This window comes from Camelus bactrianus, chromosome 32 (assembly GCF_048773025.1).
Source record: "Camelus bactrianus isolate YW-2024 breed Bactrian camel chromosome 32, ASM4877302v1, whole genome shotgun sequence".
NCBI classification, from domain to species: Eukaryota; Metazoa; Chordata; class Mammalia; order Artiodactyla; family Camelidae; genus Camelus; species Camelus bactrianus.
This window is the reverse complement of record NC_133570.1, coordinates 24,233,943-24,378,121: the sequence shown is the minus strand read 5'-3', so window position 1 is coordinate 24,378,121 and position 144,179 is coordinate 24,233,943. Positions and strand designations below refer to the sequence as shown.

Here is a 144,179-nt window from a genome sequence, read left to right as displayed (position 1 = left end):
ACAGAAAGAGATGGAGAATCAATTTGCACAGCCCCTTGCCCATCCTATCTGCAAACGCCCTGGGTGTTGGATACACTCTATTGTAGGGATTGTCTGTCCTAATACTGATTCTCCTTGGAAGGCAAAATGTGAAGCCATTTAGCTAAGGCTTTGTTTAATGGGGTTGGTCATTAGAAATGGTTTACTGGTCACTGGGATTTTCCACTCAGGGACTCGTCTATTCCCCTCACCGCAAATCCCTTAAACACATTGGAGTTGACACTTAAAAGTCCGACTTTCCTCCATAAGCACTGACAGGGTAGCTTCTGTTCCTAATGGTAAACAGACTCACAGGTATAAACAACAAGACACTTGAGAAACACAACTACTAACTCTGTTAGAAGGAGAAGTATTAGAACATATGTATCACAATTTAAAATTAGTGAAATGACAAGCTAAAAGATAAAAGGGACAATATTATTAAGATGAAACAAGAATAACAAAATATACAAAATAAACAGAAAAAGTATGTATAATATTAAAATAAATATAGATAGAATTTAGGACCATAAGGATACAGATGAGGAATATATTAGCAAGAAGATCAGATCAAGAAAATTTCTTGGAGAAAGAAATAACAAAAAAACACAAAAGACTAAAAGATAAACTAGAGATAGGGATGCTGGAAGAAAAAGTGCCGATATCTGGAAAATAAGATTGATTTATTTCAAAAACAGAAGAAATAAAGATGAAAAGTAATAATGATTTGAGGTAAAAAATGGGTATCAATTTCACAGATTTTTTTTTTACAAAAGATACATCAGATTAAAAGGGCTTAAGAAGGATGATTAACAAAACATCCACTCATACTTTACAGGCAAATTATAGAATATCAGGGAGGGAGAGAAAAGGGCTTAAACAGAAAGACTGACGGATAACGGAACTTCAGAGTGGGAATGAAATCAGAACTACAAGTAAGGTGTCAGGAATCAGGGTTGATAATTGTGTAAAGAAAAATTGTGGAAAACTTATACTAATAAGGCCAAGAGAGTCTAGGAACATAATTCATCAAGTTCACTCAGTATTATTTCATCATCTAGGGGAATGTACTTTTGTTTGTCTTTAGACTCTGGAAACTATGCACTCACTTGTTATTGTCTGGTAAAGATGTCTATTAGAGAAGATAAACTCCAGTGTTTGCTTTTTACCGCTGTGTTGACCATTCACCAGCTTTAATCTTTTAAATGCCTGTACTTGCCTGGTTCCTCAAAATACTCTTTGAAACAGCTTTACCCTTTAACTATTTCAATCATTAATGAGCTAATAAATCTTTGAAAAGCATGTACTTGATATTTGGATGTAGCAAATATTTTAACTTGAGAAAATTATGATTTGATATCTATTTGCATTATGTGACTATGTAAATAGTACTCATAGCTAAGCCATGTAGAATATGGCATGTAGTATATTAACATTATATTTCATATTCTGCCCAATTCATTGTTGCCCTGGAGTTACTTTTTTCATTTGGTCACCTTTCAATGTGACCATCACGACGAGTTCCTCCTCAAACAATCTTTAAACGTCTCCTCAAAGGACATAAACCTGTTCCTATTCAGCTTTATTTTTTCTTGGAGGTCTTCCTCCTGAAGTCCTTTGTCCTCCAGCTCCAATCTGAATCATTTGCTCTCTAGACTTCCTGCTGGGTGGTCATCTTGGGACTTCCTTCTCTTGCCGATCAGCTTTCACTCCTCTTCTGGGGGAAAGCTCTTTCCAGTGTATCCGTTCTTCTACTTTCTTGTTTTTCTCATTCAACTGTGCAGAGCACAAACCCCAGTCAGCTTCTTGAGGATGAGTATGTGCATCAAGACTTTGAATATCTGAGAATCCTTTAGACAACCTTCATGCATGACTGGTGGGCTGGCTGGATTTACACCACCTTGTCTCAGAATTTTGAAAACATCATTCTACGTTCTTCTAGCTTCCAGTGAGAATGCTGAGGATGTTCTGTATCATGATTCTTTCGAGGGGCTTGTTTTCTTTTTTCTCCCTCTGTAAGAATTTAGCCTCTTCAGTTTATATCCACTGTTGTGAAACTTTAGGGTGACTGGTTTTCGTATAGGTGTTATTTTTTGGTCATTGCTATGGGGACTTTTTTGATTCTTCTGGAAACTATTATTCAGTTATGGGATGTTTGCATAATAATTAAATATAAATGTTCACTTCCATATTTTCTGTTATATTTTTTGGAACTCTTATTATTAGCTATTGATACTTCTGGATTGGATCCCTAACTTTGATATATTTTTCTTATATATTCCCATGTCTTTTGTCTTTAAAACTGGACATTTTTATCAACTATATCTTTATATATATAGTTATACATACACACTTTATACACACAGAGTGAACTCTGTTCTTTAAATATTTTTTATTATAGGATTCTATTTTTTTCATATATATAATCATTTTAAATTTTCTGAGATTTTTGTTTACAAAATGATCTCTATTTCCTTCAAATTCCCTTTTTTCCCCTTTCTTTGTTAAGACTTTTTCATGTTAGAGATTTTCTTCAAATGTCTGATAATTCTTTTTCATCTGTTTGTATGTGATTGTGAAATGTTAAAATTCTGAGTATGTAAGTTGAGATTTTCAACTACTCTTACTTGAAAATTCTGAAATTAAATGAAAAGAACATATTTTGACCACCTGATGAACATCTTGCCTTCTGAAAGTTTTTGTGGAAAGTAGGTAACTCAGTGTTTTTCTTTTTCTGGCATGAAGAGAGTAGTATCTTTATGGAGAAAACAGAAGCATGCATAATTAACAACTACATGAGGTCAGATGAAATAAATAAAATTCTTATTTTGTTTGGTTTTTTTCCTTATAAATTGAAAGCTACTTAGGTGTTAATCTGTAGTGCAGGATTTCCTCTGGCTCCTGAATATTTTTTAAAAAAGCATCTCAGAAGCCTGTATTTTTATGTTAACAGTTACATATACATATGATGATTTTTTTAACTTTTTTATTGATTTATAATAATTTTACAATGTTGTGTCAAATTCCAGTGTAGAGCACAATTTTTCAGTTATACATGAACATATATATATTCATTGTCAAATTTTTTCTCTGTGAGCTACCATAAGATCTTGTATATATTTCCCTGTGCTATACAGTATAACCTTCTTTATCTATTCTACATTTTGAAATCCCAGTCTATCCCTTCCCACCCCCCACCCCCTTGGCAACCACAAGTTTGTATTCTATGTCTATGAGTCTGTTTCTGTTTTGTATTTATGCTTTGTTTGTTTGTTTTTAGATTCCACATATGAGCGATCTCACATGGTATTTTTCTTTCTATTTCTAGCTTACTTCACTTAGAATGACATTCTCCAGGAGCATCCATCTTGCTGCAAATGGCTTTATGTTGTCAGTTTTTATGGCTGAGTAGTATTCCATTGTATAAATATACCACCCCTTCTTTATCCAGTCACCTGTTGATGGACATTTAGGCTGTTTCCATGTCTTGGCTATTGTAAATAGTGCTGCTATGAACATTGGGGTGCAGGTGTCATTTTGAAGTAGGGTTCCTTCTGGATATATGCCCAGGAGTGGGATTCCTGGGTCATATGGTAAGTCTATTCCTCGTCTTTTGAGGAATCTCCATACTGTTTTCCACAGTGGCTGTACCAAACTGCATTCAAATCTACCAGCAGTGTAGGAGGGTTCCCTTTTCTCCACAGCCTCTCCAGCATTTGTCATTTGTGGACTTTTGAGTGATGGCCATTCTGACTGGTGTGAGGTGATACCTCGTTGTAGTTTTGATTTGCATTTCTCTGATAATTAGTGATACTGAGCATTTTTTCATGTGTCTGTTGATCATTTGTATTTCTTCCTTGGAGAATTGCCTGTTTAGATCTTCTGCCCATTTTTGGATTGGGTTTTTTTTTTTCTGATTAAGTCATATGAGCTGCTTATATATTCTGGAGAGCAAGTCTTTGTCGGTATCACTTGCAAAAATTTTCTCCCATTCCGTAGGTTGTCTTTTAGTTTTACTTATAGTTTCCTTTGCTGTGCAGAAGCTTGTAAGTTTCATTAGGTCCATTTCTGGGCAAGCTGGTGGAGGGAAGGATCAATGATGCCGCCTTGCAGATGAAGCACCAAGTGCAGGGTGGACTCTTTCTGAATATTGTAGTCTGATGGAGTGCGACCATCCTCCAGCTGTTTGCTCGCAAAAATCAGATGCTGCTGGTCAGGTGGGATGCCCTCCTTGTCTTGGATTTTAGCTTTGACATTCTCAGTGGTGTCACTGGGCTCAACCTCAAGGGTGATGGTCTTGCCCATCAGGGTCTTCACAAAGACCTGCATCTCTGCGTTTGCTGCTCAGCCGCCTCATTGAAGAGAAAGAGGTGATGACTCTTTATATGCAAATAATGGAAGAGCGTATGATTAAGGTGATTTTTGTGGTTGACTTTCCAACATCCTTGCCACTCTAAATGACTTACCTTGGTCAATATGGCAATCCTATGCCAAAAGTGATTTACATACAAGCCTACCCTGGCAAATGAGTTGTGAGCAATAGTTTTACAATGAGTTTCAGTTCTCCTTAGAGAACATGGAAAGAGATAGTCCTTTTCTTCACCTGGATATTTTCATATCTTAACATTTCATCTGAATCAACTACAGTCTTGCAGCCATGAACATAAAATCAAACTGAACATGGTGGAAAAGAAAGATGAAAAGAACCTCCTGTCTTTGAGAGAAGCTTTGGACCAATGTGTCTAACAGTCCTGGACTAACTCTATATCGTTGTTGCATTAGATAATAAATATTCTTGTTCAGTCAGGTTGAGTCATGTATTCAGTTACAGGCATCTCAAGTGAAACAATAAATTGCTTTATATTTAATACATAGATTATAGTTCTTGTAGGATGATGTACTGTATGAGCATACTTACTTTCAAAGTAAATGTAAAAAAATCTGTGAACACTTTGTTGTACAATAAAATTGGTTTAGCTAATTGAAAGGAAGAGAGGTTTCAGGCTGTGGTAGTATTTCAGATTATACATAAATTTGCAAATGGACAATTGAATGAGCTTTCTTTCAGGAGGATTTGTAAGTGCAATCCTGTATGTAAAATCTGGGAGGGAGGATTTCTTACTGGCAGGATTATTGTAATTGTACTACATTATACTAATGTTTTAAAAATAGAGCCATTTTCTGTGGCATTTGCTATGTCACAAATACCCTTTAGAATACCACTGAGACATGGATCATTTTTGTCAAATGTTTAGGTGATTGCATTGTTGCAATTTGAAGTTAATACAAAAATAATAGTTATTAAAATGTATTGTTTATTTTGAAAATAGTGCTTATGGATATTACATATTTAATCTGAGCAACAGCTCTGCAATGAAGCTAAGGAAATAATATTGTGAATGATATTATATAGATTTAAAAAACTAATGCAGAAGGAAATTAAGATACTTGTACTAAAAGGTGGGCCTCCCATGTCTCAAGCCAGCTTATCTGGTAATGATCTATTCTAAAGCTTGACAAACTTCAATGATACACTCAGCATTTTTTAATGATTCACACTATAACATTCTTTATACACAATAAGGTATGCCCTTTGTTTGCTTTGCCATCCGCTTTTCAGCTTTAGATTAATTTTGAGAGGGAAGCTGAAGGTGGATTAGATAGTAATCCAGTGAAAACCATTTAGAAGGGCACTAGCTTTGATAGCAGTAAATTAACTGTCTTTAAAAATCTACTTTATTGTTAGCAAACAAATCACATATATATAGAAGACCAGAAAAGATGATTCAAGTCATTTTGAGGGATTAAACCATGATGAACCTTGATGCCAACCAATTTGGGGTTTTACTTAATACGTTCTTATTCTGGAGGGCAGAACAATTTTGTGAGGAAATGGCCTGGAGCATGACTTTGTGTATCTCAATATACAGTCTGTCAGGACAGTAGTACTTCTGTTTGTTTGAACTGCACAAAATTGTCAGTATCTGACCATTGGGGACCTACAAAATGGCAATTTCATCTGGTTCAACCTAGCACATTTGGACCTTTATTTTTGCTACGCAACATCTGAGAAGAAGAAAGAGAATAAATTACATTACCAGCTCAATTTGTACTCACAACACTTTAAAAAGTAATAATTCTTGTATACATAAAGCTATATTTAATTTGGCGTATTTAGTTTATACACTTTTTGTTACCAAGAGACTCATAACATAGAATCATAACTTTAATTGACAAACGCTTGCTCAAGCATTTTCATCTGTGTAGATGACAAGGTCCCTATGAGAATGTCATGTCAATAATTTTTTTGAAATTTAGGGTATAATATTAGCATCAAAATTTAAGAATACAGATATTTACTTTATGCTATAATGTCAGAAAATCCATAAATAGCATCTTTTCTAATTCAGTGGCTCATTGTGAAAAGAACCCAAGAAAATAACAAAAATCAATTCAGGAAAAAAATATTCCAATTAAAATCCAGGTATTAAAATTTTCTTTGATTTTGAAGGCAGAGACCTTGGTTAATCATCAGCACATTCCTAGCCTTCTCCTAGCACGTGTACTTTGTGTTTTATATGCACTTCATGGAGCTCTTTTATTATGCTTTGTATAAAAATGTGATTATGCTCTTAGTGATTCATGATAAATGGAACTTAGGGAGGGAAAAAGCCTAGATGACAGACAAATATTTTAACAGGATATTTGACATTTTATAAATCATAAACTTATACCCGTTTACTTACTATAGCAATGAGATCCATTTTGATAATGCTTACGTTTTCCTAGGACTTTGATTTACATTATTTCCTTTAGTTTTATTTTAAGGTTTTACTCACACTTAATTCAGAAGTATGCCAAAATCAGTTTTAAGAAAGCATTCCAAAATTCTGCATAGAAAGAGTAACTACTAAAAAATTTTCCTTTACTGTTCTTAAATTTAAGCAGTAAAATTGAAAATTATATATACTAGGTATAATATATACTTCTTATTTATACATGCAACATTAAAGATGCTTCAAATTTTGAGTAGTTTAAATAGTAACTTTATTAAGATTAGTTCACTTGCCTTAAAATTCATCCTTTTAATGTTTACAAATCAGTGGTGTTTAGTATATTCACAGAATTGTGTGGCCATTACTACTATCTAATTTCAGAACATTTTCATCATCCCCAAAGAAATCCTGCACCCATTAGCAGTCTAAGATTAGAATTATTTTTTCAAAGAATAAAACAAACTACACATACTTTTTCCTGAACACAGTACTAACACAAAAACTAAGACAATTTTCATCTCCTAATAGAAAGCAATTATTAGTGAAAGTGGCAGCTTCCCCTTAGGTGTGCTTCTACACAAACTGCTCTCAGCAGCTTTGACTTCATGCTTGGGAGAAGACTTCCAAGGGATAATATTATAATAATATTTTCTGAAAATTTTTAGACAATGTGGACTTGTAGTTTCTGTTTCCTTAAATGTCTTCCTCCTGTGTGCACAAAGAATATGATAACTGGATGCATCAATGACCTTCACCCTTCCCCTACCCAGGGACCTTGCCGTGTAACTTTGCAGTACCCTCCCACCCAGCTCTTGAATGCCATATGGTTTGCTTTGGCCAACATGACTTTTAGCTGATACAATACAGACAGAGGCATGAAGTGAACTTGAACTTTTGGGATATTTTCTCTTGCCATCTGCCATTGCTGTAATTTTTTTTTAAGTAAGATAAGGCTAACCTGTTGTTCCTAGGAGAAGATGAGACATGTGGATCAGAGGGAGCCAGCTCAGCTGAGAGAGCCGGCCGTCCAGCCACAGTCAGCCTAGATTGGTCAACAGCCAACTGATGCCACCTGTGAAAAAGCTCAGCCAAAATCAGCAGCCTCCTAACCCGACCAGTTCAGAGATGTGAGCAATGGATGTTTATTGCTGTATATGCCTCTGAGCTTCAGTAGTTGTTTGTTACCAAGTATTATGGTGATAGTAAGCAACTGATGAGAAATGCAAAGAATACGACATCAGGTTAGTAAGTTAGTCATTTCTCAAGCGATGGACAGGAGTATATGGATAGAATTTTCTTTAATCACCATAACCAAATCCTTTCTTGACATATCTGCAACAGTAGTAAACTCTGCCTCTGGCCCAGATGGAGTGAGTTGGTTAGAGGAGGAATTCCATTAGTCGTTGGTTTAAGAGGACACAATATTCCCCCTCAATCACAAAATAGGATCAAGGGAGAGTATTGTCTTTTGGAGCTGAAAACACTTTATACAGGAAGTAATCAACACAGAATCAGGGAAGAATTGAAGTAAATGAATACTGACATCATTATTATTTTAAAAAATATCCAACCAAACATGCAGAGTGCTTCGAATAGTTTGACTGCACTGACTGACTACACTTTTGGGGGCTCCAACTCCAGCCACGTGGGATGAAAGCGTGTTCCTGGTGCCAGCCCACATTGTCAGGGTTTGGCTTCAGAGGAATCAGAGCATGGGCATACCTCAGGCAACAGAAAAACTAAAGGGCCATTTAACACTAAGTTCCTAAGAGCATAGAGCCTCAAGCTGAGGACACAAGATCAGTCAAGGAGGCAAAAAAAACTTGCAAGAATGAAAGTAGGGGCCCAAAACCAGAGTCATGGGCTGAGGAGACCTGGAATCAAAGAACAGCAGTGTCAGGAGTAACAAGATATCATGAGCTATTCGCACAAAAAGGACTGAAAATTGCATGGCTTTCATTCACACAACTCTGCGTACTTAGTATCTGCTGGTTTAAAGCTGCAGTCACTGCTGTTTCGTCAAGCGACATTTCAGTCTCAGTAATTTTCACCTGTGCATGTAAATATGGCCATTTGGAAGGCCATAACTCCCACTTCTAGATTGGTCTGATACATATTTTAGAACCACCCTGGCCTGAAGAAATGAAAAATAAAGGTAAGAAATATTACTCAATATGGGCATATTTCTGGAAACTATTTGCCACAGGAATCTGAAGAATATTAGACTGACCTACCAATTTACGTTAAAAGACCATGGAATTTCTAGCACTTGTGGTCAGAACATCTTAAAAATAGGCTGGAGCAGAAAGAGTGCTGGTTGAGAGAGGAGGCAGAATACAGGAGACCAGGAACGGCTGAAGTAAGATGACAGCAGGTAGCAAGAGACGGACCATCTGAAAAGAGGGATGGACGGAAACTTGAGAACAACATAAAAACTACTCTTTGAAACAAAAAAATAAAGATTAAAAGAAACCAGATGTAGAATATGTGTATAAAGGACAAAGAAAATAAATCCAGACTGGAAATAAGCTAGACGTGACCTGGTCAGTTAGGACAAAAGCTATACTCAGATTTACACTAGATGAAAACCTTCTTCTCCCAAAGAAAAGAACGTATGGTTTTCTAGGTCAAAATGGCTGACATTAGATCAGTCACATGAATTCTAATTTTGGTTAAATATGATAGACTAAGCACATATTTCTGCTTATAAAGAGCCACTGAAATAATAGATAACTCGAGAAAGAGAAACAGCAAAAGAGAGGACAAACCTGCCAAAGGGCTGGAAGCTGGGAAAGTGCAACCATCAGACATTCCAAGGACCTGGAACACGAGGCAGAATGGATGGAATAGTTGGGAAATGAGCTGGAGAAATCAAAACATGAGTTCTAAGAGCCATCCCAGGGAAGCCTCAGAAAAGCAAAACATCTAAATCAGCAGCACCTCAGAGATTCTTTATTTTCTCAGGTTTCCAATGGATCTTATATTGCCCTGATTATTTACTATAAAATGAAAATTCTTTAACATGAATTAAAACAAAATGTCCTACACTTCCTACCTTGAAAATCCTTCTCTGGGAGTTCTAGCTTGGAATCCAGGTCTGTGTACATTCAAATCCCTTGGGCAATTTTGAAGGACATTCCCGGTTTCAAGCTGCTGCTTTCCTGAGTGGCTGCAGGTGCTGACTGCTGGGCTCCTTGAATTAAACCAATTAGTGATTTGCTGAGTAATGTGTGAGTTTAGGTCACGGGCTAAATATTTTTATTTAACAAGTTGCTTTATGTTTATAGTTTTAGAACTATAGTTCTAAAAAGAATTTAATTATGTAGTGTAAAATAGTTTGTATTTAAAGATTTTTATAAGAAGACACATTACAGTTTTGTAGGGTTAGCTACAAGCTTTCCAATTTTCATTCTAACTTCATTACATATATGTAAAATAGTGTAAATATGTAATATTACATAATATATAACTATACACTCTAATTAGATAATATAGCTACAATATGTAGTTAGTTATATAATGTGCACTATATAAATGTATATTTAAATATAAATATAAAGATAGAGAGAAATACTACAGTTAGAGATCACTACGCCAGATGCTCTGGAGAACAGTTTGGGGATATGCAGCTTTACAGGTTTTACTGTGCTTTTTTTTTTTAATTGTGCTTCGCAGATGTTGCACTTTTGCCAAATTCAAGGTTTGTGGCAAATCTGCATTTAACAAATCAATTGGCACTATTTTTCCAACATCATTTTCTCATTTCATGTCTCTGTATCACATTTTGGTAATTCTCAGAATATTTCAAAGTTTCTTTTATTATTGTATTTGTTACGGTTATCCAAACCAGTGACTATGACTAGCTAAAGGCTCAGGTGCGGGTTAGCATTTTTTAGAAAGAAAGTATTTTTTAATTAAGGCAGATACATTTTTTAGACATAATGCTATTGCACACTTAATAGACTACAATTTAGTATAAACATAACATTTATATGCACCGGGGAACCAAAAATTTTTTTTAACTTGCTCTATTGCCTTACCTGCGTTATTGCAAGGATCTGGAACAGAACCTTCAGTATCTATAAGGTGTGTCTATATCTATCTATATCTACAACTATTTCTTGTGAGAATCAAATATTTTCTCAATAATCAACTTACCAATAAACAAAATATTAAATCTGTAAAGATAGTGACTTAATATGAAAAATACACAAATAAACTTACTTTGACACTTATCAAATAAAAGTTAAAACAAGAAACAGTTGAAAAATCTTTATTTTAAAAAGTTCTAAAAATAAGCTTACATATAAATGAATTATTATTAAATATATGGTATAACACAAATATTGAGGGAATCGGGTATTCATGGGATAATAAATTGATAACAGCTTTAGTCTGCCTCATACAGGGCAAAGAGAGGGATGATTTTAAACTCCTTCTTCTCTGCCCCCAAAACACACACACACACACACAATATATCAAGAAAAAGTAAAGACAGATCCAAGGTGAGTAATGCATTTTAAATCATAAAGGAGAAATTGGAGGTTATGGCTGGGGCATAAAAGTTCTATGCATTGTTGTTTTCGACTCACTCTCAGTAGGAGTGAGAGCCCCCAAACTGAACAGAGCTTCAGGCCGCATTTAGACACGAGGAGCTCCTGACCGTCTAACTGCGGTTCACCGGGTTCAAGCAAGGAAAGTTCTTTACAGCGGTGTTGCTGATATGTATTTCATAGTTGGGTGGGAAATTCTAAAATAGCCAGTGCTTCATTTTGCTTTAGAACTGGAAGCTAATGGTCATGTGTACATCTACATATGAACAATTCGAAGAACCAATTATCAGAACTTACTGAGAGCAAATCATATCATTCCTGGTTTTTCCAGTTCCCCAAAGTGTCCCCCTGCAACTGGCTTTTTAGGCTTGAGTTACAAAGTTTAAGATTTGGGTTTAATTCACTAAGCCAAAAAAAAAAAAAAAAAAGCTGTTTAAGTCTTGGTTTTGGAAGTCTTATAGGATGTAAGTTTTATTGATAAATTCCTCAACATGTAAGATTTGAGAAGTATGAGGATGCCCCCTTTAACAGTGCATTGCTCTCAGCAATGGTGGTTTACTAGGATCTTGTTTCTCTATCACAAGCATCGGTCTGAATGAGTTGGAGGGCTGGTTAAAGCCCAGATTGCTCACCCAGATCCTGTGACTTTGTAATTCAGTAGATCTGGGGTGGGGCTTGTAAAATTTGCATGTGTAACAAGTTTCAGGTGCTATTATGCAATTAGCTCAAGGACAAAACTCTAAGAACCACTGGCTTACAACATGTGTCCATTAATTTCTCAGCTGAAATCACATATATCTGACACATGAAAAGTAACTTGTGCTGATTTTACCTATGTTTAGGTATCCAAAGAGACATATGGTCCCATATACCTTTACACAATAGATAAAGACATTTTACTTCTAGTAGCAAGTTTTAAGTTGTTAATGCCTCTTGTGTAAAATGAAGGGAACCTGTGATTATTATGAATGCTGCTGTACTCAAACTAGGGCAATATTTTAGATTAGTAAATTGCTAGTTTTTAGCTTTTTATGCATTTAAAATTTCAAACAAAAACCTTACCTAAAATAGTCTCCTGGGGCTTTCCATTTACATCTTTTGAAGTGATTCATTTGCTGAAGGAGTGCAGAGGTTAATCATTTTGATTAATTTCTAATTAGCTCCACCTGTATTGCAGAGGAAATAATCACTATTCCCATTTGAAAAGCCAGGCTGAGATCCAGCAGCTCTTCTACAACATACACAGTTAATTCCTGACAATTCAGTTTATGGGCCTCACTGGAAAAAGCTAAATCTCTCTTATTTAGTCACAACTCATTAGAAAGTTTTATTTTTTTAAAAAATAGGCAGTGTAAATCTTTCATCACTTACCTTTATCTTCTTTTAAGTTTTTGGAAGAGAATATTTAAAATCACTAGTTAGTAATTATTTTTAAAATTATTACTGAATACAATGAAAGACAATTCCTACAATGTGCTGAATTTTAAGAAAATCAAGAGTTTCACTTGCAGATTAGTTTTTTGTTTTTTTTTTTTTAATTTGGGATACTTAAAGTAGAGCTGGGATAATTTTGAAATCTGAAATCAGTTTACCTTTAAACAACTTTTGATTCTCCTGCCAATTCAGAATATATATTTTGGGATGTTGTTATATTAAGTATTATCTCAGAGACTAAGGAGAAATGCCAGAAAACAACAGGATCCCTTTTTTAGAGAAAGGATGTATTTTTCCGTTAAAAAAAATAAAATCAACTTAGGACACTTTGTTTTTTCTGCAGCTCTTCAGCATGGAGAATGAAATCCTGTGAATAAAATCCTGTCAATCATTCCAGTTAAATATTTTAGTGCTAGGGTGATTTTTTTTAATGTAACATTTAAATATATATAACATATAAAAGTATGCAGTGTTTTCCAGTTTTATATAGAACTCCAAAGAAAAAATCAGAGAATAACACTATTTCTGTAAAATTTTTAAACATGCTGCAGTAAATGCTGACAAACTCAGAATTAATTATGGCTTCCATAATTAGGTAATAAGCTAACCATGATGATAGTCTTGCTCATTTCTACAAGAACACTAAAGATACGACTGGAATAACTTCTAAAACTTCCAGATATTAGCCCCGTACTGAAAACCCTCATTTACACCTGTGGTTCCTACACATTGACAACTCTACTCTTCTATCATTTCCTTTAATCCAGCCACTGAGACTGTAATTTTCAGTTCTTGTTGATAATGCATATCAATCCTAACTCAGAAAATACGACAAAATTCTCCAAAAACTTAGAATGTGGAACAAAATTGGCCATCTTTATACAATGAGCCTTCTGCCATGTTGACTAAAACAGTTTCTCCATACACTTGACAAGTCTAGAACTGATACATCATCCTCTATGCTTTTCAGTTTCCCAGTAGAAAAGTGCAGCGGTTTAGGAGGGTTAGTTATAAATTTGTTCTGTGTAAATTTCCCCTCCCCGTGTCTCTGAGCCAGCTGATGGGCCTTGTTAAATGTTGAAGCTGAGAGGGGCATTGCTTTGCTGACCAGGTGTGTCATGGATCAGAAATGTAAGGCTCTCCATACAGCACCTCATTAGAAGCAGAGTAACTTTTTTCTCATATCCTGTACATTGCTGGGATTGGGACTTTGCTTTCTGTTTTAATGAATCTATCTGCGCCTTTCTCAAGACCACAGTTGATACCCAGTTAATTGATACCATCTTACAGGCTGGAGGGCAGGGTCTTACCCTCTACCCACTGATCATAATTGTCTTCCCTTCCATCCAAACGTATCCTCAAGGGATAATGCCTAATTCAAATTACTCTGACTATCCATACTAAATGTAGCTTCATAAAAGTTACCCTTTTTAATAATATTAATTCCCATGTGATATCTGTGATTTGGAACTTCTGTTTTAAAATAGTTTTAATGGTTCTATGATTGTTCTGCATTCTCTAAATTGTTCAAAATACTCAAAAGGAAGTTTTGTGTAACTTCTGAGTTGAATGAGTTCAATGATGTGAATATAAAAGAAAATAGATGGGTAGGGTGCACAGTAAGAAAACCAATCAGACTGCTGATCCCAATCATAAGGAATCACGAGCCAGTACATTTCCAATGCTTGCAATACACACTGTAGAAAGATTTCATGAGTTTATATTTTCCAATATCATTCATTATTGCAACCATTCCCCATTTCTTCTACGTGGGAACATGGATTCTCACACTTTTTGAGCTATTTCCCCAGTGGGTCTTATAGGTGCATGCTTAAAGCCAGTAGGAAGTTTCATAAAGCTACTGCTAAAGGTGTTATCTCATCAAAACTTCCATGGTGACTGATGCTACTTTAGTCTTCACTTGATTTTGCCATGTGGCATGATACTGAGGACATGCTGCTAGCTTAGCAACTAAGTCTGTTTCTGAGGAGCTCTTGCTTTCTTTGTTTCTTTGATGAATACTTACCTGTTATCTGGCCAAACCTCTTGGAGTTTGATGAATATATTCCTGAACATGAAACACTGCAAGAATACTTTATTTTAGAGTGAAAAACAGCTTACACACACTATGCCAGTAGATTGGACAGATTTTCATCTGGATGGGTATATGCTTGTCAATTAATGTCTTATAATTGAGAGGCTAAAAGATAAAGAGGCAACTTCTTCACTCTCATCAGAGCTTGAGCACCTACTTGGGTCCTCACCAGAGCTATGATACAAATTACAAACATCCTAAGTGAAACTCTTCTTTTTCTTTCAGATCTTTTCAGTCACTTGTCAAAAGACTGCAGAGGAGATGGTTGCTTTGGGTGAACTTAGGTAACTTAACATCTCTTCTGACTCCAATCCTTCATGTTTTCCAAAGGAGTCTCATGGGGTGAGACTGTCCACACTCGTGTGGACACCAAGCCCTCTCCACTCAAGGAGCAGACGCCTCTCTCCAGGACTGTGTGACTCCAGCAGATCTCTGCTGGACACCACTCCATTCCTTACTTTTTCAAGACAATTTAATCACACTACTATGTTATTTATACTAGAAAGAAATTGTGTTAGTTGTCTATTAATACACAACACTTTAAGTCTCTTCAGCAAATGGTGTTGGGAAAACTGGACAGCAGCATGTAAAACAATGAAGATAGAACACTCTCTTGCACCATACACAAAAATAAACTCAAAATGGATCAAAGACTTAAACGTATGACAAAATACAATAAACCTCCTACAAGAAAAAACAGGCAAAACATTACCTGACATACATCTCAAAAATTTTCTCCTAGAAGAAATAAAAGCAAGAATAAACAAATGGGCCCTAATGAAACTTACAAGCTTCTGCGCAGCAAAGGAAACCTTAAGTAAAACAAAAAGACAACCTACAGAATGGGAGAAAATTTTTGCAAATGAAACGGACAAAGGCTTGATCTCCAGAATATATAAGCAGCTCATACAACTCAATAAGAAGAAAATAAGCAACTGAATCCAAAAATGGGCAGAAGACCTAACAAGCAATTCTCCAAGGAAGACATACAAATGATCAACAGACACATGAAAAAATGCTCAGTATCACTAATTATCAGAGAAATGCAAATCAAAACTACAATGAGGTATCATCTCATACCAGTCAGAATGGCCATCATTCAAAAGTCCACAAATGACAAATGCTGGAGAGGCTGTGGAGAAAAGGGAACCCTCCTACACTGCTGGTGGGAATGCAATTTGGTGCAGCCACTGTGGAAAACAGTATGGAGATTCCTCAAAAGACTAGGAATAGACTTACCATATGACCCAGGAATCCCACTCCTGGGGTTACATCCAGAAGGAACCCTACTTCAAAATGACACCTGCACCCCAATGTTGATAGCAGCATTATTTACAATAGCCAAGACATGGAAACAGCCTAAATGTCTATCAACAAATGACTGGATAAAGAAGGTGTGATATATTTATACAATGGAATACTACTCAGCCATAAAAACTGACAACATAACGCCATTTGCAGCAACTTGGATGTTCCTGGAGAATGTCATTCTAAGTGAAGTAAGCCAGAAATAGAAAGATAAATACCATATGAGATTGCTCATATGTGGAATCTAAAAAAAAAAAAAAAAAAAAAAGCAAACAAAAAAAACCAAAGCATAAATACAGAACAGAAACAGACTCATAGACATAGAATACAGACTTGTGGTTGCCAAGGGGGTGGAGGGTGGGGAGGGATAGACTGGGATTTCAAAATTGTAGAATAGATAAACAAGATTATACTGTATAGCACAGGGAAATATATACAAGATCTTATGGTAGCTCACAGAGAAAGGAATGTGACAATGAATATATACATATATGTTCATGTATAATTGAAAAATTGTGCTGAACACTGGAATTTGACACAACATTGTAAAATGATTATAAATCAATAAAAAATGTTAAAAAAATAACAATTTATCCTGAACCCTAGCTTGAGGAAAGTCATTGTATTAGTTATCTTTTGATACATAACAATTTATCCTGAAACTTAGCTTCAACATTTAGTATCTCACACAGTTTCTGGAGGTCATGAATTTGGAAGAGGCTTAGCTACATGTCTCTGATGGTGGGTCTGTTATAAGCCACTCATTTGACTGCTGACGTTAGACCTTAGTTCCTCAGTGGCTTTTTAACACCAGTCTTGGGTCCTTGCTACATGAACCTCTCTTTAGTGTTCCTATGACATGGCAAAAGCAAGCCAAGAGAGAAGGGCAAGAGAGAAGGCACAGCCAAGATGGAGACTGTAGTGTCTTTTATAACCGAATCTCCGAAGTGATAGTTATTTCTGCTGAGTTCTAATTGCCACTAAGAACCTGTAATTTGTGGGGACAAATTACACAGGGACATGGCCATTAGGAGATAGAAATCACTCAGGAGCATCTTGGAGGCTGGTTATCACATCATTTAAACATAAGTTTGTAATATTATTATGTCAAAGTTGTTAGACATAATTCACCAGATATTCTGGGAGAAGGATAGAAATTTCAAATACATTATAAACAAAACAGGGGCAATCGATAATTTATTGAATTTGATGAGGAAAAACAAGAAATAAAAACCTAGAAGATAAAGAGATTTTGCATCTATGGATATAATTGTGATGACATGAAAACATCGAGAAAGTTGACATGGAGGGAAATTAATGAATTTTGTTCTGAGAGTGTTAAGTGTCAGGTGACAACAAGGTACTCAAGTAATATTTAGTTGATATTTGGAGATTTAAGCCTGTCCATCAAGAAAGAATTTAGAGATAAGGATAAAGGTCAGGGTATTATGGACTCTCCAGTAGAGGAAATATAATCTAGAAACAAAGGTGGGAACCAAGTAATTAAGAAATAGAAAGAAAAATTATGAGCAGAAAAGAAAAGGAAAGAAAAAAATCTTTCTTTTTTCCCCCAGTTCTTTTTAACACGTAGTAAGGAGCTATTGGGAGGCAGATATTTGCTGTAGGTGCTAATGAAACAAGGATAAAAAAGATATTGTCCCTTCCTTTAAGAGGTTTATGACGCAGTAAATAAAACAAAATATAAGCATATTATCATAGTTCAATGTGATAAGAGCTAAGACAGGTATGGACAAAGGTTTTACAAGGGTTTCCATTGTGTACCTTTAATTACATTTTATAGCACAAACATCTGCTTCTGTTTTCTTCAGGGCATGAAACAATACAGTCTCCCACTTTTCTGTTTTTGGTTGTTTTTTTTTTTTTTTTTTTTTAAAGTCCTTCTTAGTCTTCAAGGTAAGAAGATGAGAGAGCCAACGTTAAATTTTTCCTTCCTATAATGATGAGGAGATAGCATTTATTAACTTGCTTTGAACTACAGCCTGTGCCTCAGTACCTTGCATAATCCTGCGGCTAGTCACATTAATCATATTAGCCAATAAATCACCAGATATTAAAATAACAAATTTAAAGACAGAACATTTCATGTTCTGTTCAATGCTTTTATGTAAAACATAGTGATTACAGTGATAAAGTGAAATTTATACTTAACTAGGATAACAGAGGCCATATTTTTAAAAAGGAGGAAGAAGGCCTTTTGTGCTCACTGTGATGTCATTACAGTGAAAAATAAGCCAACAGGAATAAGGAACCATAGAGCAAGTTTTAGGATTTGTCTCATGAGCTTTGCATGCTCATTAGTTTTTGAATTAGGACTTTGCTGTTGTCTTTTTTTTTTTTTTAACAGAAATTTAGTTGTAGTTTATAGAAGTGAAGAGGAAGCAGAGTATAGTAGGAACTGATGAGGGAGATTGCACCGCTAAGAACCTTGGTTCATGGCGGGGATAAACATAAGTCAAACCATCTTGAAATTGACCTTTATGCAATGAACAGATGGTGAAATTCATAAAAATACTTACAAGTAAAAACTGTAACATGGGGAAATACTTACGCTATTACATTAATTGCAAAAGGGCGTGCACTTTCATGACCACTACTCATCTATGGGACAAATATTTACTAACCCTACTATGTGCACAATACTTCACTACTTTCTAGGAATGCAGTGATATTTGAGTCTGAGTCTTTCCTTTTTTAGACTCTATAATCTCATCAGAGTTGGGGCAGGGGTAGGAGGCTAAATGAATGAAGGCAATTAAACAAATATTTAAAGCAAAATGTTTTAGGTCCCAGAAGGGGGAATTAAACGGTGCCTCAGTGACCACTACATAGCAATGAATCTAGATCCAAGACCCAAGGAAGCGTCCTGGGAGGAGAACTCGCAAATGCATTTCAGTTTAATTTGTCAGGCAATCCAGTTGTGATTGTGTTGGAGAATAAAACTTTACAGAGAGGAGTTTGTTTTGTTTTCTTCTTTCTATTTTTGTGTATGTTTCAAACTATAACTATTTAGTGGACATAGCTTCTATAATGGGAAAATTAATTGATTGAAATAACAAAATAACAATAAGGGAATATAGGTTCACAGACAATACTTGAATGGTAGAATAAAGGATAGAAGGAAGAATTACATAGGAAGACTTTCCAGGGGAGCTAAGTTAGGTACTGGGTAAAGTGTGTGTGCATAATGTTGATTTCATGCAGTAGGACAGGATGCAACAAGAGATGTAGTCAGAATAAAACATTAAAATATCTCCTAAATGCCAACATCAAGAAGTCTATTGCCCCACTTCACAGCCGATCTCAATTTTTCTCTTTCTCATTTTTTTCTCCCTCAAGACATTTAGTATTTACTATTCAAACCACTCCTTTTCATTTTTCTCTGAAAAATGTTAATATGTGCCAGTTTTGTGTATTTATGTATGATGCAACTTATTTAATAATAGTTCTTTTTATCACTTAATTTGTGACATTTAGTAAAGAAAATGTGCATGATTAACTTTTTAAAATATTAAAACTTTCCTCAAATGCTGGATGCATTTAAATATTTCAAAGATCAATTTCTAATTCAAACTGCAAAATATAAACAATAACTTTCCAAATGAGAATTATATACCATCCACCCTTGATCAACAAGGGTTTGAACCACAAAGGCCCACTTTTACCTCTGTGGTATTTTGCAGTTGGCACTACAGTACTACACAGTCCGTGGTTGGTTGAATCCACTGATGCGGAACCACAGATATCAGAGGGCTGACCATGGGACTTGAGCATCCACAGATTTTAATATCTGCAGTGGGTCCTGGAGCCAACTTCCTGCAGATACTGAGGTATGCCTGTAATTACAAGATATTCTAAACCCACAGTTTCCACTGCAATTTTTGCCTATCACATAGTACATATTGAGTAACTTAATTTTAATGACTGATGGAATAAATAAAAAATGTTTACATATCAATTAATATTTCTTGCTAAATAAAAATCTACCCCTAACTGCACAATAACCATGAGTCTGATGTTATATTTTCATTCAACAAAATCATAGTGATGTGAGCACCCTTAGGCTCACTGTGGATGACTTTGTAAAAGATCCCTAGCCTAGTTGTGTATGCTTTAGCAGTGCTTAAGTAGTGAAGGGTGTCTGGGTGAAATTTTCACTATAATACAAGTTTATTTGCTTTAAAATCATGGGATCAAGCTGCAAGAAACACAGTGTTTGATCTCTCCAGAATGTTGCTTTACCTGCATATAAAGTAGGGAAATCTTCACTGAGACTGGCAAATAAGTGAGCTCCTCCTTGTGGTGCATAGAAATAACGTAAGCTGTGGTCCTGTCCTTCACATAATATGGAGATTTTGTCTTTTTTTTGACCCTCTATGGGCACCTGAAAGATGGCTTTCTATATTACATCTTCCTTATTAAGAAATGGTAGTGGGCAAATGGTCAATAGGCCCATGAAAAATGCTCAGTATCACTAATTATCAGAGAAATGCAAATCAAAACTACAATGAGGTATCACCACACACCAGTTAGAATGGCCATCATTAAAAAGTTCACAAACAATAATGCTGGGGAGGCTGCGGAGTAAAGGGAACCCTCCTACACTGTCGGTTGGAATGTAGTTTTGTGCAGCCATTGTGGAAAAGAGTACAGAGATTCCTTAAAAAACTAAAAATAGACTTACCATGTGATCCAGTAATCTCACTTCTGGGCATATATCTGGAGGGAACTCTAATACGAAAAGATAGTTGCACCCCAGTGTTTATAGGAGCACTATATACAATAGCCAAGATGTGGAAACAACCTAAATGTCCATCAACAGGTGACTGTTGTGGTACACACACACACACACACACACACACACATATACACATATTACTCAGCCATAAAAAATAATAAAATGCCATTTGTAGCAACATGGATGGACCTGAAGAATATCATACTAAGTGAAGTAAGCCAGAAAGAAAGAAAAATACCACATGATACCACTTATGAACCTATTTACAAAACAGAAACAGACTCACAGACATAGAAAACAAACTTATGGTTACAGGGGAGGTGGGGGAAGAGATGAATGGAGGGAAAACTTGAGAATTCAGGGTTTGCAGATACTAAGTACTGTATATAAAATAGATAAACAATAAGGTCCTACTGTACAGCACAGGGAATTATATTCAATACCTTGTAATAGCCTATAATGAAAAAGAAAATGAAAAGAAATATAGATATGTATGTGTGTATATGTGTGTGTGTGTGTGTGTGTGTCTATTGTGGTATACACCAGGAATCAACACAACATTATAAACTGACTATACTTCAATTAAATAAAAAAAGAAACAGTAGTGGGAAATGAATGGCAAAGTGAATCCTGAAGTTAGGACAGTATCTGAAAACTAAAATTAGGAGGAAAATACTCCAAAAACAAGTGATGGAAGAACCAAGACAAGAGAACCACAGTTACTCTACACTCTTTATTGGGTTTTTACCTGATCATCATAGAGAAATCAAATAAAACTTAAATTAAAAAAGAGCAGTCATCGAAGAGTTGGATATATAAATTACCACTGACTGTTAACAAGATAAATATCTATATTTTATTAATTTCAGATGTTATATCTAATTATATTTCTTTTTTAAGGTTGTGATTATGAATAAAACTGCTATAAAAATTCATTTGCATCTTTTTGAGTCTGTGTAAGTTTTCAAACTCATTGGGTAAATACCTAGGAATAGGATTGCTCTATCGTATGGTAAGAGTGTCTAGATCTTTGCAAGAAATTGCCATATTGTCTTCAGAATGACTGTATGATGAATGAAAGTCCTTTTGCTCCACATTCTCACTAGCATTTGGGCATTGTCATTTTTTTTTTAACTTTTGTCATTCTAATAGATGTGTAGTGGTATGTTATTATTGTTTTAATCTGCTATTCTTTGATGACACATGATATTGAGCATCAATTATACATTTATTTCCCATTAGCATATCTTCTTTGGTGAGATGTCTAGTCAGACCTGTTGTCCATTTTTAATCAGATTCCTTTCTTATTGTTGACTTTTAAGAGTTCTTTGTATATTTTAGATACGAGTCCTTCACCTGCTCCATCAGTTCCCAGATACAGAGTAATTTGTCTCAGCTTTTTTCTACTTGTTTTGATGTGGGATGTTCTCAGTCACCTGGTGTTTAGGAGTGTCTTGACTAGTTTCTGGATTTCTCTCAAGGTCAATTGATCCGTGTGTAGCTGTTTTGTCAGTTCCTCGGTGGGAGGAGGGCAAACCAAGATCCAGCTAGTCTGCCATCTTGCTGATGTCCTGTAACTTTCTTCAATTATATAATCTTACGGTGCCAGGGCTCCAAAGTCCCACTAATCACATTTTCAATCAAAAAATATCATAAGCATTCTCTCCCAAAATTTTTCAGATGGAGAACTCTTCCCCTAAATTTCAAGCTAGTGCCCATTACCAATCTTTTCTCTATTATTGAACAAAATTATTATTTTATTCTTGGTTAATATATTTGATACTTTCTTTGTTTACTTCATATTGCATATTCGGAGAACTTACTTTCTTATACCACAATCTTGTGAACAAAACTTCTTTTCTAATGCTTAAATCTGTGCATTCATGTGTTTTATCAGTTCTGAAAATTCCTAGACTTTATTCTTAAAAGTATTGCCTCTCTTCTACTTTCTCTATTCTTTGTTTAGGAAACTCTGATTGGATCTTCTCATTGTAGTATTTTTTAAATTTCTCTATTATTCTCCATAAGCTATTCTATCTGGGCTGAATTCTGAATAATTCCTTAGGATATATATTTTCCCAAGTGTTCTCTATTCAGTTATGTAGGAACAGTGTAAATCTATGCACTGAGTTAAAAAAAAAATTTTGTGTGGGAAGGTAGATGTACGTATGTATGTATGTATGTATGTATTTAATGGAGGTACTGGGGATTGAACCCAGGACCTTGCGCATTCTAAACATGCTCTCTACATTAAGCTATAGCCTCCCACATTTTCTAGCAATTATATTTTTATTTCTGGTAAGTCTATTTGTTTCTTCTTCAAATATGCCTAGTCATCCTTAATAGTCACTAGTCATTTATTCATATATTTTATTTTATCCTTTAAAAAATTATTCATAACTATTCTATGGTCTATCTCAGAGAATTCCAGTGTCTTCAGTCTGGAATGCAGGTGTTGGGGGAGGTCTAACCATGTTAATTGTTTCTGCTGACAGGTACTTGTGGTGACTTCCCTTCTTATTTGCTTGGCCATCTTGTTAATAAGCACCTTTATTGATTTTAATTTTGGGGATTTTAGGAAACTAATTGGCAACACTTTCTTCTAGACAATACTTACACCTTCTAGAAGCCATAAGTTGCCTCTGTTCTGGAACTCTTCAATCCCATTTAAGGGCCTAGATCAATATAAATGCTCCAAAGTCAGCTCAAAAAGCTTGCCTGAGGACCAGTGCTCCAACGTAGAATTGCTTTTGGCATCTGTTCCCAAGAAAGCCCACTCCTTCCCACACTTTACTACTCACTGTTTCAACTCAGACACAAGCTCACAGATGCTGATGATAAGGAGGAGGGGAAGGAGGAAGAAGAATTTGAACTTGCAGGGTCCACGGCGACCTCCCTGACACTTGCACGTCAATCACACTGAATCAAACCACTGTGCTACTTTGGACCTAGTTTTCTGATATAGGAAGTTCTACTGGAATACCTGGTCTACCAAAAGCAGGTATTCTCAGGATTTTTTAGATGCCATATTGCATTATCGCATCATAGACCAATTAGCTGATTAAGTACCGCCATTAGTTTAACAAGTGCTACCTTTAATTCTTGCATATTTTGTTGATTGACAATTGAAATGTTGATTGAAATATAATCCTTCACATTTTAATTAACACTGAATTCAATTTTTACTGTTTCAATCCAGGCAATATGTGTTTTGAATATTAAGTCTTTCACTGAATGAACTGGTGATACCTCTAAGCATTTGGTCACCTGCAAATTTGATAAGTTAATGAAAAGGGGAAAAATTAGCCTGGGCTTATGATACTCTCCCAGAGCCCAATGTTAGAAATAATGTAGAATTAGGGAAAAAGGCTCTGAAAAACTATGGTAAAGGCTACAAAAAATCTTTAGGGAAGAGTCGTAAACAGTGTCCACGGACAGAGGAGGGCTGATTACCATGAAAAAGTGAAATGGAGGATTTGATTTGTGTTTTTTATTTTTGCCATATATTGTTTTGTGGGTGATTTTCTAGAATAATAGCACTGGTAATAACAACAACAAAAAAATCCCCCCCAAAATATATTTCTTAATGTACTAAAAATGATGCAATATGATTAAGTTTAGTGTTTTTCAAGAATGTAATGAAGTTTCAACATCTCCAATATACTTCAGTATTCTGGGCACTTTGGTTAGAATGGTAAATAAACAGAATCTTGCCCTCATGGAGTTTACATTTTTATAAACAAATAATGACAGTGGCACATAAATCGGGCTTATAATGAATCAGACATGCTTTAGAATTCTTTTATTTACCTTTGCTCATATAATTTTCACAGCACCGATATGAATTAGGTGCTAGTGTTATTTCTCCTTCATCAGTGAAGATCTGAAGGCTGGAGAGATTAAAACTTGCCTGAGGCTACACTGTTTGTAGGTAGAGGGGTACAGATTCCAACTATTCAGTCTCTGTTATTGAATCAAAATTTGGATCAGATCACCCAACCAGCAGCAAAGCCAGTCTACTGACACTGAGTAGAACTGAAGGAAATGATAGTGTTCACTGCAAGGTGCCAAGCAAGGAAGCAGGAGACAGGCCTCTGATCCACTCCAACCTGGTCTCTGAGCTAAAGGGTTTTTAAAGGGGAGGAAGAAAGAGGCTAACATTAATCATTGTCTTGTGAAATTTGGATGATATTTCTTAATCATGATTTCAGGAGTCAGGATGTCGCTGGCTTAGGATTCTCTGGCCAGGTGGCCCACAGCCCAGGGGCCTGCTAGCGCACCTGGACCTGGAGAAACATCCTGAGTTTGTACATTAATGATGACATCTGTAATAGCAATTTTAGTGCATGAACGATGTTGCCCAGAACAGCAATTTCAGGCACCTGACTCTGGTTGACTAGGGTTCAGCTGGCACAGGGTTGTGTTCAGAGGAGCCATGAAAGGGAATAAAGCCTTGGGTAGAGAGGGTCATCATAAATTTGGTAAGGGATCTTGAATTTAGGGGGTTCAGTTTCATCTCCTCTGGATATGTGCTTGGAACCGGGAAGTAAATTAATGAATTATCACATTTCCATTAGAAAAAAAAATTGAAGAGGGGGATGACAGTACATGCTTCTGAAAAGTGGGGGAAAATAAGAATTCTAGAGTGACTACACTGATGCAGCCTTTCTGTAAAGCTGTATCAAAGATTTTAGAAAAACTAAATGTACACTGTGAGCTGGCGCTCGAACTCCAAGTTCACACATGGTTCTGCTAGGATGTTTATGATGGTATTGCAGGGGGGTGAAGGAAGTTGAGGACAACTCAGATGTCTATTCCTAAAGTAATGATGAGAACAATGAACTGAATGTTGCTGAAGAGCAATGAACTACAGATACATTCAGCAATAACATCCAGACCTCAGAATCATAATGTTGAGTCAAGAGAGCAGGAATCAGAATAAGGCATCATTTAGCTAACTTAAAATACATATAATTACAAAAGATATTTAAAAGAAAATTGTAAGGGTTTCAAACATCTCAGTAAAAGTAAGTGGGATGAGAATGGAGATCAAGAAAGGAAAGAAAGTCAGATGAAACAAGGGACTGGATTTCCACACACAGAAAAGCAATGAGCTGTGAACCCAAAATGTGCTTAGCCCTGCCCTGCAAATTGAAGGAGGCCAAATGAAACAATCAGTCAAGAAAATAAGACACCTTGGTGGGAGTTAATTAGAAAATAAATACACTGAATTTTTTTTCCAGAATTTTACTATGAAGTCAACACTTTCTTTTTGCTTGAATTCTTTTTGCTGCCTATTCCTCTTCCACAGTTTTAATACACCCTGAAGGCTGAGAGGGTTAACTCCATAACTAGAAATAATTTAGAGAGAAAGTGTCATTGAAATATAAAAAGGAAACACCCTGCATCCCTCTTAGCATTTTTTATGGCAATGTAAATTCTCTTCATTCACAAAGCATCTTTTAAAATTTTAATTAGGATACTGCGTTATATGAAAGGAACATCTGATTTTAGGAATGCAAATGAGGGTGTGCTATGAAGCCAAGATGCAGAATTAAAAAGGTAATAGGCAGTTCAGCAAGCAGCAATAAAGAGAAAGGATGTGGGGAAGGATCAAGGCAATAATGTGATTTTTGAAGTGAAAATTGTACTAGCATTTTTCAAATTTAGCAGTTTGACAAGGCTAATGACAGTTGTAATTCATGTTTAGTTTAAAATGCAATAATTATCTTCGGCTAATAAACAAGATATCAGTCAAACAGGATGTACCTATTAGCATTAATTAGGACTTACTGACCCTGTATAGGTTCCTGATAGCGCCTCCTGCTGGCCCAGTAGGTGCAGAGAATTCCACTCAGTTGCTGTCTGGGCTCCCTTCTTCTACCCTTGCCCTTTTTTTTTTTTGCTTATTGCTACTGTCAACTGAAATAAATGCGCAGTCTAAAAGTTAAAAGAGTTATGGTTTATTTGGTGGGAGGACTCGAGCCGGGATGATAGCCTCTCAGATGGCTCTGAGGGGCTGCTCCAAAGAGCTAGGGGAGGAGCCAGGATATATAGGAGCTTTACAACAGAGACCAGGTAGTTGGAACAATAAAAGATTGCTTGTTATCCAAAGAAAACCAGGCATCTCAAGTTAAAGAATTCAGTGCATTTCTATATATGGGAGGAAGCAAACATTTGGGCTCATTGTATTCATTCCTCTGACAAGCCTCTAGCTATCTAGGGCGGTTTATTTTGTCCTTTATTATTCTGAGTCCCCTCAGAGGGCACCGTTGTGAGTGGCTGCAGAGACTGGCCTGCAGGCCTGTCCCCTGAGGAATGGCAGCAGCCACTGATGCCTTGGTTTCAGTATTTTTCATTTACTCATATGGTTGTAGTATTTTTGTTCACACTACAAAACAAAGAAGATATTAATTGCAGATTCAGCTATAAAATATAGCTGGATTTTGGTTTTCCCATTTTAAACATGAAGGAATTGAGCCTCTGAAAGGTTAACCACTTGGCCAAGTGACAGAGCTGGGACTAAAATCCATGTCTACCGTGAAAGCTCACATTCTCAAGAACAGGACCGCACTGCGCGGTGGAACTGTAACTTAGGACTTCCTCATTCCTAAAGGAGAATTTTGGACACAGCTTTTTAAAAATTAAATTTGTGTTGTATCTTTGTAACAGGAAAGGAAATCTGCCTAGAAAAAAAAAAATCTTCAAAACAGCTATGATTTTCTCCCTCAATCAGGAGAATAACTATGAGAGCATATTCTTTAGGAGAGAAATTTTGGTTAAAAAGAAGTGGAAGAAGAAAGAGAGAGGCATCCTGGAGCCATAGAAGTGAACAGACAGCATGAACGGGGGAGCTGCACAGCCTAAGACAGAAAGCTTTTCCAGGAATGGATTTATATTACCAACAACGCTGGCCCATGGCCCACATGCCTGCAGAGCTGTGTCTGTGTTTTTCACTCATCAACAAATCCTTTATGCCCAACCCCACATCACCAGTGGATGAGGAGGCAGGAAAGAACAGAATGGAATAACAAAAGCAAGTTTTGCAAGCTGGAGAGGGATGCAGTCAGGCAAGGGATTCAGGAACTATACGAGTTTAAGGGAACTACCTGTCATCTCACATTTTAGGTTCACATTCTGAATTGCCTTCTCTCAGGACCACTGTTGAACTCCATGGTTAAGCTCTATTTTGAACTTTGGATTAGTTATTAAGAGAAAACAACTGACTGACAATGAAGCTACTTGTAAAGATGGTACCACTCTGTGTGCCTGTGTGCTTTATGGTTTGTGATGAGGCTGAATAGTGTGGCAGGTTCTATCTGCTCTGTAGGGTCATGCAGACCTTGGCAACATACCTGGCACCCTGGAAACTCACATTATTTATTTGTGAAATAAGAATAATATTATTCATCTCACAGACATTTTGTGACGGTTAATTTGGATGACTATTAAAAAGTGCTTCACAAAATACTTGGCCTAGGTGGTGAATGGCCAGTGAGAATGCTGTTAACAGTGGCAGTAGTAGTGCTAACAGCATAGTATTTAGTATACAGAATAAGGGAGAAATCATATGGTGTGTGCTGTGATTCAAGAGTCTTTCCCAGTCTAAAGGAAGAGATAAGATATGTATAAACAAAATAGGTTCCAGCCACATGGCCCTGGGTACTGAGGTCTTCAGAATGAATGAGTTCCTCAAGCAAAAAGAGCCAGAGAGAAGACTGAGTCCTGCACCCCAGGCGCTGCTCCAAGGGTGAGGGGGAGAAAATGAAACTTGGCCACAGATGCAGGGTGTCAACCTGGATAGTGCAGTGTTACGGGGGCCTGGAAGGAAGAAGTTTTAGGCAGAAAGTGTTAAACAGGGTCAGAAAAACACAGCCAAATATAAAGAAATGAAATTTTTAAAAATCTATGGTTTTAAAAGAAGCAAGTAATTTCATTTGTAAGTAGCACATCGTAAAGAATATTAAGTATGTTTAAATAAAACAAGGACTGTCTTTGCCGTGAAACCGGTAAACTAGGTAGAATATGGTCAACTTAAAGAAGATAGTTCACTCTAGTCTACATAAAACTAACTTTCCTTAGAAGTTAATTCATTACAACTCAATCTATGATATTAAAAACAGGAAAGAGCAATGATTCCTAACAGGAGAATGGAGCGATGAATGAGAGTATATTTAACACTGGACTGGAAAGCAGCCAGTAACATAACATTTTTCACAATTAACGACATGGGAAAATTTCCAATGACAATGTAACATGAAAATGCAAGATTCAAACACACACATATACACATGTATGTGTGTATATCCATATACATGCATACATATGTTGAAATGCAAGATTCGGTGCATACATATACGGTTACCTACATATACGTATGCACACACAGAATAAAAAGAATAACACACAGTGCAATGTTATCAGTGGGATGAGAACTGTTTCCTTCTACACATTGTTAAATATTCCCTGGGTTCTATATCCATTATTTTCATAATAAGAAAAAGAATATTTTTAAAAACATAATTAAACTCTACATGTGCAGCAATACCACTCACCCTAAACTTGGTGTCAATGGAAATGGCTAAAAGAAATGTTTCCAAAATATCTGCTGCAGTTTTGTGATGGATAAAGGACAACACTGGGCAAAAACAGCTCTTTAAGGACGATGTGACCCGTATCTTCCAAACCCCCTACACTAGGCTTACGCAGTCAGTAAAGCAGAGATGCAGCATAACTCCCTGAAAAGTACGTCTGGCATGTGAGTGGGATGTTTAACCTCACTGCTGGTGAATAAACATTGCTTCCTGTTACCAGGCCTCTCTGTCCACACACTGCCTGCTCACAAATGACAGTGTGTAAAGGTGCAAACAGAGAAAGATTCTGATTTATACTATTGAAACCACCAGACTGTATACTTCCCAAAATAACAATATGTAACTCACCCATATTAATTTTTACTTCAATTATTTAGCTTTATGTGTACCTACTACATTGTCCCCCAATTTTATCACAATAGGAAGAACTGAATAACATAATAAGCCCAGTCTTCTCTTGAATTATGAACAAGTTCCCCTTTCTGAGAAGAAAATTAAGTTCGTATTGCATCTGGAAACACTTGCTAAAGTATTTAATTACTGTTGTTAGGAGGTTTAGAATAATGGAGGCAGTGTTAAAATAAATACACTATCTCCATTTTCTGTCTCTAATTGCCAAGGTGGAGTCTCAGAAAAGTCAGCAGTCCGGCATTACGGTGGGCCAGTCCCTGGACCAAAGCATGGAGGAGGAGGAGGAAGCCGACGGCCACCTAGAGCATCTGGAGGAGATCCAGGCCCGCATACACTCTTACTACTATGCCAAGTATGACCGCTTTCTTCCGGGGGAGGCCCAGGAGCCCCACCCCCACCCCACCCTGCCCCGAACACCCAAAAGATTGTGCCTGAGCTCAGGAGCAGGGTGCCGGCCAATGTCGCCATCATCTTCAGTGGGCTGCACAACACACACACACACACACACACACACACACACACACACACACACACACACACCCGCCTCACTGACTTCCCAGTAGAGAAGACGCGGGAGCACTACCACGCCAGGGCGCTCCGCGCATCCTCACCCAGCTGGTGCTGAGAAGGTGCGCCAGGGACATGGGTGCGGGCAACTGCAGGTGGTCAACCCCAACTGGCTGTGGAGCTGCCTGGAGCAGTGGGACAAGGTGGAGGAGCAGCTGTTCCCGCTGAGGGACGACCACGGCAGGGCGCAGAGGGAGGACCGCCCGGCAGCCTTTCCCGACAGGCAGGGCGCGCTTCCCACCACCCTGTTCCACCCAACGCCCGTCCATCCCGGAGCCCCAGCACAGGCAAGCTCATTCGGAAGGGCCCTGTGGCCCCAGGCCCCTCGGCTCCCTGCATGTCCACGCACAGCTCTCCTCCTTCAGATGGCCAGAAAGCCGCACGAGCGGGCGCACCAGCCGTGGGAGGGTGTCGGCCAGCACCCTGCACGGCGGGGCTTCCCCTGCGCCCGAGAGGGGGGGAGCCGGCAGAGCCCTTCCCGAGGGCGCATCTCGTGTGTCTGGTGTGGGCGAAGCCAAGCCCATCGCGGGGCCCCCGGGGCTCCGAGGCGAAGTTGGGATTGGAGGCCATCGGGGCAGACCCCCGACAGGAGGGTGGACAGGCCTAAGAGACGGTGTCACTGCGTCCATTAGCTGGAAGGACAGCAGGCCGGGCGGGAAGGTAGAGCATCTCAGCAGAGATTCGCAGCTGTGATGACAAGTAGACAGGCGTCCTAGACTGACAAGTACAAGAGCTCAGGGTGACTGGAAGAGACGGAAACCAGACGCAGGAAGGAAGACACGGGAGGAAGAGACGTGGGGACGCGCACCCAGCGCGGGGGTCAGCAGGGAAGGTCCCCGGCAGCGCGACTCGCGACCACGGGCTGGACGAGGGAGAAAACCAGGATGAACACGTCGTGGTTCCCCTTCTTAAAAACCGAAGACAAGAGAAAACCTATTTTATGTACCTGTCATGTAATAGTGTGTATGTTACATGCTATCAACTAATGCCGACGTTGATGGTGTTTATGCCATAATACACCATTAAGTGCTACTACAATATATATTTGTAATGTGTACAATTAAATAATGGATTTTTAAAAAATCAAAATATATTCTAAAAATAGAAAATAAAAAAGAACTTGTTTATGTGAGTTGTATCTATATATATTTATTGTATTTGAAAATAAACTGGAAACTAAAATATTCATTTATGAATTCATTCAAAGTAGCAATAATTAATCCATTACATATTTATATTAAAAGTTTACATTTATTTAAAAATACATTTTCCAAAACAAAAATGACATTTAATAAGGAGATTGGCATTGTTTTACATTTTTAGCAATTTTCTCTAAAGTCTTAATTGAAGACAGTGGGACTATCATCTCTGCCTGTGCGTGGAAAACTTCACCGTACATTCATGAGAGAACAGGAGTGAAAAAGGCAAATAATGTTTCACTGTTACGAAGAAAACACTCGTGACTCTGGACCCCCAGAAAGGGTCTTGGAGACCATATGAGAACCCTTGGCCCAGGTTAACTAGTGTATTTGAGGGAAAAAGTGTCTGCGATTATGGACCCTTGTGTCTGGTCTACAGTTTCAACTTTTTTTGTGTGTATATATTTTTTTATTGATGTATAGTTGGTTTACAATGTGTCAATTTCTGGTGTACAGAATAATGCTTCAGTCATACATATACATACATAAATTCATTTTCACATTCTTTTTAACCATAAGTTACTATAAAATATTGAATATAGTTCCCTGTGCTATACAGTATGAACTGTTGCTTATCTGTTTTATATATATTAGTATCTGCAAATTTCAAACTCCCAATTTTCCCTTTCCACCCTCTTCCTTCCCCAGTAGCCATAAATTTGTTTTCTATGTCTGTGAGTCTGTTTCTGTTTTGTAAATAAGTTCATTTGTCTTTTTTTTCTTTTTTTTTAGATTCCACGTGTAAGTAATATCATATGATATTTTTCTTTCCCTTTCTGGCTTATTTCTCTTAGAATGACAATCTCCAGGTCCATCCATGTTGCTGCAAATGGCATTATTTCATTCTTTTTTATGGCTGAGTAGTATTCCATTGTATAAATATACCACAACTTCCTTATCCAGTCATCTGTCAATGGACATTTAGGTTGTTTCCATGTCTTGGTTGTTCTAAATAGTGCTGCTGTGGGTGCCTGTATCTTTTTGAATTGGGATTTCTGGGCCATTTGGTAAGTCTACTTTTAGTTTTTTGAAGAATCTCCATACTGTTTTCCATAATGGCTGCACCAAACTACATTCCTGCCAAGAATGTAGGAAGGTTTCCTTTTCTCCTCACCCTCTCCAGCATTTATCATTTGTGGACTTTTGAATGATGGCCATTCTGACTAGTGTGAGGTGATACCTCATTGTAGTTTTAATTTGCATTTCTGTGATAATTAGTGATATTGAGCATTTTTTTCATGTGCCTATTTGTCATTTGTATGTCTTCATTGGAGAATTGCTTATTTAGGTTCAAATTTCTAATCTTTCTAAGTATCATAAAATAATACTTGTGACTTCTTTAAACTCACGGGCCATTCTATTGAAAGAATGCCTTTTTGAAGTTATGTTAGAGCTGCCCAAACTCAGTCACAGGCATTCTGCTGACCCAGATATTAGGTACAGATGGATGGTGAGCCACGTGGTACTCTTCAGTTCTAACTGAAGATCAGAAGATATTGCTAGAAGATTAGGAGAGGGCTAGGGTTATGAGTACCAGAAGCCCCAAGCAGCCTTCATCATGGGCCCACCATCCAGAGTGAAGCAGGCTGTGCACAGTGCTTCTCTTAAAAGCTTGGACCCTCGTCCACCAGGTGGAACCTCTAGACTTGGGGGGCACCAGGGACCCCATGCTCACCTTGAGACAGGTCCAAGTGCCTCAGCCTCCCCCTCCACCCCATAGGGGCAGTTCCAGGCCCTGCTTGTCTGACCATCACAGGAGCATAAAGAGAAATCATCCTCCAAGAGCTTGAAGGTCAGGAAGCAGGAAGGCAGAGCACACACAGGAACTCAGAAGCCCTTAAACTCTAACCATTTCACTCTGCACAGTGAAGGCTCTGCACTGGACCATCTGATCAGTATTTCCCTCTCTGGTTGGAGATCAGAGAGACCCTGCGAAGTCGTGGCAGAGAGTGGGGTGTGTCTGCCACCAAGAATATACCACAACAGCCTCCCCGAGCCACACTCCGGCTCTGCAACCCGGCCTGTGCAGCACAGGCCGCCTCACCACCCTGACCTCCTCTCCAGGGCCTCAAGTGCATTTTTATGACTCTTCTAAATACTTACAAGTCCCCTTACCATAGAATGCTGTTCAGTCAACTTTTGAAACATCAGACACTAAGCAGATGAAATGTCAACAGGGTTTTTCACAGCTACAGAGCTTTCAGATGGAAGCTTTCCTTTTGCCCCTAGGAGAGCTGAAATAAAATCTAGAAGCAGAAATGTAGGTGAAAACCCTCATTCGCTGCCAGTGAGAACACCCCCTTAGAAGGAAGCGCAGAAACAGATGTTTAGCATCCTATGTCGTGTTAATAGTATGCCGCTAAAGAAATGCTCACTTCAGCCAGAATCCCATGTCTAAATGCAGAGTTTAGAACAACAGTTACATATCTAAACTCTTAATCAATATGTAGGTACTCTTCTAATGTTTTTTCCCAAAGTGATCGTGGGAGACGTAACCTTTCTGTTTGGCTGAGAGAATTAGATAGAATGTGGGTTCAACTCTTGTTTGTACAGGAGACTTCCATGTACAGAGATTGTTCTTTCTTTTTATAAAAGAAACACTTCATGTTTAAACCTCATGTGTAACTGACCACACCCTTCTCCATGATGTTGTTTACCCTTAAGACTGAACGTGGCGGGACCCTCAGGGCAGTGGAGTGCCTGGGCCTCCTGCTCTGCGCAGCATCCTTCCTGGGAGCTGTGTGCATAGAATCCGGTCTGGAAGGTGCCACCTCAGTTTCTCTTTGGGGAGCCCGGGCATGTTATGCCAGAAGAGAACTCTTTGCTTTTAGAATAACTAGTAGTGCCTACAGACAAAGCGGATTAATGATGTCTTCCTAATCTCTATCAGGATGGAAGCAAGATGAACTGTAATTTTACTCCTTTGGATATAAAATTAGACCTTTGGGAGGATTTACCAGCAAGCTTTCAGCTGAAACAAAATGGCTCCCTGGTAAGAATGGTCCCGTATGTTTGTTGTAAATGAGTATTTGTTGAGTAATTTTAATGACCATTTTTGAGTTTCATAAAAGCAGAGCACTTCGTGACCTGTTGCAGAGTCAAATCACTGGTTGCATTTTCATCAGCCCAGGCAGGGCCTATGAATTACCCTGGTGCTAAGAATAAACATGAAATCTGTTTTCTTGGCGAATGATCACACCTAGGGTTTGCTGTTTCTGTGGCTAGAAGCATCCTCACATCATTCAATTCTTCATTCACAGGATTAGCAGCTGTAATGTTTGTGTCTGACAGAATCACATTGTATCTTTGTAGATTAAATTCTAACACTGACAGGTTCTGAGAGCAGGGTTAACACCATGTTGGGTGACTGTAGATTTGAGGTTGGAAGCACCAGTGTGCAGCTGCGGGCAAAGTGCCTGCTGGGGAGGCCTTCCTTCTGATCTGTGGTCTGTTTCTCATTGTCAAGAAAGGTCAGTATGTGCAGTGGCCAACCCAGCATGCAGGACACCACTTTTTACAAGAAAATAGTGTTTATGTTTTTGCCTTTTGAGTGGAAATTAAACATTGCGCGTGGTCAGCTGCACCTGTCTTAAAGGAACAGTAGCCATGAGCCCTTTTGTTTGTTTGTTTGTTTCATCTAATCTTGATTCTCCGCTTGCCAGAAAATAGCCAATTGTGCATCATTAACTAATAAGAGTAATAGTCCCCCTCGTGAAATGTCCCGGATGTGTTATGGATGGTTTTATCCTGTGATGATTTTAGTCAAGTACACATGATTCTCAGATGTTGCACTGTCGCTCTGTCACCACCGCGAGACCTGCTGTCCCCAAGGCCAGTTTTGCCTTGGCCACTGGTGGATCTGTGCTTCCAACAGCCAGACCTCTTTTGGTCTCAACAAACACCTTATTGCTGTCAGCCACTCAGGATGTGTACTGAGTGTCCTGAAATGTGCCTTTTGAGAGTTTTGCCTTGAAAGAGACCTCCGCAGAGCTGGCCTGTAGACTTCACAGTAAAGACAGGAAAACTGTAGCAAACTGGGGAAAGCTTTAAACTGTGGAACTCAAAGCCAGGGTGGGATACAATAAAACATTAGTTTTCTGATGTTATGAGTAGTCTCACTTTCAAAGGAAGATGCTTGGTGAGCCGTATACCCTTTTCATCATCTCATTTTCTGCCAGATTTTGAGGTTTGTTCAAGAATGGAGTAGTCTAACTGCCGTGAAGCAAAGGGTATCAGGAGAAGCAGGCTGCTGTTCCACAGCCCAGTTCTTGCTTTGGAAGAGCTCACAAAGCAACAAACTAGACAAAACAGTGCCAAAAGGTATGACTTGCCTTTCTTTCTTTCTTCTGTATTTTGTTACTTGTCAGTGTTATTTCTACGAGAGGGGTCTGAGGCATTTTATATGACCAGTAATGAAATCCTGATGCGTTAAGAGAAAATTATACATAAAATAACAGCTTATTTTAGAGCAACATAATTGGATATTTTGTGAATTTGAGCAAATCTGCTAGAAAACAGCAAATTGTCTGGATCTTGTACACCATGGGTCCCAGTCTTCAGGGGAGAGAGGTGACAGTCACGGGGTGGTGTGACCTGTGATCGGCCCAGCCTGGGGACTGTTGAACAGCGAAAGACACTTCCCTGGCCCACCAACAGAGCCTGCCTCCGGCCCCTGCGCCCCTGGGGCGTGAATCTTGGGTGCTACGCGGCAGGGGAGCTGCTTCTGTTTGAGGTACCGCCACCCAGGCAGCGGAAGATAACTGTTATCATGCTTGTAGGTGGAAACAAACTAATACAGAAGGTTACCTGTCCCACACTGGCAACGGGTCGCGGGCCGGGCAGGGGGCAGCGCGGCCAGAGTCATTGTCCTGCAACTTGGCGCACCAGTGGGCGCCGGCGACGTGGAGGGCGCGATCGGGCCGCGCGCCCCCGCCGGCCGGCACTTCGGGAAGCTTTGCGGATCCTGGCCGAGGCGCGGGGGGCGCAGGGGGCGCCGCCGGGCCGCCCAACTTCGTGACGGGGCAGCGGCGCGGGGACCGGGGGCGCCCCTCCCCCGGGGGCCCGGCCGGCGCCGGAGTTTGGAGGGGGGCGAGCGAGGGAGAGGGGGCGTCCTTCTGTCTGCGGGGAAGGTGCGCCGGGCGCCTGCGGGCTCCGGCCGGGGTCGGGGTCGGGAGCTTGGGGTCCTGGGGACACATCTGCCCCGCGTTATCCGGGCGCGGGCGGCGGCTTCCGGCCAGCAGCGCGGTGGCGGCGGCTGCACCCCGAGCTTCAAAGGGCTCCCGGGCCGCGCCCGCTGCGGGGTGTGGTTGGAGATTGGTTTTCGGGGCCTCCTCCCACCCGTCCCGCCAAAGGAAGACTTTCCTTGCTTTCCTTTTCCCTAACTGGCTTCACACATCTTCCTAGTCTGCTTCGAGTTCCCCAAAGTCGTTGTGACACCCCAGAACTCCCTCAGCTCCCCTAGAAAAGCCTGTTTTAGCCCTCCACCCCTCTGTCTGCCTTAAAATCGGTTTCAGCTACCCCACAAAAAAGTACGGTTTCCTACTCCTCAAAAAAAGTCAGTTTCACACGCCCCAGAAAGAAAAGGCCTCACGGGGGAGGGGGTGCCCTGAGACAGCCGTTTCACACCCGTCTCCAGCTGGCAAACAAAGCGGCGGTTTCTCCGCTTCTGAAGTCGGGCCTCCCTGGACCTCGGAACCCCCTCTACCCCCGCAGCCTCCGTGGTTTCTGCTGCCACATCTGCCCCCACCTGGGGCCCCGGGAAGAGAAGTGCCAGGGGCTTCGCTGTCGGACTGTGGCACTGTGGCACTGTGGGACGGAGACCCTATTCTCATCCCTCTTTTGCTGTGGGATGGGGCCGGGCAGGTGGGTCTCCCACCCCGTTCTAGAATGGAGCCCCCCTGCGACCATGTTGGGGAAACCCTGGTCTTGGGATCCCTCCCCCCCAGGGCCCGGAGACAAGGGATGTAAATTTTAAAAATACATTAAAAATACGTGTGTGTATTTATACACACACATGTATAACAAAAACAGGTACCTGTTTCATTTTTCTCTGTACGTCTTCCAGTCCTCCCCCTTTTCTCATTTTCATAACCACGGTCTTAGTTGAAGTTCTGGTCTCTACACAATCATAATTCCCTTCTTAACTGAACATACAGCCCCCTCCATTTATAGATGTGTCCCCTTGTTTTTTCTCCATCAGATGTGGAAGAACCACCTGAGAATGAGGGCTGATCAAACCTAAAAGCAAAACTCATAAAATTGATGCAAACCCAAGTCAGACACACAGTGATCTTTATAAAATTATATGTAGATGATATATTACAGATGAAACTTGTGTTAACAAGCAGCAGACTAGATAATCAGATGTGTCATTTTAAAAGCTCACTCTGGCGGCAACTGGAAGATTAGACTGAAAGAGTGGGACTCAAAGTGGGGAGACAAGTCGTGCTGGCTTCCTCTGGTTGCCATTACAAATGGCCTCAAACTTAGCGGCTTAAAATGACGGGAATTTATTATCTCACTGTTCCGTAAGTCAGAAGTCTGAGTTGACTCTTCTGGTTTCTCTGCTCTGGATTTTATAAGGCTGGCTGGGTTCTTACTGATAGTCTGGGAAGAATCCATTTCCACGCTCATTCAGGTTGTTGGCAGAATTCAGTTCCTGGTGGTTGTAGGATTTGGTTTCCTTGTTGGCTGTTGGTTGGGGGCCACCCTCAACTTCAAGATTTCTTTTTAGTTCTAGGACATGGGCCTTTCCTCTCAGGATGAGCAATGGTGTGCCAGATCCTTGTCATGCTTAGAATTGCTCCCGATCTTTTGTCAACTGACTAGTAACCTGAATTACATCTGCATGGTCCCTTTACAGTGTTACCTAGATGGGTGAGCAATTGAATACCAGGAGACAGGAATCCCAGGGGGATATCTTTATTTACTTTTTTTAATTTTTATTGAAGTATAGTCAGTTACAATGTGTCAATTTCTGGTGTACAGCAAATGTCCCAGGCATGCATATATATGCATATATTCATTTCATTAAAGGTTATTACAAGACATTGAATATAGGTCCCTGTGCTACACAAAAGAAATTTTTTATCTGTTTTTATATATAGTGGCTAACATTTGTAAATCTCAAACTCCCAAATTTATCCCCTCCCACCCTCTTTCCCCTGGTAAACATAAGATTGTTTACTATGTCTGTGAGTCTGTTTCTGTTTTGTGGATGAGTTCATTAGTGTCCTTTTTGGTTTTTTTTTTTTTTTTTTCTTGTTTTTTAGCTTCCACATTAAGTGATACCATATGGCATTTTTCTTTCTCTCTCTGGCTTATTTCACTTAGACTGATGATCTCCAGGTCCATCTGTGTTGCTGTAAATGGCATTTTATTATTTTTTAAGTCACTGAGTGGTATTCTATAGCATAAATATATCACATTGTCTTAATCCAGCCATCTCTCAATGGATGTTTAGGTTGCTTCCATTTGTTGGCTATTGTACATAGTGCTGCTGTGAACGTTGGGGTGCATGTTTCTCTTTGAATTCAGGTTCCTTCTGGATATAGGCACAGGAGTGGGATTGTTGGTTCACATAGTAAGTCTATTTTTCATTTTTTGAGGAATCACCATACTGATTTCCACAATGGCTGCACCAAACTACGTTCCCACTAGCAGTGTAGGGGGAAGTTCCCTTTTCTCCACAGCCCTCTCCAGCATGTATCATTTGTGGACTTTTTAATGATGGCCATTCTGACTGGTGTGAGGTGACATCTCATTGTAGTTTTGATCTGCATTTCTGTGATAATTAGAGATATTGAGCATTTTTCATGTGTCTATTGGCCATTTGTATGTCTTCATTGGAGAATTGCTTGTTTAGGTCCTCTGCTCATTTTTGGATTGGGTTGTTTATTTTATTTTATTTTTTGTCATTAAGTTGTATGAGCTGTTTCTATATATTTGGAAATTACACCTTTGTTAGTTGCATCATTTGCAAATATTTTCTCCCATTCCAGAGGTCTAGGGAGATATCTTTAAAATTCTGCCTACCACAGATGTTAAAAGACTATTACAGTAAACCTGGAAAAAAGATGACTTACATTGAAACAGTAGAAATGGGAATAGAGGAAGGAGAAGGAAGAGAGGTGTTAAGGAGGTGGATGTAGGGACCTTGGTCACAGATGAGAGAGGAGGAGAGTGGGGGGGCTCCAGGGAAACTGACATGGATGGACTTAGAGGGTATTATGCTAAGTGAAATGAGCCAGACAAAAACAAATTCTGTATGATATCACTAATATGTGGAATCTAAAAAATACAAAAAACTAGAGAATAAAACAATAAAGAAGCAGACTCACAGATACAGAGAACAAACTTGTGATTACCAGTGGGGAGAGGGAAGGGGGAGGGGCAATAAGAGATAGGGGTAAATAAACAGATTATTATGGTATTATATGAAAACATGTGTGTGAAACTTTTGAAAAATGTAAGCACTATAGAATTTAAAGATTCTTTCATTCAGTTTAAAAAAGACGTATTTGGGGCAAATTACTCAGTGGCTCAGAGAAAAATTCAATAAAGTGATTTTGCCAATAAAAGTTCTGATTATATTCATAATAACATTTTAGTGTTAAAAAAAAAACACTAAAAAAAAAAAAACTTCTTCATTTTAGACTGATAATTGCAGAACGAGTACAGAATGGTAAAGGGGTTAAGATTCAGACACCAAGCCCTTGTGCACTTTTGGTGGGAATGTACATTCGTGCAGCCACTATGGAAACCAGTATGGAGGTTCCTCAAAATATTAAAAATAGAACTACCATATGATCCAGCAATTCCATTTTTGGGTATTTATCTGAAAGCAATGAACACACTAACTTGAAAAGATACATGCTCATTGCACATTATTACAATAGCCAAGACATAGAAGCACCTAAATATCTCCTGATGGATGAATAGATTAAAGAAGTGTGAGATATATGTGCAATATATATTATTGATAAAGAAAAGGTGAGATGTATAATAAAATATTGTTCAGACATTTAAAAAAAAAGAAAATCTTGCCATTTGCAACAACATAGGTGGACCCTGAAAGCATCTGTTAAGCAAAATAAGTCAGACAAAAAAGACAAATACCATCTGATCTCACTTTTCTGTGGAATCTAAAAAAGAAAAGAAAAGAAAGAAAGAAACCAAACTTATAGATACAGAGAACAGCCTAGTGGTTGCCAAAGGTCAGGCAGGGAGTGAAATGGGTGGAGGGGTCAAAAGGTACGAACTTCCATTTATAAAATAAATAAGTCCTGGGGATGTAATGTGCAGCACGGTGACTATAGATAATACTGTACTGCATATTTGAAAGTTTCTAAGAGATTAGATCTTAAAAGTTCTCATCACAGGAAAAAAAAGTATGGCTACATGTGGTGATGAATGTTAGCTAGACTCGCTGTAATGATCATTTCTCAGTATATACAAATCATTGTGCTGTGTACCTAAAGCCAATATAATGTTATACGGCAATTATATCTCAATTTAAAAAACAAGTGTTTGACATAGTTCAGGGATGTGCTTATGTACTCTGTGAATGGTAGCAGTTTTATTCACAGACTAACATTAATTATATATGAATTATCATTGTGTCAATGTTTATATCAATATGCTACAGTATATTAATCTAAAATATCTTTAAATAATTTAAATGTAATAATATCTAAATATCATAGTGTTTCTAAATTAATAACTAACCTCTGGTGATTACCTCTTAAGGGAAAAAAAAGAATCATCATGTTTACTAGCTGTAGGAGTTAACCACTCTAAACTTCAGTTTCCTCAAATGTAAAAGGTATAATGCCTATTTCATAGGCTTGTTAGGAGAATTGAATGGGATTAAGTGTATCAAGTGCCTGAAATATACTGAGAGCTAACAGACAGGTATCACGATCAGTGTCATCCTCACATCATCATGACCGCTGTCAGCACAGCCACCACCGTCGCCGCCCACCCTGAAGCAGGATCAATGGGTCAAAGAATACAAAGCGTTACCACCCTTCCGCAAATGACAAATTACTCTGAAAGATGCCTGCACTATTTTGTTCAACTTTTATAAGCAGAAGCCATATTTTTGGAGTCACTGTCACTGTCCTTGGCAGACAGCAGTCCCAGTCTTGGATGTTTCCAAGGATGTGAAATTGTGAGCAGATATCCCCAGCCCTTGCTCTCCTGCTTCTGAACCCAAGCTGGCATTGCTTAGGAGACTGGAAATGATCCCAGCTAGCCCCTTCCCCATTCCGATGCTGGGAGCCCCAGTGATGAGCGGGAAATGACTTCACCCGCAGGGCTACACAGCTACCACCTGCAATTCCAATGCCTATTTCATAATTCATGTCCTCCTTTCTCTGGGGGATGGAAGGAGCAGCCAGTGAGCAGGACCAGCAAATGGAGAGCCCAGTAGGAGAGGGCGGGAGGAAGAGGACATTGCACTATAATCACACTCGCCCCTACAGGCACTGCTGGCACCAGGCAGAGCTGGCTGAGAAGAAGGGGGAGAAGGAAGCGGGGCTGCAGGGCTCCACCTGACAAGGCCGCCCTTCTCCTGCAGTCAGGACAGTGCACAAGGGGGTCTGAAGTGGGGCTGAAGGGCTGCATCCGCATTAAGAGCGTCCCTAGACTGCTAATCCTCCCCAAGGGGGCAGAAGAGGGAAGGAGGGGTGGGAAGGTGGCTTTAAAGCTGAACATTCATGAACTGTGTCCTCCATTCATGGCCCACCCAGGGCATCCCCCCGAAACGGTGGGGGCAGGAAGGTGGCTTGAAGGGCTCCACCCCACAAGAGCTGCCCTCCACTGCGGTCGGGACAGTGCACGAGGGGATGCGAAGTGGGACTGGAGGCTTCTGCTACTATTAAGTGTGCCTTAGATTGTGGGATTTGCCCAGAGCTGACTGCAGTGCAGGGAGGAACAGGAGAGCTGGAGGAGGGGCTCCCCAAGGCCCAGGGCTAACAAAGGGGGCTGAAGGGCTGTGCTGCCGTCAGCTGTGCCCCTCCCCGCTGCCCCGGCCAGCGCTTACTAAATAGGGGCCGGAGCAAGGACGAGGGGTGCAAGCTCTGTGCCTCCTTCACCTGTGCCCCTGGGCTCTGCCCCAGACGCCGTCTCAGCAGAGCGGCTGTGTTCGGACCTAGGAAATCCATATTCCTTACTCAGTTTCACAAGGGAGACATTTGCATTGAGTTGGAAACTGCTGAGAATCTTCACAAAATGAGTGTTCACCCCGCATGTTCTCCACACCCCGCTGGCTTTTATCTATTTACGTGGCAGGCCTGAGCCGTGGGTACAAGGCACCTTCCTTCCCAGGGGGCACGGACGCGGTGGCCTTGAAGGGCAGCGCCTGGCCATCCAGGCCTGTTCCCGTCCTGCCGCAGGGTGCCCTTCGCATGTCACAGTTGAGAACATGGTGTTGATGTAGTGCAGAGAAATCCGACAGAGAGATTATTTTAGGGAACCTGTCTGCCTGGGGTGGCTCTGCTTACCAGCTTGTGCGTGGCCCAAATTCTGCTCTCTGTAAAGGACACATAAGGACACAGTTTGGACATCACGTTGAAACCCAGTAATTGAGATATGGGAAATTTAGGAATAAATTTTTTAATGGTAATACTGATATTAAAAAAAAATAACTGTGATTCACAGCGAATGTGACTTTCCCTAGGGATGAACTGACCCAGATTGCTCATTCTTGTGTCTCCTGGCACAGGCAGATTTCTATGGATCTGTATTATAAAGCAACAACTGCATGCGTGTGTGGACTGTGAGCCCAGGAGGCGGATCCGCTTACAGCAGCGGCCGGGTGTCTGGCGGGGGACGCAGTGCAGGGCCTCAAAGACGCGCCTGCAGGGGCGGCAGCCGCAGAAGGTCCAGGATCCGGACACCAGGTCTCCGCATTCGCTGAGGAGGCCAAGGCCGGGCGTTAGAGCGGCCGGAGCTCCGCCCCGGCCCCGCCCCAGCACCCCGCCCCTCACCCAGGCCCCGCCCCTTGCACTTCCCCCCTCACCCCGCCCCCAGCCCACTGCTGGTCCCGCCCACTGCACACACACACCCCACCCCTCCACCCCCCCCACCCCCCGCTCCAGCCAGCTCAACCCCACGCCTACCTGTGCCTCTGGTCCTGCTGGCAGTAGGGACCTGTGACGTGGGCGGGGCACACGCAAGGCTGCCCAGCACGCAGGTGACCCCGGTCCTGCAGCGGCGCGGCCGCGGGGGCGCACCTGTGGGGTCGCCTGGGCGTCAGCTCCGCGCGGCCCTCTCCGTTTGACATATCCGAGGAGGGCCGAGGGAGATCGCCTGGGGGAGGCAATAAAATTAGTTTCCTGCTAAGTGTGTTTGCTCAGGTAAACCCTGATTGTTAATTTAGGTGAGAAACTGAGACCAGAGAACTTAAGTGCTGCAGCCTCGGAATCTGGGAGGCGGCAGACAGAACTCGGACCTCAGGGTGCTGGAATGCCAAGCGGCACACAGAACACACACCTCCTGCACACACGCTCACACCTCCTGCACACGTGCACACAGGCTCCTGCACCCACACACACGTGACAGGACAGTCAGCAGGGCCAGGCCAGGTGGCAGAGTTAGCTCGGGGCCCTGCACGGGGCTGGTCCTCACTTACAGAACAACAGGCCCAGCTCTTCAGACCCCTACCCGGCTTCTTTGCAAAATGGCGGGATGAGGACCTTGGGGACTAAAACTGGGGAACACTTAGGGGGACACGGTTCTAAGGCATCCACGTTCCTCAAAGTTCAAGGGAAAAAGCCACGGAGAAACATTTCTGCCCCAGTTTGGACCTGCTTCTTCAAACTCTAACTCGACTACAGGTGACTTTCAAGAGCCGCCCAGGAGTGAGGTTCCCGCAGGACCCCAGCACTGTGTCGGCTTCCTTTCCTTGCTATGGTCTCCCTTCCCAGGGTCTGTCTTCTCTTCAAAGCGCTGCTCCCAGCTGACACCACATCACGGACCCAAGGGTAAAACTCAGTGTCATGCCACATGGAACATATTCCACTTTCAAGGGCGAGCTTGACTCTGTCACACACATTCCTGGAAAACAACACGCGAACAACACAGGTCACAGGCACTCACCTTCCCCCATAAGCACGCTCTCCGAGTCACAGCAAGTCCCTGGACGGCATGTGTTCAGACGCATCGTAACTCAGAGCATCACAGCCGGAACTGGTGACTTGGAGGAGCCCGCCTACCTAAGGCACAAAAACATGCTTCCAAGCTGCGACCTCGTCCCGCCGGGCCGAGCTGAGACACAACTGCCTTCCCGCACGCAGCGCAGCCGCACTCCTCACACACGCGGGTGCGGGGTGCACGCGGGTGGAGGCCGGAGGCCAGACAGAGCTGCTCCCCGGAAGCTGCCCTGCGCCCGAGGGGCCGCGCTGCAGACACGGAGGCGTCACCCATTTCAAAGATGAGAAGTCCAAGGGAAGTTTTTTGTTAAAGCTATAAAGACTTTTGAGAATATAAGTGAAACAGTCAACTTTCTACTTAAAATATTTAGTACGTTTATATATGTACATATATTGATTTTCAAATAACATTTATGAAATTATATATTAACTTAAATACATTGCTGGTTTTCCTCTTTCACAGCTAGTCTAACCGTGTCATTCAGACCCTTCCATTCCACGTGCAACTCTGTCCATGTCATCTTTTTCCAGAATGCATCATTTTCACCTTGATCCAAGTTTCCTGACATTTCACTTTCTAAATTCACATCTGTTACCCAAACAGGAAATTTAATCCCCAGGTACAAGAATTTGTTTTTATGACATTCCCCTCTTTGCTGCGTTTAAGTCTGCTTTTCGGTGCATGCTTACGCCCTCTGCACCTCGTGGTTATGGACGTCTTACCAGGCTTCTTTACAAAGTGTCCAACATTTGGAACTGTGAGGTTGTAGCACCAAAAATAATTAGAAGCCCGTGTGAAATGTCACTGCCTTCCTCCATGCCAGTCAGGTAACCACTTTAGGCAATAAACAACATCGCTGACCGAGTCTGTTTCAAGCTAACATATCTTGCCCATGTAATGCGTGAGGCTCAAAATGACATAAATGAGAAAAAACAACACATAAGGAAATGTCATGAGGGATGGCATTGAGTAAAAGCCTTCCCCCTTCACAGGGGCACATGGGGTCTCAGCTGGGAAGACACAGCTGGGAAGGACTAGGCTTAGTGTGTTACTGATCAGAGGATCAGAGAGGCTTTAAGATCATGAGTGGGAACTCATCCGAAAGCAATGGAAGAACTTTCGGCAAGGGTGCCAAGACAAGTCAAAGAGAAAAGAACAGTCGTTGAAACATGTGGTGCTGGGGAAACTGATCTCCACACACAGGAGAATGAACTTAGAGTCTCATTTTATACCACATACAAAAATTAATTTTGAATGGATCAAAGACATACACTCAAGAGCTAAAACTAAACACTGGAAAAAATCTTCATGGATTTGGCAACGATTTCATGAATATGACACCAAAAATCACAGGCAACAACAAAAACACAGATAAACTGGACTTCCTGAAAAATAACAATTTTTGTGCATCAAAAGACACAAACAAGAAAGTGAAAATAAAATGTATGTAACAGAATAAAGTATTTGCAAATTGTATACTGGAGAAGGGACTAGTATTCAGACTATTACATATAGAATTTCTACAACTCAGCAATTCAAAAACAATTTAAAAATATGCAAAAGACTTTAGGACGTATTTGGCTAATCAAAGTATAGAAACGGCCCATAAGCACAGGAAGAGCAGCTCAGCATCATTAGTCGTTAGGAAAATGCAAGGGGGAAGGTGGGGCTCAGGGGTAGAGCGCGTGCTCAGCATGCACGAGGTCCTGGGTTCAACCCCCAGTACCTCCGTTAAAAAAAATAAATAAGTAAAAATAAAATCTAATCTCCCCCCCCAAAAAAAAAGAAAAACAAAACAAAGATAAAACACTGGGATTTTAAAAGAAAAAAAATACAGAAAAATAGAATTAGGAATAGAAAAGAAAAATGCAAATAAAACCACAATGAGACATCACACCACACCCACTTAGGATGGCGACAGTAGTGATAATACTTATAATAATAAAAGTAAGGAGAAACAGAAAATAACAGATGTCAGCAAGGACATGGGAAAAAACTGGAATCTTCAGACACTGCTGGTGGGACTATAAAGTGGTACAACCACTGACAGTCTGGCAGCTGCTGCAAAGTTACCCCGAAGGCCGCCACATGACCCAGCCCCCGCTCGCAGGCACAGACCCAGGAGAACTGAAGGCACCTGTCTGCATCCGCACTTGACGTGGACGCTCCCAGCAGCACCGTCCACGGCGGTCAGGAAGTGGACAACCCAGTGTCCACCTCCCAACGACGAATGGATGAACCACGTGCGGGGGTCCCTTATATCGGGATGTTCCTCGCCACAAAAAGGGAGGAAGCGCTGACGCGGCTATGACACGGATGATCCTGGAAAACATTCAGCTCAGGGGAAGAAGCCCAACACAGAAGGTCACATATGTGTGATCCCATGGGTGCTAAATGTCCAGAACAGGCAAACCTGCAGGGGCAGAAAGTGGACCAGTGTCCCCAGGGCTGAGGAGAGAGGGAACACAAGTGACTGATAATGGGTGTGGGGTCCTTTAGGGGCGAAGAAAATATTCTGTAATTAGATCGTGCTGGTGGTAGCACACCTTGGTGAGTCTGTTAAAAACTACGAAAATGTGCACTTCTAAGGTATGAAATTTATACTATACTCAATTTAAAAAGCAAAGGTAATGGTGGAGGGATAAATTGGGAGTTGGGATTAAAAGATACATATTACTATACATAAAATAAATGAACAACAAGGTTCTACTGTGCAGCACACGGAACTATATTCGATATCTTGTAATAACCTATAATGGAAAAGAGTCTGAAAAAGAATATACATGTGTGTACACATATAATTGAATAGGTTTGCTGTACATTTGAACACAACATTGTAAATCAACTATACTTCAATTAAAAAGAACAAAGGTAGTAAATACTCAAAAGTTTAAAAAAGGAACGGAAGAAACCTTGTATTAAACATCACAGAATTAGCAGGCGTTTACAGAAACTGCACCAAAATGACACACAAAATAAAATGGCACAAACCCACAAGCACTAAGCGGAGAGGAGAGAGAACAACAAACAAGAGTTGTCAACACGGGACTGGGATCTGGAAAGTGGATGAATACGCAGGGAATAAGGAGCAAAGACAATGAAGCTGAAGCCTCTACCAGGCGGAGCCACCAGGAAGGGGTGGGGGAGCAATTCTAGAAAGAGCAGAGCCTGGGGCCCAAGCGGCTGCGCAGGTGCGGGGAGATGGATAAAAACAGGAGTAACAGCTCACACTGTCTGTAAGGGAGCGTTTGGGCCCCAGGACCCCGCACCCATGGCCAAATGAAGGCTCCCTCTCAGAAGAGGGAGACTCACTTAGGACCCGAACCGCCAGCATTAACACAGGAGCCCCACGTGGAGGGAAAGGGCAGGAGCCTGAGACCTCTCGCCCCTTCTCCCCAGAGGCTCTTCCCTAAGACAGGACCACCTCTCTCGGTAAGTCACATAAACTAGAAATAGTGCAGGCCGCAGTTTCTGATAACAATGCAAGGAAACCAGAAATTAACTAACCGAAGAACATTCTATTTGAAATTTACATCACTTTAGAAACACGCGAAGGGAATTAGTTTACTAAATACTTAGCCCTATGTCATTAAATTTGGTAAGAAACACCAGGAGGCCAGAAACCCGGCAGGGGGTGTGCCGTACAGACTCCGTGCAATGAGCCACCTCTCCCGACGTCACCGACAGCCCCGTGGAGCGATATGTGAGTGAGGGGTCCATCTTGGAGTGGAAAGGCTCTGCACTCTCTTTTCAAAATTCAACCCCTGTTGGGAAGCGAGGCCACAGAGGAGAGAGAATGCGGCCTGAGACTCCCTTTCCCTGCTGCCGCTCTCTGGCACTCCCCACCCCACCCCCTCAGCACGACCCTCTTCATCACAGCAGGAGCAGTGGTTGTCAGCGTCCTGTGAGCCGGCCGCCACCATGAATCAGTTTCAAAGGAGGGGCGCCCAAGGCGGGCGCATCCCCTCTCCTGGGTCCTGGTCAGAACAAAAGCAGCGCAGCGCGATGCGAGTCGCGCCCCGCAAGCGCTTAGAAGGGCGGACACGCGCACGTGCGCGCCGGCGGAGCGGCTCCCAGCGAGGCCGGGGTCCTGCAGGCCGGGCTGCGCCCAGAGGCTGGACTTGTCCGGCACCGGCACCGCAGCAGCGGAGGGTGGATCTAGAGCAGAGACAGGGCCTGCGGGTGGAGGGTGCTGCAGGACACTTTAAGAAGGGGGGCAGGTAGAGTCTGCAGAAGGCAGGGCTGTGAGGGAGTTTGGATAAATCACAATGTTTTAGCACCAGCAGTTAGTCTGGCTGGGGGCATGGAGTCTAGGCTGAGGGTGAGAAGCCAGGAGAGAGTTCAGGAGATGCTGAGATAATCCTGGGAAGGGAGGCTTCATGTGTAGTCAAGGGGGGCCTCGGCGCGCCTGCAGGGCCCACCAGGGGTTAATCAGAGGAGGGAGGCCCGGGCCAGACCAACAGCGCCCACCTCTCTGTCTGTCTCTTTCTTGGCAAAGGACTGGGACCAGGAAACCTAGCAAGCCAGGAAGCTTTCTGACAACTCTGCCCTCTCAGGCGAAGCTGGCAGGACACACACACAGGACACGTACACTCACACTCGCTAGTGCCCCTATCAGAGCAGGCTCCCACCCAGCAGTGACAAGGCTTTCCTCCCTCTGCCCGGGGTACCAGGGAGCCTAGGGAGGGATGGGACCGCCGGGACCACCACCCCACAGCTGTGACTGAGGCGCCCTTCCCCCACTTTGTGAGGCTGCTATTGCTCTGATACCAAAACCAGAGATCAGACAGTAGAGAAAAAGAAAAATGTAGACGAATTTCTCTCTGAACATCAACACAAATAGACCAAAAAAATTTTTTTTAAGATTTTCATTTTTAAAACTTTTTTTTTGTTTTTTTTGGGGGGGAGAGGTGATTAGATTTATAAATTTTTTAATTTAATGGAGGTACTGTGGATCTAATCTATGACCTTGTGCATGCTAAGCATGCACTCTACCACTGAGCTATACCATCCCCCCTATCAAAAAGTTTTTTTAATTAGCAAATGAATCCAGCAATGCAGAAAAGAATTATACACCATGGACAAGTAGGATTTATCCAGATATATAATGCTGCTTCCACAATAAGAAAATTCAATCAATTTAATGTACCATGTCAACAAGCCGAAGCATTGAAACCATACGGTTATACAATCTGATGTGTTAAAAAGCATTTGACAAAATTCAACACCTAATTCATGATTTAAAAAAATACCAGCAAGTTAAGAACAGAGGCAAATGATCACGACTTGCTAGGCAGCGTCTATAAAAAACCTCCAGCGAGCATCACATGTGACAGTGGCAGACAGGATGCTTCCCCTAAGACTGGGGTGAGCTCAGCCATCCACCACCACCACTTACTCAGCATGCCACTCAGAGTTCCAGCCACTGGACTAGGCAAGAAAAAAATCAGAAGCAGATAGACTGAAAAAGAAAAAAGAAAACTAGCATCTCTATTTGCAGATGATCTGATTTTCTACCAGGAAAATCTCGAGGAATCTATAAAACAAAACAGAACTCCTAGAACTAATACATGCATTCATAATGGTGTAGAATATAAGATACACAAAATTAACTGCATTTCTATATACTAATGGTGAGCACACATAAACCAAAATTTAAAACGAATATTATTTAAAATCACTCAAAATACAATGAAATACTCAGGTCCATACTTAACAAAACTTATGAAGGATCCATATGCTGAAAACTGCAAAATGCTAATGAAATAAATCAAAGAAACCCAAATAAATGGAGGGACATGACAGCCATTGGAAGACTCAACACAGTGAAGATGTCATTTTTCTCTAAATTCAACTTCAAGCTCAATGCAGTTCCTACCAAAGTCTCAGCGCGGTTTATAGACATAAACTTATTCCAGAATATACATGGAAAGAGAAGGATAAAGCAGGAAGACCCCCTCAGTCTGATAATAAGGCTCATTTTATAGCTACAGGATTCAAGTGTGGTGCTGGCATCGGGAGGGACCCGGAGGTCAGTGGACTAGAACAGAGAACCCAGAAGTAGACCCACCAGAGGTGGCTCGGCTCCGACAGGGTGGAAAGCAGGTCCACCCCCATGAAAGGTGCTGGGACACAGGCCCCTGGCCCTCGGTCTCATGCCTTCCACAAATACTAACTCAAAATGGGCCACAGATAAAATGAGCAAGAAACTACAAAACTTTTAGGGGGAAAAAAAAAGAAAATCTTCAGGACCTGGGGCTGGGCAAAGAGTTCTTAGACTTGACACAGAAAGCATGACCCATGAAAAAAAAAACTGATAGACTGGACTTAATCAAAATTAAAAACTTTTGCTATGCCGCACACCCTGTTAAGGGAATGAAAAGACAGGCTGCAGACTGGGGGAGAGTATTTGCAAACCACAAATCCTACAAGACTAGTACGCGCCTATATAAAGGAAACTCGACAGTAAACACTTTTTAAAAATCAATTAGAAAATGAGCAAAAGACACGAACGGTTATTTCCCCAAATTAAATGTAGGGGTAGCCAACAAGCATGTGAAAAGATGCTCAACATCGTTAGCTACAGGGTAAATGCAAGTTCAACCCACAAGGGGTATCGCTACGTATGTACTAGGACAGCTTAACAAGCAGGGCTAGCAGCAAATACTGCCAAGGATGAACAGGAGCTGGTCTCACACACATTTCTGGTAGAAATGTAAAATGGTACAGCCACTCTGGAAAAAATCGTTTCTTATAAAACTAAACATGCACTTAGTATACAGCCCAGCCAGAGCGCTGTTGGGCATTTACTCCAGAGAAATAAAGCCCTGCACTTAAACTTCCATCGCAGCTGTATTTACAACAGCCCCCAACTGGAACCACGCCCAGAGAAGCCGGGCCAAGGCTTTTTTGAGGCTCTTCTGGCCACAACGTAGGTCCACGGCTTGCTTTTGGGGGATCAAAGGAAAGTAGGGATTCCCACTCTGCAGCACATCGGGCCCGTGTGACAGCCTGGAACCCAGTGGGGTGGGACCAAGCACGAGGGACACTGTGCTCAGGGAGGGACCACAGAGGAGCCCGAGAGACAGGAGGGTTTGTCACCACACGGTGTCGCCTAAACGGACAGCACCCCTGGGGGAGCCCGCCACGTGGGGCTGAGGGCAGTTCTGTCCTGTGAGGCTGGGACAGGAGGTGGACCTCACCTCCAGAATGGGACACTGGCTGAGAAACCTGGCCCCTCGGAAGTGGGTGGGAGGAGGGGCTGCCTTGAGTTCCGGGCCTTGGGAGCAGGTGGTCACTGTGCTCCTTCTGACACCCTGGGCTTTTGAAAAAGCCTACTAGCACCCTGGGCACGGTTCGGGGACGGAAAGCTGGCTGCCATCCTCAGCAAAGGTCACCCACCACCTCCTGTCTGAAAGGCCCTCTGGCCGGGTTCACACAGACCCACCCCCGCCGGGGGGCCTCATACACCTTCTCCATCCGACCTCACTGGCTCCAAACCACGACCCCAGCCCAGCGGCTAGCGGGCGGCAGGACTGGGTGGGGTGCAGACCTTGGCTTCTGCCCGCCTCCCAGCGCTGCCAGCTCGGGTCAGAGCCTCCAGAGGGCCAGCCGAGGGCTGAATTCTCCTGGGGGCCCAGGCTGAGGTGGGGGGCTCGTCACCGTCCTCCCCACACCCCTGCACTGAGCTGCTGCCCCTCAGCTTCACGAAGGGACCTCCTGGGCCCCCATTTCCAGGGACCCGAAGCCCCATGTCCTGCTGTCGTCAGCCCGAGTCCCCTGGAAGGGAAGCCCCGGGTCACGGCGGGGGCCAGACGGGTGCGGCCCCGGCCGGCCTCTGCCCGCTCCCCACCCGCGCCCCCGCCCAGGCTCCCCCGTGTCCGTGCAGAGCCCTGCCAGCTCGCAGGCGTGTCTGACAGGTGTCCTCACTACCCGCGCAGCCTGGCTGCCGGAGGGGCCCTGTGAGGGGCGCGGGCAGGCCGGGACCGGGGGCCTCCCCGCAAGGCCGCTCCCTGCGCGGGGCCTGGTCCTCACAGCTCGCCCGCCGCCCCAGGAGAGCACGCGCCGGCCTGAAGCTCGGAGGGGATGGCGCGGCCTCTGGTGAGGTGGGGAGGCTGCAGGTGCAGGCGAGGCCGAGGTTGACAGACCACAGCTGTGGACGGATGGACGGACGGATGGACAGACATGCTCAGCCGGCCGCCCCTTCCCACCCCCCAGCTCGCAGACACTCGGCCGCACCTGGAGTGGGGTCCTGACAAGGGCACGCGGGCCTCTCCAAGGAGGCCCAGAGGATGTTGGCCAACAGGACCCCCAAACTCAGGCGAGGGGGGAAAGCACTCCCCATCTGGGAGTTCTGGAAGTCTTCAGTCTCTCCTTAGAGAAGCAGAACCCTCAAGATGGAAGGGTGTGAGTTTACCCAGCAAAATTATCGGCCACTAGGTGGCAGCAGAGCCCCACTGGCCTAACCCCAGGTTTTTAAAGAAAACAATTCTCTAAAGGATTTTCAAAAACAGACTAGGAACCCATCGGAGCAGACACGGCCCACGGCCCACGGCCCATTTCTGAGGTTCGCAGGCACACCCACCTCACGGGCAGAATTGAGCGGATGCTACAAAGACTTCACGGCCCACAAACCCAAACTGTCTCCTCCGACGTTCCAGAAGGCGCGTGCTGACCCTGGCTGGCGGCCCACGGGGCCTCCCCGGGGTCCTGCCGACAAGTCCGGCCCCGCTTCCGATGACCAGCCACGGGCATAAGGGGGGAGGTTCGGTAAGTCTGCCCGGGGCCCAGCGTGCCGGGAACACTGCACGGGCCCCTGAGCGCACAACTGGCTGGGACACTAAGCAGCTGCCAGACGCCCCCTCAGTCCCCTGGTCTCGGGGAAAGACATTGAGGGAGACAGGCCAAGTGTAGCCCCTGGAAACCTCGCCTCCCCAGCGAGGCAGCACGCGGGAGGAGCTGCAGGAGGCAGAGCCACCACGAAGGACTTCAGGGCTCAGGGCACTAGACCCCGGGAGCCCCTTCCCAGTCTCCACTGTGAAAAGCAGGAGGACCGCGGCCGACACCCTGGGCTGCCCCGTGTGGCCTCTGGTCTCAGACACTCGCCTGGGAACACCCCTCCCAGGCCTGGCACTATGGGGGCTGGAGTTCAGCTCCTATCCTGGAGGAGCGAACAGCCCTGCTCGCCCTTCAGGGACCTGCACGAGTTTCAGATGGCACACACTGCACAGCTGGCCACTTCACGGTGGCACTTTCTACATGGACATGGTGAGCAGGAAACAGCAAGACATCTAGATGCTCTCGGGGCACAGGGGCCAGAGGCTGGGGTAGGTAAAGATCTCAGGGCCGGTGCATCAGCACGAGCGTGGGACATGCCTCTGTCAGGACAGTGCAGATGTCTCAGCTCTGGGGCAAGGCCACACCCCCTGTGACAGAGACCACCGTGCTCCTGGATGCACGTGCAATGCTGCCCGGCCTGTGCAGGCCCCACCAGGTCACCTCGACCAAGGCCAGGCACACTCGCACTGGACACAGGCAGGCCAAGAACGGGTGCCCAGGCCCCGTGTCACCCCCACTGGACTGATGTCTTTGCTTCGGTCCACACCTCACATGAAAAGCTTTAGAACCTTAGGGACCTTAACTGTATGGAGTAGGGTTGCATCAGGTAGCTCTAGACACCCCTACAGCACTCAACTCATAGTTCATAGATCTTCGTAGTTCATGAAACTGGAAAAGAACTTAGTTCTAACATTACAGACAAGGAACTTGGGTACTGCATTTCCCCAGGGTCCCAGTTACAGCGTAAGAGGCAGAGAAGAACTGAAACCCAGATCTGCATACTGCTTTTCCGGAGCCCTTTGCACCCCTCATGACAGAGATGCCATCTCATCTAGATAGACTGTACATAAATTTCATTTTCCAGCTGAGTGTTCTTGTTCACTGATACGGAAAATTGAACAACTGAGTTTTATTAAGAGTAAGTTTATGGTAGCTCTGCCAGTCGTGACCACAGTGAAGTTTTGGACACCAATGGCTTTTTTATTGCTTCTAATAACTCTGTCAACCAAGAACATCTCCCACATATATTGTGAGATGAAGAAAAACTAAGAATTCATTTACTTCATTACTGTACTTAAGGTGTTATCACTTCCTGGGAAGAAAGATAAATTAGAAGTCCGAGAAACTGGTTGCCATTTCAAATTCAATCTCTGAGTTATTAGGACAACTTCTGAAATATTTGTTCAGATTTTCAAATTTCCTTTAACACTCCCAGCCCACTGGTTAACAATGGAAATAACTATCTTAGAACTATTAAATTAAAATATATTAGTGTATTCACAGTACTTGAATTAGGCAGTTTGTTTTTTTTTTTAACTTCAGAAGAGGCTTTCTCTTTCATCAGTGTTCCCACTGACACTCACTGTGGGTTGCACACCACAGCCTCCTCCCCAGTCTCCTTCTCAACTACTGACACTGACTATGTGAAGGAAACTAGACTTCCTGTTTGAGCACTGATGGGCGTAAGTTCAGTTCTTTAACCATCCCTGGGGGTCTGTAGTCTCACACCCAGATATACTGTATTCTCCCCGGTGTCCACCAGCTGTCTTCACAGGGTGTTAATAAAGACTATGCTGGCTGAAGCTCTAACCAGAGCAGAGCTCTCAGAAATGCCTTTTACTATGTCACCCACATGCCTCCAGTGCTTAGTGAGATTTGTACTCCAGAACTCAGTCCCCTTAGCGGGACATTTACATAAGCCCAAGCGTTATTAAAAGGTGCGACTGCACCAGATCGGGGAATTGTACTCGCCCCCTCCTGCTCCTACCCTGCAGGGTCTCTTAGCATCCTGTGGATTTCAGGTCCATCAGCCTCAAAGGATGTATGATACCACAGGTGTCAATTGCCTGACTTTAAAAAAAATGTAATTAATCAGCTGTACTGAAGGAAACCTTAATAACTGGGACATGGAACATATGGCTAATATCAGAGTTCCATATTCTTACAACTTGTTTCTGCTGAGGTCAGGGAAAATCATATTATTTACGTCCCCGAAACCTGGAAGAATCAGCTATTCCCTTTCTGATCGTTAAGAAACAGGTGCAGGCACAGGTGCAGATGCTCTAAAACTGGAGTAGAGATTTCTAGTATTAATGAGATGGTTCTTAATCTCTTCACATGGAAAAGCTTAATCTGCATCCACATATACACAGGTAATTCACGGCATGGAACAGTTAAATTGAAGAGACTTTTTTTGCGCAAGACCATGCTCTAAATCATTTGGGAAAACACAAATCTTTAAATGGTCCACGTGCATAATTCATATTTACTACAAAAACCTGGTAAATGAGATACCACTGTATCTTAAACCTTAAATTGATATTCAATCTGAGATATCCCATCGAAGCGCCGTTTCAAAAACTAGGATTGGCGAGTAACAAAAACCTAAGACCGTCTTCGAAGAGAAGATTAAAGCGGTTCATCTAGGAGCGCTGACATTTAACAACCCCATTTGTTCCTTATTTACTTTGTGATGGAAATCGCACCTGCAGGCTTTGAGATTCACACCCGGGTAGATGTGAGGATCACGGGATGTTTGCCCACAGAAGCACCACTGTGTTCCTATAAACATTTAACGGGATCCCTCCTCTTAAGACAAAGGATATTTTCGTCACATCCTGGAAGCACTTCCTGTGAACACCGAGTCTTAAGCACCCATTTAGGCAAAATTCATACAATTTTGACGGCATGATAGATGTTAAGGAATGCCCAGGATTCCTTATATTTGTGGTTTTGCCTCTTTTTCTTCTGAAAAATAAATACTTATATTGTATTGTTGTTATTCCTCTTATTGCTCCCTTATCCCACCCCCATTCTAATCAGTAATTATTTACTATTTTTCAAGAATTCTCTTAGGATTCACAGAAATGCAGAGTTCCAGGGACCCCCCCCAATAAAAATGACAAAACTAGCTTCCTCAATTCTACTTCATGGTTTCAATACTCCTAATTTCACGAAAATATAACTCTACTTTTGAGGGGACTGTATAACCAATATTCTTGGTGGTTTTCCCATATTTTTAATAGAAGTTAGTCATAGTATGGATTATTGGTGACTAGTTCCTTCTTGCACAAAATCAGTGACTGTAGCTTTAGTACCTGTAAGGATCCTGGCTGTGTGACTAAGGCCCTCTGTGGTCACAGATTTCATCCTAATGTGCATTTTAGTTTGTATAACTCCCCATTATAGGAGCTGGTCTATTAACTTTCTGATGGCACATGACTTAGACCTTTTGGGTAGTCACAATGCTTACGATGATTTGGAAGAAGAGAGTGCTGGAGGGAGAGGGAGAACAAATCGTAATGTATCTGAGTATTTCTGTCTTGGTTCTGTGACTAAATAGCAAATTATTCAACTATTTTTAACCTCTTAATGCATAAACAGTAATAAATTCCTCATGTTTTCTAAGAGGACTATTTTACAAAATCAGTGAGATAATATATGTGGAAATGTTTTTAAATTGTGAAAGGATACACAAATAAAAAGTCACCTCATCATTCTCTATTTCCATATGAGATAAAGTCCATATAGTTTGACTAAGCATTCACATGTTCAGGGAAAGTCAGGTCTTAGAAATACTGTGAAATTATTGAAGGTGGTCACGTGTATTAATCAGGTTGGACTTTGTTATGCTGTGCAATAAACTCAATCACAGTAGCTGAAAACAAAAGGTTTATTTTTCTTTCAAGGTACAGGTCCTTTGAGAATTGACTGGGAGTTCCAGGGCAGTCAGCTCAGCCACCTTCTGGAACATTACATGACCAGGTCCAAAGGAAGGAGGATGACAGAGAAACTTTTATGATTCACCCAACTACTAGGGCCACCAGAAACAGTCCTACAGGGAGCCTAGAAAAGTGGAGAGGGGGAAATACTTACCTCCAACCACTCTCTTAGATCCCCAGCTTACAGGAACTAATCCCGTATCTTTCTTCCAAGAACTCTCCCTTTCAAATATTCAACCCGTATATCATTTTTGTAGGAACTTCAAGATTTGTTAATAAGATTCAGTGTTATGATAATATAAACACACACAGAGAATACTTTTATTTTCTAAAAGGAATTTCTGTTTTAACAAATGGCTCTTAAACAACAATAAAACAGCCACAGCCAAATCTTCAGAAATCCGTTAATTAATCCTTACTCTCTACTTTTAGGAATCTTGCCATTTCACTTGCTTACTCCTGAAAAAGATCTTTTTAAGCAACGGAGTCACTCCTTCACCGTTCAGGTCACAGCAAATTGTTCATCTTCTTTTATGAAACAGGAAGCTGGAACAGATGTGTTCCATTCTCATCGTCATTTAAAAAGTTGAACCACTGCATGGATTTGTGATGTGGTCTGAGGGTACCGCCTCTGACCAGGAGCTCACAGGTCACCTTGTCGGGGAACCAATTAAAACACTGACTTCAAAGAGTAGAATAAGAAGGGAAACTGGAACAAATTTGTTGCTTTCATTCTCTGCTATCGTTCCAGCTGTTGTTTCACCGGATGGTTCACATGAAGTGTTTGTGTGAGTGTGTGGGTGTGTGTGTGTGGTTTAAAATAGGCTCTTTTTCTTTTGCTGTTTTATTTTAAAATATTGTTTATTTGATAGTCTTTTGCAAAAAGGCAGTCATATAACAGCGATTTGTTTCATAATAAGAACCCTCTTTCATAGTTTTTAAACTTTTGTGATTTTTCAACAGTGAACATAAAATAAACCAAGCTAAGCACAAACGGTTTTGTGGAAAATTGTTCAAGATGAAGAGTGACTGACTTTTTCTCCCAAGGGATATACAATATGACAAGCATCTTCCTACTTCCATGAAGGCAACAGCAGTCAGTTAGCACCCAGGACAGTGGTCTCACAATCCTCTAGTTGCTTACCAGGTCATAGATGAAGAGTCACATTAACAAGTTAAATAATGATATGTAATGTTTGTGGACAATTAAATAGTGAGTGTGTGGGTGAGATAACTATAGCTGAATGAACATACATGAGGGACAACAGAAAATGTTTAAAAGGAGGCCTCTCTGCTTCTAAAGAGCAAAATAAACATATGGTAAGAATTCACCTCTAGCTTCTTTTTCAAAGTATAGCTTCACCTTTGTTTAATAATTTGGCTAGGTCAATATGTATAAATTTGCATTTAACAAAATGTAAAAATATTAAGTGTTTAGCATTTTATTTATTTTTTTATTGAAGTATAGTTGATTTACAATGCAGTGTTAGATTCTGGGGCACAGCAAAGTGATTCAGTTTTTTATATATATATATATATATATGTATATGTATATATATATTTTTTAGACTCTTTTCCATTGTAGCTTATTACAAGATATTGAATATAGTTGCCTGTGCTCTACAGTAGGTCCTTGTTGTTTATCTGTTTTATATATAGTAGTGAGAGTATCTGTTAATCCCAAACTCCTAGTTTATCCATCCTTTCACCTTTGGTAGCCACAGATTTGTTTTCTATGTCTGTGAGTCTGTGTAAATAAACTCAATTTTATCATTTGTTAAGATTCCACACATAAGTGATATCATATGATATTTGTGTTTCTCTGTCTGACTTCACTCTGTGTGATAATCTCTATGTCCATCCATGTTGCTGCAAATGGATTATTTCATTCTTTTTTATGGCTGAGTAATAAACGGCATGGTACTAACACAAAAAACAGACACACAGATCAGTGGAACTGGATAGAAAGCCCAGAAATAAACTCACGACAGCTGTGATCTTCATGTCTCACGCAGCTGCAGCCCACCTGCCCCAAGCGTCAGTGGTCTGGACACTGGGCGCTCCCGGCTCCAGGATGCACTTGTTGGAAAATGTGAAAGCTGTTAGTAGAGGCGATCTGAAATGAGAAGACCCAAGAGAATTATGTCTGTGAGGCTGTTGAATAAAACATACCATCTTAAAATCTTTACTTATTTTTTTCTGTATAATATTAGCACAATTAAAAGAACACACTCAGTTTTGCGTGCAGTGAGCTATTTTAGTCCTTCAATTACTCTTTATTCCCATAGTTATTATCATTAGTTAGCATTTCCACAGTAATACATACTTTTTAACGCAAGTGCTTTATAACAAATTTCAGCAATTTCTCTTCTCTCCGGTTTATGAGGTAAAAGTTAATTCACATGAGATTCACAGGAAAACACAGTAAATTATATGGATCCTACATCTCATGTGGAAACCACCTGCTGCTGGCTTTGTCACAAGCCACCAGACTGCAGTTCTTGCCGAATCAAGGGGAAGGTTAACTCATTTATGGAAGGTCAGTCACATGGGGAGTGAGTGCAAAATCCTGTCATAAACCTCCATCCTCGTTATCCACGGTCTTGTGCCCCCCAAATAATACTGTAACGATTCAGAGCCCAATTGGCAATAAAGCCATAATGTGAGTACATACAATCAAACACAGCATCGTCACTAGCCTCACATAGGGCACGGGCCACCCTGGCACAACTGGCAGTGCTGTGTGATACCCAAAGTTGCACAGAAACCAGAGCATCAGCCCCAGGGCTGGACAACGCCCTACTAAGCACTGACCCGCTGTTACCTGAGACAGGGCACGTTGTCATAAGCCACAGACTGCTTCTCTGCTGGGATTTCTAATACAAAATGGAAACAGAAGCAATAATCAACATGTATGTGTGTTCATGTATGTGTGTGTGTGTGTGTGTGTGTGTGTGTGTGTGTATATGCCAATGGCTGTTTTAAAAGTCAAACTCATTCATTAGAAAAAGAAGTCTCAAAATTCTTAGGAATGTGACTTTTACAAATCTCAAAGGCAATTCCTTTTCACACATGTAACTATTTCGTCGCCTGTTATCAACTCCTCTCTTTTATCTTTACTTCTCAGGAGCTTCCAGGGTGCTACACGTCTCCTGAGTTAAAGGCTTTCCCAGAAGACATGTTCTGGCTTTCTGCTTTCTCTCATTTTCCATCAGTAGGAAAGATCTGCCCATGTAAAAAGGACACATCTTTTCTCTTCCCTCAGCTTTCTCACTTCAATGAGAGAGTTAAGATTAGGAGACTAGGAAGCATACACTGATACTCCAGCTGTTTTATTTCCCCTGAAAAAGATCATCTTTTGAAAATTATTTTTATTTTCATACAACATGCCCCATTTCTAGGGGAGAATGTGTGCCCTCTATTTAGGAAGCAAAGTGTGTGAGTAGGGCAAAAAATAAGGTATCCGGGCTTGGCCTGTGCTAACATCGCCATCTGTCCCAGTCACTGAAAACTGAAAATGTTGCAAGATTCCCAACTCTCCTAATTTTCTCTCTAAAGGATTATTGTAAAAAAAAAAAAAAAAAAAACTAATACCATCCATATTACAATGGAAAGGAAGGGAAGAAAATAAGTTAATATAATATATCCAATACATCAAGCCCACAATCATCTTAAAAGCTGATTTCAATAAATTACTATTGATCATGTGACGTGAATCTGTTTCCAAAAACAATTTCTATACTCCAGACCTTAAATTCTCAGCTGCCGTTACCACCTGGAATGTTGTTTCCCCCATCTTTACATCTTTTATCTAAAATACAGAGAAAGGCTTCTGGTCTGACAGAGAATTGCCAAGCCCACACAGGCACAGACAGCAGCGAGGGACAGGCACGCTCTGCGAGTTCCCGGCCTCCTGGCGCAGTGCCCAGGCTCCGCGCTTTTCTGCTCTGGAACCTGAGGCAGAGGTTCGCACACAAGCTCGTGCTGCTTCTAAACTCACCCAGGGACGACGCCGTTCTGAACTGTTTCCTCAGGTCTCTCGTACCAATTCAGACACGACACCCGGAACCACTGAGGGAAGCTCCTGTGTTCATGCGTGGCTCCCCCAAACCCGTGTCCTCCTCCTTCCTACTGCCATGGGGCTGAGCTGCACTGCTTACCGCGTCTCCGCCTCGCTCTCCATTTTCAAGCTCTCCCCAGTTTCACTTAGGACGCCTCAATCCCTTTGGGAGGCTGGGCTCTGTTCAGGTTACTGATCGCGAGTCACTCTTCCCTGCTCCTGGCCAAGTCTGGGGACTTAGCTGCTACCAAGTGCCCCACCTGGGACCCTGGTAAGTGGACAGATGTTCTGACTGGAACTACCTGCCACTGAAACTCTGCTGCCTGAGATTCTTCTTATTTAATCTTTATTAACATAAAGATTACATCTAGGCATCACCGTTACAATTGAATGGTCTCATTCATAAGCGCTCTCTCTCTCACTCCCTCATCTGCTTCTACATGGTCCAGACTGTAAAATCCCTGACAGAGAGAAAGACAGCATTCGCTTTTCTGCACTCTAGAACCTGGCGCAGTTACTGTGGAGCTGAAGGCACGGGTGAACTCATCTCCCCACACGGCAGGCTGAGGCACGGTTCTCTGGGATGTCCCTGCCCTAGTCCCTGGGACCAGGGAGTACATTACGTTACATGGAAAGAGGGACTTGGAAGATGTCATTGAGGCTACAGGCCTCAAAACAAGGGAGTAACCTGCACTATGCAGGTGGGGCCACTCTAACCGCACGATCCCTTGAAAGCAGAGAATGTTCCCTGGCCAGAGTCAGAGAGATGTGGTGGAAGAGGGAGGCAGAACAGGAACGGCAACAGGGGAAACCGGAGACCCCAAGTGTGAGAGGGTCTGATACGGTGGCCTTATGCATGAACTCGACAGAGGCCTCGAGAAGCGAAGGGCGGCCTGCTGCTGACAGCCAGTGTGGGAACTGAGCTCTCGGTCCTGCAGCCTCAAGGAGCCGACTTTGGCCGATGACATGAATGAGCTGGGAAACAGGCTCCTCCGCAGGGCCGCCAGAGAGAACTGCTGCCCTGGTGACCATCTTGACTTTAGATGGATAAGGCCCCTGTGAGACTGTGATGAACGGGAAGTGTGAGATCAGTAAGCTGTGACCTTAAGTTCGTGGTTATTTTTTATAGCATTCATAAAAAACTAGTACACTCCACTTCCAGATTTCTCTGGTGTAATTCCTCAGTGTGGGTCATGTCTTAAATCTGTTCTCCTCTGTATCTTCTGGGATATCATGCCTGGGGAGAACTGCTATTAGAAAGACCCAATCCAATGCAGGCCAGTTTAATGTAAAACATTTCTTTCCACTTAACACACTCATCACATATGGAAACTCAGATTCTCTAAATACACCAGACTCTTACAGCATTCACTCCTCGATGCTTTTATTCCAGCAGTTGCCTGAAAGTTTAAAGTGTATCAAAAAACACCTGGAGGGCCTGTTAACACATAGATTGCAGGCCCCAAACCCAGAGTTTCTAATTTAGTAGGTCTGGGACAGAGGCTTTCATTTCTGTAACAAGTTCCCAGCTAGGCTCATGCCGCTGGTCAGCTGAACATCCTCTGAGGACCACTATTTACTAAAAGCAAATGGTTTCTTTTGTTACAAAGTATTAATCCCTTTGACTCATGCTTCTTTTTTCACCTATTTCCATACATAGGAAACATTCACCTGGGCATTTGCCCTTCTGCAACAGAGTAGAAATAATAAAAAAATAGATGATATTCAAGTCAGCAAATTTTCCTGATGATAATGTAGCTTATTAAAATTATTTGGAGATTACCTGTGTCAGTATTTCTGAAGGAGGCTATTGGCATTTAAAATAGGGTAATTTTCCACTGCATCAAATTTTATTAAATGTCCAGTGTGCTACTTCTGTTCCTGCCCACCAGATGCCCGGAGCGGTCCCCAGTCGTTCTGACTACTGATGATGTTTCCACATGTTTCCAAATGTCCCTGTGGAGGATGTATGAAACTAACTGAGAACTATAAATCTATGTTATTTGAGATTACATGCTATTCTTCCCTAGTATTAGGAAGGATTTTCAAATTTTATTCTATTGTTTTATTCGTAAGTCCAGTTTATTCTAAATATTTTAATTAACAGCATAAGTTACCATGCTAACTTCCTGAGGCCGCAACCAAGAATATGTGTGCCAAGAACCGGCTCACTCAAAAACATAACTCCTCCCACTTTTCAGTATGCAGAGGCTGGAAAGTAAAGGCCACACTTACCAGCCTCCCCGAAGTTTCCCTGCATGATTTAATTTCCACCAATAGATGGATCCTCTTGACCTGGAATTGGAAGAAAGATACCTCTGAAGAGGAACTAAGCAAGATGCATCCATTTTATTCATGCATATCATAGTAACAGTGGTATGTTTTGAAGCCAGAAATTGTAGTGGTTTCCTAGTTTATGAGTCAGCTTGCTGACTCCACACGTTCCTACCGCTTCCGGATCAGAAGGCTCCTGAGCTGTCCCGATCCAACGCGCTGTTCAGCATCAGGACCCTCTCCTGCAGGCTGTTTGACTTCAGGACTTGTACCTCAATGTTCGGCCTTAAATCAGTTTCTGCAGCATTCCCCCAAATTCTGTTAACCATTTCACAGCCAGGAGCAAGCCCCCTTATGTTTAAACCAGTCAGCAAGGAGTGTGCTCTCTACAACAAAACTCCCCAATGCAGGATACAGTTAGAACTAAGTAACAGTCAAGAGAACATCCATGGGTTTGCGTTTGTTTTTAAGCCTATAATCAAGGTAATTCAAAGGTAATTATTCCCAGAAAACACTCATGGAACAGAAAGGTTATAATAGGTACATACTATCTTTTTCTGGATGGAAATCTAGTGGTAATTCATGTAGGCAAGAAAAAAAAAATATTTGACTCTCAGGGGGGTTGGAATTACAGATAAACAAATGAATTTTTGTCTTGCTAATTCCTCCGTATTCTCTCTCTACTTCCAGCTGTCAAAGTGAAGCTTGTCCTTTCGTTAAAGAATGATATATTTAGTTTTTCAGGCCTTTCAGTCAACATGCAGTTCTAATTAGAATTTAAAGACTACCCAGATAAAATTTACCACTTTTTGTTAGTGTTCCACAGTATTCAAAGAATGTGGAAGAGCTAGACTGTACATCTGGCTGAATAAGGACACTGAACATGAAATTTGGTACCAACAGAGCCATGAGAGGTTATCCAGCCCCACCTGCCTCAGCCTAACCCACACCCCCCCACACACATGCACAGCCACTCCCCCTGGCCCTGGGAAGGCAGGGACATTCTGGTGAGGTGGGTGAGCATCCTAAATATTTTAAAACTGACTTATCAGCCAATCTATCTAGTGTTTAACAGGCAGGGTTACACTGTGATAGCATCTGGTTTTCCCTTATGAATCAAAACTCAAAACTGAATGCTAGTTTTTCCATAGGGGGCTGGCACCAGAAAAGCATTCAATTATGTCCTGTTCAACTTGCTTGCTTTTTCAGTTTTTCTTTTTTTGTTCTTCCCATTTTTACTAATGTCCTAAATTCATCATTTAAAATACACACATCTGTCCACTTCTACTATACCCCCCATTGTTTTTTACTTCACACACTCGAACATGCACACACAAGTGTACCACAGTTATGCTCCCAGGAAGCCTCTGTGTGCATAACAGGCAACTGAAGATTTGGAGCTTGAAAATGTACATTACTGCAACACAAACTAAATTAAATATTAAATATCATTTCTTAAAATTTCTACAGATATTTCCAAGCCTCACGCTGTAGCCTGCCACCATCCTGTCCAGCTTCCTTGCTGACTCTCTCGCTGTTGTTCTGGTTCTCCTTCCATTGCCCTCTTGCTGGCTCAGTCTTCTATTTTTTTCCTCCTCTTTCTTCTCTGCCTCACTCAGAGCACCCCTCCCAAGCCAATTCAAACCAAACCAAAACAAACAAAACATGAATAAAGCCTTTATTTTTCTTATAAATTCATTCTCCTTGGTTTCTATCCTTACATTCAGCAGACTTTTTGTATATTTTAAGAATTTATCTAAAGAATGCCAAGACCTCCACCTTACATGCTTTGATTATTGGGGCTGGAAGGTGGAAGGGTTGGAGGACTGTGGATGGTATAAAAGCATTCAAGGAGGATGTCACATTTTCCAGTTACAGGGAGGTTTACTTTTTCAGTTACTGGTATTTGAATAATAACTTTTATTTGTATGGTGAGATAAATATTTCAAATTAGGGTTCTGGGAAAAGATACGTAACTATAGGTTTTATATTATAGGAAGTCTCAAATTAATTTTAGCTGACATTGGATGAGTGATTTCTCTAATTATGTGTCCTTCCATAAGCAGCACCAATCAAATCTTTGTATCTATGTAAATATTTTCAAGATACGTTTCACACCAAGCAAATTCAGGAAGGGTATTAACACCTTAATTTATTATTCTAATGCTCTAATGCTTTTTTACTTGTTTTAGAAAGTTTAGTTGTTTTTCTACCTTCTTGCTTCAGTGTATCTATCGCCGTCCTGTAATTTCTCATGTTGCCAAAACCACATTCTGCTTTCTGATCACACAGCATGACAGCATGTCATTCCTCTTCACTTCATACTCCCCTGCAGCTGCCTTTAGAATCCTCACAGATAATGAATGTGAATCCAGCAGACACGCTCCAGTCTGGTGATGAGAAGGGAAAAGTAAACCATCTCATCCAGGAGCTGACATTATTCACTGAATTTCTTCATGTGTCTCATTTAATGAGGTAATTCATGTTCCAGCACATCCAAAACTATACAATGTTATGTAAATGTTGGTGATTATTTGTAATAACAACAACAAAACACTTTCTCCTCCCTATTACCATACAGTTTGGAAGTTGATTCAAAGAGTAAGTGGAATGAACTGATTTTCTTCACTAAAGCCTGGTCCAAAAAGACCCTAATAAAAGCCTAGTTTTGATGGTAAAATATAGAAGCAAAGGCATCTATGATAATAGTCCTTTACAAGGATCTTTGGGATCTAGGAAGATACTTCCTAGATAAAGATGTAAACATAAATCATAAGACGGCTACCCAATGAGAATATTTAGTTCAGGCTTATAAAGAACTAGCTGCCATAATTCATTTAAATCAAGTCATTTCACAGGATTTACAGTGGCAGACACATTTGACTTTTATTAGATTTTCAGAAAAAAAAAACTATGTTACTTGTAAAATAAAGCAAGGAAAAAAATAAGTGGGTGTGGAAAGCAAGCAAATATTTATCTTAAAACCTTCAAAGTTGCCCCCAAACCTAGAGATACTTGGTAGGGCCACTGGCAAGGGGTCGGTAGGAAAGCCAGAAAGTTTGGGAGTGGACATTTACCAAGAAATTCACAAAAGTGTCAGGGAGAAGAGGTGTCAATGCATGCCCTAGTCTTCCATCTACTGGGAATCCTGGAAAGTCAAGATACCACCATGGCTAAGTAGGGGGAAACAGTCCAAAAACAAACGATCTATCAACCAAAAGTCTTCATAGAATTTTTTTTTTTTTGAAAAATAAAGCAGTTAATATCCGTAAAATAACTTGAAGTGTTTTGTAAAGACTAACTATAATTTGTTTGATCACTCCTTAATTCATTACTTCTCTGGGCAGAGCCTTCTCTTCCTTTCCGGTTTATGTATGAAAGCAGTGCCAAACCCAAAGACCACACAAAAACAGCAGCAGCAACAGCGTGGCTCAAAGGAAGCGATCTGGCTAATATTCCAGCTGTAAAGTCTTCACGACTCAGAATAGGCAACTGATTGACTGTTGGATTTTTTCCCCTGTCTGATGATTTTTCTCTCTGCTGTTTTGTCAACACACTATTTCAGTTTCAATCTGAATTTTGGGTGCAGGTCACATCCTGAAATCTTCCTTTTGACTCAGTCCTTAAATCCCCTTTGGAATGTTATGAATGCTATTTAAGATGATTATCCCTGATCTAAAAAACCGTAGCATATAAGGTTTTTATGATCCATTTAGGTACAGATATACCCAGGTCTTTAAAAAATAAATTTGCTTCAGCTGTATAAAAATTATAACATAAAGAAGATGAAGGCAATAAGAAATTATTGTAACTAGATCACAGAAGAAAATCAGAAAAGGGGAGGTTCAAAGATAAATGCATGAAGCCATCAAACTAACAAGAATGTCTTATAACGGCACAATTAATAAACTGTAATTCTGCATTAGTCCCCAGCAAAAAGAAAGATGGAGAAGGAAGGGCAATTATGAGCTAATGAGGATTATGATAACAGAGTAGCAATTTTAGAGAGCTGTAATGGAATTAAATTTTGTAAAGGAAAATTCCAGAAAGACAGCAGATAAGGCAATATGATGATATGAGCTAGTCAATTGTTCTGAGGAAATTGTACCTGTTAGCTACAGTATTAAAATTTCCATTTTACTTATAAAAAATACACAAAAAGAGAACATTATCATGACATAAATAAGTCATTTTAATTTCTTTAGGTGTTATAATTTTCAAGGCTTTTATTTTTACTTTTAAAAAAAGTACGTATTTATCCCAAAACAACTCTGATAGAGGTTTACAGATGGGGAAGCTGGAGGCTCACAGGGATTAAATAATTTTACAAAGGTACACATGTCTGTTAAGTAGAACCAGGGCCACAGATCCCTACTGGAGTTTGCCTCTCTTGATGCTAAATTGCTTTTCTACATCACTACCTAACTTCAACCCTGGGTGTTAACCTCAACAATTTCCTTCCATTTACATTTTCTTTCTAATTGCATTTAAGATGAATTTATTCCAACACTGCCAGGCTTTCTAATGTTATGTCATGATGAAAAAATCACTTTTAATTCTGATTTATTTGTTAATTAGAAAGGAAGTCTATAAAGATGACTTACTCTAGCACTGTCTTTTGGCATTTCTCCTTTTCTATTTCTAGAAGACAGTAAGTCATCACTTTTTGAAAGGTAAATTGTAGCTAGAAGGAAGTCAGTGATATGTAATTGGTTCTTTCAATAAATATAGTAGTCACTCTTCACATGTAACAGTAAAATTATTCATGCTTTTATGGATATAATTTCTTTCTTTACAGATAAGAACTGTAGTACAAAATTTGATGGCTTCTTAGGGGTCTTGCTTTGGTAAAATAAAAATATAAAATGGAAGAATAAAGTTTAGAAAAATGAGATAAAGGTAGGTAAGCAGATGAGGCCATTTCCTGTTTAAAATTATCAGTATCTTCCAAAATAAAATTGCTTTTTAAAATAAGCTAATGACACAACTTCTTTGTACAATTATTTCCTTGTTTAAGATTTCATACTAAGTAGTAAGTAAGGAAATTTAAGAATATGATGTACTTTTTGTTGAAACATAGAGGAATTACAAACTGAAGTGAGTCTTTGATAAGTGATTAACTGTCTTTCATCATATAGTTGCCTTGAGGTGAATGGTCTATATTCTACACTAGAAAGGTAATGAAGAAGAAAAGCCATGGTCTTCCTCACATAATGCATCACACATCAAAGAGAAATAAAGTTTAACAATAAAGACTTTACTCTTAGGTGCTTACAATGACAGACCTTGACTGTCAAAAAATGTCATCATCATTGAAAGGAAGACATCGGTCAAAAGAAACAATATTTGAGCAAGTTATTCCTTTGCCTCTGTGACTACCTCTGTAAGCATTTAAATTTTTTGATGAGATTTTTAAATTAGCTTTTCTCCAAAGAATTTAAGAGATATATAAAATAAATATAAGCCATTATAAAATTTAAAATATTGAAACGAAAAAGGGAAATGGAGAAGAAAGATAGTCATGGAAAGCACCCAGCATGGTAAACAGTCTTCAAGAAGCCTACTAACCTGGTAAATACCAGCAGGGAAGGCACTACTGTCTGCATTTGGAGTGAGCATGTCTCATGTGAATACTGCCTTCAGGTTTTTCTCAGGAAAAAGAGCGCCTCAGATTGGACACTGAGGTTTGATTGTTTAACGCCTTTGTAAGTCTCTTTAAAAATGACTAGGTCAATATAATCCCCCTTTGTTTATCAGGAAGAAGGCAGGCAGACCTTCCAGCAGAAGCAGCAGCAGACGGTGAAGAGTAAACGATCCCCTTTCCCTTAAGGAAGACTCAGGGGAGGTGAGGGAAATCACGAGCTCTCTTGATTTCAAACAACTTCTACACGAGGAGAAGCTGGTGTTAAAGAACATTTCTAAATGTTCTTTAACACCAAATGTTAAAGAGCATGCACTCAAATGTGACCACACAGATACTGGCTGTTCTGGGGCGGAAGTCATCCTCAGAAGCAATGTGTCAAGATTTTCCCTAAATCCCTAAGCTGAACATCAGCTGCAGCTAAGCTTTTATATTTTTTCTTGCTGGATAGGAAGAGCTCTTAGCTCATGCCCAGAATTATCACCTGGTTACTTTAATCAATTTAAAGTAAAACTTGAAAAAAAGAAATGTCATCAGAAATTGCATTACTGTGAATAAGGCTTGTCACGCTGGATACAGAGAGATAACCAGTGCCCTGTCAGGCCTATTTCCACTGGCTTCATCTCCTTAGAATTCAGGGCTTCCGAGTCCACTCAAAACCATTCTGCCCAAGAGCCACCTCAGGGAAGCAAAATACCCGCCTTAATCAGGATGATTTTTATGTTACGTATTTCTTCAGCAAAAAGCACCATGTGCAAGAGACCGCAAGGCCCATTTCTCACTGATCCCAAACAGAAAGCTGACTGCTTTCTAACTGCCCTGCATCTTCCTCTGGATTTTTCTCACAGCTTTTATTTCTGGGGTCTCTGCTCCAAGAAAATATTTATTTCAAAATAAAATCCCATCAGTACACCTTGAATTTCATGTTGAAACTTTTAGGTAGGCTTTACAGATTTTTACCAAGTTAGCAGAATTCCTGAATACTGTCTCCTGTCCTGGACGCTTTTTTCTGACACTTTCTGGGCTCACTATGTGTGCATTCCTATTAATTCTGATAGCAACCAGATGGGGTACCTATTATTCACTATATTTTTTGAGATCAGGGTTATTTAACTTACTTGAGGAGACAGAGCTAAGAAATGGGGAAGCCAAGTTTGAGATCACGTTGTCTGACTACAAGGCTAGGCTGTTTCCTACAATTAGGTTGCCATGCAGACATTTGAGTGACAGTGTCCATAAGCACTGGATTATAAAGAACCTAATAACTGGATAGAGATTAGGAAAGTGGATTTATTAGGGAAACACCATTAGATGGTGCTCATGAGTTTAAATTCAAATCAGTTGTCAAGATTGCATGTAACCAAGGAAACCATTTCACATACAAAACTGTATGCACTTGGTACCTCACAGTGCCTACTAGAAAAAAGGGCACTTAGTAGCTGCTTAAGAGATGTATTATAATAGGAATGTTCTTAATATTTTAATTGTATAACAAAGTGCCACTCATTTCTGTTCCTTTTCCCCCACCTGTAGACACGTGTCTGCCCATATTCACCACTAATAACCCAATTCAGGAATTCCTCTCTGTTCCCTCATACCTCCATTACATGTAGGTCCACCCATTGCTAACTCATCTCTAATGCTCTGAAGTTGCTGCAAAACCTAGAATTTCTATGCCAACCTAAAACTTGCTAAAAACCGATCATAAGGTGTTGGCTTGACAGCTCCAGCTCCTGGTAAAGAGCAGATACTCAATACACTTTTGTGGGGTCGTTCTGCTGACAGACGTGCCTCACCCCAGCCAGACTGCTAGGCAAGGGAAGATGAGTTAATTCAACACTTAGATGTGTTTTTCTCCCTAGCCATTCAGATAACTGTGTTAAGGAAAAAATCTGGGGGTGCACTATTCTTATTTCACCAATGTTAACAAAGAAAAGAAAGAGGATAACCATCTTACTGGAATGAAAGTCGCTGCCTCTCTGTTTGATTTGAAACAATGGACAGATTACTAAGACTTTCTGCCGTATGGTCTCTTTATTATGAAAGTTGATAATGTTGGCTTTCTTGCGGAAACCGTGAAAATTAATGGTTGAGATAGATGTCCCAAAATTGCCAAATTATTTACCATAATGAGGAGCAAAATGCTGGTCCTATACAGCAAAATTGCCTTGTTCAACTAAATGCAAGACAACTGACCTATTATCTAAAAATTTCCCCCAATTTCATAAAAAGTTGGATTTTTATTTTAAAGGGAATTTCCTGTGTATTTTATTTTCTTAAAAGATAAAGTAAATTAGAACCAAAGCACGTGAAAAGCTGTTAAATGACTAATAATCACAAACCTTCAGCTAAGCATTCGTCATCACTGAAAGACCTAATATTACATCGCTTGCAATCTAAATGCCTGCCTGCTCTAACACTGTTTAATACACTACTGCCAGTGCTTATTGACAAGTAAGTGATCACAGTGTCATCATTTTCTTTTGAATAAATAAACAAATAATGATAAAACCGCTAACAAACACTTACTTGCCTAGCAAATAGCAAACACTCTCAAAATGATGGATATTATACTTGCAAGACACTGTTCTGAGTAATACATTAAATTCTAGTAAGGATTTACATATATTCTCTTGCTGAATCTTCCAATAAGCCTACATGGGGAGTATTTATTATTATCATTTTGTAGAGGAGTAAACTAAGACATAGAAAGATTAAGTAATTCGACCAATGTATTAGCCAAGGTTGTCCAGGGAAACAGAACCAACAGGAGAGATAAACATATGGAGATCTGTTATGAGGAATTGGCTCACACAATTATGGAAGCTGGTGAGTCCCAAGAGCTGCTGTCCACAAGCTGGAGACCTAGGAAAGGTGGTGGTGTAATTCAGCGTAAATCCAAAGTCCTGGGAACCAGGGGAGCCAATGGTGTAAGTCCCAGTTCAAGGGAAAAAGAACATAAGATGAGATGTTCCATCTCATGCAATGAAGCAGAAAAACAAGGGGCAGATTCCTCCTTCCTTCAGTTTTGTTCTGTTCAGGCCCTCAACAGATGGGGTGATGCCCACCTACATTGGTGAGGACAGTTTTCTTTACTGAGTCCCCTGATTCATAGGCTAATCGCATCCAGAAACACCCTCACAGGCACACCCAGAAGTAATGTGTAACCTGAGTACCCCATGGTCCATCAAGTCAACACATCACATCAGTCATCACAACCAAAATTCCCTAAGTAACTGGCCTGACAGAGCCTGGGCTCTTAACCGTCATGTTCAACTGTCATTGCATAGACAACATACAGCTTGATGCCTTATTAATACAATCTGTTAAATTCTAAGATTTTGCAAATGATGAATATGCAAGTTTGGAAACATATTTATAATTAATGACCTATGTAATATTTTCAGAAATATCAGGCTTAGTTTGGTATTTGTTAAATATTCTCAAAATGTCATCAAATATCTTATTAAATATTCACTAACAGAATAACTCAAAAGATCTTTAAATCTGTAAGAGAATTGCAATTTACTAAGAGTTGGCATATGATATACTTGTTGATTTATATGATAAACTTGATAAAAACAAATTAGAAAATGCAGATGATGTTCAACTGAAGATGAAATCTCAAGAGTTTGGAACTGGGGTGGCTATGAGATATTCGGTTTTAAAACCTTATTTTCAGACTTCTTTTATTATACGTTCTTATCATAATAAATCTGGTTGGAGGATTAAAACTACTTTTATACTTCTGGTTTTCACTTTCTCAAGTAAGGAGCTTGGAAGCTGTCACTGTGTCCCAACAAGAAGTAAAAAGCCGAACAAACTGACAAGTCAACACCTTTTCTTAGATCTGTCAGAGAAATGAGGTCCCAGCGCAAACTGCTGCCTCCAAAATTGCAGAGACAGGCAGGCTGGATACAGAAAAGCAGAACTTACTGGAGAAGAAATACCCAAGTAAAAACCTTTGCAGGAACTAATGATGAGGTAGAAAAACCTAAACTATAATTGATGGACTGTTGGAGGCTCAGATTAGACAATAGACAAGTCTATGGGTTAAAAATGCCATGCGGACCCAGTCATAGGAGAGTCCTCTCACGTTTGTAAACCTAGTTTCAGGAGCTCTCCTTGGTTCTCACAGTGATGAGTGGAGAAAAGTTCCCTCATGTTTCTGGCAGGAGAAAGGTAAAAGAAACAATTTTGAAATACACCAGAGCATGATGTTCTTCTTAGCAAGACCGGCCCTCAGAAAACTGTTTTACTAGCGCTTAACCTACTGGAGTTTCATCAGAAACCAACTGATCTGGAGGAAGAGAAATACCCAACTCCAGCCCTCTTCAGCTTCCCAGTGGGGAAAGGGAAACACCAGCTCCAGCCACTTCTAGTCTTCCTGCCCCACCTACGGCAGCAAAAAAAAAAAAACCCACAGAAAACCAAAAACACCAACCTAAGAAGCACTTGTTCACAGAGCAGGGGCACAGGCTAACTAGAAGACTGAGGGGCACAGGCTAACTAGAAGACTGAGGGGCACAGGCTAACTAGAAGACTGCAAACTAATCACAGGACTACAGAACTCTTCCTCTACCCCATCCCTGACATCACATCACTAAAGCCTATTTACTGCCATTCTCTTTACCCAGAATATCATGTCAGGCTATCAAGAAAAAATTACAAGTCATACGATAAGGCAAAAAACTGTTTGAAGAAAGTGAGTTAGCATCAGAACCAAGGTTGCAGTGTACAAGGTTGAAAGTCAATCATTTTCCTATATACTAGCAATGAAAACGTGGAATTTGAGATTAAAAACACAGTATCATTTATATTAGCACCAAAAACTGAAATACTTAGGTATGAATCTACCAAAATATGTATAAGATCTATATGAGGAAAATTATGAAGCTCTGGTGAAATAAATCAAAAGGGACTAAGTAAATGGAGAGATGTTCCATATTCATGGCTAGCAGAATTTACAGCAAATTGTTTGTGTGATTCATTGATTAATGCCTGCTTCCTGGAGTCACCCTTAAGCCCCATCAGGCCAATAACCACCTGTTCTGGCTCGTCATTGTGTCTACAACACCCAGCAGATACTTATTCTTTAACTTAATTAAAGAAAAAACAAACAAATGAATAATGGAATAAACAAAGGATAGGCTTTTAGGAAGACACACCATAGAAAGGTTAAAGGAAAGTTTAAGTCACTCCCTTCTTAGCCAAACTTTTATATATATGTGTGTGTGTGTGCTTTACAAAGGGAATGATATACACCTTTCACAAAGTGCTAAGAAAATAAAACCAAGACTATTAATACATATATTAGTCTTGTAACTTTTTAAAAAGTGACTTACTTTTCAACTTTCAAAGTCACTCTTCACTTCAGTGACTTAACATTTTTGAGAATTATCTTAGTAATCTGGGGGATAAGTGACCTGCCCATTGCTAACACTACAACCACCACCACCAAAGAGAGAGTTACCTTTTTCTCTACCAAAGTTTTTTTATAATCATGCAAATGGAACCAACCAGAAAGCAGGGGTAGCAATACTCGTATCAGACAAAACAGACTTTAAAACAAAGCCTGTAACAAAAGACAAAGAAGGCACTGTATCATAATAAAGGGATCAATACAAGAAAAGGATGTAGCACTCATCAACATCTATGCATCTAATACAGGAGCCCCTCAATATATAAAGCAAGTATCGACAGACATAAAAGGAGAAATTGACAATAAACATACAATAATAGTAAAGAACTTTAACACCCCACTGACAATGGACAGGTTATCCAAACAAAATAATCAGTAAGGAAACAGTGGTCTTAAATGATACATTGATCCAGTTGGATTTAATATTTATAGGACATTCCATCCAAAACAGCAGAATACACATTCTTTTCAAGTGCACATGGTACATTCTATATGACAGATCACATGCTAAACCACAAAACAAGTCTCAAACAAATTTGAGAAGATACAAATTATATCAAGCATTTTTCTGACCATGACAGTATGAAAGAATAAAGCACATACAGAATGAGAAATGTGAAAAGCACAAACACGTGGAGACTAAACAACATGCTACTAAAAACCTATGGGTCAATGAAGACAGCAAAGAGGAAATCAGAAAATACCTCGAAACAAATGAAAATGGAAACACAACTTTCCCAACTCTATGGGATGCAGGAAAGCAGTTCTAAGAAGGAAGTTTATAGTGACATAGGCCTTCCTCAAGGAAAAAAAAAATTCAAATAACCTAACTACATCTAAAGGAATTAGAAAAAGAACAAACAAAACCCAAAGTCATCAGAAGGCAGAAAATAATAAAGATCAGAGAGAAAATAAAACAGACTTAAAAAGAGAGAGAGAGGGGGAAAGAGAGAGAACAATGAACCAAGAGTTAGCTTTTTGAAAAAATAAAATAAAAATGATAAACTTTTACTCAGCCCCAGAAAAAAGAGCAGAGAAAGGACCCAGATAAACAAAATAGGAAATAAAAGTGAAGAAATAATAACCAATATTACAGAGATACAAAAATATCCTAAGAGAACACTACAAACATTCATATGCCAACAAACTGGACAACCTAGAAGAAATGGACAAATTTCTAGAAACATAAACCTGCCAAGAACGAATCAAGAAGAAACAGACAATTTGAACAGACCAATCACTCGTGAAATTGAATTTGTAATTAAAAAAAACCTCCAAACAAAAGGCCAGAAAAGGATTTCACATTAAGTTCTACCAAACATATAAAGAGGTAATACTTGTCTCTTACACTATTTCAAAAAAAAAAAAGAAATGAAGAGGATGGAACACTTCTCAATTCATTCTATAAGGCCACAATTACCCTGATACCAAAACTGGAGAACAACACTACAAAAAAGAAAATTACACTCCAATATCCCCGATGAATATAGATGCAAAAATCCTCAACAAAATGTTAGCAAGTCAAATTCAATAATACACAAATAGGATCATATATCATGATCAAGTGGGATTTAGTCCAGGGATGCAAGTATGGTTCACTACCTGCGAATCAATCAATGTGATACTTTTCATTAACAAAAGGATAAAAAAAATCACATGATTATCATAACAGATACAGGAAAAGCACTTGGCAAATTCAACATCCATTCATGATAAAAACTCTCATCAAAGTGGGTATAGAGAAAACAGATCTCAACATATTAAAACCCATTTATGACAAACACACAGCCAATATAATACTCAATGGTGAAAAACGGAAAGCTTTGCCTCTAAAACCAGGAACAAGACAAGGATGCCTACTCTTGGCCCTTTTTTTAACATAGTATTGGAAGTCCTAGCCACAGGAATCAGACAAGAAAAATAAAAGGAATCCAAACTGGAAAGGAAGAAGTAAAACTGTCACTATTTGCAGATGATGTTATACTATATATAGAAGACCTTAACATCTCCACAAAAAGAAAAAAAAATAGGATAAATTAATTCAGTAAAGTTACAGGAGACAAGATTAATACACAGAAATCTATTGCTTTTCTATGCACTAATAATGAACTATCAGACAGAGAAAGCAAGAAAATAATACCATTTAAAATCACATCAAAAAGAATACAATACTTAACCAATGAAGTGAAAGACTCTGAAAATTATAAAACATTGAAGGAAGCAGAAGATGGAAAGATATGATGAAGGAAAAAGAAATAGATATCCCATGTTCAGAGATTAGAAGAATTAATATTGTTAAAATATTCATAGTTTTCAAAACAATCTACAAATTAAATGCAATGCCTATCAAAACACCCACAGCACTTTTCACAGAACTAGCATAATCCTTAAATGTATATGGAACCACAAGAGTACCTGAATAGCCAAAGCAACACTGAGGAAAAAAAGAACAAAGCTGGAGGTATCACACTCCCTTACTACAAAAGCTACTATCATCTAAACAGCATGGTACGGGGACAAAACAGACACAGATCAGTGGAACAGAATAGAGCCCAGAAATAAGCCCATGCACTTTTGGTCAATTAATCTATGACAAAGAAGGTAAGAATACAGAATGGAGAAAAGGCAGTCTCGTCAATAAGCGGTGCTGGGAAAACTGGACAGCTACAGGTAAAAGAATGAGATTGGCACATTTTCTCACACCATATGCAAAAATAAACTAAAAAATGGGTTAAAGACCTAAATGGAGACCCGAAACCATAAAACTCCTAGAAGAAAACATAGGCACAACATTCTGACAAAATCATAACAGAAGTTTTTTGAACCTGTCTCTTAAGGCAAAGGAAACAAAAGCAAAAATAAACAAATGGGAGCTAATCATACTTAAAAGCTTTTGCACAGCAAAGGAAGTCATCGACAAAATGAAAAGATAACCTTACTGAATGGGAGAAAATATCTGCAAATGATACAGCCGATAAGTGGTTAATATCCAAAACATATAAACAGCTCATATAATTCAGTATCAAAAACAAATAATCTGACTTAAAAATGGGCAGAAGAACTGAGAAGACATATAGATGGCCAATAGGCACATGAAAAGATGTTCAACATCAGTAGTTTTCAGAGAAAAGCCAGTCAAAACCATAATGAGAGATCACCTCACACCTGTCAGAATGGCTATCACCAAAAGGTCTACAAATGATAAATGCTGGAAAGGATGCGGAAAAAAGGAATGCTTGCACGCTGTTGATGGGACTCTAACTTGGTGCAACCACTGTGGAAAACAGAATGAAGGCTCCTCAAAAAACTGAAAACAGAACTACCATATGATCCGGCAATTCCATGACTGGGTACATATCCGAAAACCAAAAAACTCATTAGAAAAGATTCATGCATCCAAAAGTTCATAGCAGCATTATTTATAAAAGCCAAGATACAGAAGCGATCTTAAGTGTCCATCAATGAATGAATGAATAAAGAAGATGTGGTATATATATTTCTATATATATACATACATACATATATATATATACATACATACATACATACATATATATATATATCTTATGGAAAATTATTACCCAATCTTTAAAAAAAAAATAAAATTTTGCCATTTGCAACAACATGGATGGACCCTCTGGGTATTATGCTAAGTGAAATAAGTCAGAGAAAGAAAAACAAATACTCTGTGTTAACTTATATGTAGAATCTAAAAAGTAAAACAAACTAATGAATATAACAAAACAGAAAAAGACTCACAGGTATACAGAACAGACTGGTGGTTACCAGTGGGGAGAAGGAGGAGGGGAGAGGAAGGATGGGGTAGGGGATTGAGAGGTACAAAGTACTACACATAAAATGGGTAGGTTACAGGGATATATTGTACAGCACAGGGAAATACAGCCATTATTTTATAGTGACTTTAAATGGAATACAATCTACACAAATGTTGAGTCTCGGTGTTGTACACCTGAAACTAACATGATGTAAATCAACTCAATTAAAAAAAATTTTAGTAAGTGTTTTGTTTTCATATTCTTTGCAGTAGGTTAGAAGTCAGCACTGTCCAATAGAAACGTCATGCAAGTCACAATTTACCAGTAACCCCATTAAGAAAATAAAAAGAAACAAGTAAAATTCATTCCAGTAATAATTATATTTATCCCAAAATATGCAATATACTATCATTTCAAAATGTGATTAACATTTTTAAAACTTAGTAATAAATATTTTACATTCTGTTTGCTGTACTAAGTCTTGAAAATCCATTATGTATTTTCCACTTACAGAACATATCAATTCACACTAGCCACATGTGGCTGGTGGCTACCATACTAGACAGGGCAGATTACACCATTCATGCTTCTGATAAATTACCTGCTCTCTTCCTTATTTAAAAAACTTGCAGAAAAGGCTTTAAATATTCCCTGTATAAAACAAAGCAACCTTGATGGGTAGGGAATATCTTCATTATAAACTGAAAAATAAAGGTTAAGCGATCCATGGTAACATGTATGTTAATGTAACGATACCGTCTTAATTCACTCATGACTTTAAAAGCTTTCTTCATATGCCAAGGATTCACTGTCATTGGGCAGTGTTTTTCAGTATTACCATCTTTGGAATTGAGAGGCTTCTGATGACCCTGCTTATGACCCTACATTAAAGAAATAACAAAACAGAGAAAAAGATATTAAAGATAATTTAGTGGGGAGGGTATAGCTCAAGTGGAAGAGCATATGCTTAGTATGCACAAAGTCCTGGGTTCAATTCCCAGTACCTTCTCTAAAAATTAAATAACTAACTAAACAAATACAAATCTAATTACCACCCCCCTGCAAAAATTAATTAATTGATTTAATTAAAAGTTAAAAAGATAATTTACTTCAGGCTTACCAGGCTACAAGAGCTACAATGAATGCCTCTCCCCCCATTCATTTAGAGGAAGTCTCACAGTATCTCCCTACATAAAGACTGAAACATAATTCAGAACACTTTCTTATGGTCAGCATGATTTTAACACAAAGTAGATAATTACCTCCCTGGTGTCAAAGCTCTGTCAAAGACGAGCACAGAAAATTTAGTAAAAATGGTTCTGCAACTACCTTTCAAAGAAATGCTAAGAAATGATCTTCTCTGTTGGAAATTAACCTGCTTTTATATTCTGCAGTAGGCATACGTATTTACAAACCAGGAATTAACTGTAAGCTGGTCACTATACTAAATTATGTTTCATTGTTTTATCCTCACAACAACTCTGTAAGCTACTGTTGTTACCGCCATATAATAGATAAAGAGATTGAGGCAGAAAAACAATTTGCAGTGACCTAGTAAATGGCAGAGCTGGGTAAGACTGCAGCCAGCCTGACACGCAAGTCCATTCTTCTCACTGATGTTCACTACTGTTACCTACATTCAGCAATTACAATTGAGTTCTTATTTAAATGTGTAATTTCTAAAAGTACAAAGTATTGTTGGGTAAATCATTCTTTTGAGACCTGGGAGCCAAAAAACAAAAACCAAATAAAATCAGGGTGCCATTGTGGGGAGGGTTAATTGCATATGGACGGACAGAAGGGGACTTTTTGAGGAGACGGTTGCACAACATTAGACGTTTTCTAAAATCACTGACTTGTACAATTATAATGGGTGAATTTTATGGCCTGCAAATTATATCTTAATACAGCTGTTAAATTAAAAAACTGGGATACCAAATTAAGCCTAAAAAACACCTGCATAAATACCACACACAGAACAGACAAACATCACTATTTATTGCACCACCTCCCTCCACGTCGCTTCCTTTCCTCACCCGTTTCTGAAAGGATGATTCATTTTTAAAATATCCTTTTTTAAATTTATTCAGCAAGTAACTTGAGTGCCAACTATGTACCCAGGACTAGTCTAGGCACTTGGAATAGATCAATAAACAGAACAAAAGTCCTGTCCTCACGGAGCTTGGAGTCCAGCCGGGGTGGGGGGGTGGAGATGACAATGCACACAACAGAGCATCAGAGCAGTGGCACGTGAGGAAAGAGGAACCATGGAAAAAAGAAAAAGGGCAGGGTAAAGAGAGTCGGGAGTATGGGCGAGGGTGACGGTGTATTAAGTACCAGAGGAGGCCACACTGAGGACTGGGGTTAGGACTAGGACTAGGAAGTGAGAAGGCCCAGGCGGACGGAATAACCAGCGCCGAGGCCAGCGCGCCCCTCGCCGTGTTCCAGGGCGGGGGCTGCGGGGAGGGGGCAGTGCAGACTCTGGAGGGCCTCGGAGGGCTTTGTAAGGACTGTGGTTTTACCCGGAGTGAAATCGGGAGGCACTGCAGAAGGACGACACAGTCCAACTTAGGTTTTCCAAGGCTCACTTGACTGCTGGGTGAGAATGGTCAATATGGGTCAGAGATGAAGGGAGGGAAGCCAGTGAGAAGGGCTGTGCAGGAGGAGAGGACAGTGGCTCAGGGCAGGGAAGCAGCAGCGGAGGCAGGAGCCGTGGTGAGAAGTGGCTGGGGTCTGGATAGATATTAAAGGCAGTGGTAACAAGACCTGTTGACAGAATGCATGCGGCTTGTCAGTGAGAGAGTGGAGGGAGGAGGGGGCATCACCCACCACCTGTCCTCCCCCAGGACGTGGCGTGTGGGGAGAGGGTGGCTGGGACTCGGAGGTGGAGAGGTGATGAAAGCAGGAGTGGAACTGCTCTGATCCTAGAGCAACAGAGCTGTAAAAAGCTCGGCTTCAGTTCAACCCGCTCCCTCTCTCACATTCCCTCCCACCTAGATGACAAAGAGAGCACAGTCAGGCACCTTCTGTCCCTGACAGTGACTACTAGCAGGGAAGGGACCAGGGTAAAAGCATGTCTTACGCAAGATCAGGCTGATGGTAACACTATGTTTTACAACAACGAACAGCACTGTCAGGGTGGGACACGTGAGGTGCTCAAACAGGGAGGAGGAGGCTGAGGATCCACTTCCAGCACTTCCATGGCTTTTATCCCTCCTATTTCTGACCTTTCTTTTGCCACTTTCCCTAGCACTGCCATCACTGGCAGGTAAGGGGGCAGCAATGTGACTTGGCCATGTGGCTGATGGGGCTACATTTCCCAGCACTGGAATGAAAAGGCCCTGGAAGAGGAGCAGCATCAGCTGGAAGATGTGAACCGCGGTCCTGGCCTGTGCCCAACACTGACCAGGTGACCCTGGGTTAGACACTTAAGTCTCTCTGGGCTTCCGGCTATGTACTTATAAAAGAAGGTTTTCTCATTCCACAAATACATCCAATATGAGATGTAACGTGAAAGTCAAACATAACATCTCACCTACTTGCCTCAGGGAAATGTACAAACACTGGACATTATGTGAATGTAAATGCACAGTTAAGAAAATCATTGAGGTTAAGCACTAAACTGAACATAGAGATAAATTTTTATGGATTTTCTAGGCCTTCCTCATTTTCAATTTTAACACTGAATTAAAAGTTATTAGCTATACAATGGAATACTACTCAGCCATAAAAATCGACAACATAATGCCATTTGCAGCAACATGGATGCTCCTGGAGAATGTCATTCTAAGTGAAGTAAGCCAGAAAGAGAAAGAAAAATACCATATGAGATCGCTCATATGTGGAATCTAAAAAACAAAAACAAAAACAAACAAACAAACAAAAACAAAGCGTAAATAAAGGACAGAAATAGACTCACAGACAGAGAATACAGACTTGTGGTTACCAGAGGGGTGGAGGGTGGGAAGGGATAGACTGGGATTTCAAAATTGTAGAATAGACTACACTGTATAGCACAGGGAAATATACACAAAATGTTATGATAACTCACAGAGAAAAAAATGTGACAATGAGTGTGTATATGTCCATGAATAACTGAAAAATTGTGCTGAACACTGGAATTTGACACAACATTGTAAAATGATTATAAATCAATAAAAAAAGTTAAAAAAAAGTTATTAGCTATACTCCAGACCACCACCCCTGTGAATAAATCAAGTAGGTAAGCACTCCCTGGGTGCCCGCTGTTGCCCGATGCTAAGCAGGGGTAGGGTTAAAGAAGGCTGAACACGGGAGCCTTCTCCAGTTACCAGCTAAGTGAGGAGACACATTGGAAACCACCTGGGAATGGTACCAAATCAGCACTCAAAGCCAAGATTACGGGCTACCGATCATAAACAGTGCAGGAACAGAAAGAGGAGCTAGAAGGAGTTGGAGTAAATAGGGAAGACTCAATGAAGGGGATGGGGCTCCAACTGGTTCCTGGGGTAATTCTAAGCTGTTTTATACAAGGAATGGATGGGAAAAGGCTGGATTCTCCCGGCTTGTGATAAGGCACAGGTTCCCCTAGGAGGCTAAGGCACATAATGATTGGAACAGATAAGGTAGGGCCAAAATGATGGAGGGCCGAGACTACCTGGATGAGATCTGGTTGTGGTAAGTCTTTGACTTGACTCTAGATGTTGGAGGGTCGAAACTGTAGGTGGACTGAAAGGTGGGGAGAGAACATCCAAGAGCTCAACAGTAGGAAACATTCAAGTATCAGGGATGAAAGCTCTTCATCACAGTATCAGCAATCGGAATGGACATTTGAAACCAAGAATGTGCAGTTCCGGGAGCTGACAAAATGCGGAGGATGGTGCGAGACAGAGAAATCAAAGACCATTCCAAGGCTTTGGGTATCCAGGACTGGAAGAATGATTCTCCCACTGAGTATGTAGAGATGCTGCAAGTGGAAGTCAGCTGATGAAAAAGATTATGAATTCAGTTTAAGACATGTTGAATCTGACGTGTGCACTTAGAGTAGGTGTTCTCTAAGAAGCTGAAAATTCAAAACTGAAGAACAGATCTAGAGTCTAGGATTAAGATGCAGACAGACAAGACACAATAGATTTCCTAAAACAAAACATAGGCAAAACATTCTCAGATGTCAATCTTAGCAACATTCTCCTCGGGCAGTCTACCCAGGCAATGCAAAGAAGAACACAAATAAACAAATGGGACCCAATTAAACTCATACCCTTCCCCACAGAAAAGAAAACCATAAGCAAAACAAAACAGTAATCTACGAATGGAAGAAAATATATGCAAATGATGCGGCTGACAAAGGCTTAATTTCCAAAATATATAAACAGCTTATACAAGTGAGTAACAAAAAACAAACCCATTACTTCTTCTATAATAAAAGAAAAACTTAAATGTCTTAAATTTAAAGATACCGATACTAAAATGTTGTCCTAATGAAATACACTTATTCTAAATTATTAAACATGTGGTAAGATCCACCAAAATCGAAGACTACAACTCTACAGGTTCGTAAAAACATGATCAATGAAAAAATGTTTGTAGCAGTTACTCAAAACTCTCTCTCTGTCTCTCTGTTTGTCTCTCCCTCTCTCCATAAAAGCATCAGTAGTAAAATGGTTATTCCTCTTGAAATCGCAGGACAGGGCCGAATTAGCATAAAAATTCTATAAATATTCCAGTACATACGTAAGTAGAAACATATTCCAGGAGTAACCCACATTACCCTCCAACTGACATATTTTTAAATGTTTGGGAGAAAGGCATGTAATCTTCTTTATACCATGGATGCTCTGAACTGAATGTTCACAAGCCTATTCTATGCTGAAAGTTCTGAAGTCTCTGCTACCTTCAACTTGAATCTTCTGAAATCACAGGGGGAAAGAGTGGTAACGTCACATAGAGAGAGCAGGGACTCGGCCATAACGTAGTCCAGGGAAGCCAGCTACACTGAGCAATGCCAGAGCTGCCACAGCAGCCTGAGGGCAGCCAGAACCACTGCCTGTTGCTCAAGCACCGGAACCCAAGGCTGCTCGTTCTGGGAGGGGGCGCTGGGTTCCCTGGATCAGGGGAACAGGAGAGCTCTCACACAGAGTAACACGAGGTGCCCAGGGCCCAGGACGGGAGCCAAGGCAGAGCCTGGGAGACTAAACATGAGCCCCACACCCACAGCGGTCAGAAGCAGCCGGCTGGGACTCACAGACATCACAGAGCCCAGCGTCCAGGGCCAAGGCAGGAAGGCAGTGGTCGGAAAGGCAATCTTTTCCACATTCCTCCTCTGGCAGTTTTCTCTTGTCTCGGTCCCATTCTTATTCAAGGTGAGCAATGTTGATCTCTCCTGAGTCATTAGATGAGTAAATTGTTTTCTGGTGAAGTCACAGTTCAGGATTTCTCATAGCCATTCTCTCCTCTCTGTTTAAAGGCCCTACTCCAGATTAAAGATGACCTCAAAGTCCTTGACACGCCTCCCATCAGAGGCTCACCTGTGTCCTCTTCCATGCAACCTGGGCAGGCTCTGCCAGTCCCCTGACCAATGAGCATGGCTGAAGGGACTGCGTGTCAGTTTGCAGGTCTAGGTTTTCAGAAAATGACGGCTTCCTCTTTCTACTGCTTGGAATGCTTGCTCTTGGGAAAGCCAGCCACCATGTAAGGAGCCTCATCACTCGGAGACCAACATCCTGTGAGAAACCAAATGACACAGAGAGACCTTGCAGAATATGATTCCACAGAGGCTGGGGAGGGGAGGGGTAGGTGGGAGAGGGAGAGGGGCAGAAACAGAGACCAGGACACACAGGCACAAGACACGTGAGTTAAGAAGCCATCCTGGAAGTGGATGCTCCAGCCTCAGGTTCTCCGGCTGATACCACACCAGCCAAGTTCCTCCTGAACTCCTGACCCATCGTAACATCATAAGCAAAATAAAATGGTTGCTGTAAGTCACTAAGATGTAGGACAGTTTGTTACACAGCAAGAGATAACAGGACACCGGGAGAAGGAGGGGCATCAGTGATAGAGTTTCCAGCATTCACCTCTGCCAAACAACTCGCTGGAATGACTGACGCTGCTGTTTAGCAGAAGTGAGGATGAGGGCCTCCAAGAGGTTCTACCCCACAGGAATCAAAACTGAAGACCAGACTATCCTCTCTGCAACAGAGGTAACGAGAGTAAAGCATGCCAGCCCATCACCAACTAAGCTGCCACCATCCTTGAAACTGGTTCTTTCTTTATCCCGTCAGTATTTTAAACCCAGATTTTACTACCATATGACAACCTAATTCTTTCTTGAGCAAAACCACACTCCTAATGTCGCCCTACGTTGTAAAAACAACCTTCAAAAATCTCAAAGACACTATTCCCAAATTCTTGATAAAAATTCTTTAAAAAGTTGGCACTTGCAGGAATTCCTTTTCTCTTCATTTAAAGCTACAGAGCCTTGTCCTTCCTTCCTTCTGCCTCTCTGGCTTATGCTCTTTAAGAAGCACTCTGGGAAGCCTCACATTTATTGAAGGTTGGATTTGAAAAACTGACTGTAGATAATTCTGAGTTGAGAACACCCTACGCCATCTCTGTTTCCAGTTCTCTCTTTACTATTAGTCCTGACGTGGTCCTCCGCCAGCCTGGCTTGACCCCCATCACACCCTATCAGCAATGTCTGATCCCAGGCCTCTGTAGCTGGCTCAGAGCCCACATCCTAACCAGACCCCCAGGATTTCTGAGGAAGTACTCACACTTTTAAAGTTCTCAGAAAAATGGTGCATAGCGAGCCCAGGAGGAGGAAGCAGGAGACGGGCACGGTGACCAGGACTCCGCTCCAAGTCATTTTGCTTGAACTACACCGAGGCCTTGTTCCCTGCCCTTGGCTTCTAATCCTGCCAAAAGAACTCCTTCCTTCTTTAATACAAAAATGTACCAAACTGACTTGGTTACCCTACTAGGAAAGCAACTGTTACTCTGTGGACTCAAAAGGAACATGTCAGAGATCACGTGGCATAATGAAGCAAGCACGGGCTCCAGAACCAACAGTCTGAGGCTCACCTGCTGGCTGCGCCAGTCTCTTACCTATGGCCTTAAGGAGGTGGTTCCCGAGCCTGCTTCCTCATCTGTCAACACAGGACAGACACCACCTCTGCCTCGCACGGCCATGGTTAAGGCTTTCATGAGACAAACGGTATCCAGTACACGACAAGAGGCCTAGCGAACAGAAAGCACCCAGTGACGCTCAGTTCCCTTCCCTTAAGCATACACTAAAAAGACTAGAGCGGCTGCCGGGGGTTAACTCTGGTGACTGCGACTCTGTACAAAGCAGTTAACGTATGTCCACATATACCGTGACTACTAATTCTCAGAACTTCTCCCCTGAGTTTCCACTCATTAAAAGGACCTGCAGCTGACAATTCCTTTTCAGAGAAAAATTCCAAATATCTAAGCCAAAGTCAGCAAAAATCCCTCAGAAACTCCTCTTTTATCTGACCTAAAATTAAATTGTATTGAAAACATCGAATGAATGAGATAAGTCTGTTTTAATAAGCTTATTTCAAAATTGATAACAACTATAACTACCTTAATGTCAGAATCATTAAATTTTATAACTTTTAAGTAAAACAAATACTTCAGAAGCACATTTTGAGAGATGCGCAAGGAGGTTCAGACAACTTAATGAGATGCTACTCAGATAAAACATGTTAAGCAGAGAAGCAACTCAGCTGCCAGAACTATACCGAAATACACCTAAGGGAGAGGTATTCAGAACAGAGATCAAATCACGGTGCACCGATCTAACCAATCAAAATACACCTTGGGTATTCCAACATCCATACAATGGGGTTTCAGGCCAAGTCATTAAAAAAATTTTTTTTTCAATTTCTAACTTTTGTTTCAGCAAAGAAGTAAACAGAAATGATTTCAAATCACACCAGATTTAAGATATGGTGATCAGCTTATTTTTACAGACAGCAGGTTTAATCTTCTACTCTGAATAAGTCGTTTCTTCTCTAAGGGGCACTGTCCTTGGCTCTTAGAGGCTAATCTGAGATTGCTCTAGCCTACTTTCCTAACCTTTTCCATGTCAGGATACGCATAAAAAATGGTAACATCTGTATAGAGCATGTGCATAAATTGAAGCGTCATCTCAGGGCCAGAAGTCACCTGCTTGGAGGCTCCAGGCAACCCTAGGTTGAGGGGATCATTATCTCAACATATACATAATCCTTTCATGGCCCTTCTGATGGGAAGCTATGTTGGCCTGGTTATCCGGCAACGCAGGAGGAGGTCACCCTCTACCTCAATGCCCATTTGCTGGGACAAAAGACTGGGAGTCATCAACCACCTAAGAGGGCCAGCAGCATTATCTAAGAATCCAAGATGCGCCCCTGAGTTTATGCTACTCAATATTATGTGCTCAGACCTACCAGAGAAAATGGACGCCCAAATCCTTGTTTCTATCCTGTGTATAACTGTCTTATCCAACTGCCATTCTATAACCCCAGGGAGCAGCCAGTTAACAGCAGGACAGGAAGGAACCCAACATGAATTAAATTAAAAGAGAAAAGCACTAAAACAGCTGGGCCTGAGTACTCGGTGGTAAAACGCACTGGTCAGAATGTAAAAGGAATAGACAGTTGCTTAAAATGAACCTGGACCTAGACCAAAAACGCTTCCAAGGCCACTTCCAGCTCTCTAATCTCAAGGTTTCCCGGACAGAAATCTAAGTACAATAAATTATTTCACATCCACAGCCTTAACTACATTTGTAAGATCACAGTAGATGGGAAGATAGGAGCTGAAGCATTATTATACAATCACTTACTCATTACTGCTCCGTTAAAAAGTTAAAGCTTTTCTTCTTCCCTGATGATACCTAATAATACAAATATATGTCTGTGTAAGGCTGTTAGCTGCAGCATTTTCTGCAACTGTAAAATACTGGAAACAACCTAAATGCCCAAACATAGGAGAATGTTTAAATTCACTGACATCACAAATGGAATACTATGAAGCTGTTAAAATTAAGGAAAATTACTACAAACATGGAGTGATAAACAGGATATACTATTAAATGAAAGAAGAAAATTCCAAAAGACTATACTTAGTTTGCTACCTTTTGTGGGAGAAAATAAGAAAATACTCATGTACCTGCTTTTTTTTTTTTTAAAATAAAAGGAAACACAGAAAGGATAGATCAAAGTAATTGGTTGTCTACAGGGATGGGTAGCAATGAGAGGAAGGATCAGGTAGTGACACTTCTTGGTACAATAGTTTATAGTTTTAACTCTGGGGACCATCCTCATGTTTTACACACTTAAAAAGTAAAATCAGCAAGGACAAAGAGGAAGAAAATCTAAAATGGAAATCAAGCACAAACAAATGAAGCTAACTGTACATCAAGTAAATAAGTGTATTAAAAGAGGGAAGGAAACTAACCCAAACAACTTTTGAACATAATACTTTATATACTGCCAGTATACAGACAAAAAGAACTATAAACAAATATTGATCTCTAGTTATAAGGTATGGGTTAGCAGTTCGGAACTAACTTCTGTGCTTATGAAACTAAGCAAACAAGTACGAATGTTGAGGATAATGGGAACCAGATTCTCACTGATGGGGACAGAAAGAGCAAGACTAGACCTGCAGTGCTGAACCGGAGTTCAGGCAACAGTATGAACTCATGGTACACACACACACACACACACACACACACACACACACACACACACACACAGCTACAGACATGTCTGTTTATTTATGTTTCTTAGCTCTTATGTGCTGAGAAATCTTAGTTTATAAATCTTACCCCCCACTAGAAAGAAGGAGGGCTACCTGGAGAAGTGACTGATTCCAAGACTAGGGCAGGCCGCGCCTGGAGCACCTGGCTGTGCCAGGAAGAACGGGCTCCAGGAACAATGGGGGCATCTCAAAATTACGACTTAAAGGGGCTCCCGTTAGCCAAATCTAAAACAATTTGACCCTCAAAATAAGTAACAGAGTATCACAGAATAAAATAAAAATCTATGAGTCCATGTTAATAAAATAAATGAATAAATAAACAAATGGGAGAGAAAGGAAAGCTCTTCCCTAAATACACTGAGAAATGAGTTAGAAAACCTACATCTTCGAATCATCCTAGCAATAACTGATTCAGTCAAGAACCATCAATGGATGCTAAATTACTGGGTGCAAGTCTGATGAGGAACAAGACATTCATAAAATCTCAAAGCATCTCCCATAAGTTACTTGTTAATAATACAGGGGAAAAGAGTAATTTCACAGTGGAATAACCCTGCAAATACTACCTTAACACGATAATAGAAGTTAACATCACCGGAATGAGACACACAACCTCACACGCGTCTTGACACGATGCCCTGAGCAGACAGATTACTTCTGTAGTACTCCCACCCAAACAACGCATAACCTGAATCTAATCATAAAGCAGCATCAGGAAAACTCGAATTAAAGTACATTCTATGAAATAATTGGCCTGTATTCTTCAAAAATACCCAAGATGTGAAAGACAAAGAAAGGATAAAGAACTGTTCCAGATTAAAGGAGACTAAAGATTGATCTCAACTAAATGAAAAGCATGATCCTGGATTACATCTGTGGGAGGTGGGTGGGGGCACAAAAAAAGGAGAAATAACTATAAAGGACATTACTGAAACAATTGGAGAACTCTGAGTATGAAATGCGCATTAGATAATACTATTTTACTAGTTATTAAATATTATTAAATGTCCTTATTTTGACCAATATCCTGTACTTACTGAAAATAAAGTCTTTGTTTTTGGTGGGGGTCGGGGTACCTAAACTATTTACGGATGAAGGCACATTAGGTCTGCAAATTACTGGGCAGTGGGAAGGGGGGCAGGGGCTGGGGGTGGGAAGAGGGTGGATAAAAAGAAGATGTACACATAACACAAATGTGGGAAAATGTTGACAACTGGATGGGAGTTCTCTGTACTATTCCTAATGTTTCTTTAAGTATGAAATTGTCTCAAAATAAAAAGGTTTTTTCAGATTAAATAAATTTTATTCTTTACTTCCAATTAAGAACATTTTTTTCATTATAAAACACAAGGGAAGAGGTTAAATTACTGTCGTGCAGAGCCAAAGAGTACCACAAACCTGACATTAACTTCCCCTTACTGATGGAGGATGAACTAATCCAGTAGACACAGTACAACGTATTGACTGCAGTGGTCCAAGTGGCTTTACAACTATGTTTCTGTTACATACCCAGCGTCTGGCTTGTGATCTGGCTTCCCAAGCAGAGTCAAACCCTTGGGCTTATCTGCTCTCTCTGCTGACTCTGGTAATAGCAACAATGCTTTGCTCTGTTCATTGGGGAAGGTAAATCTGAGTTTGAACTTTTACCAAATACAGTACTGCAAAATTTCAGTTTGAGTGATTTCTCTCTCTGGAGGGTAACTAATCAGATCCACTTCTTACCATTTTGCCCTAAAAACTGGATTAAAAATATTTCATTTAAAAATAGACACCAAATTAAGTATCGCAGAGCAACCTCTTGCTTCCCTCTCTTCTCCAGCCTAACTTCCCACTAAACCGGACAATAAAGAAATTAAGTTGATATTAACTCCCAAACATAAAGAGAACATGTGAGGCCAGCAAAGCAGATAAAAGATTTCAACACATTTCTGAGAGTCAGGAAGAAGTTAGAGGAGCAGTAACAACCTAAGTAGCGTGAAGGAAGCTACGACCTAAGTGCCGGCAGAGGGAAGCGCAGGCAGGAGGGGGCTCTGGGCTCAGGGACACTGAGCACAGCAGACAGCAAAGGTAAGGATGGGGCCGAACACAAGGGGTCCAAGTGCTGTGATGAACGACCGATTCACACAACTTCCTACATCCTGATGTCAGAACATCAGTGGCCAAGTGTACAGCCCCCAGATGGAAGACTGAAAAACTAAATGCTGCAAAAAAACAAAAACAAAACCCCACAAAGATGTCTTCCTCCAATGAAGAAGGCAGCCTGCTCCCTAACCTCAGAGTGAAGCCCACTGCAGACAAGCCTCACCCTTACAGACAAACTTACAGAGCTGTTCAGTGCATCACTCTTCTGTGAAAAGATAGACAAAGATAAAACAAGACACTTGAAGAAAACATCTTGTCTGAGAGAATCATTTTGAAAAGAAACAGAGGAACCCAGAGGAAACAGAAACAATGCAGGGAGCACAGAAAAGCTTCAAAACAAACTCTAAAACCCAGAAGTAATAAGAAAAGATACAGCAAAACAACAGGAACAGAATGGATGGAAAAGCAATGGTCAGAAAAATGAGAAAAATCCCTTAAATAAAGAATATTATTATCAAAATTCAATAGAAAGAGTGGAGGCGGGGGGAAAGGAAGTAGCTCAGGAACTCGAATCAAAAGGCAAAGAAATAAGAAGATAAGAAAATTACAGGTTCCACCCAGGGTGCTCAACATTCAATTAACAGGAGTTGTACAAAGAGAAAGGCAGTAACGAGGAGATTTAAGTGTGGGAGGATGAGTGTACTCTCCATCGTACAGACTGAAAAGTCCCCTGAGCGTCCACGACAGCAAGAGAAAAACTAACCATGTGAAGACACATCATTCTGAAGTTCCAGACCACCGAGGCTGGAGGGAATAGCCTAAGCGTTTCCAGGAAAAAAGCAGAAAGACCTATACGAAGGAACAGTAATCAGGAGGGCATCAGTTTTCTCAACAGAAGCACTGGAAGCCTAAAAACAAAGGAACACTGCTTTCAAAATTCTAAAAGGAAAATCTTTCCAAACTAATAGTCAGTCAAGCAATCAAGTAATAAAAGTAAAATCAAAATGTCAGACTTGCATGGGGTCTAAAATTTGCCTCCCCGAGAAGGGAGCTAAATGATGTACTCCAGCAAAATGGTCTAAAATAATAAACCAAGGAAAATACAGACCTGGGATCCAGGAAATGGGAGATCCAATACAAGAGAACAGCAAGGGAATCACAGGATAAAAACTGTCCAGCCGGCCCACAGAAGACTCAGCTCAGATGGGACCCAGAGCGCTCCGGGAAGGTCTTCAGGAAAAAAAAAAACAAAAACAAAAAACACTAAGAGATTATGTGTTTAAAGTCCTTGGAAAATAATACTCATAGACATTTGACAGATTTATAGGTTATATTTGGGAGAAAATGTATACAAGGCAAAGTGCAATTTTTTTAAAAGGCAGTTATTAACTCAAGGAAAAATAAAATGCCAGACAAAAAAAAAAAGCAGTCACCATATTAATCAAAAATTGTTATCTAGTTATACTGAGAAATGGAGAGAGGGGCAGAGGGGAGGGTAACGCAAACACTAATGTCCTCATTTACCATAGCACGATGTCAAGAGATGATACCTAAAATGGATAAATTAAGAAATAACAGTACATTACTTAGATGGATGTAGGTAAATATGAGAGAGAAAACTAAATCGAGCTGAAAGCGGTTGTCTGTGGACAGGAGGACTGGGGGTGGCAGAGAAGGAGACTGCTGTTCTATTTTAAACCTTTTGATACTATGATTTAACTGTATATACATATCACCTTTTGAAAACATGAATTATTCTTTAAAAAGTAAATTGATGTAACAATCATATCAATTCATGAAGTTGCCCAAACCATTTTTTCATCTTTAAAAAAATGCTTAAACTCTATTACATGAAATAAAGTTACAGTAGCAGTTTATCATCTGGGGCCAGGCACCTACTGCGTTCCCTGAACACTACAAGGCTAATTTGCAGAGCTAATGATATGTTTCCTCTGCTAAAGAATGTAATTTCAAAGCTGGCCAAAATTTGTCATCTGTGTATTAACAGATCCAGATGCCTACAGAGCCAGAAAAGAGAGGGCGTCTTCTCCTGCTGACTTCCTACAGAGAGGCAAATTCTGACCCATAAGACCGGTCCCCTCACTGGCTAAAGCATTCTATTCTATTTTGAAACGGATTTCTGAGATCAGTTTTCAACATCAAATGAAAATATAATATAGAAAGAATGTATGTGAAACTATGTAGTCTCAAAAACTGTAAAGCACTAGACACACTTGTAATCATTCATTCCATCACAAACGCAGACCTGTTCGGACCCACTTTGGTGAAAACCACCTAGTGAAGCTAGTATGCTTTGTCTATTCTGCAGTCTTCGCTAAATGCTGGAACTGTGCCCGAACTCCAAGTGAGAGGAAACGGTAGCGGGGACAAGGATTGAAACTACTGAAGTCAAAGCAGACGACTAAGTCAGAGTCAAATGGGCCACTTTGGCCTTTAAATGAGCAGATACAAATTAACTACAGAAAAGTTACCAGGAGTTGATATTGTTTCAAAAACAACTCTCCCTAGGAAGCTGACGATACAGAGAGTGAACACAAAAGCCATGAATCACTTATGAAAAATTCTGGCATCTAATATTCCCATCTGTTTAATATAGCAAGATCCGATGCAATTCCACACTTTTGCCAACAACCCGAGTAAGCAAATCCATGGTTAAACAGGATTTTCAAAAGAAATGAATCAAGCCACAAATGTAAACACCATACAACTATTATTTCAAAACAACAGCAAAGTATATGCAATATAAGAAGAGATGCATATATGTATTTTAGAGGAAGCACCACCTTCCATAAATAAATAAAACAATTAAGAGGGTTAGGGAGCTCTTATTATCAAAGACTTCACTTAGAGTGCAGCTCTAGTAACTGCAGTGCACAGTTCTCTTCCCAGGTTTTTGTGGTTATATAATAAAGGTTGCACTAAAGCACAAAGCGGTGGGGGGGGGGGGGACAGGGAATTACCACAGTTGTACTTACAGGTGTGCTGGGAAGCTACTCTTTTAAAATCAATGGGTCTTTTTAGGAAGATATGGGAAGAAAAAACAAACTGGGCACATGTTTATACTCTGCCTAAAAGGCTAGAAACCCAATATAACAGAAAATAGGCACCTGTAAACTCCAATAACTGTTCTAATTATTTAACAAAAACCAAGAGTTGGAAAATTGTTTTTACAACCAATAAGTACAGTGTTTAAATGCGATCCACACTTCCCCCAAAATATCTATTAATTATTCAAATAAAAAATACACAAAAGCCTGAAAAAACAATTCTTAAATGAGGTTCTTATAAAACTATACACAAACAAAACACTTGAAATAACTGAAATGAAATTGGTGCAGTTAAATTAAATTGGAATTAAATTCTCACAGCATGAATTTGAGCTCTGGCAGCTGCTTCATACACCTAAGGTGAAGCCTGAGTCTTTAGTTGTACAGAACAATTTCTCCAATCAACATTTCCATCCACGTTTAACTTTCCCCAATCCACATTTGCATCCATCTCACAATTAACATTCAAAGTAATTCAGATGGAAACTAGAGTTAATCTCAATTTTCCTGGGTGACACTAAAATAAAAAAAAAAATCAATCAACACTTTAAGTGTCAGCCCCAGATTACCCAAGTTAAGCTGTTTTTTAAAAATATTATATTAGAGTATTTCTCCAACATATTATCTATCAATTATCCCAGGGAAACATCTGTGGCAAAAAAAAAAAAAAAAAATTGCTCCCTAGAAATTTCAGCATGATCTTCACAAACTTTGACCAAAATCTTACCATCCCAACATTGTGCAACAAATGTTCAAAACAAAGGAATGAACAATAATCTATTATTTAAAAAAAAAGAACATCTGAGCATGTTCAGTAAGGACAAAGATTTAAAGAAGCCAAAACAACAAGTGTACGATCACAGTCAGTTACATTAAACCTGCAGGGGACATGAAAGCTAATCACCAGCCTGCTCATCCCGGTGATGAGACAGTACAAGAACAGTCCATAAAGGTCTTCAAGGCGGGTCAAGGATAAGTAGGCAAGCAGATTTCACAACTCAGGGGATGCTACTGGTATCCAGTGGGCAGACTCCAGGGATGCTGCTAAACATCTCACAATGCACAAAAGAATCCACTCTCTCCATCCAAAAAAGAATTATCTGGACCAAAATATCAAACATGGTGAGGGTGACAAACCCTGGGCTAACCTTACCTGGACCTCTGACCCTGTTACACAAGTTGAGGGTGAGGTCATCCAGGATCCTGGAGAGGGAAGCAAAATCTGCCAGTTGCATGTGTGGGGATCATCGGGGTCTGCTGCAGTCATCTTTTAACTTAGCTTCATCAGCATTTTTAATACCTTGGGAAAATGGATGCATACAAATCAAAAAACAAGTCTCAGAAAAAAATCAATGGAATTAAGCCAACATTTCACGGGCTACCCCTATGTATTCAGTATTAACTAGAACGTAGATATGATGTTCCTCAATAATCAGATGACTACATATCTCTAGTCATAAAATAGACACAAAAAATAATATTAACCAAAGTCTATTTTGTTTAGATTCTCCTAAATGCTCCTAGCACCAATTCCCCACCAAAAAGTGTCTCTTCAGTGTTTTTCCTGTAAATTAAAAATAACAGATACCAAAAGTAATCACAGTGCTGTGGAAAGTCAAACAGAAACTTTCCTGAATCCTATTTGTCCTCTTGACCCATTACTCTCTTCCAAGAAGCCAGAGTTTCAGATCATTACAAGGAGAAAAGAAGAAAACGAGCTAACGTCCTGGCACAGCATTTTGATAAATTATGTAATAGGGAAAATGTGTTTGCTTGTCTGTCCATGCTTCAGAAAATGTTATTAACTTCAAAACTATCCTCAGCACACTTGTATGCCCGGGGGCACAGCCAGTCTCTTCAGTGCTTACCAACAGCAAACAGCTCCACGCCTTCATCCTTGAGTTGCTTTGATGGGGCCTCAACGTCATCAGTGATGAGAACACCGATTTTTCGAGCTCGGCGCCTCATGCCAGCTTGGGTCTTGAAGCTCTGTTGGCAAATGAAGTTCAAAGCCATGTCTAGCGGGATTTTTAAAAGAGAAGCCGTCACATAGTTACTCAGCCATCAGCTTTGACCACAAGCAAGAGCTCCAAGCGCGCCAGACACTTTTACTCACCTGTGAGGGTCCTGCCTCCTTTGTGAGGTAAGTTTGCCACAGCCTGCAGCAAGCTCTTCTTGTCTCTATGAGCATTTAAGTGCCCCTATAATAGTAAGCTGAATTCAAAATATCTAAGGGATATACGCAGGAATCATTACAAACAAAACAGTTCAAAATATGTATTTATAAAAAGGGTTAAGTCAGAAAGCATAAGCTATCATAACAGCGCTGCCCAAGTGGAAGTATAAAGGGTACTCAGTTCAGAAGATTAGATTAGCATGAAGACATTAATATGTAGAATCATTTCAGCAGGAACTAGATAGGTAAAAATCATGTGCTATTTAGGCATCCTATGTAAACATTATAATGTAATTCATTACGGAATCAGTTTCAGACATTTACAAAGGAAGCAGATGCATTAATTGCCCTTTAAAACATTGCACACTTTCCCCCCTAAATTATCAGTTTGTACCTGTCATGCCTGATCCTTGCCTAAGCTTCCCCTCTTCTCTCTTGTAATCTGGGAGAACTGTGATGTCGTATGTGGTCTGGGGCTGAAGCTGCTTTAACACTGCGGAGGTGACTGTGGGTGGCACTTTGGCCACCAGCTGTCTCCTGCCCCCATGGGGCTGATACACAACACGGTAGCTGATGACTTTCCCAGGTGCTGGTTTCCAGGTGACTCTTGTGTTTTGCTTCTTCATCCACTTTCAAGGTTTTCAAATCTTCCAACACTGAGAGATAAAAGGAAGATGACAATGTTACATCAGGTGAAAGAAAACGTTTATGCCCGCCCCCCTCATTTATGTGAAAAGACGCTATCTAGTTTCTTAAGTGTACACACTATTCTGTTACTTAGTGTTGTGATCTCTCATAAGTTCAGGGTGGCGTGTGAGCCTAATCTCAGAGAGATCACAGTAAGTTGTTTTCTCTTTGTCTGGCTGGTAACTAAAAAATGGAAGTAAACATTGCAAGGATTTCCTACTATTTGCATTCCAGAGACTTTAGTAAAGAAAACATCCATTTCTGGAGATAAACTTCAGAATTTTTATTATATTTCCATTTGTAAAGAATTCCGATAGCAAACACATTGTGGGGAATACTAAAAATTATGAATACAGGGTCAGAAATATTACTTAAGTCTTTTCAGAAAAAGGTACAATGAATAAGTGACTAGTCAGAGTGTCTACAGTTCACTCTATCCTTTGTGATTGCCATGAACGTGTAAGGCTATCAGCAGAGAGGAACAGGAAACTCTGACACAGAAAAGTATCTCAAGGGCTCTGGAGATGAACTGGGATACAATGAGTGGCCTTCTGAAGCACTATATGTAAAAAATGTTTAATATACAAAAATACTATTTATTAAGTTATCTTTTAAGAACTATCAGAATCAGGTGGCCAAATCCACAAATAGCCAAACATCCCTTTTTCACACATAATTAGACCTCATAAGCAGGAGCATTTCATTCAGTTCAGTCATCTCAGCATTCGAAGGTCATAAGCATCTTCTATAGGGAGAGACGAAGCTGAAGATAACACCGGGAAGAACTTGCCTTGATTCTAAAAGAAATTTTCATGCTCAAACAGGCAAGGATCACTTGAAAAAGCTAAAAACATAATCCTGCAAAAAATTTAAAAAAAAAAAAATATATATATATATACACATATATAAATGACCATTTTTCAGTCACTGGACATCAGGCAGTACAGGACTAGGACTCCTGAGTAATGAGAAACAAATGAGAATGAGCCTGACCACTGCCCTGACTCACTGCTTAAAGTGCGTTTCCAGCCCCAGTACAGGAAGGGGGAACCCAGATAGAGCCTGGTGGCCTCCCTTAATTGAGGAGGTGCTTTTGTGAGTCTATGGAGTCCAAGGCACCTAGAACTCACCGAGCAAAGTCCTGCAGAGGAGATGGTGCTACAGAGAAAAAGTTTCAAAAATCTGCAACCCAGTACTAATCAGTGCACAGGAATGAAGAAACTACCGAAAATCAAAGAAAGAACCACCTAAAAGGAGCAGAAGGAACAATTCCTGGAGCTCACGCAGGGCCAGAAACATCCCCCCCACCCCCGCCAGAGTACAACACCTCACAGTCCCCAGAACATTGTATGACGCACTAAGGAGGTTACTGCCCCAGGAGGGGAGCAAAATGAGCCCTGAACTAAAGGTTTCTCTGGTGTAGCGCTAACAGAGTTTAAAAGAAAGCTTCAAAAATATCGAACTGTCTCCAAATGACTTAACTGCATCCCAGAACAAAGCTTAAGGATATTGAGAAGAACATAAAAATAGCTGGCACCCAATAAAGTAAAGTTCGTATTGTTTGACTTCTAATAAAAATTACCAGGAATGCAAAGAAAGAAAAAAACATAGCACCCATACTGTGGACTGAATGATTGTGTCTCCCCAATATTCCTGTTAAAGCCTTAATCGCCAATGTGACAGTATTTGGACCTTTGGGGAAGTAATTAGTATTAAATGAGGTCCTAAACGTAAGGCCCTAATCTGATGGAACTGGGATCCTTCTAAGAGGACAAGGAGACATTAGAACTTGTGTGCTCTGTCTCTCTCTGTCTCTCTCTCTCTCTGTCTCTGTCTCTCTCCCCACATGCACAGACTGAGGAAAGGCCACGGGAAACCAAATTCTGCCAGAACTTTATTTAACCTGGACTTCTAGCATCCAGAACTGTGAGAAAATAAATTTCTTGTTTAAGCCACCCAGTCAACATTATTTTATTAGGACCGTTAGAGGTAAGGTAGCCATAATAAGCAGAAAAATGAATCAATAGAAACAGAACTAAAAACAAATGTATGGTTACCGGTAGTGGGAAGGGATAAATTGGGACTTCAAGATTTGCAGATACTACTACACATAAAAGAGATAAAAAGCAAGTTTATACTGTGCAGCAGAGGGAACTATATTCAATGACTTGTAGTGACCTATAATGAAAGAGAACATGAATATGAATCTATGTGTGTATACAGATGACTGACCTATTCCGCTGCACACCAGACATTAGTGCAACATTGTAAACTGACTATACTTCAAGTTTTTAAAAAGGAACACTTGATGGGGCTTTTTGTGTAGACCTAAACCGTTGGAAATGCCTCACAGGGTAACTATGTGGTTTCCTTTCCTCACAGAACTACGTCTTAGATCTGTGGGAAAGAACTACAAGACAGAGCTGCTAAATAAACTATGAGAAACCTAACAAGCTCTTGTATCTTAGGTGCTGGCACATCCCAACAATCAGTACTGCTCCAGGGTGTGATAAGCGTAGGAGTCAGTATGATTTGAACTCAATGCATGTTCAGAGAGTGTCTCAAATTCAGAACCAGGCAGATCTATCTTCCCTGACCCCAAATATGTTAATAGTCCTAAAGTAAACTGGCTGAGGAAACTGGATCCCAAAGATTACAGGTGAGGAGTTTCTGAAGTGTGTCCATGTTCCACGGGAGATGAAAGAAGGCCAATTTTTGAAAGAATTATGAACTGACTGACGTGACAACTGCTGACTGAGCAAAAATTCTTTTCTAAAGGGCTTTCCTGAAGATTACGACTCAAACATTGGAGGAGCAAAGGTGATGGGGTGATGGGCAATGGAAGGAATCAGAACATGTGAAATTCTTAAAAAGAGTATTGACTTAAATAATTTTGCCTGTGTTACACAATTCTTTACACTTAAAGAAAAGAAACTGAACTAGAAATAGCATGTATGGCTTTACACTAAAAAATTATTCAAAAGGGACCCTGAACAGCTATTATAACCATATTCCATATGTTACTGATAGAAAAATATTAACCATGCCAAGTAAACACATAGAACATATAAGAAAAATTCAAAGCAAACCTCTAGAGGTGAAAAATACAGTATCTAAGATGAAAAATTCACAGGATGGTATCAACAGCAGATTAGAAACTGCAGGAAAAAATACTGATAAATTTGATGGCATGATAATAGAAACATACCCAAAAGGAAACGCAAAGAAAGAAAACTAAATAACAGCACGACAGCGAGCTGTGTGGTAACTGCAGGCAGACTAATACATGTAGAACTGGAGCACCTGGAGAAAGTAGGGGTAATAAATAAAACGTTTGAAGAAAGAATGGCCTCAGTGCCGTACTGCGCAAGGCAATATACAGATTCAATACAGTCCCCATCAAATTACCAATGACATTTTTCACAGAGCTGGAACAAGAAACGTTAAACCTTGTATGGAAACACAAAAGACCCCAAATAGTCAAAACAATCTTGAAAAAGAACAGAATTGGGGGAATCATGCTCCCTGACTTCAGACTATACTACAAAGCTACAGCAATCAACAGTATGGTACTGGCACAAAAACAGACACATAGACCAATGAAACAGCATAGAAAGTCCAGAAATAAACCCACCCACTTATGGTCAATTAATCCACGACAAAGGAGGCAAGAATATACAATGGAGAAAAGACAGTCTTTTCAATAAGTGGTGCTGGGGAAACTGGACAGCTACCTGTAAAAGACTGAAATTAGAACATTCTCTTCCACCATGTACAAAAATAAACTCAAAATGGATAAAAGACCTCAAAGTAACACCAGATACTGTAAAACTCCTAGAGCAAAAAATAGGCACAACACTCGCGGACATACATTACAGAAAGACATTTTTTGAACCAGCTCCTGAAGTATTGGAAATAAAAGCAAAAACAAACAGATGGGATCTAATTAAACTTCAAAGCTTTTGCACAACTAAGGACACCATCAACAAAACGAAAAGACAACCTACAAAATGGGAGAAAATCTTTGCAAATGATGTGACTGAGACTAATTTCCAAAATCTACAAATAGCTCATATATCTTAATATCAAAGAAACAAGCAACCCAATCCAAAAACGGGCAGAAGACCTAAACAAGCAGTTCTCCAAGGAAGACATACAAACAGCCACCAGACACATGACAAAATGCTCAGCATCGCTACTTGTCAGAGAAACGCACAGCAAAACTACAACGTGATATCACTTAACACCAGCCAGAATGGCCACCATTGAGAAGTCTGCAGATGACAGATGCTGGAGAGGCTGTGGAGAAAAGGGAACCCTTCCACACTGTTGGTGGAGTCTAGATTGGTGCAGCCACTATGGAGGACAGTACAGAGGTTCCTTAAAAAAAGGAAAATAGACCTACCATGGGATCCAGCAATCCCAATGCTGGGCATGTATCTGGAGAAAAATAAAATTCAAAAAGACACATGCACCCCAATGCTCACAGCAGCAATATTTACGACAGCCAAGACATGGAAACACCCCAAATGTCCACTGACAGATGACCGGATAAAGAAGATGTGGTACGTATATACAATGGAACACTACTCAGCCACACAAAAAGAAAATAATGCCATCTGCAGCCAGACGGACGGACCTGAAGACTGTCATTCTAAGTGAAGTGGGCTGGAAAGAGAAAGAAAAATGCCATACGACATCATTTATATGAGGAATCTAAAAAATAATATCAATAATAATAAGGCCACCAATGTACTAATTATCATTTTGACTTCTTGAACATGTGTAAGCACACCTGACCGTCCTTTATGACTGGATTACCATATTCTGTTGATTCTTATTTTGTAGTTGGCTTTATTCCTTTAATAACTATGTAAGTTTAAAAACCTAATCTCTTCTCAGAATCAGTAAGTAGTACATGTAAACTAAAAAAAAGTACAGTATACTGTATCTATGTATCTGCATGCAATATAATGTGTGTGTGCAGTCGAACTGTAGTAACTCTACCTAATAAAACTGGAAAAGGAGGGAAGAAAAAAAAAAAACCATACAGATCAACGAAACAGAATAGAGAGCCCAGACATAAACCCACAAACATTCAGTCAATTCATCTTCGACAAAGAAGGCAAGAACATACAGTGGAGTAAAGACAGTCTCTTCAGCAAAGCATGTAGGGAAAACTGGACAGCTGCATGTAAATCAATGAAGTCAGAATACTCCCTCACACCCTACACAGAAATGAATTCAAAATGGCTTCAAGACTTAAACATAAGACAACACACTATACACCTCTTAGAAGAAAACATAGGGAAAACATTATATTACATACATCTCAGCAGTGTTGTCCTAGGGCAGTCTACTCCAGAAATAGAAATAAAAACACAAATAAACAAACAAATGAATTTATCAGCTTTTGCACAGCAAAGAAAACCATAAGCAAAACAGAAGGACAACCTACGAGAAGGGAGAAAATATTTGCAAAAGATGACACTGACAAGGGGTTAATTTCCAGAATACAGAAACAGCTCATACAACTGAATAACCAAACAACAACTCAATCCAAAAATGGACAGAAAATCTAAACCAGCATTTCTCCAATGAAGACATACAAATGTCCACCAGGCACATGAAAAAAGGCTCAAGGTTGCTAATTATCAAACAAATACAAGTCAAAACTACAATGAGGTATCATCTCACACCAGTCAGAAAGGCCTTCATTCGAAAGTCCACAAAGGATAAATGCTGGAGAGGCTGTGGAGAAAAGGAAGCCTCCTACACTGTTGGTGGAAATGTAGTTTTGTGCAGCCACTGTGGAAAGCAGGAGGGAGATTCCTCAAAAGACTAAAAACACACTTGTCAAAAGCTTTTGATCTCGGGAGCAGGCCAACAAGCTCCCAAAGGCCCAGGCCTCGCCCGTTATTCTGCCCCAGCTCGCCTGTGTCCCACAGGGTCTGGGGCGGCCTCCGCTCCCAGGGCAGGTCCACTTACGCGGGAAGGCCACGGCCTGAGGGCCAGTCCAGCGCCCTCCCATCTCCCAGGGCTGCTCCAACTTTCCCAAACCCCTGTATCAGTGGCGGCCAAGAAAGACGTGGGGTTCAGTGACTGCTAAACAACTGGGGCGGCGGGCCTGGGACCTGCCTTAGGGCCCTAACGGGACGCGCGGCCGGGACCTCACCCACGCACCCTTCCCTGTGCGCCTCCCCAGCTGCACAGCCCAGGCCTCACCTGCCGACTCCTCGACCTGCTCGCCCTGACCAGCGCCCCCTTACCTGCTTGGCGACAGCAGCAGAAGCGACAGCAAGCGGCTGGTGGCCCAGGCCCCAGGTGCATTCCTCCTCTGGGAGCTGGTTCAGGAGCACCCGGCTCCCGCCCAGCGTCCACATGCTCTGCGCGCGCTCCCGCGTCCGCGCACGTGCGCGTCGGTGCGCTCCCCTCCCCCTCCCGCCCTCCGCGTGGACACCAGTCTTGGGCTCCTGCAGTAGGGTCCCTGCGACTGGGGCCTGGCGGTGGGGCGATGGGGCGGGCCCACCTCGCGGCCAGGGCCAGCCAGGCCCCCAACCCCAACGCCCCCACCCTGCCACTCACAGGGTCCCGGCACCCAAGTAGAATCACCACAGGTTCAGGCCAGGCCACACACCCCAAGGCCCACCACCCCCAGGCCCACACCCCCTGCTCGCCACCCCCAACTCAGTCACTGCCTCCCCAGCCCCGGCCAGGCCTGGTCCCCAAATGATCGCACAAAGACAAGCCTCCTTCTCCTCACACCGAAGTCCCCGCCCCCAGACTGTGCCCCACTAGGTCCTAAGCTACAGCCCCCACAAATCAAGCTGACCTCTCATGCCTCACCCCAGGTCCCCCACCTTACAGAGATAGTCCCCTCACCCTTCACCCCGGGATTACCCCCATCCCTCAGCCGGGTCCCCCTACTCCAAGCGGCCCTCAACTGGGTCACTTCCACTCCTAGCGACCCCCTCACCCCTCAGCCTGTCCCCCTTCACCGTGGGATCCCCAACAACTGTAGTGCACCCCTAACCCAGCTGCCCCCCTCACCCCTCACCTTTCACCTAACGGGGGCGGGGCCGTCCGGGCTCCGATCACCAGGGTGTCAACCGCCAGACAGGGATCCCAGGCAGCTTGCGGGCACACAGCCTTGTGTCCCAGGCTCCCGGGCCTGGGGGGTGGGGCTAGAGGCCGTTCCAAATCCTGCCTGGGCGCCCTGCCCCACTCCCGTCCCCTCTAACCCCCACGTCCAGTGTCTCGTCTGAGCCCATGGGTCAGGGTGGTCCCGGGCTGCACACCGCTCGCCAGTGGGCTCTGTGTGGTTGATGGTGCTGCCGGGTGGGAGGGTGCAGCCCGACCCAGGGATGGACAGCAGGAAGCAGCAGCGACGGCAGCGGGCGGAGGAGGCTGCCCTGGGAGAGCCAGTCGACTTGCTACCATCTCCCCCGCTGCCTGGCATGGAGCAGCCTCTGCTACCCCAGCTTCCTGGAAAGAATCCCTCCCTGTCAGCCTGCTCCTGGGAGGCAGGCGCGGTGTGGTCAGGGAGGCGAAGCGGCAGCGGCGGTGGCCGTAGCGGCGGATGCCACGGCTGGACTGGGGCTGCCCCACCCGACAGCAGGCATTTGCTTCCATTTCCTGCTGTCTCTACTCACACTTCAAGAAGCCCGCCTCCCAGGAGCAGGCTGACCCCTACCCTGCGTCCCAGGAACCTGGGGCGGTAGAGGGCGCCACCAGGCCAGGCTGCAGGGGAGGTGGGAGCAAGCCCACCAAGAACATCTGGGGCAAGGCCTTCTTTCCTCACAGCTGCTGCGGCCACCACCGATGACTCGACCCCTGACCACACCCCGCAGGCCTCCCAGGAGCAAGCTAACCACCAAATGCGTGTCCCTCTAACGGGGGGAAGAAGATGCCCCAGTCCAGCCAGGGCTAAGGGGACATGGGGACAAATCCAGGGGCTCACACCTGGCAGTCCCCCTTCCGCCTCAGCAGCCACTACTCCCTGACCAAACTGCGAAAGGATCCCGAAATCGCTGACCTGGGGATGTGCCTCCATTCGACCTGGGGCAGCAGACACCGCCCCCAGGGCAGGGCACAAGGAGTTGGGAGCAAATTCACAGGCTCACACAGGGTACCTCCCTTATCCCGCTTCCACAGCTGCCACAACTGCCTGCACCCCAGCTCCCTCACTGGACCAGCCGGGGCTCCAGGGAGCAGTAAGACCAAAAGATGAACCTGGGGCAGCAGAGGCCGCCCCCAGGTCAAACTGCAGATGAGATGTGAGCAAATGACTGGCTGGCAAGGGGTAGCCCCCTCCTCCTCCCGCCACCGCTACTGCTGCTGCCATCCTCCCAGCCCCCTGACCACACCGAGCCCCTGGCCTTACCAAAGTCAAATTGAGGAAAAATATCTTAACATAATAAAAACCATTTATAACATCCCTACAGCCACCATAATAACCTACAATGAAAAGCTGAAAGCCTGTCTGCTAAAATCTGCAACAACACAAGGATGCCCACTCTCACCACTTCTGTTCAATATACTTTGGAAGTCCTAGTAGAGCAATTAGACAAGAAAAAGATATAAAAGACATCCAAATTGGAAGACAAGAGGTAAAATTGTCACTATATGTGCATGACATAATACTATATGCGGAAAATCCTAAAGGGGACGCACAAAAATGACTAGAGCTAATAAAAGAATGCAGCAACATAGCAGAATACAACATCAACATACAGAAATCAGTGGCTTTTCGATAAATGAAAGTAATAATCCCTTTTAAAATTGCATCCAAAAAATTAAGACTCAGGAATAAATCTGACGTAGGAAGTGAAAGGCTTATATGCGGAGACCTAGAAAACACTGACTAAGGAAATTAAAAGATTACCTAGAGAAATGCAAAGATAGCCCAGGTTCTTGCATTGGAAAAATTAATATTATGAAAATGGCCATACTACCCAGAGCAAACTACAGATTCTTAGCAAATCACCCAGGACATTTTTCACAAAATTAGGACATATCATCTTAAACTTCATACAAAATCACTAAAGACCCAGAATGACCAAAGCATTACTGAAGAAAAAGAATGAAGCAGAAGGAATAACCTCCCCGACTTGAGACACTACTACAGAGCTACAATCAAACCAGCATGACATTGGTACAAAAACAGACCTACAGATCAATGGAACAGAATAGAGAGCCCAGAAATAAACCCACAAACATTCGGTCAATTCATCTTGGACAAAGGAGGCAAGAACATGCCATGGAGTGAAGACGACTTTAGCTTCAGCGAATGGTGTAGGCAAAACTGGACAGCTGCACGCATATCAATGAAGTTAGAATACTCCCGCACATCATACACAAAAACAAATGCAAAATGGTTTAAAGACTCAAGTAGAAGACAACACAATACAAGTCTCTTAGAAGAAAATATAAGCAAAACATTATTTCACATACTTCTCAGCAATATTTTCCTACAGCACTCTACCCAAGCAATAGAAATAAAAGTAAAAATAAACAAACGGGACCTAACTGAACTTACAAGCTTCTCCACAGCAAATGAAACCATAAGCAAAATTAAATGACAACCTACAGGATGGGAGAAAGTATTTGACAAAGGCTGATTTTCCCGAATATAGAAACAGCTCATGCGATATAATAACAAAACACAAAGAACCCAATCCAAAAATGGGCAGAAGATCCAAACATGCATTGCTCCAATGAAGACATACAAATGGTCAGTAGGCACATGGAAAAATGCTCAGTATCTCTAATTATCAGAGAAACGCAAATCAAACCTCTAATGAGGTATCACCTCAAGCTCGTCAGAATGGCCATCGTAAATGATAAACGCTGGAGAGAGTGTGGAGAAAAAGGAAGCCTCCTACACTGTTGCTAGGAAATGTAGTTTGGTGAAGCCATGATGGAAAACAGTATGCAAATTCCTCAAAAAACTAAAAACAGACTTACCACATGAACCAGCAATGCCACTTCTGGGTATATATCTGGAGGGAACTCCAGTGTGAAAATAAACCTCCACCCTAATGTTCACAGCACCACACTATACAACAGCCAAGACATGGAACCAACCTAAATATAGCAACAGATGACTGGTAAAGAAATTGGGGTAGTTTTATACAGTGGAATACTACGCTGCCATGAAAAAGAATAAAATGCTATTTGCAGCAATGTGGATGGACCTAGAGAACATCATTCTAAATGAAGCAAGCCAAAAAGAGAAAAATACCATATGATATCACTCATATGTGGAATCTAAACAAAAAAAAAAAAAAGAAAAAGGAAAAAGAAAGAAAAAGGACACTATGAACTCATCTACAATACAGAAACAGTCTTGTACATAGTAAACAATCTCATGGTTACCAGGCAAAGGGGGTGGAAAGGGATACATTTGGGAGTTTGAGATTTACATATGGTAGCCGCTATATATATATAATATATATATATATAATATAGAAAGAGAGGGAGACTGACTTAAAAATTTTTTTCTTCTGTGTAGCACAGAGACCTACCTAAGTTCAATATCTAGTAATATCCTATAACGGAAACACCACTACAGCCAACGCCTTAGGGAGCAAGAGAAGAAAGGGAAGGAAAGTCAGTTACCCTAGGCTAGAACCCAGTCCTTTGGAAGTCCTTGCTCGTGCCCAAACAGTGCCCGCTGAGAGCACTGCACCTTCCTCTAAGGAGCAGGCTGCCCTGAGGACGTGCCTCCAGGGAACCTGGGGCAGCAGAGGCCACCCCCAGTCCAGGCCATGGGGGAGATGGGAGCAAATCCACAGGCTGGCACAGGGCAGCCCCTCTTCTCCCGCCCTCGCAGTTGCCACCACTGCAGTCTTCCCCTCTCCCTGATCAAATCGTACAGGCCTCCAGGAAACAGGCTGACCTAAACAGGTGAGTCCTGCAACCCTGGGGCAGCAGACGCTGCCACAAGGCCAGGCCCCTGGGGAGATGGGGATAAATGCAAGAGCTTGCACAGGGCAGCCTCACTCCCGCCCTCACCGCCCCTGCTCCCTGACCACACTATGCCAGCCTCCTCGGAGCAGAATGACCTACAGACTTGGATCCAATGATCCTGGGGCAGCTAGGCCACCCCAAAGCCAGGCCACAGGGGGTGATAGGAGCAAATGACTGGCTGGCCAAGGGGTAGCCCCTCTCCTCCCACCACCACTACTGCTGCTGCCATTTTCCCAGGCCTCTGAACACACTAAGCCCCTGGTCTTACTAAACTGGGTATAGAGGGAACATATCTCAACATGATAAAAGCTATTTATGACAAACCTACAGCCAGCATCATACTCTACACTGAGAAGCTGAAAGCCTGTCTACTAACATCTGGAACAAGACAAGGTTGCCCACTCTCACCACTTCTATGCAATACAGTATTGGAAGTCCTAGTAGAGCAATTAGACAACAAAAATAAAAGAGATCCAAACTGGAAGAGAAGAGGTAAAGCTGTCACTATATGTGGATGACATAATACTGTATGTGGAAAACCCTAAAGGCTCCCCACAAAAATAACTTGAGCTAATAAAAGAATTCAACTAGGTAGCAGGACACAACATCAACATACAGAAACCAGTGGCATTTATTACACAAATGTAATAATCTCTTTTAAAACTGCTTTCAAAAAAATAAAAAAACTTCGGAATAAATCTGACCCAGGAAATGAAAGACTTACATGGGGAGACCTACAAAACACTGATGAAAGAAATTAAAGAAGACATAAAGAAATGGAAAGATAGCCCAGATCCTTGCATTGGAAGAATTAATTTTGTTAAAATGGCCATACTGCCCAGAGCAACCTACAGATTCCTATCAAATCACCCAGGACATTTTTCACAAAACTAGAACAAATCATCCTAAAACTTACACGGAATCACAAAAGACCCAGAATTACCAAAGCATTATTGGAGAAAATGAACGAACCAGGAAGGATAACCCTCCCAGACTTCACACGCTACTACAGAGCTGCAATCAAACCAGCACGGTCTTGGTACAAAAACAGACATACGCATCGATGGAACAGGATAGAGCCCAGATATAAACCCACGAACTTTCACTCAAATTATCTTTGACAAAGGAGACAAGAACATATAATGGAGTGTGAACAGTCTCTTCAGCAGATGGTGTAGGAAAACTGGACAGCTGCATGCAAATCAATGATGTTCGAATACCCCTCACACCATACGCAAAAATAAGTTCAAAATGGCTTAAAGACTTAAATATGACAAGACACTAAGTCTCTCATTAGAAAACATAAACAAAACATTATCTCACATACTTCTCAGTAACCTTCTTCTAGGGCAGTCTACCCAAGCTACATAAATAAAAGCAAAAATAAACAAACAAATACATATATACTTCTCTTCAGATTTTTCCCATTATATGTCATTACAAGAAGTTGAATATAGCTCCCTGTGCTCTACAGTAGGACCTTATTGTTTATGTATTTTATATAGAGTCATGTGTATCTGTTAATCCCAAACTCCTAATTTATCCCTCTCCCACCCCGTGCCCTTTGGTAACCATGTTTTGTTTTCTGTGTGCAGCAGGCATTTTTAGAAGTAGATCCCGGTGAGTTATAGGCCTCGTACATTTAAAATTCTGGTAGACATTTCCAAATGGCTCTTCAAAAAAGACCATACAAATTTACACATCCACCAACAACATTTGGAAGTGCCTTGCCAACACTGTACATTATCAACCTTTTCCATTTTCGACAATCTGAGAGGTCAGATTCTCACCATTGCTTTAATTTGCCTTCCTTTTGTTAGGATTGAGGTTGGGTATCTCTCTGCCTCCCCCTCCCAGAACACAAACACATTCTCATTCACTGGAAAATACACATACAGAAAAAACAAATTTCTACTGTATAGCACAGGGAACTATATTCAATATTTTGTAATAAGCTATAATGAAAAAATACGAAAAGGAATATACATATGTACATGTATGACTGAAGCATTAGGCTGTGCACCAGAAACTGACAACACTGTGAACTGGTTATATTTCAGTTACAATTTTTTAATTAAAAAAAGAAAATACACATACAGAAAGGTGCACAAAGCTTTATTTTATGTGTGTGCATCTATTAATGAAGATACAAAGCAAACACTTGGACAGCACATGGAATGTGACCAGCACCCCAAAGCACACCCTGCCCCCAAGCTTCTCCCTGATCACAGACCCTCCCTCCCACAGAGGTAACCACTATCTTGTGATGAGTATTTCATGCTTTTCTTTATGGTTTTATCATCTGAATATGCGTACCCAAATAATAGTCTATTTTGGCCTATATTTGAATTTTCTATGGATGGAATCATATTACACACGTCCTTTGGGGCTGGACTTCTTTTGCCCCACGTTAGGTTTTTGAGATTCATACCCTGTTGCATGGTGATCGGGTGTCATTTCACACGACTAAAAATCATTTCAAATTCTCTCTCTATACTGGGGGCTGGGGGTCTTCTCTCAGAGTCTCTCTCTCTCCTCCTGGTGAAATGTTTCATTGGTGTTGTAAAATCTCCCCACGTTTCTAGGAAGAAAGAGCAAGAAGGTGGGAAGAGGTTTGGGAATTGGGAAGAAGCTGAGGCTCAGAGAAGCCACAAGCCAGCAGGTGCCAGCCCAGATTCACATCCACGACTGACACCAGAGTCCAGGCTCACTGCCCCATCCCAAAGAGATGAAGCAGCTCCAAACAGACCAGGGGCATCCAGGGTGACCCAGGCTCCGTACAGGGCACATCCCAGACAGTGAGGACTGTAGGGATGCAGAAGAGACTGAGTTCAGGGAAGGCTTCCTGGAGGGGGTAGCAGTTGACCTTTGCTCTGACCCTTCTTCTTCCCCAAGGCCCCTGAGCCCCTAGCCCAGGGTGGGGGGGGGCTCCAGATGCTCTCACCTCTGGACAGTGTCTTCCTGGGAATGACTTGTCTGCCTGGCCCCAGATGGGTCCTGAGAAAGGTTAGAAGCTGGAGGCCATGGGCCTGTGCTGGGCTCCTGGGAACCCTGTCGTGACTTACCCTCTGCCCTCCCCTTGCAGACACAGCCCTGGACTGTGACCTGAACTGTGAAGTCAGGCAGGTTAGGGGCTTTGTGGACAAGGCAGGGGGTTTCTGGCTGGGCCCAGAAAGGGGGATGGAGTTTGGAGCTGCTCTAGGCTGGGTTAAGAGGGATGAGGCCCCTCAGGTATCCCCCTGCCTCCCGGCTGATGCCAAGGTCGGGGGGGGGGGCAAAGAGGAGCCAGGCATGGCTGGGGGCCTTTCACTGGGAGAAAAACCATCACCAAGAACTTTCAGTCACATTGGTGCCCAAACCTTCCTTTGAAGGGAATCCTTCTGGATTTTCAATCTAGTCTGGGGGCAGCAAACATTTCTCCAAGAGCAAGCTAGTAAGTATTTCAGGCTTTGAGAGCCATGCTGTCTCCGCTGAATGACTTGGTTCTGCCACTGTGGGATGAGAGCTGCAGGCAACACGGAAACAAAGGGATGTGACAGTGTCCCAATAAAACTCCACTTAGAAAAACAGGCAGTGGCTGAGCCAAATGTGGCCCTTGGCCAGTAGTATGTCAAGCCCCTGATGTAGGTGAAAAGGGAAGCCTACCAAGGATGAAACTACGAGCTCTGGGCTGGACTGTGGTGGCACTTGGAGCATTGGGAGCTCAGAGAAGGGTCAGGATGGGTTTTGTGAGCAAGGACTCACTTGAAGTCTACTTGAGCTGGGCTCCAGAGCGATGCCAGAGGGAGGTCATTCCAGGTGCGGGGACAGCAAGGACCAAGGTCTGGAGGGAGGAATGGATCTTACAGTCAGGAAATGGCCTATGGAAAGAGGATGCTGGCTGCAGACATAACATGGACATCCATGAAAGACAGCCATGTAGTTGGACTTGACGGTGTGGGCACTAGGGAGCCATTTCCATTTTTTGAGCAGGAGTGGACCTATCCTCAGAGGGTGGTGTGAGGATGAAGAGATGGGGCTTGGAGGCTGGCCAGGGGGACACGGGGGAGGGAGGTGCTGGTCTGGTCTGAGACCCCACCACAAGCTCTCCTTTGCCATTGGCAGCGGCAGTGGGTTTGGGGGCCTGGTGGGTAAAGCCATCCTGATGGTGAACTGTGACAGGGACCATCTGAACTGTGATGACCAGGACAACTATGTCCATCATGTCCACTGCCTGCAAGGTGAGGGGGTGACGGGGCAGCTCATGTCCCTGGACTTCCAGGGTCACTGCTCAGCTATCCTGCAGGGATTCCAACCCACATGAGCGGCTATGAAGGCAGAGCTTGTAGCCAGAGTTTCAGCTCCTGATACACCAAGATGTTCCTTCAAACCTGCCTCAGGCTGGCAGCTGGCCCTCCCCACACTCCCAGTGCCAGCGGGCACACACACCACGCAGAGCTCTGGACATGAGCAGACTCCCCTTTCTCCCCCACTAGGGGAGTGGAGAATGCTGACATGACTTAGCACCTACTGTGACTGGGACCCTTTCCCAGAGCTCCCTGAACATTCAAGCCAGAGGGTGGCATCTCCCCACTTCAGAGGGGAGGATGCTGAGGCCCAGAGGGCCGGAGGCCCCCTGGAGGCACTCAGCCAGTCTGCAGCAGATCCAAGCTTTCCTATTCCAGCACCAAATCCGGCCTCCTCCCAGGGTGCTCTAAGTTCCTTGGCCCTAAGGATGACAGGGATTGAGGAGGGTGGTCACAGGGGTCCCCAGTTCCCCTCCCCCCAATTTTGGTCAAGATCCAGGTAATCACCTTAGGTGAACATCACTGCTGGGGCTTGAAATGGGGAGGCTAATAACTGCAGGATTTAGGGGCTCCCGGGACTGAGAGGTGTGTGGTCCCTACAAGATCCTGAACCTTCTGGCTGAGATGAGGACATCAGAGCCAGAGAACTGAGGGATCCACACCAGGAGGGTATGTCCATGTGGAGAGCTGGGGGTCAAAGGGCTTTGATGTATCTGCTTGGAGCTGTTTTCTCAGCACCCGCATCTTCAGCCTCACCTCTGGCAGGTTTGGGTGCCAGCGTGTCACATGGTTCTGTCTTTCATCCTCATAGACTGTAATCAATCCTATGGAACTGTTATCATCCCCATTCTACAGCTGAGGAAACTGAGGCCTAGCGAGATGTAACTTTTCCAGGGATGTGCCCACCTGGTGGTTCTGAATCCCAGCGCAGGCTGTCTGACTCCTGAGCTCTGCACTGACTCCCTCTACTAACAGGAACTGGTGGTCCTTGGGCAGCTCCTGTGGGATCAGTTTTCTATGTGGATTGTTTCAGAGCTCCACACCCATCCTCTGAGGTAGGGACCTATGTGGTCCCCATTTTGCAGGTGAAGAAACTGAGGCAGCTCAGAAAGGTGAAGGGCCTTGGTCAAGGTCACAGAACCCACATCTCCTGAGCTCAAGTTGAGGCCTATCTGAATCACAGCTTGAAGAGAGAATCCCTAAAGCCTGCCCCGTCCAAACCCCTCATCTTATGGCTGGTGAAATGGAGCCCCAAAGGGGAGCGGAGGCTCGCCCAGACCCCACGGTGGTCATCGGCAGCAATGGGACGCAGGTCTCCATGGAGTCCCTCACACAGAGTTCCCATTTTACAGATGGGCCAATTGAGGCATGGAAAAATAAATGGCACAGAGAAGGCTAAAGGAAGAGCCAGGGTGGTAAATCCAACTTTAGCGCACAGAGATTCCTGAGGTCTCCTCCCCTCCCTGCCAGATCCCCCAAGACCTGTTCGGGGGCAGGGCTCCTGGCTTCAGCCAGCTTGACCCTGGGCCCATTTCTCTACAAGCTCAGATTTTCTGCCATTCCAGCCCTGAGCCCCTGCCCCTGGCCTGTGCGGTGCTCTACCTCACCTGTGTTGGGAAGCTGGGGGGTCTCGGCCAAGGGCGGTGTGAAATTGGTGCAGGGTTAAATATAGACTAAAGGAACAAATAGAGAACCAGGACCTAGACCCAGGCTCATGTGATTATCAGGTGACAATGAACTTGAAGCCCCACCTAACACCATACTCAATAATAAATTTCTCTAGTGGTTCCCAGTGGGGGGAGGGAGGGGGCAGTGTAGGGGGAGGAGGTTAAGAGATACAAACTATTAGGTGTAAAGTAAGCTTCAAGGACGTGCAAAGAATTCTGTCTTCGCCATGGTTTGAGCATAAACTCACAACATGGCCCAGTCTCTGTGCCAAGCGCTGAGCACTGTGTGCTTTCATTGTGTGTTGCTGCTTTAAAAGTGCATCTGTATTTTACCAATGAGCAATGAAGGGGGCCAGGCCTCAGCCTGGGGTGCTGTCACAGTGACTCTTGGCCCAGAGCAGTGGGACCAGATGCCCTCCCAGGTCTCCACCCCTTGGGATTCTAAGCCCTGAGCCTGAGCCCCAACCAGCATCCCTGACAAGGCAGGAGGCAGAATGTTCAATACAGTGCTTTGTAAAATGCTTTGGACATAAACCAAGTTGAGAGCAAAGGCCCCTTGCTGACTCCATCAAAAGAGGGGCTCAGACCCTCTCCTAGCCCATCAGATAAGGTGTGGGACTCCAAGCACCACAGGTCCCCAGCCTGGGCTCTCAGATGAGGTGCCGGCTTCTGAAAGCTGGCCCACAGAAGTCAGAAAATCAGAGGGCCACAACGACCCAGGCCTCCCCAGTCCTGGCCCCACTTGTTTTCGGTTTCTCCAGCTACTGCCTCCACAAGCCTTACTTTTGGCCTGGACGTAGAACACAGGATTGGTCCACAACCCATTGCAGAGTGAGAGAGGTGGCCTGGATCCGGGCCGTGTAGCTCCCCTGGTGAGCCGGCTTAGCCTGGCCCCTGCACACTTCCTGTGCTCCTGTCAGGACACACATCCCCGCCGATCCTGGGGAAATAAAACACATGTGTCAGTTTCCCACAAACATGTGCGTAACAGGCAACTTCCCACCTAACAGTGACCCCGATTTGCAGTAAAAGGGGAAAAACCAAGCCTTACACCGTGGCAGCCCTCTAACTCAGCACACCCAAGTTAACCAAACCTTATCTTTTTAATCAAAGAGTTCCAGAAAGATTAAATCATCAAGCCGAATCTAGTCTAGACTGAAAAATCATTTTCTGCAACACAGGAGTGCCTTGAGGGCGAGAATAAGCCAGCTCCTGGCACACTCTGAGAATCCCTCAAGGAGCGTGGAACAGGTAGAAGGGTCTAAATCCTCACGGACTTATCTCCTTATTTTATTGTTTAAGGTCCTAAGCTAACCAGGAGGTGCTCCATGTCACAGCCTAACTTCCGCTGTCACCTGTGACGGAAGCGCACCCGGATACGGGCCACTGCCCCGTCTCACCTCGACGTGTGGTCCATGTTTTATCTCTTACATTAGAATCGCTCCACAGGGATTCCCAAGTTCTGGCCACTTTAAACTGAAGGAGCTCTCAGGCCTTGGCCCCCAGGTCACCGGTCCAGGAATGTCATCTGCTCCTTCTGTGCAACAACTGAAACACGTGATAAAGCTGGATTCTGGCCCTCAGGGAGGGACAAAGAAACACCGGGCTAACCTAAGAGTACCCCTTGCTCCTAGCACGCAGGACTGCGGGCAGCGGCCGTGTCAACGCCTCCTGACTGGCCGCGTGCCCACAGCAGGGGTTTTGGAATTGGAGGACTCTAGTGACCTGTCAGTCTAGTGACCCAGCAATCTAGTCTCCCCTGCCCCAACCCTCCTGTCCCTTCAAAGGAAAGCCTACTATCAAGTATAGGAGGAAAATCTCAGCCACCTGAGTCCCTTCTCTCTGATACTTGGCTTCTACATGATGCCATCAAAGCCAAGCAGCATCTAAACGGTGCTGACAGAGCAGAAGAAGCCACCCCCGGCTGCCAGGCCGGGACACGGGCCCCTTGCACTCTGCTTCCACACACGGCAGATGTGATTTCTGTGCAGGCACAAAGGACCGTCCACGAGCCCGCCTGCAGGAAGCTGCTGGGAAGCTGTCCATCAGCCACTCCTCCAGCTGCCGGTGAGGCTGGGGTTCTCGCTCCCTTGCTTTTGCTGCTTAAACCAATACACCAAGTGGTGAGCAAAAGTCACTGCAAGTTCCAGCTGGGAAAGGCTCTGAGAAATCAGCTGGGCTGCATCTCTCTTGGGAGGGGAGGAGACGGAGGCCGGGGAGGCTGGCAGCTGCACGCAGGTGCCAGAACAGTGCCAAGGAGGCCCCACTCCCAGGCTGCAGTCACTCTGTGCTCTGCATACCTGCCAATTCCACAGGGAAGTGGATGGGGCAGTTACCCATCCTTAAAGGTGGGTGGGTGGCTGGCTGAGCCACAGGCAGCTTCTAACTTACAAGGGGAAGGTGAAGACCAAACAAGGAGGACCAAAGGCTGCTCCAGGAGCTGACCTGGAGGATTGCTCTGATCGCACTAATAGAGACAGCTAACTGGGGACTCCGCTGCATCTCTGAGAACTCAGGAGGGACCTGGCAAACTCCCTGTGCACAAATGAGGGTAAGAGGGCCGTGGGAATGTTCAACGTGAACCAACCAGGAGGAAAAGAGCCGACCCTGAATCGAGCTCCCTGCTCTTGAGCACTCTGTGTGGAGAGAATGGGAGCGGGGAGTCGTGTCACTATGAAAGAACTCTACCCCTCAGGCTGCTGGGCCACCAAGCTGGTGCAGATGATCACCTGTTCCTTAATAAACAAGACTGAGACTAAGGTGTCTGTAATTCACGATCCTCTCCCCTCTGTGGTGAGTGAGCTGGCAATGGTGAGAGCTGGATCACACCATACCTGCAGGCATGGTTCTCTCAAAGACAAAGTTGGAGGTGCTGCAGCCCAGCTTCTCAGCCTTGTGGTTACAGATGTGGGTACTGATGCGGTACAAAACGAAAGGGTACAGAGGTTAGAGATTACAGTTCTCTCCTTGTCCACTTTGCTTTCAAAGAAACGGTACTCCATCTCGAGCTCTTCTGGGCCTGTGGTGTTGTAGGTGTCCACCGCGGTGGTGTTCCTGTTTCAGCTGGATATGGTGGTGCTGGTGGCCTGCATGACCTCCCTCTGCTTCCTTTTGGGTCTGCAAGGAAGAGAGAAACTTGGCTTATACGTGAGGGCCTCCCCCTCTTGTCTCTTCTATGACTTAGGTTAGAGTAAGAGAAAGAAAAGAAAAATCTTAACCTTGGAGTAAAAGGAGCTAATCAGGTGCATTGGATGAGAACCAACAAATAACACAGGGATTCCCTTCCTCGTTTTTTACTATGCTTTCTCTGCACTGCAAACCTCAGACTCACCATGCACACTGCCTCCCAGCTAGAAGTGGTTTCTTAATGGTTCCCGGAGGCAAACTAACGCCCCAGCCCCTGGCTCAGCAGCACCATGGCTGCTGCATCAGAATGTCAGTGCCATCTGCTCCACAGATCGATGGTGTTGGGTGCAGGCCCAGGGAGGTGGGCAGAGGGGGCTCATAGGCCTGTGGTGGTGGCTTTTCTGACCCCCTGCGACGGGAATAAAAGGAAAGATGCCAGCAGCCAGCACTTACTTGGACCCCCAGGTCCCTCCTCTTCTGAGAGGGGACTGTCTATGTCACAGCCCTGGAGGTCTTTTCCAGCCTGGCCCTGCCTCCCACTCAGCGGTGACCACCTGTGGCCTCCCCAAGGCCCTGCCCATGACAGGGGCAGCATCCCTGACATGGGTCTCAGTAGAGCTTAGAAGGGCAGGACAGAAAAGGGACTGCCTGGAATCACCAGGGCAAGAACATCTATACCCCAGACGCAGGTGAGGCGCCCAAGAAGCTGGGGCGTGGCTCTTCCAACAGCCGCTTCTGTGAGAGATGGCTCTCCCAAGAAACCTTAAAGCAGGCTCCTAGCACTTACAGGGCCCAACAGAGACAGATCGTGAGGGTAATGAGCACTCAAAACTGGCCACGGGCCCCACTGTATCCGCTTTCCTGATGCTGGGGAAGGAAAGGCTGGAAAACGAGGCTGAGAGCTCCCCATCCTCACACTCGACAAACCAGCCTACCTTCCTGGAAGGGGAGGGCACAGTTCGGAACCACACTTGTTGCTAGGAAGAACTTTTTTGACACCCACCAGAACAAATTTCCTGCCATCTCTTCAAAGCCAACACAACACCCACTAGGGTCTACAAGTAGGAAGTTGCTTATGTTTAACTCACCGCAAAATATTACTGGGCCCAATCCCATTTACCTGGGATGACACCATAAGCTCACTCAGTAGTCTATTTATTTACAAACACCACACTCCCAGAGGCCGCAGAGCCGTTGACAGGGGCTGGGGAGGCAGGCCACACAGGACCCCGTCAGGAAGGCAGGGGGCAGGCAGAATGCTGCATCCCCCATTCTCTGTAAGCAGCCTCACCTCCCAACAGTGTGACCAGTGGCAAACATCACCCCCAGCTTTCTCCACTCCCACCTACCGGACAACTTACTCCGAGCGGAAAACCTTTTTGACTCTTCAACATCTGTTGACATTTCAGTCACTTAAACCAAACCACCTGACTTAAGATACAAAGGCAGCGATCAGCGACAGGCAATCCCCCAGATACGGATGTGAGAGAGCAGCTCATGAGCCCCGGCCGCTGGCCTGCTTCAGGACACACGGGGCACGCTGGACAGCGCGTAACACACTAAACCTGACTTGAGGGCTTTAAACTCCCAGACAAACTGTACTTACAATGAACTGAAGGAAATAAAAATTGTCTTTGGACAATCTGGTTGTAAAACAGAACACCTTCCTTTATGATTTTTTCAGTCATTCTGTTACCCAAACGCTCCTTCTATCTGAATTCTGTTGGAAACTGTGTGGACATCAGATGCCAGCCTCAGTAGGAGTCTTGAAAAACACACACATGAGGTTCTTATCAATTGTGGTGCCTCCATGGGCAAGCCACAGTACTACCTCTGTCCTGTGGGAAGAGAGACCAGGAAGTGGGACTAGATTTCAGAGAGAGGCCGCCAGGCCCGCAGGGTGGGCACACGCACGGATCAGGGGAGCCCGGCACAGAGGAAACCTATCCTGAAATCAACATGAACATGAGGCATTCATAATACCTGTGTCACCCACAGCTCTGCCCTCGCGCCACCGGATCTTGTGATCCACGTCTGATGAGAGAACAGGCACTGCCTTGTAACCATAAACAGAAAGGCACAGGGCTTTTTATCCAAACCTTTCCAGAACCTGGACTCACAACCTGAACCTCGGGCAGGTCGGGGGGACAAGATAGCAACATAACCAGCTGACTCTGATGCAGAGTGTTAAACGGACCGCTCCTGCCCAGCCTGCCTGGGACACTCAAAACATCCTCTTCTCTGTGCCCACAGGAAGTAACACTGGCCGAGCCTCTGGGGGTGCGGGGGGATGGATGGTGTTGAGAACTGATGCTGGGCAGGGAAAGAGCCCCGGAGTATGGGAAAGGAGGGCCAAGCCCCAAGTGGATCATTAATGAATTTGGATGGTGGACAAGCCCCTGAACGTGGGTTCTAGTTCTGAAACATCTCTGAGCTCTTTTCCAGCCCTCAAACTTTCTGACTCTTGGAACCACACGTGACATACAGATATCTGGACTAACACATGAGCCACAGCCCTACCATCCCTCAGTGAGCAGATGTCACCAGCGGGGTGCACAGGGCTGAAGGCTCCGCGGTTTTAACTGTGGGGGAGGAGGGCATGGGCAGAAGGGGGCTGAGCGACAAGAGCTTCATTCTGCAGAGGAAATAGCGCATCTCATTCTAAAAGGTCTTCATTTCCTGTTTTAATGATTTTTCAGAGCAAGATGTCTATCTTTGACTATTGCACAAATATCAGGAGGGTCACTTGACAGAAAAAAAATGTCCCTTTCAAAACCGTTCATTGCTCCAACCTTGGCTAGCATTTAAGGGCAGAGCAACTGCAGAATAAGAAGCAGCTCAGGGCCGCTGGTGCCCCCCAGGTCAGGGGCTGGCAGATGGGGTGCTGTGGGGGTTTGGGGACACGGGCTCGTATGGACAAGGCTGGTCTGAAATCCTGCTCCTCTGCCCAGATTTCAGGCATGAGGTTGTTTCAAAACTCTGCTCAATAATCTTTCAGGAAGAAAACGGAGCCATCGGCCACCACTCCGTTTCCATCTCCTTCCCCAGACATCAATCACAAGGTCTCCCTGCTGAATGTCCCTCCACCTTTCTTTTTTTTTTTTTTTCACTAGTTTTTGTTGTGGTAAAATAGTTTCAAAAAAACTAACAGAATTTTGTCATTTTAACCTCTTTTAGGTGCATAATTCACTGTCATTGATTATTCATAATGCTGTGCAACCATCACCAACATTTCCAAAATTTTTCATCCCTCCAAACAAGTTTTACACACATTAAGGAATAACTCCCGTCCCCTCCCCTAGCCCCGGTAACCACTAACTCACTTCCTGTTGCTATGAACTTGCCTGTTCTAGATATTTCATACCCATGGATTCATACACTACCTGGCTGCTTTGACTCAGCATGTTCTCAAGTTTCATCCAGGCTTCAGAATCTCATTCCTTTTCTTGGTTAAATAATATTCCAGTGCCCAGAAAGGCCACACTTGTTCATCCACTCAGCTGCTGGAGGACACGTGGGTTGTTCCCAGCTTTTGGCTATGTGAATAATGCTGCCCTGCACATGGACCTCCCTCCACAGTGGAGCAGACAGATGCTCAGGGGAGGGGCCGCTTGCTTTTAAAGGCTGTCTTTCATGCTGCTTCCCAAACCTGCTTGTCCAGAGTGCCCATGGCACCTGGTCATACTTTGAAGTTGGGCTCCTTTCAAAACTGACTCTGACTTTTCTTACCCAGCTTCCTTCCCCCTCAGCCATGCTGAGCGGCCACAGGAAGGGTGGGAATGGCCTAAATCCTGGCTCCTCTGCTCACAGGTTTCTGCAAGTGTGGCCCGGTGGTTTCTGCTCTCTGATCCCTTGTGCTCTCTGCACTGGGCTGAGGGTCAGCTGCACCTGTCACCTGTCACACAGCCAACCTGCCCCCCACCCCACCCCAGGGCAGGCCTTCAGGCTCTGAGCCCCTTCCTTTGTGCAGAAATCCCACCCAGCTAAGCCCACAGCCTCAAAGTGTCCCTCCTCCATGGCCACTGGGTCTCACCTTAAGGCTGCTGACCTACAGAAGACCAGGGTGGTGAGAAAGCACCAGACCCTGCCTGAAGTCACCCTCAGAGGGCAGGTACTGGGCATGAAGATGATGTTGTGCAGGGAATTCTTGAAGACCTTGCAGTCCTCGGCCTCCTCTTTCTCGGCTTGCTTCTCAGCCTTGGTTTTGGGACAAGTGCAGCACAGCCCTTTCTCGCCACCACAGTTTGGTCTTGAGATTCTCCGTAACCTCCTCGCCATTGATGGTGCCATCAGCATACTTCCTGATGGGGATTTTGTCTGCTTGGAAAAGAGGAGCCCAAGGAGAGCCAGGTTGCACAGGCTGGTGGGGAAAAGGAGGGGCTGTCTGCACTGGTGATCACCACCGCTGCTGGGTCCCCACCGAGGGCTGGCACTGCTCCCGGGGATGGGGACATGCGGTGTTGGGGCTGGCAGCTCACCTTTGGGGCAGTAGTTTTGCAGTGAAGGCAGCTGTCCTGAGGCTGATGCCACCACTGCATGATGTAGGAACTCAGGCTACTGCTGGGCAGAGAGGGTGGGTTACACTTCACCATCAGCTGAGTGGAGGAGTTTGATGCTGAGAGAACATCCAGAGGAATGGAAGGACCTAGAAAGGGGAACACAGGGCATTTCAGAAAAGGGGAAGAACCAAGATCCCGGCTGTCAGGTACGCGATGCAAACCCACGAGAAGCCAGAAGTTTGACCCAGACAGGAAAACAGTGGTGAACCTCAAAACACACAATGAACACTGAACTTTGTTTTGAGGTCTTATTAACCCCCCTTTACAATATCTGTTCTCACTTTACCTCTGTGGTAACGAACATCACTGAGCTGCAAATGGAACAAGGTGGTGGGGGCTCGGCCAGGGGTGGAAAGGCAGGCTTAGACACTACGGTTAATTCAAACACCGGCTTTTCCTCATGTATGACAACTGCCATCCTCCAAAACACTTAACTCAAGCAGTTTTAGCAAAAGGTAAAACTGACCGACTTGTATTTCATCTGAGATTTAGGAGTTTAAAGTATTAACGCCAACATTTTAGTCCCGGAGGGTCAGCTGTCTAGAAACTGTAATGTAATGTCTCACGCCAAAGCTCTCGTTTCCCCGTCGTTGTCTCCAAGCAGCCTATGTTAACTGACTGCCCAAATTCGGTTGTAAGCAGGTCCCTCAGTCTTTGAAGGGCCCACATCCTGTAACTGGCAGCTGAAATTAGTGGACAGAAAGGGTCAGAGGATGACCACAGTTCCCACACAGCCAGACAGACCTGGAAGCACACGTGCCATTACCTAAGATGCTCAGCTGTGCGCAGGCCACCAGAGATGCCACCAGGCGGGGGACGGTGCTTCTGTTTGAGGCCAGGTTGAGCCAGAAGTCCAGAAGACACATCACCAAGTCCACCGATGGACAGGAGAGGATGCAGCGATCGGAAAGGAGGTCTTTAGGGCCTGAAGAAGGAGCATTATGCTGTACACCAAAAACTGACACAACATTGTAAACCAACTACACTTCAATAAAAATATACATATACAAAAAAAAAAAGGAAGAAAAAGCACAATAAAAGTCCCCCCACTGGACCAGGCGAAGGCCCCTGACAAGGAGACTCACTAAGTCCAACAAGGGGTGGACCTGTGGTTAGAGAGGGGTCCAGGGGCCTGTCACTGTCAAGGTCACATAGGTAAGTTCTGTACACTGACATTTTACCTGAAAGTCAAACGGGTTAAGAACGGCAACCAGCAAGAGCAGGGGAACACTGGGTGGGGATGGGGGCTGACACCCTGGAAGATGGACAGCGGAGGTGGCTCACTGCGGCTCTGACCCTCGCCGTGGTGGGGCCCTGGGCAGTGCTGGCTCCCCACACAACAGGAGAAGGCGGCTCGCAAGGCACTCAGTGAAAATGATGTGTGTCCACCCTGCGGGGTCAGCAAGCCCTGGTGGCTGGAGACCAGGCCCCTCCTTACCCACGGCTGGCTTGATGGGGTAGACGGTGAAGCACCAGCCCCACCCGTTCATAGGCCCATCACTGATGAACTTCCACTTCAGCTCATCCCCCGGGATGCGCAGCTCGCTGGACCAGTCAGACCACTCCCAGCCTGGGAGAGCGAACAACACTGGTGTTGGGTTCGCCCACCATCAGATCAACATCAAGTTCCTTAGACCCAGAGTCATTTGCGCCCTGCCTGGAGCACAGCTGGCTCCTCCAGCCCACTCCTCACGTGTGTTCACACTGTGCCCTCAATATACCCTGCACCAAGCAGTTGGGAAGCAGGGCGCAGGCAGGCAACGCCCCAAGGGAGATACTCACATGCACCCATGATGCCGTGTGAGGGGCCTGCAGAGCCAGCCTCTGCCCACACCCAGTTCAGGGGCCACGGGGAGGCTTCCTGGGGAAGGTCTGACATGACAGGGGTTCCCAGGCAATGGATGAGAAAGCCCCAGCCTTCCCCAAAGAGGGTGCAAGTATGCAAAGGCCTGGGCACAGGGGTACCCCTGACCCACAGGGGCAGCTCAGCATGGAAGGGCCACCCTTAGGGAATGGAGCAGCCCAGCCAGAGCCTGAAGCCTGGGTGCCATGGGGAGCAGACAGACAGGGCTGCAGTGCGCCACCCCAACCAGGCGTCTACTTAGAAGGGCCACCAGGCAGCTGGCTGGGAGTGGCTCGGAAGGGATCTGGCTGGAAGCAGAGAAACTGGGCACATCTCACAGCAGGACTAAAACCACATTGACATTTACCGAAATGCCAGAAAAAAATCCATGCTCATCTGTGACCACACCAATTCATCTAAGGTAACATCTTATGAGGAAAACTTCGTTGAGACACAGCCAGGCCCATCATTTACATTCAGGCTGTGGCTGCCTCTGCTACAAAGGCAGAGGGGAGCAGTTATGCCAGGAAACATTAGCGGACACTTGCTCCAGGTGAAGAATAAAAAAAAAGTCTGAAGAGATCGCACGCACATACAAATAGCTGCACTGATGATTCTAAAAAGCCCCGTGAGAGCATTTAACAAGCCCAGTACAGAGGGACTCACCCCTGCTCAGCCTCAGGGAGCCCGTCAGCAGAGCAGGGAGAGGCCCAGAGGTGACTGCTCCCATCTGCTCCAGCACTCTGGCCTCCCCACGCACAGAGCACACACTCTACGTGGAGCCCAAGCCCTCACAGCATCAATTAAAAACAAATGCCCTTAAGAAGCTCTGTAGCACGAGCCTGGCCCTCCCACGCTCTTTCCAGCACCATCTCCACTGTCTGGGTAAGGCCGGCCTCCTGGACGGCCTGTGCCCCCAACAAGGACCTGCTCTCACACCGGTCACCCAGGAGTCCCACCCATCAGGGGTGAGTGAGGTACTAACATCACTTGGATAATGATCTTACTGAAAGTACTGGCAGATAAAATCTACTATATTTTGTGGATATTCATGTATTGTCCCTTCCTGAAATCTCACGTGAAAATGAAGTGGTTAACACTCTGTTCAGTAATGTTCACTGTTCTCTTCTACAGAAGCATCTCAACCTCCCTCCCACCTGACCGCACGGAGACAACCCTGCTGATGCCGCCCACGACTGTGAGGGTCATGGCGCTGCTCTGACCGCTGCCGGTCAGACTCCACCCTGAGTCCTTCTGCGACTGGAGGATAAATGAGTAGGAAACACAAAGTGACCGCTCCCGACCGGCACACCACAGGCAAGGCCAAAGTCATGACATACCGCACAGAAGCAGCGAGACTAAAACGATGTCTGACAGCTAATGAAGAGCAGAAAGTCGGGAAGAACTAACCTCAAAAAATAAGAACTTAATTAAGATTGACTCCTGCTCCCCCTGCACTGCCTCCCACAGAAGAGTCCCCGTGGTGAGCACACAAGACACTTGCACTGGGCCAGCTGGTCTGGTGGTCTCACTTCTGGGCAAATTCTCATGCTGCAGCCCCAGCTGCAAGACCAAACTTTATATCCTGCCCCCTCCACTTACAGAGCTATGTGAAATCACACCCCTCAAGCACTTAGCATCAGGTCTAGAGTCTTCTGCGGGACAAGTTAGGCTACAAAAGAATCAATGAAGGGCCAGATCTGGGCTATGGTGGAGGGAAGAAGTTGGCAAATCCTCTACCCACAAAACTATAAAACCACTCAAATTTTAATTAACAGTGATTCCAGGACTCTTCAAATCAAGGGCAAACAACAAACTGAGAAAAAACTGCTGCATTCGGGAAGGGATGGGGGAAGCCTGGGGTGTTTCCGCCTTGGGCTGGTCTACACGAGCTGGAGCAGAGCCCGACCAGGAGGGGCCCTGCCTCCTGGGGTGCTCGCTGGTGCAGAGCAGGGGCAGTGCCTGGCAGAGATCCTGGGAGTCAGAGGGCGCTGAGGGCGACGGAGAACACACGGGAGAGCCTGCCTCTCTGCTGGCCCGAGTGGTGGGACTAGGCGGGTCCAGACCTAAGAACTAGCCAGAGATCTAACAGGAAGATCCTGAAAGTCAGAGAGCAGAGAAGAGATAAGTGAGGACATCATGGCAGCCTGGGTGACCCAGGGCACATGAACTCAGGAAAGTGGGAAGAGTGGGGTACACACACAGGAAAACTGCCAGAACACTGATTTCCACGCCCTCCCTGCCCTATCCCCGCAGAGATCCATTCACAGAAGGGAAAATTCAGCAGGCTTGGGTGCTACACCAAGCAGATACGGAGCAAATCCTAAAAATCAGGCTTGAAAACAAAAATGAAAATAGCAAAGTGAAGCTGTGACATCAGTAGCTATGTGACACTGGTAGGGAGATTTCAAAGAGTCATTCCAGGCATGTTACAAAACAGTCAAAGAATTGTAGCAACATTACAAATTAAAAAAAAAAATAAAGGTCAGAGTCCACATGACACAACACAATCTTAAATGTCCAGTTTTCAATAAAAAATTATGGGCTACGCAAAAACACTGGAAAGTGTGAGCCGTCCTCAGGAAGACAGTCAGTGAACAGAAACTGACTCTGAGGGGCCGGGTGCTGGGTCTGGCGGACACCACCTTCACAGCAGCTGTGATAAATACATTCCAAGGATTCAAGAAAACCAGAGAAAGCATGACAACTAAGAAAAATATGGTAACAATGATTTAATTAAAAAAAAACACTAAAAGGAAGTTTTGAGGGTGGAAAGTACAAAGACCAAAATGAAAAATTCAGCAGCTGGACAAAACAGCAGCTCTGAAATGGCAGAAAAAAAGAATCACCATACAACTTGAAGACTACACAATTTCTGTCACTCTCTATCTGGAGAACAGGAGAAAAAAGACTGAGAAAAATAAACAAAGTCTCAAATACCTGGGTGACAACATTCAGTATACAAACATATGCATAATGGGAATTCTGCACCTCCCCCACAAAAAAAAAGAGGGAAGAGAAAAAAGGGGCAGAAAAAGTACTTGAACAGATACAGCCCCAAACCCCAAACTGGATGAAAAACATTAATCGTCAGCTCCAATAACTAACCAATCCCAAGTAGGACAAACACAGAGATCCACACCCCAGACACATTAGACTGAAGCTGTTGAAAACCAAAGATGGGGAGAAAATCATGAAATCCACAAGAGGGGAAAAGACACAAAATAAGATCATGACTTCTGAGAAACAATGAACACAGGAAACCAGCATGGTGACAAATTTAAAGTGATTAAGAGGAAAAAAATCTATCAACTAAGAATGCTATATCCAGCAAAACTATCCTTCAAAAATGAAGGCAAAATAAAAACATCCCCAAATACACGCATACTAAGAGATGTAAATCCAACCACATCTATACTTACATTAAGTGTGAATGGCCTAAGCATCTCAACCAGAAGACAAACACTAGCAGGCTGGATTAAAAAAAGCAAGATCTAACTAAATAAAAGGTGCATAACAAGAGACAAACTTTAGACTCAAAGACATAAAAGGTTGGGAGTAAAAGGATGGAAAAAGATCTACCAGGAAAACAGGAACCATTAAGAGAGCTGGAGTGGCTACACTAACATTACACAAAACAGACTTCAAGAAATGTTAATAGAGACAAAGAGACATTTCACAGTGAAAAATGGGTCAAACATCAGTAATATAACAATTACAAAGATATGCACACCTAATAACAAAGACCCAAAACACATGAAGAAAAAACTGACAGAAATGTCAAAAGGAGACAAATACACAGCGACAGCTGGGATCTCAAAACCCAACTTGCAACAGCTGATAGAACAAGTAGATAGAAAATCAGTAAAGACACAGACGATTTCAACAAGACCACCTACCACCTTGACCTCACAGACGTTTACAGAACACCCTCCTGTGCACCTCTTCATCTGACTATTCATCTGTATCCTTTTTCATATACTATACAATAAGCTAGTAATCAGCTGCCTTTCCCTTCCTGATCTAAGATTGCTTCATTGCTCTACCACCTGCTTTTACCTCCCCTCTCTTTTCTTGCCATGGATTTGGATCTAGCCTGTCTTCAGTATCAACAGCCAGCACACATTCTTCTCCATTCATGGGATTGGCCATGGTAGACATGTGGGAAGGGGGTGCCGAGGAAGAGAATGAGGGACACTCCACCAGGGTGACCATGTCGACTGGCATCAAGTCCCCAACCATGGCATTTCTGTCAGGAGAGAGAGCCAGGCCTGGGAAGCTGCCCTTCACCACCACGGGGCAGCAGGGTCGGGGCAGGACAAGCACTCACCACAGCACTCACTTTAATAGAATAAGTATAAAAGAGTTTTATAAAAAAAAAAAACAATGTTATTACTATGTAGCCCCTCGCTAAAAGCTAAAGTATTCAGACTTGACCTTATTTATTGAATGACCAAAGTGATGACAGGAGAGAAACTGCTAACATAAAAATCCAAGCAGAACAAGCATCTGACTGGCCCTGTGAAACCTCCCTGGGCTGGTGGAGGAGGTGGAGGTCGGGGGTAATTCTGTGCTTAGTGAAACCCAAATACCACAGGCGCCTCACACAAGGCAGCCAGGACAGAGCATCCTTCAACAACTGAGTCAGGTTCCTGTGTGAGTGTTTCTTTCTATTCATCAGGCCCATTGCAAGGATACACGGACATGGACAGATGGGCCACTTCCTCAGGCTGTGAGAAAACAGGAGCAGAAGGACAGAAAAGGTAACACTGGCAAAACTCTGCCTTATCAAGACTGAAGGGGAGGACAAGGGCCTGAAACCTTACTGTTTATCAGTACCAACCAATTCTTTCTTTCAACCCCCCAAATAAGTTTAGAGGTTATTGGCCATAAAGAATAATGAAAATGTTCTTTAACTTGATTTTCTAATTTATATTTCAACTTCATTCAAGAAAGCACAAAGATACCATCATTCACCAAAGGGTATCTGACCTAAAATTCACAATATTTAGAGATGATAGCCTAACATTCTCCTAGACTCACATAACTGTGGGATTTCAAAAGTCAGCAAACAAGCCTACCTGGCACATGTGACTTGCAGGGCTGTCAGTATGTGAGATAAGGCCTGCTGTTTGGCCAGATTTCCATCTAATGACAGGAGAATCTTGGCAAGAGAAGGGCAATTTGGTTTAGAATTATTTGCACCACTGATTTTATTACTGGCAACAGAAGAATCAGCATCTGAAGGCACACCTGAAAAAGAAAAATAAAGTTTGGGTTCAATTCTTAAGACTACAGTTTGCTCCATTTTTGTAATCTGACCCGTAATTTGTAAAACACATTACAGTATGCATTTTCCATTTTTCACAGATTAAGTATCAGGTTCATTATTATCTTTCGGAGTTAAAAAATACTATACTTCTCTAAAGAAGCTACTCTCAGCAGAGGCTCACTGTAACTGCTAAAAGATGTAAGTCCCCCTGCAGAATGTACTTACAGCAATTCAGCTGCACATACATCATCTGTGAAAACACTACCACAACAACTATGTGTGTTTACCTGTCACTGAAATCCAAGACAAACAGGAATCCAAAGCAACAGTGAAAAGACAAGATTTCACAGTACACAGTCCTAGTGGATACATGTTCCAGCTCACTGCCCTGAGGGTTCCCAGACCTCAGCAGAGGGAAGGCACCAGGAGGAACCCAGTGGTCTCTGTGGGCACAGGAGGCAGAGCTCAGAGCCAGGGAGTCTGATGTGGCCCAAGCTCACAGGACAGGACACGAGAGGAGAGAGTTGCCCAGAGAGCCCCTGGAGACATGCAGGTGCCCCCCTCCCCAGCCCAGCTGAGGGTGCAGCAGAAGCTGATGGGTGCCTACATGAGAGGGCACTGCCCCAAGCCAAAGAACCAACTGCAGGGAAGGACTGTGCTGGGGCGCGCCAGCTGGGAGGGCACAGAGGACCCAGCATGGTGCCTGCTCCCATCAGCCAGGTGGGAAGACCTCACCGTTCACCAGGCACTGAGTAGAACACCCAGTGGTGCGGAACAACTAGTCCCAGACTAACATCAGGTCTGAATCCACTTAACAAATCCAAACCAAGATCCAAAGTGATCAAACTACTTCAGAGTAACTTAGTTATAGACATACAAAAATCTCCAGAAACATTCAGAGTAAAATTTACAATGTACAGCATCTAACTACAAGTTACCAGGTGGGCAGAAAGGCAGCAAAATATCTGTGATTCAGAAATAAGGAAAATCAATAGATCTGAACAATCCAGAGCTAACATGTATCTTACAATCAGCAGGCAACTTAAAACACTTATTATATCTGTATTACATATGTTCAAGAAGAGAATCAGAGACATGGAAGAAAGAACACCCAAATCAAATTTCTAGAGGAGGATGGGGGTGACGGGTATAACTTAGCAGTAGAGTGCATGCTTAAAATGCATGAGGTTCCAGCTTGAATTCTCAGGACCTCCATTGAAAAAAAAAATAAATAAATAACAATTTAAAGTAGTAACTTTGACTAAACTTCAATAAAAACAAAGAGTTAATAGGTGACTGAGTTTTAACTCTTAAAAAAAAAAAAAAAACTCTAGAGAGGAAGCTACAATGTCTGAGACCAAAATAGTTTGGTAACATTAACAGTATATTAGAAAATGAAGAAAAGACTAGTTTATTTGAGGATACGGCATAGAAACTATCCAAAATGAAATACAGAAAAAAAGTTTAAAAATGAACAAAGCGTCAGTTATCTGTGGGATAATTTCAAGAGACCTAATATACATGAAACTAGACCTCCCAAAAGACAGGAGAGAGAAAGGTATAGGAAAAATTTTTTTGAAGAAACGATGACTGAAAAATTTCCGAATTTGATGAAAATTATAAACCCAAAGATCCAAGAAGCATAATGAACTACAGGTACACAAACCATGAAGGTAAAAACCAGGAAAATCAAGAGAAAATCTGAAAAGTCATCTGAGATAAAAGACGTGTTAGGTACAGAAGAGCAAAGATAAGAATGACAGCAAATTCTCAGTGAAAACAATGTCAACTCCAAATTTTATACCCAGATAAAGTATACTGTGAACACAGAGCAAAACAATGACTAGTTCAGACATAAAAAGCTGAAAGGATGAACCCCAGATCTGAACTACAAGACATAACAAGGGAAGTCCTTCAATGAGTAGGAAAACGATGCCAGATGGAAGCAGGGTCTCCACAGAGGAATGAAGAGCACCGGAAAAGGTAACCACGTGAGCAAATGCAGAGACATTCTTTTCTTAACCTAATGTGCAAAAAAATACTATCAAGTTTACAACATACACAGAAATATATAACAACAACAGCACAAAGGTCGGGAAGGAAGAATGGGCCACTTTTGTTTACTATACGTATCACTAGGATAAGTCACATGCACATGATACACATCCTAAAGCAGTCACTAAAATAACACAAGTTAGAGCTCAAAGAAAACAAAGAAGAAAAATAAAATCATAAAGAACAACTAATTCAAAGGAAGGCAGAAAAAGAAAGAGAACAATGAACAGCTAGAAGTAATAAAAAACAAATAGGGAAATACTCATAGAGACAAATAGGTTGAAAGTAAAAGAATGGAAAAGACAGATACACAATAGTTCATCACGGTATATGGAATACCATGGTTTACATACTATATAGCATTGATCAAAAGAAATGTTATTATATCACATGATCTATATTAATATCAGAGAAATATGATTTTAAAGCACAAATTTCACAGCAAAGGGATAAAGAGGGTAATCAGTCAAGCACTCAACTAATTAAGAAAAGTAACTGTCTACTTAGAAAAGTAGGAAGATCCTGAGCCAATGACCTAAGCATCTTAGACAAAAAGAACTAATAAACATCAGAGCAGAGATCAGTGAGATAGAAAACAGAAGAACAATGGAGAAAATCAAGGAAACCATAAGCTTGCTCTTTGAAAAAACTTAATAAAAAAAAAACTGAATAAAAAAGAAAATACAGTATACCAAAACCAGAGACATGCAGCTAAAGCAGTGGTGAGAGGGAAATTCACAGCACTGAACGTTTACATGAGAAAAAGGTCTTACAGTCAATGATCTCAACTCTCACCTCAGCAAACTAGAAAAGGAATACAAAATAAACATAAAGCAAGGATAAAGATGAGACTATAAACCAATAAACTGAAAACAGATAAACAACAGAGAAAAATCAAAGAAACAAAAAGCAGCAAAACCAAGAGGGGTTTATTCAAAATATGGAAGGCTGACTCAAAATGCTGCACATGAATATCCATAGCAGGTTTTATCTGTGATAGCCAAAAACTAGAAATATTCCAAATGTCCTTAAAAAGAGCAATTCTGTTTCTACACACTAGCAAAGAGCAACTTGAACATTTCTAGATAATAGCAAAGAATAAAACAAAATTTTAACACATATCTTACAATCAGCAGGCAACTTAAAACACTTATTATATCTGTATTACATATGTTCAAGAAGAGAACCAGAGATGTGGAATATAGAACACCCAAATCATTTATAACAGGATAAGCAATAAGAAACACTTAGGAGTAAATATAACAAAAGATACGCAATACCTGTACACTGACACTGCAAAACACTGCTGAGAAATAGTAAAGATTTCAACCAATGGGGAGAAATACTACATTCATGGGTTGGAAGATTCAACACTGTGAAGCTGTCCCAAACTGATCTACATTCAATGCAATCAAAATCCCAGGTAGGCTACTTTATAAAACTTGACAAGCTGATTCTAAAAGTTGCATGGAAAATGCTAAGGGCCTAGAATACCCAAAACATATTTTAAAAACAACAAAGCTAAAGAATTAGCAAAGCCCGAATTCAGTCTGTTATAAAGCTACAGTAATCAAGACAATGGGGTGTTGTCATCATAACACAAAAATAAGTCAATGAAACAGAACTGAGAATCCAGAAACAGATCCACACATACATGACAACTGATTTTCGACAAAAGTGCAAATTCTTTCAGTAGAGAAGCAACAGTTTTCGTCAACAAATGCAACTGAAACAACCAAATATCCCTTCACCAAAAATAAATGAATAAAATTCAACCCATACCTCATACCATGTATGAAATGTAACTCAAGTTCAAGCATATGCCTAAATAGCAAAAACTACAGAATTTTCATAGGAAAACACAGGAAAAGAATCTTTATGATGTTGAGTTAGGCAAGGCTGTTTAGACACAGCACCCAAAGTACAATCCATAAAAGATAAAAATGGATCAACTGGACTTTATCAAAATTGACATTTTCTGCCCTTTAAAATTCACCTAAGAGAATGAAAAGACAAGCCATACCGGGAGAAAATATATGAAAATCATATATCTGATGAAAGACCTATACCTAGAATACATAAACAATGTTCAAAATTCAATAATAAACAAACAAACAACCTAGGTTTAAATACAGGCAAAAGATATGAACAGACACTTCAACAGAAAACATATTTGGATGGTAAATAAGCAAGACGCTCAGCTTCATAAGTCATTAGGGAAATGCAAAGTAAAACTACGATGAGATACCGCTACACAGCTGTAAGAAAGGCTAAAATTAAAGACTGGCCATGCCACGTACAGACAGAAATATGGAGGAGCTTTGGAACAAGCCCTTTGCAAAACAGTTTGTAGGTGTCTTAAGAAGATAAACATGCACCTACTTTGTGATCCAGGCATTCCTCTCCAGGCCCTTACCCTAGAGGAGTGCAAGTGCAGGTTCTCGTGAGACCTGTGCACAAACGTTCCCAGCAATTTTGTTTGTACAGCCCCCAAACTGGAAACAACCCGAGTCCGTCAACTGGCAGATGGAGGAACAGACTGCAGCGCACCCATAAATAAAATATTCAACAATTGAAAAGAATGAAATTTTGATGCAACATGGATGAATCTCAAAATAATTACAGTGAGTGAAAAAAGTGAGATTAAGAAAAGAGTACAAACTGTATAATTTCATTTATGTAAAACTCTAAGAAGGCCAGCTGATCTACAGTGACAGGAAGGCAGTCAGTGGCTGTGGGAGGCAGGGATGGGCCGTGAAGCTGCACAAGGAAGCTCAACGTGGTGTGTGTGTTAGTTCATTATCCTGACCGTGGTGCTGCTCTCACAGGTGCACACGTGTCACAGCTGGTGGCAATGACACTTTCAATACATGCGGCTTATTGCGTGTTGATTACACCTGAATAGAGCTGCTGAAAACACCACGCGGCCCAGCACGGTGCCTGCACTAAGCAGTTGGCAAAGGTGCACAGCATAGCTAGAGCCGGCCTGGTCATAATACAAGAACCTACATTCTAGCTCCTTCTTGAGTTTTCATCCCAGCAGGAATCCCAGCACAGTGCACTGTGATGAGTCTGTGGCTTTGGTTCAGCATGCAGCTCACACAGCGCTAAAGCCTCTGACCCAGGAGTGCTGTTAAATGTCCAATCTGTGACACCAGTGCGGCGTATGGAAGGGTCTCATATAAAACACAATCTGTGTTACCTAAATAGGAAGCACCTAAGGGTCCCTCGCAGTCTGGAAGAGGATGGGCTGGTGGACAGAGGGTGTTGCCACATCGACCGTCATCCATGCCACGCTGTGCAAAGACCCACAGGCCACTCGTGTGACCTTCTGGCCTTCTAAGCCTTGCGTGAGTGTGGGCTTTCTATTAACTGTGGTCGTACCATTGCCCTGTTGGCCATGGTCATCGTCACTCCAAGCATATACCTGTTGGGGGAGGGGCAGAATTTTTCAACATTTCAGAAAATTTTCTTTAAGTTTATTTCAAAATTCTTGCCAATGACTACAGATGAGTTTTTACTTAATATTAACCCACTGAACTCATTCATCTATTTCGTTCTGTTACAGGAAGCAGGGAGGTTTTCCTCTTTAACTAAATGCAATAACTAATTTCTTCCTTTATTTTGCGAAGAAAAATGATCAAAAATAATATGTTCACTTTTCAAGTAATGCATTTCTTGGCTTTACAGAATTAGAAAGTATATTCATTTTTAATTCACTTTGATTGAAGCACAGTGTGCTGATTCATTGTCAGAAATGAATTTAAAAGTATGTCACCCACAAGCCTGCCTGCCCATGGCCTCCCATGGCAGAAGAATGAGGAACACCTGTCAAGGATAACTTAACTTCTGACATGAAGTACATATATATATCTCCCCATAAGACACTTGAGTGGGACCTGCGTCAGTCAGCACCTCCTTCCTGGGTGCCTCTACTCACCCTGGCTCCTGGGCAGGTGTACACAAGAACCCAATGGACCAAGCCAGCCCTCCTGGTTCAAGAACCAGGACTCACCTCCTTTCCTCACAAGCTGCACTTTTGAAACAACAAAGACTTGCCAAGATTTCACTTACCTGCCCTGCATCAGTGACCACCAGGCAGTGCAGGACCCTGAAGTCCATGTGCACAATCTTCTTTCCACTCAGCGCTTCCACCACCTGTGGCTTCCTCATGGGCATGTCAGAGCCACGGCCCAGCCTGAAGTAATCCCCCTTCCCCCTGCAAGGAGGTCAACAGATTTTAATAGATGGCTGCGGTCTGGCGATGGCCCACCAAAAGACACTCATTGCCACGGTGCTGCAGCAGCTCACTGACATCACACACAATACCCAAGGTCTTTAAAATCACGGTACAAAATACCGTTCACTGAAATTAGTTCATTAATTCTGCTAGCAAGATCCTGAATGTGTGTTTCACAATATTGAAGCTCCTGGTGGAGGTTTCACACAAACAGATTGAAAACATGATGTCCAGCCTCAAATGGCTCTTAAAATATCTCTGTGCTCTAATTCTTTCTCAACCTGCTTCTGGCTCAAGACACCCGAGCTAAGGCCATTACACTGTCCATGGTCAGCTGGACAGTCCACTCCTTTCTGATTTAATAAAATCACCCTTCACTCAAAACACACCTGAACTCTTTCAGGGACCGAAGAAATCAGAAATCTGTTTCCCACCCATTTGACTAGTAGGCTTCTTGCACAGCAAGAAAGCAGGAAGACCCATTATACACACCTCACCTAAACAAGACAAGCTAAATTTCTCGTGTTCTTCTGTAAATGGCCCAATTATAATGGGAAATGTCTTCTGATAATATTGCTGCTAATCCCAACTCGCATAAATAAAAGGACAGACAGGCTTACTGTGTCTTACAAATGCCAATACCACCATCCCTTCCATACAGCTGAAGGTGATGGATGTTGTGTGAGCTGGAAGTCCCTCTTCCTGACAGGACTGCGTTTCCGTGCCCAAGTGTGTTTGGAGGACTTAAAAATCCAAACGTCCCCCCCCGAAATAAAACAAAAACAAAACAAAAATGGGGAGAAAAAAAAGAAAAACAGAAAGGAGGAAAAAAAAAACACCCTCTTGGGGCCCTTTATGCAAATTATGTGCAGTGCCTTTTATTTTAAAATTAGTTGGCAACTGATCAAGACCAACATAGGAACAGTAACTTTTGTGGAACAGAAAGACAAAAAACCCCACTATGACTGGGATGTAGCAGGTTAAAATGAAGGAGGCAAAAAGAGGACACCTCTGAGCTATCCATGAAGATGGGTTTGGACATGGCTCTTTTAAAAACTTCATTGTCCCTTTGCAATCTTTTCAAGTTAAAAAAAAAAAAGTCAGCTTTGCCCTCTTGTAGCGGATGAGTGTGTTAATCTCCTTCTGATTCAAGCAGCTTTGCACTTTGTTTTTTGGAAAAAAAACACCATTTCTATAAAAACACACAAGAAACAAACTCGTTTCAATTTAGTCACGAGCTAGCTACAGGACTCTGTTGCACACAAACTCCTGTCATGGGGGACTGTTCTCTGTCAGCCCCTTACCTCACTGTCCGATGTCCTTCAGTCAGGTAAAGTGCAGGACCTGTATTAGCAGAAAACTGGTACGTTGGATGTCCAGCTATGCCAGTCTCTTGGCAGGGATTGGAGTAGATGGTTAAATTAACGTCCATAGCTCCATTCTGTCTGAAGTCCAAGGTATTAGCAGCCACTGGGCGGTTCTGCTAGGCCTGACTGCCTTGACTGCCAGTAGAGGAGGAAGATGTGGAGGAAGAAGTAGTTGAGGAGGACAGGGATGTCATGGAGTGGTGACAATGGCCAACCTCCATAGAATCCTGGGTAGAGGAGCTATTTGTTGGAGAACTGTAGACCTTTGGCCTGGTCCGGTTACCCAAGGCTTGTTGTCCATGGTGGTGGTGGTGGTGGTGGTGGTGCTGGGAACTGTTTCCATGGTGATGATGCAATGCATTCTGTTGAGGGGCTACATGGAAGGTTGTTCCTTGAACGGGATGAGTTTCAACAGTGACTTGTGTGGGAGCTTCAGTGCCTGACCAACCAAGGGGAACAGGAAATTGCTGGCGCACCTGGAAGAACAGATTTTAAGAGGATTTATTCAGAGTACCGTTGCCAAGTTTCAATCTTCAATGAAAAGCTACAACACTAGCATTTACATTAATTAGAGGATTTTGAAACTTTAATGTGTTAGATAGTTCTGTAACACAAACTTCCAAATACGTTCAAGGGTAAAAAACATTTTACTATGAAATCTTCAGCAAGTTATACCCATAAACAGGCTCATATATTTTACTGGCCACCTTCTTTCCTTGGGAGCATTGCTTATGCCAGGGGTCAGCAAACTTTTTCTGGAAAGGGCCAGAGCGTAAATATTTCTTATGGGTCACAAAGGAATTCTTTACTGTCCCCCTAAAGCCCCTCCTCTCTCCATCTTTCCTTTTTTGATAAAAGCCCTACTACTCATCCAGCGGCGTGACCATCCCTCCATTCAGACAGCCAGCGAGCACTACTGAAGCCACCTCCAAGCCAGAGCCCAGCCTGGCCTCTCTTCTCCATTTCCAAAACCTGACCCTAGATGAGGCCACTACCATCTCTTGCCCAGACTAACAAAACAGCCTCCTAACTCAATCAACTCCCGTCTTCCATCCTTGCCTTTTTCCAAACCACTCACCAAAGAATAGGAAGAATAATTCTTTTTTAAAAGCACAAATCCAAGTTAGGCAAGAAAAGGAAATAAAAGGCATCCCAATTGGAAATGAAGAAGTAAAACGGTCACTATTTGCAGATGACATGATATTATAAAGACTCCATCAAAAACCTGTTAGAACTAATAAATGAATTCAGTAAGGTTGCAGGGTACGAAATCAGTAACAGAAATCTGCTGCATTTCTGTACACTAATAAGGAAATATCAAACAGAGAAAGAACACAATCCCATTTACAATGGCATCAAAAAGAATAAAATGCCTAGAAATAGATTTAACCAAGGAAGTGAAAGACCTGTATATTGAAAACAAGACACTAATAAAAGAAATAGAAAACAAAATAAATGGAAAGATAGTCCATGCTCACAGATGGCAAGAATCAATGTTGTTAAAATGTCTAAACCACCCAAAGCAATCTACAGAGTCAATGCAATCCCTATGGCAAAATTCCAGTGGTCTTTTTTAAAAAAAATAGAGAACAAATAATTCTAAAATTTGTAATCCACAAAAAAACCACTGAATAGCCAGAGCAACCTTGAGAAAGAACAACAAAGGTGGAAGCATCATGCTCTGTGATTTCAAACTATAATACAGAGTTATAGTCACTAAAACAGTATAGTATAGCATAAAAACAGACACATAGATCAATGGAACAGAAAAGAGAACCCAGAAACAAACCCACACATATATGGTCAATTAACTTATGATAATGGAACCAAGAACATACAATGAAGAAAGGACAGTCTCTTCAACAAGCTGTGTTGGGAAAACTAGACAGCTATACAAAGGAATGAAACTCAACCACTATCTGGTATCAAACCCCAAAATTAACTAAAAATGGGTTAAAGACTTGAACCTAAGACCTGAAATCATAAAACTCTTAGAAGAAAACATAGGTGGTAAGCTCTTTGACACAGGTCTTAGTGATGATTTTTTGAATCTGACACCAAAGCGAAAGCAACAAAAGCAAAAATAAGCATATGAGACTATATCATACTAAAACACTACTGCACAAAAGGAACCAACAAAATGAAAAAGTGACCTACTGAATCAGAGAAAATATTTGTAAATCGTGTCTCTGATAAGGGGCCAGTATCCAAAATATATAAAGAGCTCATAAAACTCAACTGCAAAAACCCAAACAATCCAATTAAAAAATGAGCAGATCTGAATAGACATATTTCAAAGAAGACATACAGATGGCCAACAGGTACAAAAGAAGATGTTCAACACCATCAATTATCAGGCAAATGCAAATCAAAACCATGACAAGTTATCCTCTCACACCTGTTAGAACGGCTATTATCAAAAAGACAACAAATAACAAGTGTTGGCAAGGATGTGGAGAAAAGGGAATCCCACTGTTGGTGGGAATATTAACTGGTGCAGCCACTGTGGAAAATAGTATGGGGGTTCATCAAAAAATTAAAAACAAAACAACCATATCCAGCAACCCTACTTTTAGATATTTATTTGAAGAAAACAAAAATACTATCTTCAAAAGATACATGTACCCCCATGTTAACTACAGCATTATTTACAATAGCAAAAACATGGAAAGAACCTAAGTGTCCACCAACGAATGAATGGATAAACAGAACAATCCAAAACCCATGTGCAATCTGCACAATCTATACAATGCTTATCTCTCCAACCTTTTCCTCCAGCCACCTGGGCTCTGACTATACAGGGTCTTCCTTCTATTCCTCCACCTGGTCAGAATCTTTCAAATGCCTCAGGGTATTTGTACTTACTGTTCCCTTCTGCCTAGAATGCTCTGATTTCTAATTTCTGCTTGCATGCTTCTTCCACACCCTTTCAGTTTCAGAGTCTCCCCTCAACAACACGGCTAATGCTGCCCCAACTTCTGCAGCACAGGCTACTAGTTGTCCTCAAAAAACATATTCTTCTTCCTGAGCACATGACTGCACCCCATATACTAGCCTTCCCTGTACAAGACATGGCCGTGTGACTGTTTTAGTCAAAGGAATGTGAATGAAAGTCCCTATGTCATGGCCAGATATGGCCCCTAAATTACCTCCCAAGTCCTTCGCCTGCTGGGGGCAGCAGACAACCAGGCCCTCAGGGACCGGCAGTCGCAGGATGGTAGGGGAGAGCCACACCCCTAACCTGAATACCCATTCAGGACTATTACATAAAAAAGAGTACTTTTATTCCTTTAGCTACCATATTTTGGGGGTCTACTGATCTGTTATCAGTTGGGCCTACTTGCATTAATATAGTCCAGCCAACAAACAGCTATTCTCAATTACATTAGGTTTTGTTTATTTACTGTGTCACTGTAAGTGCTAGGAAGGCAAAGACTGTGTCTTTAGCACCAGTAGATAGCACGGATCATTAAGTATTTACTCAATGAAGGTGGTCTCAGAATCAAAATTGCAGAAATACTATTGAAAATAATCCAGTAGAAAAACAGAAAGTTCTCAGAAAACACTAATGGTTTTTAAATTATGAAGCTACTCACAGGGAAATATATACATGGTCTTGTGGTGGCTCACAGCGAAAGAGAACGTGACAATGAATGTATATATGTTCATGTATAACTGAAAAATTGTACTCTACACTGGAATTTGATACAACATTGTAAAATGACTATAACTCAATTAAAAAAAGTTTAAAAAATTAACAAAGCTACTCAAAATTCATGCATAAGAAGAAATGAACAAAATATAACTATACTCTGTCCAGCACCATTTTTCATTTCAGACTTCTCCAAAGGTGATCACACTGACTGTGTCTCCGAACTCTGTTACTGGGAAGCTAAACTGATAACACTACATGGAGGGCAACTTGGCAACAGCTAACAAAATGACAAACCACATTATTCTTTGACCCAGCAATTTCACATCCAGGAATTTTTATCACAGACAAACTGCATGTGTGGATGATTTACATACAGGGTTATTTATTATGGCATTATTTGTGGTAGTAAGAAAAGACTGAAATAAGCTAGTATGAGCTACTGATATGACTTACAGAATATCTAAACAATGGAATACTATGACTTAAAAAAAATGAAAAAGCTCTCTATGTAATGATACAGAAAGATAAATATATACATACATATAAATTTTTTAAATACACGTGTAACATGTTAAAATAAAAAACCAGATGTGAAACAGTATGCATGGTACGCTACCGTCTGTGTACAAAGGTTAGGTGAAGAATATGTATTTGTATTTGCTTGCATGTGTATAAAATATCTCAAAAAGTATACATAAAACTAGTAACATTAATTTAGAAATTAGGTGGCTAGAGGACACAGAAGGGAAGGCGGCTCACTGAATCCTCTTTTGTTTAATTTAAACCATGTGAATGTATCAACTATTCAAAAATTAAATAAGAAAAGAGCTGAGGCAAATAAGGCACAACACTGACATCTGTTACACACAGGTGGGGGCCCAGGTGGCTTGGACTACTCCCTGGATCGTTTTGTGTGTTTGCAGCATCAACTGTATTTAGAGGGAGAAAGGGAAGAAGGAAGGAAGGTTGTTCTAGAGAATCAGGGAAAGCCTTTGGCAGTGATATTTAAGACCTGCAGGATACACAGTAGTTACCAAGGCAAGGACAGAGGAAAGGAGCACTCCAGGCTAAGCGCAGACAATGGGAGAAACGTGAGAGAGAACACACATTTTATATTCCAAAAAGTGAAGAGCATCCAGTAAGACCAGAGAGGAGGACGAGCAGCCTGCGTAGAGGCCGGACCGCCGGAACCACGGTAACCCTCCTAAGGAGTCTGAATTTTTTTTCAGTACAAGAGAAGGCCAAGAACTGGATCAGACTGCTTGAATGAACACTGACTCGGCTGCAGAGAAGAGAACGGGATAGACTGGTGAATGAAACTGGACGGTGGAGGACCAGTCAGAATAGTCTTTCTAATCAGATAAACTAGAGATGGTTGTCGCAAGGGGGTGAAGTGAGGTGGGGAGAATAAAAACACACACAGGCTATTCAGAACGCACGCTCTCCACCCTCTGATTCGCTGTAGGCATGAGGGAGAGAGGAGTCTGGATCAACTCCCCAGGCGCCAGGTGTACGACCTGAGCAAAAGGGTGAGTTCAGGGCCATTTGCACCAAGAACAGGTAAGGGCAGGAGGGCGGCGGTGGACGTGGAAATGACGGCAGCTGTTCATGGGCAGCATCTGGAGTGTCGTGTTGTGGAGCCTTTCAAAATGATACTGACAGTAGATGATTAGAAATAAAGGCATGAGGTTCAGGAGTGACATGTAGGGCAGAAATAAAGATGTTAAGTGATGTGCCTCAGGACAGTTGCTACAGTCATTGGTTAGAGCTGTGAGGTGACAAGGAAGTGTGTCATGTGAGGAAGAGGGGCACAGGGTGGGAGGAGGAGAATCCAGAAAGGAGACAGCGGGGGTGGGATGGGGTGGGACAAGGGACAAGTAAGATGGAGGAGAGAGCTTCGAAGAGCAGGGGCAAGCCAGTGTTGTCAATGTGAGTGAGGAACAGAACGAAGTGACCGTGTGCCCTCTGAGCACCTCGTGACAACCACTGGTGACACTGCAGGAGCAGCTCTTGGAGCCGGGAGGCAGCCCAGCTGGGGCGAGCTGAGGAGCTGGTAAGGGGTACAAGACAGAGCCCACAGGAAGCAGAAATGTGGGGCGAGAAAGACATGGGCCAGGGCAAGGTTTTGCTTCCGACGGGAGACCTGGGGATGAGTAGGGGCTGCAGACAAGGAGAGACATGGACAGGACAAACGGAGGCTGGTGACACACAGTGAGGAGTCCCTTTTGTAAGGCTGTTCCTTACACAGTGATGAGTGAGAGAGAACAGAGGAGGCAAGACCAAAGGTTTCTGAGAGGAGAAGAAGGGTTTGAAACCATTATTAAAGAGAATGGGAGAGAGATGATGGCTGGAGAACCAGGAAAGCTTGCCCAGGAAGGCCGGTGACTGTGAGCAGACAGCTGCACATGCAGATTTCTACACCAGGGACAAGGGCTGGTGTTCATCAACTTCAGTTTTATTTCACTCATCAAATAATATACTGGCCTCTTGTTATAAAACACCGCTATGCAGTACTCAGCATGAATTAACTTATTATTTTACAAACGGTATTTAATGAATATTTTTACTACCACCATCTGCTTCACCCCTTAAAAAATTTACTTAATTAGATCCTCTTTAACAGCTTTAAAAAACAAAAAACCTCCAAACAAAAAATGAAACAAAACAACATGGAGGTGAAAATCAAACTACAATTCAGAATCAGATTCTGATTCAGTATGTAGGCCTGTCCATAATCAAAGGTCACAGGAGGCAGAGAGTGCAGTAATTAAGATGAGCCTCAGAAAGTTACTTAACCCACTGAAGTCTCAGTTCCCAATGTAACATGAAAATCCACACTGTGTGAGGCTCAAAATGCTGCCGCAGTAAATGAATAAACACGGAAAAAACACTTGGAGCAATGGCTGGTATGCGCTCAATAAATGTGAGCTATTTCTAAACAAGGATGTGATTCTTCAGTCAGAAATAAATCAGAATGCCTTATAAACGAGGAAGGTACGGCCCTGCAGAGTAAATGACACAATCATTCAGAAGACACCTCGCACCCAGTACTGCCCCCCCAGGCACGGCAGGGCACGGGATGAAGGGCGGTGCCAGGGCCCACCTGCGGGCTGTGTGTCTCACAGTCCATGGCCTGGACAGCGGCGGAGAAGTGCCCGCTGCTGTGCAGGTGCTGGTGCGTTCGGTCCGACCTGGCTCTCCCACTGCTGCTCGTCCCCGACAATCCACCTGAAGTATCACAGCACAACACACCTTGTGAGTTGAAAGCTAATTCTGTCCAAGTACATATCCTGCAACTGTACCATTAAAACTGGAACTGTGTCACCAAAAAAATTTCTATTAATGCGAAAGTATACCAGAAAGGCATCCAATTCTCTGCGGTCTTTCACATCAACCACTGAACTAAAATGTAACCAAGTTTGGTTACATCGGGAAAACTCAAGCATGTAGACCAAGTATTTCCATTTTAAAAACAATTTAAAATTTTGGTTTTGTTCCCAAGCAGCATTTACTGACACATATAACTAAGTGTTGGAGCTTCAGGGGAGGTGACTTTTT

The 144,179-nt window shown here is 42.5% G+C and overlaps 1 protein-coding gene and 1 non-coding gene across 2 annotated transcripts; one reads left to right on the top strand and one right to left on the bottom strand.

Moving 5' to 3' along the window:
- Positions 1-57,577: 57,577 nt before the first annotated feature.
- LOC105068562 (insulin-like growth factor 1 receptor) lies at positions 57,578-143,849 on the bottom strand. Its single transcript, XM_074356118.1, is given in 23 exon segments — positions 57,578-57,769; positions 59,632-59,761; positions 60,470-60,521; positions 63,489-63,661; positions 63,941-85,519; positions 92,758-92,879; positions 95,871-96,017; positions 96,586-96,735; positions 96,834-97,549; positions 110,983-111,132; positions 115,288-115,444; positions 117,339-117,621; positions 121,664-121,873; positions 121,875-121,947; positions 122,109-122,129; positions 122,132-122,275; positions 122,956-123,114; positions 123,628-123,759; positions 129,114-129,285; positions 134,562-134,786; positions 135,434-135,578; positions 136,904-137,442; positions 143,725-143,849. Coding segments are annotated over 7 exon segments (717 nt in total). The 5' UTR covers positions 123,680-123,759; positions 129,114-129,285; positions 134,562-134,786; positions 135,434-135,578; positions 136,904-137,442; positions 143,725-143,849; the 3' UTR covers positions 57,578-57,769; positions 59,632-59,761; positions 60,470-60,521; positions 63,489-63,661; positions 63,941-85,519; positions 92,758-92,879; positions 95,871-96,017; positions 96,586-96,735; positions 96,834-97,549; positions 110,983-111,132; positions 115,288-115,444; positions 117,339-117,563.
- On the top strand, positions 99,874-100,003 carry LOC123616135 (small nucleolar RNA SNORA18). Its single transcript, XR_006723987.1, has one exon. It is a non-coding gene; the product is annotated as a small nucleolar RNA SNORA18 (small nucleolar RNA).
- Positions 143,850-144,179: the final 330 nt, after the last annotated feature.